Genomic DNA, 107,751 nt, shown 5'->3' with positions numbered 1-107,751 from the left:
CTCCATCAAGGAACACCATCCGAACCTGGTACGATGAGCGATGGAGCGATGAGTTGACTGGAAGCATAACACGCACACTTGAAAGGTAATGGTACGCCTGCTCCCAGACGTAGAAAACGTGCAACAATCATTCCTTCATAGTCCTCAAAAACCCGTTCGCATTGCAGCACGTGAATTAAATTGGTCAAAATCGAGTTTTCCCTAGTAATAAAGAAAAACTTGAACATGAGGGCTTATAAATTGCAGATTTTACTAAAAATTACCCCAGATGATAAACTTAGACTTTAGTCAGTTACTGTTTTCTGATGAAGCCACATTTCATGTTTGTGGAAATGTTAATACACACAATGTACGATTATGGTGCACTGAAAAACCATGAAGTTCAACATATCCTATTCGAGACAGCCCCAAGTCGAATGTGTGGCACGCCATATCTTATGTCAGGTTTATTGGTCAATTTTTCTTCCACGAACAAACTGAAAAAATAATGGCAACCTTTATCTAGACATGCTAGAAAACTTTTCTTTCCCACAGATAGTAGATCTACATACCAACGTAATTTTCTAACAAGATAAAGCCCCGCCGCATTGGAAGCTTTTTGTTAGTCACGTGTTAACTCCTTCCCTTTACGTTACGCTGGCCTCCACGGTCTCCGGACCTAACACCATGTGATTTTTCGTCTGGGTTTTGTCAAAGACCAATTTGTTATTTTGTTTGAAAAAAAATTGTTCAATTTTCTTTGGGACACACTGTATAAAGGGTTTATATAAAATAATGGTGCGGTTTTAACATCCTGAAAACCTGTTATAAGACAAATTAAATAGCTTCTGTTGGTATCCCTGTATTCAGTAGCTCAAACAGTTTTGTTCACATTAGTTAAAACAGCTGTTTTGATTGTTGTGCTATTCAAAACACTTCTTATTCAATAAGTTGAGTGTTTTTTTTTTTTTTTACCAACATGTTTTCAGATCTGGAAAAAGCTAAGTGTGTATTGTTATTAAGTGAGTTAAAGTCAGTGACTTTAGTGCAACGGGCATTTCGAAGAACACTCAATAAAGCTCCGCCTCATAAAAACATCATTAATCGTTGGAGTAAGCAATTCATGAACACTGGGTCAGTTAAAAAGCTAAGTAACCTTGGTAGACCACCAGTATCCAACCAGACAGTTGAAGACATCAGACTATCTTGTGTTGGAAGTCCAAAGAAATCCCTCCCTCACCAAATACCATAGTCTTGAATTAGGAATACTTGTAAGTACTCTTCACAAAGTTTTACACAAAAGACTTTATCTTCATGCCTACAAAATTCAACTTCTTCAAAAAATAAAAACAACAGATTTGATAAAAAGAGCAGGATTCGCTACATTTGTGCTGAACCAAAGGGCAGAAAATGAATCATTTTTGAATGAAGTAGTTTTTTTTTCAGATGAAGCCACATTTCACATCAGTGGTTGACAATACACAAAAGACAATTCATTTATTACAATTTCATCAAGAAATGTTACAGTGTCAAATTTAAATAAATAACATTGGTATAATAGATACAAAGTGAAATGGAAAAGCTTCTTCAGTGTTGTGTGTGATCTTGCCATGCAAAGAACTCCTTTAGAGTGTAGAAAGCTTTGTCTAGCAGCCATCTCCGTCACGGGCGCAACAGGTGGGAGATGAGCAGTGGGAGATCAATGGAGATGTAATCGATTTCGGTCTACTCCGTTGCCGGGGATGACTGAGACCATTGAATATATAACACTCTGTTATAACAGAGTGTTATATATTCAATGCTGAGACTGCTGACTTCTAGGAGAAACGAGAGGTAGACCAGCACCTGTGTCGTCGACGTCAAACTCGACATGGCTTCCGTCGGAAAACCGATAGACTTCTTTACTTAAAGCGAGGGTTTGTGAGTCGAACAATATCACTGCACGGAACCACTCGTAGGAAGTGTTGGGAGAAACGCGAGTGTATACGTCGAGTATGCAGCGGACAGACATGCTAGTTTTCTAGACAACCGAGGAAGACTAACTGGAAATTAAGTGTATGAGGGCTGAAGTTCCTCCGGACATTGATAACACCGCCTACGACTCCGGGATAACGAGCTTTGCTGGAACATTTATGTCATTTTTGCACGTGTTTAAAAAAGTATGTATATAATAATTGACAATGCAATTAGGGACATTTTAAGAGTAATTATGTCGTTTTCGCATGTAAGATTCAGTGTATATTTGGGTATTTGTTATGTATTGGAATTTTATATGGGGGAATTAACGTGAAGACAACTAGGTGGAATATGATTTTTATTTTTGCTTTGGTAATGTTATAGCTTTAAAATTTTGATATTATTCAAAAGGATTTGGAGTCAAAAATCAATTCTCTTCTGAGGCGATAGTGATCAATTCTCTTCTGAGTTTTATTTTAGTTCATGCTTACCTTAATAAGTTAATTCGCAATATTGTTAGCAATTTTTTATCTGCTTAATGTTTGTTAGAATAGTTTTGTCAGAATTACGAATGACATTTTAATTTTTGTTTGGGTGAATTATAATGTGTAATAAGATTTTAAATTATACATTTAAATTTAATCTGTAAAATTAAAGTTTTGTAATTTTTGTATTATTGTATTTTAATAATTTATTATTGCGTTATTATTGTATTGTAAAATTGGTGATAACCAATATTTAATATATATATATATATATATATATATATATATATATATATAGCTGACCCGGCGAACTTCGTATCGCCTAAGTTATAGGTTTCCCCTAAGGCCAGGGACACACTTACCGGCGAAACCGCCGGACGCCGGATCCGGCGGCGCCGGAGCAAGTTGAGATACACAGGAAGGCATGGGGCAGGCCACACTTCTCCGGTTCGGCGAATCTGCCAATCCGGCGGCAAAATGCTCCGGCGAAACCGCCGGACATTCTCTACCTCGCCGGAACGCCGGATCGGCGTTTTCGCCGGAGCAGTTAGTAGTGGGGCATTGTGCCTTAGGCCAGGGACACACTTACCGGCGAAACCGCCGGACGCCGGATCCGGCGGCACCGGCAAGTTGAGATACACAGGAAGGCATGGTGCAGGCCACACTTCTCCGGTTCGGCGAATCTGCCAATCCGGCGGGAAAATGCTCCGGCGAAACCGCCGGATATTCTCTACCTCGCCGGACCGCCGGATCGGCGGTTTCGCCGGAGCAGCGGGTAGCGGGGCATTGTGCCTTATGGAGATGAACACACTTACCGGCGAAACAGCCGGACTGCCACTGCCCCCACTCCTCAGTCGTGGTTCAACCCTCGAGGGTGGTGATTGTTTATGATTTAATGCAGTGTCCAAGTGGTGTATTTAGTTTTGTGTTTTATTTTTTTTAGTTTAGTTTTGTATTTAGTTAATTTATTTTTAATTTTTAGTCTGTTTAGTTTTCTATATCATCATGGTAGATGTTGATATGGATTTACTTATTAGTTTGGTTCATGAGAAACCAGAACTTTGTGATAGGTCTTTGGAAATTTACAAAGACAAAAACAAAACGAGGGACAGCAGCAGCTGGCGACAAATTTGTGCCGCACTGAATCCAGCCTTTCCAGCGTCTCATGTATATGTTTTGTCCTTGTATTTTCACTGTAATCTTCGATAGTAGCTCGTCGAATGAGGGGACAGACATTCGAAAATAATTAAAAATACTTATTTTCTTCATTTCTCAACTGTAAAAATAGAGTGTAAAAAGCTCCATGTAGCTGTCTGTTCTCACAGACCCCCCAGGGATGCACCCAAACAGTTCGGTGGTGTTTTCTCTTCCTTCTGTGGTGGATCAAACACAGCAAGGCCTACTTTTGAGGTCTCGACAGCACCATTTCTAAGACTAAACTGTACTAGAACTGTACTAGTCTAAGACTAAACTGATTCAGAGTTCATTGCACTCTATTTATTGTCGCCGGCTCCGGCAAAATAGTTTTCGCCGGAACAAGTGTGTTCTGACCCTCAACCTCCGGCGGATCCGCCGGATCCGGCGCTCGGCGGTTTCGCCGGTAAGTGTGTCCCTGGCCTAAGACAGACCGATGGAAAGAAAGTACCGTTACGTTTAATTTTCAAGATGATCTCGTTCGCATCGCTCAATCACGTCCTGGTTGAAGTTCGTTCGCTACGCTCACTCACCTTTGGGTTGGAGCTCGTTCGCTACGCTCACTCACCTTTAGGTTGGAGCTCGTTCGCTGCGCTCACTTGCCTTCAGGTTAGCTCGTTCGCTACGCTAACTCGCCTCCAGGTTGAAGTTCGTTCGCTACGCTCACTCACCTTTTGGTTGCAAATTAGCTGTTGTCATAAATGTAAAAGAAATAATAGTGCTGCATCCTGTTGGTAATCCTTGTAACTTTAATGCTATTGAACATCATAGAACAGAACCAACTTGTTTAATTGAAACTGCTGTTAAGATTCATTAATTCCATTTCTCATAAGGTTAACATGGGAAACTCCAGAGCCACTGGGGCGGAGCCCTTTTAAGAATTTCGAAACGGGAAATAGTTTACGTCCGATTCGCATACCTACAGAATTTACACACCAAATTTCATAACGATCGTTGAAGTCGTTCCGGAGGAGTTTGCAGACAAACACTGTGACACGAGAATTGTATATATTAGAAGACTAGCTACAGAGCCCGTTGTGGTTAAATACAACGGTCTCTAGTAAAATAATGGTTGTGAAATCCATACATCACTTTACTCACTAATATTAATGGTACAGATTAAGCACATAACATTAGAATCGCATACTTAACATAAGGAACTCACTTTAAACACAAATGCAAATTGTTAACAACAACATTTAATCAAAGAAAAATCAATTAAATAACAATTTAACAATAAGCTGTTAAATTATTAACACATGTTTCGTATGTTTAGATTAAGCATACTGGTAAACAAATTATTGCCATCTATAAAAATTATTGGTTTTCTTTTCTGAGCCGGGTTAAAGGTCTTCTACCCAACCGATTTTCATAGCTTTCATTTGAGCTATTGATTCTTAGGATTCCAATCTTAACAATCCTACCTAAAGCACACTGCTGAATCACGAATCAACAATAATTATAATCGTTTAGGTACCTATCTGCAATCTAAGATACGTAACTCAACTTTTATTTAAGTTATTTTATATGTCTTGGTCTTAAAATACTTCAAAGGCTTTCACTTGAGATATTGATAGTTTTAATCGGTTAAGTTAAAGATATCCTGAATCGCAGAAAACATAAATTTAATTATATCTTGGATATGGAATTTAGTTTTAGATATATTTACTCAATTCTAATTACGTTATTCTATTTGTTTTGACCTAAGAACCTTCAGTGAAATACCAGCTTCCATTTTAATTATTGATTATTAAGATCGGACGTACCTAAAGCACACTGCTAAATCACGAACAACCCAAATAATGAAAAAAATGCAGTTCTTTATCATCGATTTATAGTCAAACGGTCTTTCTTGCAACCTCAACAGCAACTGTCAGACTTTGACGGGTTTCACCTAGCAAATCAAAAAAATCAAATTTTCGTAATTATTTGAAAGCCTACACGAATTAGGCTTTCCAATGACCTATTAATTAATAAAATCGATTCAGTAGAACTGTAGATTTAATTGTACAAAATCTTAAGTTCAGTATTTTCTCACCATTATAAATTGGGAGGTTGCTTAACGTTTTTGCAAATAACTCTGAAATGGTGAGGAAATCGACCAAAGTGGAAGGTAATATTCTGATAGAGAATAAAATTTCCTACAAATTACTATTATGAATTTTTGGAAAATACTCAATAAAGGCAGCCTAAAGATGGCTACAAATATAAACTTGGAAATATAAACTTAGAAAAAAAGGCATTTTAAATGTAATATTGTTTATTTTCATTGTTTTACCTAAAATATGTAATAAAATCAAACTTTCATAATTATTTGCAATTCTACACAAATTAGGCTTTCCAACGACCCATTAAGTAACAAAATCGGTCCGGTAGAAGTCTGGATTTAGTTGTACAAAGTTTTACAAAAATATAACTAATTCTGTATTTTCTCACCACTATAAATTTGGAGATCACTTAGATTATTGCCAATAACTTTTAAATGGATTTAAAATCGACCAAAGTGAATGTTATATTCTGAAAGAGAATAAAATTTACTACAAACAACTGCTATGCATATCTTGAAAACGCTTAATAAATTCAGCCAAAAGCTGGCTACAAATAGAAACTTGAAAACAGAAACTTGAAAAAAGCAGTTTTTAATGTATTTTTGTAATTTTTACTTTTTTACCACAACATGTTAATAAAATCACACTTTCATAATTATTTGCAAATCTACATGAGTTGGGCTTTCCAATTACCCATTAATTAACAAAATCGGTCCGGTAGAAGTCTAGATTTAGTTGTACAAAGTTAAAAAAAAATATCCCTAATTCAGTATTTTCTCATTACTATAAATTCGGAGGTTGCTTAGCTTTTTTGCAAATAACTTTTAAATGGTGAGGAAATCGACCAAAGTGGAAGGTAATATTCTGAAAGAGAATAAAATTTCCTACAAATTGATACCATACACTTCTTGGAAACACTAAAAAAAGGCAGCCAAAAGTCTTACCCAAATAAAAAGTGTAAAAAACACCGTTTTCAATGTATTTCTTATGGAAAACATGTTTTTTTGAAATATTTCACCATAAATCATAACAAAAGCAAACTTTCATAATTATTTGCAAATCTACACGAATTGAGCTTTCCAACGACCCATTAATTAATAAAATCGGTCCAGTAGAACTCTAGATTTAGTTGTACAAAGATTTTTAAAACTGAATTATATATAGAATAGATGTAGCCTTTATATTTTTTTATCTTTCTTGTTTATCTAATATTGTTGGTTTGTCTTCAAGTAGCCTTTGTAACTTTGTTTTAATGCAAATTATTCAATCCTCGTCTCAATATTAACTGAGGTTCTCACTTAAGGTTGTAAAATGAGTATAGTAATAGATTATAAGTGTCCAACACATCATGGATGGGTTATGCTAGTCAGCTAAGCGCTGCCGCGACATGTTATTTTGCCGTTTGATAGCCGCTATCGCGGGCCATCAGATGGACTGTTTGCTGTAGGACAAGTGTAACGAACTTATGTTACCTTAGAAAATCAACTCCCAAGGGAGATGATATTCTCCTTTTAGATGGGGCGAATGTGATGCTGTCACAACATTATTAATATATATTTGAATATTAGTTTGAATTAATTCAAATCTGTTTCAGTACAAATTATATATAAATTATATTTCTGAAATTTATGTTTTTTTGTTGTTGTTTAAATAATTGTATTTAAAAGGATAGTTGGTCCAGTTAGGATTATCAGTTGCCACGCGCTTACATACAGATATGAGCATCCTGTTGTTGTCCTCGAATAGACCGACCAATAGGAATCGTTTATTTCAAGGATTTACCAAATATGGGAATGCAGATTATGGCGAAACTAGGAGAGGGGATTTTTGCAGCTCATGGGTTTTAGCTGAAGAAGAGATTATTCTCTTCCATAGACTCCTGCTGGCAGCACTTACCTTCTGAGTTGTAAGTAGTCCCTCGGATTACTGCCTAATCAGCCAAGTTCAATACTAATTGTTGCAATGTTTTAAATTCTAAATTTCTAAAAACTTGCAAACCTTTTCCGAATATCAGAGAGCTCACTCAGCCATGATGCTGTTGATTTATGTTAGAGTAACTATGATAAGCATTATTGTAATATTATGAAAATCTATACTTATTTAATACGCAAGCAGGATTTTTGTGACAATTACTCCTCCGAAACTACTGAACCGATTGACATGTTTTTGGTGTCATTGGAAAGAGCGTAACGTGAAGTTGTGCAGGAAACTTTCTTTTTAGGTAAATAATTAGAGAGTAAGGCCCTGGGGTCCTCCATAAGATTAACATGGGAAACGAACATTGTTTTGAAACTCCAGCTGTTGTCAGAAATTAAATATTAATAATTGGTCTCCATGGAAGCATGAGAAAATCACAATGATTACATTTGCTTTGACATTAGAATGTAAACAACCAGATCTGACAAATGCATATTTTACAATTTCAGACAGCTGATCCAGAAAAATGAAATAACAATGTGGTAGGTTTATTTAATCTTAAACTTTATGATAAATTATTTATTATAAATCTATTTCAATGATTATGAAACAGATTTTCCCGTTGCGAAGCAAAATTAAAAGTGAGAAGAAGAACACATGTTAATTGTAAACAGTCAATGTGTAAATTATCTATGTTGTATTAAAGATGTGTATAGTTTTGGATGTTGGTTTGTGTTTAATGATATAAGTTATTAATTATAGAATTTTTATTTTAAGGATTTGGCATATGAATAGAGCCTATGATAAATAACACCATTTCAGAGTTCTGCCAGTTTTTGAGTAGAGTTTAAAGTAGCCTATACCTTATTGTCTACAAATTGGCTAAATAACTTAGGTACCTACGGTATTTTATAAAAGTTGACAGCCTTTTTACGTAGACTTAAATTGTAAGCTTACCTTTTCCCGTCCATTGGCAGGTTGATTGTTATAAATTAACTCTTTAAACTGGAATAGGATTGTTATGTAAATTGTCAGTATTTCCAATAGTTGACTACTAAAAACTACCTATTTAGTTGACTCTTTTAAAATCATCGGAAATTATGACTCTTATTAGTTTCTAAACAAGTTATTTGTTTATAAATAACTCCTGTACTTCTTTGCAATTGCTCGATTTCGAGCAACATGTAAACTAGTAATTATTATTCAAATTTAAACGAAGTATTATGACAAAGTGTGTGTGTAATAAAGCATAGTATCGATATTTATTTGTTGTTCGTCATTGCCCACCACCCTGGCACACGACAAATTTTCAGGAATTTCAATAATCTCTTAAGAATTTATCAATATATTGACATCAAAGGAGATTACATTATCTACTCAAAAGCCTGTAGTAAACAGCAGACTCGTTGGCAAGTCCTATCTAATTACATTCTTGCTTTACTCTGTCCTATTGTAATTATTTCTATGAAGTGTTCAAAGGCAACAAAGAAATAAACGTTCTAAGAAAAGATTGTTCCCTATATCTGTGCAGAGACGTTAATTGGGAGACTCTAAGCAATTAACTGGGGTAAATTAAATTCTTGCCTAGCTTGCGGATCAATCTTACGCTATTCATTTTTAATAACTGTTATAAAGATAGTCAATCAATGAGTAAATGTGTATTATTGTTATTATCTGTATACACTTGGCGTCTGGACCCTAGACTACCTGCGACCGGGCCGATGCCGTCCCTTGCTCTGCCCTTGAATAGTCTGTGGCATTTGAGATACATACTTGTAAATTGTTGTTATTTTTGTTATCAAGCAGGTATTTGGACAGAAAATGCTAGTTAATGAAGCTATTTGTATATGTATTACCTCCAATGTATATATTATATATTTGTGTATTTGTCTTCAATGTTAATAATAACATTATTTTATGTCTAGTTATTTGAAACACTACAGTATTTACTAAACTGTATGCCTGACAAAAGTTCGGCTCTATTGAAGGCAACTTAGAATAAGAGTTTATAATACAGTACCTGGGGATATTAGTTAGATACCCTTGAGACTCCTACCTGTTCACCATTTCAGCAACAGTTTGTAATTGTGGTTAGAATTAGGACTTGTTCTTCTAAACATGAAAGAATTAATTTATGAAAGTAATTCACTATATGATGATGTCCCAGAAGCTGCTCTGCTTTCTTTGTCAAGCGAGATTAATATCTTGTATGCCAATAATCCTAATATTAACTTCGACTCAATCTAATCACACATAAGTCATTTACTTCAATTAATGGACAAGTTAAACGTCAATCTCAACAGAAAAGAAAGTGAGCTGAACTCTTTAAGGGAGGACATGAGCGTATTAGTAGCAAAACTAAGTGTCGAGAAGGATATTAGACAAAGAGGAAATGAATTCATCCTTTAAGATTCAAGGTCAAACTGAGGTTGAGATTCTTGCTCTCGACAATCGCATCTAGACTCAACAGGCGACTCTGCGTCAACGGGAATTGGACATTTCTTCAGTCTTTGCTGAAAACAACTTTTTCAAAACAAAATCCAATGATATGCAAAAGAAACTAGACCAGTTTAATTATGAAATTGTAAATAAACAAAAGCAAATAAACAAGTTTAAAACTTAAGAATGACCTAGCTAAACAGGAACTTGCTGAGCTCCACTTCGACTCAATCTAATCACACATAAGTCATTTACTTCAATTAATGGACAAGTTAAACGTCAATCTCAACAGAAAAGAAAGTGAGCTGAACTCTTTAAGGGAGGACATGAGCGTATTAGTAGCAAAACTAAGTGTCGAGAAGGATATTAGACAAAGAGGAAATGAATTCATCCTTTAAGATTCAAGGTCAAACTGAGGTTGAGATTCTTGCTCTCGACAATCGCATCTAGACTCAACAGGCGACTCTGCGTCAACGGGAATTGGACATTTCTTCAGTCTTTGCTGAAAACAACTTTTTCAAAACAAAATCCAATGATATGCAAAAGAAACTAGACCAGTTTAATTATGAAATTGTAAATAAACAAAAGCAAATAAACAAGTTTAAAACTTAAGAATGACCTAGCTAAACAGGAACTTGCTGAGCTCCAAAAAATGTCAAAAGATAAATGGGTAAATGATGGATATTTTAAGTCAATGCAAACTAGTAATTGTAACAAGGACCAGAGTGTTTCTTCCTTAGCCCCGCTGTTTCTTCATTAGTAAAGATGTAAAACAATGATGTAACTGCAGATGTTTTATAATCTCATTATTACCAATCGTGTAATTACATATTTGTGGCGGGACAAATGTGATGAAACAAGTGGAGGTGGCGGTACACACTGGTCTTTGATTTTTATCGACAAAAAAGCGCTTTGCTTACCACCTTGATTCTGTCGTAGGCTCAAATGTAGTTTCAGCCAGTTCTGTAGCAACTAGGCAACTAGTCTTGATATCCCCCCTGAGACTGTTATGTCTGTAAACTGCTTCCAACAGAATAACTGGTTTGAGTGTGGTATAAATGTAATCATGCACGCAAAACTCATATTTCATTACTATTGTTGCCCCCAGGTTCAACAACCCTTCCCGGAATGGTTTCAATCCTCCTCAAATTTAGATTCTATACAAAATGTAACCGTTAAAGAAGTTGTACATGAATGTAATATTAATTGAGAAATAATATGCGCAAGTAGCTTTAAGGAGCAATATCCCAAGGTTAGCCCTTTAAAAATAAAAAAAGTGTTAATGATGATTAGATGATGGTTCACAGTAAAAACTCAAAAACAAAAAAGCTAAGAAAATCAACATTGTCAACTACAAAACAACCATTTGTAATTGAATGTAATAATATATATAGTGGTCTAAGTGTTAAAGAACCCAAGAGTGAACAAAAGACTTATTTAAAACAGGTATCTGGTTTGTGGAAACGAGAGTGTTCAGAAGGAAGTGAGAAGTAGGTCCTTTTGCAGTAAAAGAGTTGGCAAAGGCCCTAAATATCAGACTTTAGCAGTGACAGAATCCCCTGGTGATGTGGTTGTACTATCTGATTGTCAAACAAAAATTCGTACTCCCACCTCTCCAAATCCTATTGTTGACGACATTGTTGATAAAAACAGCAAACCAATCAAAGACTGTAGTAATCAAAACATTCTGTTTATTGGTGACTCAATCATACGATTTGTATTTGCCACCAAAGAGGTCTCCAAAAAAGAGGTTACAATAGATTGTTGTCCTGGTGCTAAAATCAGGAACGTAAAAGATAAACTTTGTTAATATAAAACTAAGGATTTAGCTGTAATATATTTACATGTTGGTACTAATAACGTCAAAGGGTGGTATAGTGGTAAAGCCGGCTACAATGGTGGTCATGGAAAGAGAGAGGCTCTTCATGATATGGCCGACCTCCTGTTCACTGCAAAAACTCTCTTTCCTAAAGCTATGGTTTTCGTCAATAGCATAATATTAGTACGACGTGATATAACATACAAGGCTATCTTTGACTTCAATGACCAGCTCGAATTTATGTGTAACAACTTTGATGTTGTCTCCGTTGAAGCAAATGTTTGGGTGAAGAAGTGTCATCTTTCCAGGGATGGTAGACATATAAACAGTAAGGGGAATTATCATTTAGGTAATCTGTTTTCTTCAGTCGTCTCCGCTATCTTGAATCCAACACAAACCTGTGACCCCTTGACCGAAACTGCAAAGAACGACGAAAGCGCTTCAATGCATGGGATCTTGTCCGAGTATCCTGAAATGACTAAAGGACCGCAATTGCATTTTTTAGGATGAATGATATAGGTGGTATTCAATCCAGCCTTCCAACGGTTCCTGGTCTCAAAGTTGTTCACCACAACATCCAGGGTCTCTCCAATAAGCTTGATAGTTTTCAAATGTGTCTTGATTCGGAAAACCCAGATATAATTTGTTTGTCCAAGCATCATTTGAGGAATTTTGAGTTTAAGGTTATGGCGTTGTACGGGTTTAAAGGAGTCACGTCCTATTGTCGATCATCTTTCCAAAAGGGAGGCGTATGTATCTTTTCAAAACCTTTTTTGGTATGTGAAGTGATGGATGTCTCAAACTTTTGTGTAGAGGGTATGTGTGAGATTGCTGCGGTAAAGTTGGACTTCAATAAAGAAACATTCCAAATAATTGTCGTATACAAGCCACGACCATTTTCCCCTTCATTGATAGAGCATGAAATGTTTATCAAATTGTCTGACCAAACTTCAAAAACCGAATGTCAGAACATTGGTCGTTGGAGATTTCAATGTATGTAGATCTATCTGTTTCAGGCTAGTAAATATGACGGCATCTCATGGCCTGAGAAATAGAGTCGCGTCATTCACTAGAGAATTCAAACAATCAAAAACTCTCATAGATCATGTGTATTCCGACCTCCCAGATGATACCTCAGACGACCATGCACAAGTAGTTGTTGTCAAGTCACGTAATGGATTATCCTAAGCACACTATGAAGCGTTCCTTTTCGGACGATAACATCCGCATTTTCAAATACTTCCTCAATAAGGAGACCTGGCTTGACGTCTTTGAAGCATGTACCGTTGATGCTAAGATGGACTTATTCTTATCCTCGATTTCGTTTCTCAATGAACAATGCTTTCCAGAAAAAAAGACCAAAATTCACAAGAATGTATCACGGAGTAAAGTTCCTTTGAGTCAAGATCTAAAAAAAAAAACTCTGAGATACTGTCATCCAATGGTATTGTTTAACAAAGGACATGGAGTCTTCTCATGCCATGAGACAACACTTTCTCTCCTTGAAAAGGCAGTATAGGCACCATATCAGGGCTACCAAGTCCTATAAGGTGTTGGACATTATAGACAAGTCTTCTAATAAAACAGAGACCGTTTGGGAGATCGTAAATGAAAATAGAGGTATAAGAAAACCTTCTTTGAATTCGTTAAACATCAAAGATAGGAGAGGTTGAAGGATAAGTGATCCAGCACTGGTTTTCAATATGTTCAATGGTTTTTTTGTTGGTGTAGGTATTGGCAATGCACACAACCGCAAAAATGCTATCTCTCATTTACAACCAGTTTCTGAAAATTCGTCAATTTTCTTGACACCAGTAACCAAGAAAGAGTTGTTGAAAAATCAAGTCATTGAAATAAGTCATCGTCAGGCCATGACAAAGTATCTTCAAAGCTCCTCAAGTCATGCTGTAAATTTTTTGTGGATACTTTGGTTAATATTATCAACCATTCATTTCAAGCTAGAAATTTCCCAGACGCTATAAAACTATCTATAGTGAAGCCAGTTCACAAAAAAGTGATGTGCAAGACCTTGACAATTACAGACCCATTTCTATAACATCAACATTTTCTAAATTTATTGAGAAGGCCTTTATATTGTGCAGGTTTTTGAATTTCATAAAATCATAACAGAGTCTTGTGTCCTAATCAGTTTGGATTCGTCAAATGTGGTTCTACTGTCAATGCTATGTTTTCGATCATCGATAGGGTTGTAAATGCATTGGACAGGGGTGAAGCTGCCTCTGGAGTCTTCTTCGATTTGCAGAAGGCCTTTGACATGGTTTCGCACGATCTTTTGCTTGAAAAACTTGACTTCATTGGAATACGAGGTGTGGCTAATCAGTGGCTGTCTTGTTATCTTAGGGGACGGGCACAAGCCGTCCAATTGCCATTTGTTGACAAAAACATTCTAAGAAAGTGTTATTCAACGTTTTGCTGGTCAAAGCTGGTTAAGGGGTGCCTCAGGGTTCATATTACGGCCTATTTTATTCATCTTATACATAAATGACATCAGAAATAGTGTATCAGATCTACTTTTCTTGAGTCTAACAACGTTGTCCGATGGTTTCTTGACAATAGTCTTTTCAAAAATAATGGCAAGACCACTTTGGTGGACTTCAGCATATCGTCAAGACATCGCACTGATCTCAGTGTTTGGATTGACGACACTATAGTATCTTCGAAGACCAATTTGAAATTTTTAGGGCTTCACATTGACGAAAGCCTAAAGTTCTCATATCAAACTGACAACGTTGACCGAAAGGTTAATTCTGGCATCTTCGTGTTACGTCGCCTTGCTCCTTTCACAGATAAAACAGTTCTTCTATCTGCTTACTATGCGGTGGTTTTCCCCTATTTGTCTTACGCCGTCACTATCTGGGGATCTGAAACATCTACAACAAAGCACATCTTTGCGCTTCAAAAGGAGGCTGTACGGGTCATTGCTGGCATTCGCCAGAGAGGTTCTTGTAGATCAGCTTTCGTCAAATTAAGACTTCTTACTTTCCCCTGCATTTATATTTTCAATAACTTAACTTTTTTTAAACAAAACCATAGTTTTTTGGAATCTTTGATTCCGCAATCCAGTTACAACATTAGAAAAAATCCAAATTGAACATCCCATACCAAAAAACCTCCTTTTTAAAAAAAAAACATGCTTTTTATAATGTCATCATGCTATATAACTCACTGCCTGACAATCTTAAGTCAGTTATTGATATTAGGGAATTCAAACGTAAACTCAAACTATTTCTTTTAGAAAAATATTTTTACAGCGTAAAAGATTATGTTAACTACAACTCATCATAAATATGTTGTTCTAGCTGGCCCGACAGACGTCGTCATGTCCTAATGTGGTTTTATGTCAAATGTTCGGTTATTTTCAAGATGAGCTCGTTCGCATGGCTCAATCACGTCCTGGTTGAAGTTCGTTCGCTACGCTCACTCACCTTTACGTTGGAGCTCGTTCGCTGCACTCACTTGTCTTCAGGTTAGCTAGTTTGCTACGCTAACTCGCCTCCAGTAGAAGTTCGTTTGCTACGCTAACTCACCTTTTGGTTGCAACTTAGCTGTTGTCATAAATTTAAAAAAATTATATTGCTGCACCCTGTTGGTAAACCTATTAACTTTTAAATGCTATTGAACATCACACAATCAAATTGTTTAGTTGAACCAGCTATTAATATTCTTTAATTCCATTTAAATATGAGTACTCATAAGGTTAACATGGGAAACTCCAGAGCCACTGGGTCGGAGCCCTTTTGACGGATCTCCACCAAACTTCATAAAAACCATCCTTGAATCATGCTTAATACTCATACCAGACAGATATATTCCAAAAAACTCATTAGGAGATATCTTAAACAAAGATTTATATTGAATTTTTGATGTTCTGCTTGAAATTCCATTTCATGCTTCAGGAAATACCGTACCGTTACTTTGGTATTATTCGGAGGCCACTTGTTTTAGAGGGTTTTTTTCCTAAGACCAAAAATAACTACATAATTAGAAAGAACATACTTTAATTAACATACTGTCCAAATTTGACATGATTGCAATTAGCGGTTTTTGAGTTCTGCCTCCCAGAAGGCAGCGGTGTCGGCGAAGATTGAGTTGAATGCGTCACGGCCCCTAGCTGCCACATGAACTCCACCGAGTATATACTGCGCGCTGTGGCGGTTATTTTAGGTTGGGTTTCCTCGTTTCGTCTTGCAATTAAAAACAGTTCAAAATCAATCAATTTAACATGGTAAGAACTCCTTGCTACTCATGGTTTACATTGCAACTTTTATTCTACCGGAGAGTAAATGATTAACAGGGCTTGTCAAAGGGGAAAATAAACCTTTCTTCTGCCACAAGAGGTTTCTTTGGGGGTTCCTTGAATGATTTTAGAAGAAAACTGTGGATGGAAGAAGTAGTACTCGGTCTGGAACACATTTTATCTTCCAACAATATTTTTTGTTCTAGCTATATCTATACTATTATAAAGAAGAGGTGGTGTCTGTGTGTTTGTATGAGCTAATCTCAAAAACTACTGAACCTAGTGGGCTCAAATTGCACACAAATGAAGCTACAGTTCCGAGGATACATATAGAACTATTCCCGCTTCGATATTGTCCTAGGGCTCTGCCCCGTGGGCATTCAAAAATTTGAGGTGAGAGATTTAAAAGTAAATATTAATTGATAGTATCCATGGTAACAAAGAACAAACCTACAAAGTTTAAAAATGTAAACAAGCAGAACTAACTGTCAAATGAATTTTGATTTCACAATTCCACACAGCTGGTTGAAACATATTAAATACTGCACGAATATTAGAACAGAGAGGGTAAGGATTATAAATTTAAAATAATGATGTCACTAGCCCGAATGTAAACATTATTTAACCTCACTTAAATGGAGCTGTCAAACCATATGTTAATGTAATTTCATTAATGTATGATTCTTTCAGTTACTTCATTTGTTTATGTTTATGATCTATTATACTGAGTTTGTACTAATATTTGTGAAATGCTGTAATAATATTTTACAGGGAACAATTCGTTGTAAAATAAATCATTCATGGATATAAGAAATAATTAAGATCCTATAATCATTGCCAGGCCATTATCCTGAGTTTGGGGTTTATTTTTTTTATTTATTTCTGTGTAAACAGCAATATAATTCCCCTGCCGCAGCAAGTCTATAGACTGAGTAAATTTCTATTTTCCTGATTATAATTTCACTAAAATATTGTTGTAGAAAATTACCCTATTTTCCATATTTATTTATATTTTCCTATTTTTTCTATTTTTCGGTTTGTAACTGTTGTGATAGTTTTTTTGTTTACAGTGCAAACCATTAAACACGTTCTTTTACTGTACCTTAAAATCTATCACTGGTTTTGTATCGTAGGTAGCCTAAATAAGTATGAACGGTATTAGTTAACCAAAACGTACTATTATCGAGTTAAGTTATACAGTTATATTTTGTTTCTGAATTAAATGGTAGGAGTGATACCATTTGGCATTTTCAAAGAACCAACATTGTCTCTTTTGCATGTGACAGATACATACTTAAGTAAATACTAAACCGATAAGGTTGAAATTTGGTGTGATGATAGCTGACATTCCCGATTAATATATAGACATATTCTTACCTCAAAACACTTTCAGGATCCGCCCCAGTGGCTCTGGCTCTGGATTTTCTCATGTTAGCCTTATGAGTATTCATATTAAGGGAATAAAAGAATTTTGTCAGCCATTTTAACTGTACAAGTCGGTTCTATGATATTAATTAGCATTAAAAGTAAGGCTTACCAACAGGGTGCAGCACTATTATGTTTTTTGCATTTATTACAACAGCTAATTTGAACCAACTAGCAACAAAAAGTTGTGGTACACAATGGAAACTTTACTTTTTCCATGGTTTAGGTGCAGTTGTAGAAAATTAGGGCTATGGTAGATGTGTGCTACACTATAGGATACCGTATAAATTTAAAGACCAAATTTCCTTAAACCGTGTCCTCTCCCGTAACTGCAATAAGCATTTTATACTTCTATGCCAACCCCGTACGAAGGACGGGTACTCTGCTAGTACTATTATAAAGAAGAGGTGGTGTCTGTGTGTGTGTGTGTGTGTGTGTGTGTGTGTGTGTGTGTGTGTGTGTGTGTGTGTGTGTGTGTGTGTGTGTGTGTGTGTGTGTGTTTGTATGAGGTAATCTCAAAAACTACTTAACCGACTGGGCTCAAATTGCACACAAATGAAGCTACAGCTCCGAGGATACATATAGAACTATTCCCGCTTCGATATTGTCCTAGGGCTCTGCCCCGTGGGCTTTCAAAAATTTGAGGTGAGAGATTTAAAAGTAAATATTGATTGATGGTATCCATGGTAACAAAGAACAAACCTACACAATTTAAAAATGTAAACAAGCAGAACTAACTGTCAAATGAATTTTGATTTCATAATTCCACACAGCTGGTTCAAACATATTAAATACTAGGCCTACACGAGTATTAGAACAGAGAGGGTAAGGATTACAAATTTAAAATAATGATGTCACTAGCCCGACGGTAAACATTATTTAACATTACTTAAATGGAGCTGTCAAACCGTATGTTAATGTAATTTGAATTTCATTAGTATATGATTCTTTCAGTTACTTCATTTGTTTATGTTTATGATCTATTATACTGAGTCTGTTCTAATATTTGTGAAATGCTGTAATAATATTTTACAGGGAATAATTCGTTGTAAAAAAAAAATTGTTCATGGATATAGGAAATAATTAAGATTCTATAATCATTGCCGTATCAATCTAGGCTCTTATCCTGAGTTTTATAAGGCTTTTTTTTATTTATTTTTGTGTAAACAGTAATAACCCCCCTGCCGCAGCAAATATATAGACTGATCGAATTTCCATTTGCCTGATTATAATTTCACTAAAATATGTTATAAAATTACCCTTATTTTCCATATTTATTTCTATTTTCCTATTTTTTGGTTTGGAACTATTGTGATAGCTTTTCGTTTAGAGTGCAAACCATGAAATACATTCGTTTATTATACCTTAAAATATATCTTTGGTTTTGTATCGTAGGTAGCATAAATAAGTAATCACAGTAAGAGTTAACAAAAACGTACTATTATCAAGTTAAGTAGGACAGTTAAATTTTGTTTCTAAATTTGGCATTTGGAAAACTATTTGGCATGTTTCTAAGAACCCACATTGCCTCTTTTGCATACTGACCCCGTTGCAAGGCACGGGTATATAGCTGCTAGCAAATACGAATAGTAGCGCTGATTTGCAGTAGCTGTTCAAATGGCGCTACTGATTGCACCAACGGGATTGATTTGTTTAGTATCTAATATGAATTAGAGTTAATCATGTACTACCACAAAGTATTCTTTCTACATAAATTACAATTCCATAATACCCCCACCGCAGCAAACCTGCAGCCAAAGCAAATTTCCATTTGTGTGACTTTATTTTCAATTAAATCTGATTCAATAACATTAGGTTTAACGAGTACCTAGGTTTTTGCTGCCTACAGGGAGGGTAACGAAGACTGTAGTGTGATTTTAAGGAACATATCATTAGCTTACTATGAAATAAATAAATTTGCCAAGTTTGATAAAAATCGATCCATAAACAAGCAATATTACAACAGTTTACTTATCCTACTAATATTATAAGTAAGAAAGTTTGGATGTACGGATGTATGGATGGATGGATGGATGTTTGTGACAAATAAACGCGAAAAATACTAAACCGACAAGGTTGAAATTTAGTATGATGATAGCTGACATTCCCGATTAACATATAAACATATTCTTACCTCAAAAATCCTTTCAGGCTCCGCTCCAGTGGCTCTGGCTCTGGAGTTTCTCATGTAATCCTTATGAGTATTCATATTTAAAGAAATTAAAGAATTTTGTCAGCCCTTTCAACTTCACAAGTTGGTTCTATGATATTAAATAGCATTAAAAAGGTATAAGGCTTACCAACAGGGTGCAGCATGTTTTTGGCATTTATGACCACAGCTAATTTTAACCAACTAGCAACAAAAAGTTGTGGTACACAATGAGAACTTAACTTTTTTTCATGGTTTAGGTGCAGTGGTAGAAAATCAGGGCTATGGTAGATACTGTAGGACACTATAAGATACCGTATAAAATAAAAGACCAAATTTTCTTAAACCGTGTCCTCTCCCATAACTACAATAAGCATTTATACTTACATGCCAACCCCGTACGAAGGACGGGTACTATGCTAGTACTATTATAAAGAAGAGGTTGTGTATGTGTGTTTGAATGAGATAAACTATCTATAAGCTACTGAACCGATTTGACTCAAATTGGACAAAAATCAAGCTACCGCTCCGAGGATACATATATAACTACCCCCCTTCGATATTGAACTAGTACTCTGCTCCACGGGCTTTCAAAATTCTAAGGTGAGGGATTTTGAACTTACTTCATACGCAAGCAGAGTTTTTTTGTGACATTTACTCCTCCGAAACTACTAAACCAATTGGCATGTTTTGGTGTAATTTGGAAAGTGCGTAAAGTGAAGTTGTACAGGAAACTTTCTTTTTAGGGAAATAATTAGAATGAGGCCCAGGGACCCTTTAAAGTTTCGTATTTCTCCATAAGATTCATGGGAAACAGACATTGTTATGTAACTCCAACTGTTGTCAGAAATTAAAAGTGAGAAGAAGAACATATGTTAATTGTAAACCATGATTGTAAACTGTAATTTACACAACTATGTGGTAGGTTTATTTATGCCATTGATGATTGAAATGAAGAAAAATTCTATAACCATAAGTTGTGAAAATTATGTTATTGATATATTTAATGTTAACAGTAGGGCAATTACAATGCAGGGCAAACTTGTTTGTACAAATTTTTATACGCCTAATGAAAAAATAATGTTTATTCACTGGCAATTAATTAAAATAAATATTCTATTTTTGTTTTTGGTATACATTATCATCTCTCATATTAATACGTGAGGGCTGTTTTTTTTTTAACATTACTCCTCCCTTATTTGTGGACAAATTTCAACGTTTAAGGTGTTAAAAGATTCGGCCCAATTCGTAGTTTTGCATTAAGGTTTTACAATTTAATACTTCCTACCCTTAAGGGCGTGAGACCCTTTCAAATGTCGGGGTTTCACCATGTTAATAATTGTATTACTTATCAATCTTTCTTCCGAAAATAAACTAAGATTTCCAGAAATGCTATTTAAGAGTTACATTAACTTTCACTAAATTAACTGAATCAACGTACAATATATTTAATGCTACAGAATATAAATGCAACCGATTTATGACAAGAGTGCATGGTGGTGGGTTGTCGAGGTGGCACGTTGTCGCCTATGAGCGAGGTGGCGCGTTGACGGCACCGAACACTGAGCGTACACGTCAACCCGCCACCTCGTAAAAGAGTGGTGGTGGGTTGACGGGGTGGTGCGTTGTCGCCTACGTGCGAGGTGGCGGGTTGCCGACATCGAACATGAAGCTTCACGATGTTGTCGTATGGTGGCTCATTGACTTGAGGTTAAAGGCGGCCGTGCTTGAGTGTGTACGAGAACCCGCCATCTCGGAAAATTGTGTGGTGGTGGGTTGTCGTGGTGGCCTGTTGTCGAGGTGGCGGGTTGACCTGTACGTACACGTCAACCCAACACCTCGGTTTTTTTTGTGGTTGCGGGTTGACGCCTCTGACCAAAACACCGAGGTGGCGGTTTGACGTGGTGGCGCATTGATAGCTACCCGTCAGGACTCAGGACATCTGGGAAGCATCCCTCTTGTATGCATCTATTTATCACATGGCTTAATGGGTCAGCAATAACAAAAATTACGTATTTAAGTACATTTACAGGCATTCCGTGTATGTCGAGAGTCTTTTTATTCTTAAAAAGTTTCACAAACTTAACGCGATCTCACCAGCTAACAGAAGTCCGCCTTACAAAGTCTGAGGTGCCGGTTCATAATGTATGTATGAGTAGACGTGTATTATTATACAGTATCGGATATGGAATCGACAATTTCATCGACTTCGCTAAGAAGGAAACAATTATTGAAACCGTCACACTGAACAATTGAAATCGGATCACTTGCCATGCAAAATAACAACGGTTTATATTATATTTGGGCATTGAAACCCCCAAATATTAATCTTATTAGTCTGAAAATGTCTTTGTAGTGAAGGGCATTTTATTTCATATAGTAAGAGAGAGTATCACTGTTAATAGCTTGTCCTATTTCAATATTCTGTGGGGTTTGATGGTACCAGCTGATGGGTAGCACGGGTTGGGTTTGGCAGCAAAGGCATTTAAATAACAGTAAAATGTTCATGTTCAGTTGTCTGTCACTTTCAGCTAAAGTTCTCGTTGGTTAGAAGATTTTAGCAATGTTATTATTTATTTTAATTAAAAAATCAAATTAAATATATGAAAAATGTTTTATTTTAATTATTTGCAATAGTATACTAACAAAATAAATAGCTATGTTAACTTTCAATTACGTTGTTAAAGCAGCTTTGCAGTTGTAACAGTGTTTGAGGTAGGCCTAGTCAACAGTTTAGTGTTTTCCACTACAAGTATATTTCGTTAGTATTCCTTAGATTATATTATATCATAACAACTTCAATGTAACACCTAATTCAATACATTATTAGTAGGCCTACATGACGGAGGATTGTGGTCTAGATATTTCTTTTCTTTTTATCCATTTTATTGACCTTTTAGAATTTGACAGGCATAACCAAGTTATTTGTGCAGTTAGCTTATAATTACTAGTTCGAAGATGGAAGGATATATACATATAGCGAATTCAATCAAATTTTTTATATCAAAGCCATTATCTTCATGGTGACGCCCTAACTTAGGCCTAGGCTAGGCTAAAGAGCTCAGTACCGTACCAGTTCTGGAGCTGAAGTATGTATACTGTCAAATGTTGATGTGTGTCATCACCACCAGTGCTTCTGTCGCTGGGATTTTTATCCCGTAAACAGGATTTAAAGACAATGCGCACAGGTTTAAAACAGGATATACCCTGCAGTAAAATATGATTTTTTGCTAAGATGATTAATTATCTTTTTTAGGCCTTTACTGTACCACTTTCCACTAAAAAACTAACCCCAATTGCTTAAATTTTCCTAGCACAGCATCGTAAAAAGGTTTTAAGAACTGGTATTTGGATGTGATACATCTTAAAGATCACTTGAGATAGAACAGTATAGGCCTAACCGATGTTTAGTCTAGGTATATGAAATAATATCACCACTATATGAACAAATATTCGATAAGTTTTATAGGTTTTATTTACAAAGGAATGAAGAAGTGTATTGAATCATAACATAGTCAAAACTAAACATTTTGAACAATCTAGCAACAGCTGTAACATAATAAATACTAAAATAAAGTGAAGACCAAAGGCATCACAGCTGTGGCTAATTTGACGCCACATCAGGCGATGTTTAGTCTACCGTATTCCGGTATGAAATAATATCACCACTATATGAACGAATATTTTATAAGTTTTATTTACAAACGAATGAAGAAGTGTGTTTAATCATAACATAGTCTAAACTAAACATTTTGAACAATCTAGCAACAGCTGTAACATAATAAAATAATATTAAAACTAGAGGATCCATGCTGCTCCGCAGCGTTAAAATAAATATAATATCCGTAAAATAATCTAATTTAAGATTTTTCATTGAGTCATCTTAGTCACTTAAATAAAAGCTGATATTTCACTGAAAGTTATTAGACCAAAATACCCTATATAGGTTTATATAATAATTATAACTGGTGAAATACATCTTAAATTGATGTAGGCTAAAAATTCGAAAATTAATCAAATTGTTTTTTAGTCGAGTAATAGGCCTACAGTAGGTAAGTATTCGCCGATGCTTGATGTGAAATCTTTGCGTGCATGACTTCAATTTGAGACCTAAATCATGAAAATTGATCAAGTAGAAGAGCCAAACGAACTTGGAAAAGAGAAACAAAATTTTATTCCCATAAGAAATACATAGTGAGCAAATTTCGTTTACGTATAACCAGAGTTGGATCATCGATAAATTTATGCCGTTGCTTGATGGCAAATCTGTGTGTGCATACCTTCAATTTGAGACCTCAATCATGAAAATCGGTCGGGTAGAAGAGCCAATCAAACTCGGCTAAGATAAACCAAATTTAACTCCCATAAGAAATACATGGGGAGCAAATTTTGTTTAAGTATAAGTAGAGTGGGATTATAAATAAATATATGCCGATGCTTGATGGCAAATCTGTGCGTGCATACCTTCAATTTATGACCTCAATCATGAAAATTGGTCGGGTAGAAGAGCCAATCGAACTCGGCAAAGATAAACCAAATTTAACTCCCATAAGAAATACATGGGGAGCAAATTCCGTTTACGTATAAACAGAGTGGGATTATAGATAAATATATGCCGATGCTTGATGGCAAATATGTGCGTGCATAACTTAAATTTGAAACCTCAATCATGAAAATCGGTCGGGTAGAAGAGCCAAACGAACTCGGAAAAGAAAACCCAAATTTTTTTAATATATAAGATAAAGTGAAGACCAAAGGCATCACAGCTGTGGCTAATTTGATGCCACAACAGGAATATTCACGTGGGATCAAACAGGATTTTTCATTAAAGTAAAACGGGATTTTCTTGACCTATTAAACAGAATTTTTATTTTGGTTGTAAGGAGACACTGATCACAAAGAAGAGGGTTTAACCCAGGGGTTTCTTTTAGGGAGAGGAGGGAAAATGCTTTTACCCACACAGGTAGCCAGCCTGTAGTGTGAGACTCCTGAAAATTATCAGACTACTCACCAAAAAACCCCCTCTAAAAACCCCGGGGTTAAGTTAAGTTAAGGCCTAAGTTACTTCCAAGTCATGTTTACATGACTTGGAATTAACTTAGGCCTACTATTATCAAACAAACAAAATTACACATTAGGCAGCTACAGTACCTATTACAAGTTTCCATGCATCCAATTTATAATTAAAATGGTGAATTTGCCATGAATAAATGAATTCTCTGCCTTTTAAAGAAGTAAACATTTGTATGAATTTTACATGATTGGCAAACCTTAAACTTAACAACCAACTTCATTGTAGGCTGTTTGATTATCATTCTATGACACTACTTTCCTGTAACACCGGTAAGTACCGGGTGAACACGCCCATTTTTGCGCTCACGTTCACTCATCTCGTTACGCTCAAAACAAGCGTAAACTACTTATTAGTTCTTGTCAATTTTCTCACACGTAAGTTAGGCCTAATAACTTTCAAGAATAGACATTCTGTAGTTTTTTTAGTAAATTGACAATCCTAAGTGTATTTTGCTTTTTAGGTTAGCCCCGATGCTAGGAAGCTGACAGAGATTACAGGGACATAAAATATTTTCTTCAAAAACAGAAATAGGCAAGTCGTAAATGTTTGTAAGGTGAGTTTGATTGATGCAGACTAAGACAATTTTTAAACTTGTGTAAAAGTGATCAAATATTTAGCTACAATGTAGGCCTACAAGACATCATACTAATAATATAAAATGTGAAAGTTTGTGTGATTGTTTGAAGTTCAATCACGCTTTAACCACTGGTCGGATTGGGCTGAAATTTGGTGTGATAATAGCTCACATTCCCGATTAACATATAGTTACATTCTTATCTCAAAAATCCTTTCGGGCTCCGCCACAGAGGCTCTAGAGCTTTTGTGTAAAAGTGATCAAATAAGCTACAATGTACGAGACATTTATTTAAGTTGTAAAATTATGTTGCTTACATTGCAAATACTAAGTAAAAGTCTGTTAAAATCTATAAAAAAATATTATTATAATTGCAAGTTAAATATTTCCAATTGAGTGATAAAGCTACATAAGGTTTCTCACTCAATTCTACATCCTTCACTCATATTTAAATTTAAATACACCCAGTTGAGTTCCCTTTCAATTGGTATATATTAACCAAATTCTATTAAAATAATACATAGGCTATTAAAGAAGACGTTTTAAATCTAACTTATATTTAAGACCAAGGAGGTGTACGCATAAAACTATGTAGTAAAAACACTTTTTTCAATGTTATTGGTCATAGTTTAGTCATGACATTAGGTAGCCTTTATAAAGCTTATCGGAACGCTGATTGGATTTTGTTAATTTCTCATTAAAACAATATGTCAGATGTTTGTAGGCTACACAGTACAATCTCTTATGTATAGCCTACAGTAAGTAGTATGAATAATTGTTGTAGATGGCAAAAACTGGTCAAGATGACACCGACTATGATCGACAGTTTCAAGAAGATTTGGAAAAGGCACAGGCACTTAGCCTGGAAACCCTTGCACTCGAAAAATTCAGGATGGAGAAGTTAAGAATGGAACTTCACCGATATCAAAGTCAAACAGAAAAAGGTAATGCATTACTGGTACCAACCTAGTTTGTACTTCTTCGGACCTGACTTCTCTAAAAACAAAATATTCATCCAAATAAATTACGATTATTGCTGATATCTATGCAAAAGTAGGCTATTGTATGTTATGGAATGATTAGACTATGACTATTATGACCACATAAGAGATACCCAGAATTCTGTCACAATCGTGGATGACGATGATAACGTTTTGGTGACCGTGGGAGACGATAACCACACAGCCCGGTGAGATATCAGGGTTTTACAGTGATTGCGGAAGACGTTGATGACGTTTCTGTGACCGATGGAGATATTCAAGATTTGGTCGCTGTTGTGTGAGACGATGATTGTGTTTCGGTTACAGTATAAAGCTTTAACTAAAGTAATGTTTCTCTCAATTTAACAAATTTCTATTTCAAAACTTAATTCCTGTATACTTACTTACTTACTTACTTATTTTTCTGGTACAACTACAGTAAAGATTAAGATTATTGAACAAATCAGGAAAATATATTTGGTAAGAATAGGCTAAAGTTACCACTAAAGTTAATTAGCCTAGAGTAAATAGGAAATAAATCTAGAATATTTTTAGTAGAAATCCAGCCAGGTAAATGGAAATTCACTTAGTCTGCAGGTTTGCTGCGACGAGGGTATTTTTACTTTCTCTCACTATACATAATATATGGAGAATGTATTGTTTTCGTCAAAATTTTATAATTTGATTTTTGAGTGGATGTATCCATTTGGGTCTCCCTGAACCAAAAAAAATTGGTTTTCGAAGTGATGTCTGTGTGTGTGTCTGTAGGCCTATGTGTGGATGAGCTACAGACCACACCTGTTGTACGATTTTGATGAAATTTGGTATGTAGACTGTCGCTAATCTGGATCGGCCTTTTTCGTACTCCCACTAGTCCGGATTGGCAATCGTGATTTTTTTAGTGGTACGATACAGTATAAGTCCGATTATCCGAGCTAAACGCGACCGAGACTACCTTGGTTAGTCATCAAAAACTTGGGTAACTTGGGGGTAAAAATTATTACCAGTGGAATTGCATCTGCCCGGCTATCAATTCTGTGGACCTGAAAAAACAGATTTGCTCGACTCTCGATAGTCGGATTTATCGTAATTTGGACCTGACGTCTGCTATATTAGTCCGGATGAGCGAGAGTCTACTGTACCTACTCTGATACATGGTATCTCCAGAGGTTTCTTTTTTAATTTTTTTTTAAATTTTGATTTTTAATGGGATTTTTCCATAAATAACGGAAAAATCTGATTTTCTCAAAAATTTAGTATGTTATAGCCCATGAGATTCTGAACAAAATGGTCTAAATCTCATTTCTGTAAAATGTAGGGTTCAAAAGTTATTGTAACTTATGTCATTTTCCTATAAAAAATCCAATAAATTTACAAAAAATCTGATTTTGGAAAAAAACCCAGTTTTGATCAAAATGTGTTAATTATGGTCCTTATAATTATAAACAAAATAATACAACCCCCATTACTGTAACAATTACGGTTCAAAAGTTATTACAACTTTTTTTTCTACAAAATTATCATAGTTACTCCCACCACTATGACAAGCTGGTTGCTGACAAGCTTATAGGAGAAAGTATGTATCAGATTTCTGATACCATTTATTCACTTTATGTTTAAATATGATGTCACTGCTTTTAAGAACAGCAACAGAAAATTTATTTATGAGCAAACAACAAAAGTCTGTATCAACGTGCTAACCTCAAAAATATGCTTTTGTCATTCATTTGTCAGATTATTAAGTTGTTTACACCATTTCATTTACTTTGAGGCTTGTCTTTTTGGTATCCAAATCAAGCAGTTTATACTTCTCTTTACAGTTGTAACAACTTTATTAAAGTAGGCGTAGCCTATGTCTTAAGGGCAATTGCGAGTAAAAGTTATAACATAACATGCTAAAGTAAAAATCCATGCTTTTGCTTGGTTCTGCCATGCTGTAAGAGAAGGCTATAAATGCTTTCAGCCAGAGCCGTCTTTATAACATGCGAGGCCTGGGGCAATACATAATTGTGAGGCCTTGTTTAACTAAGCTCACCGGGGGGTCGGGGGGGTACGGAGTACCCCCCACCCGAGGGGGGGTGGTCCGGGGGTCCCCCCCCCCGGAAAATGTTTATAAAATTACACTTGTAAAGTCGTCATTTTAAGCACTTTGACGAAAAAACTTTTCTCATCTTCTTCATTTAGTATAAAAAATAAATAGGCTATAACATATTAATTTCGATACGAAAACAACAGTAAAATTATTTTATTTTGACATTTAGTATAAAAAATATATAATATATATATTTTTATGACAAGATTTTCATCATATGTTTGAATATATATTCTACTACATAAATGCCTCTTGCTCTTACATTTTTTGAAGTCCAACTAAATGCCTTTCCTTTTAGTAACAAAATTATTAAGTGGTCCAGTAAGATCGGCCTATTTTTAAGATCCTCCTAAGTGGTCGATTTTGAAGACGCGCCGAATCTGCGTGAATACACACTCCGTATGGCATACATCATTACATTTAATGCTGCCCATATTTCTAGAATTTTTTTACGCTGCGTTCTTGCGTGAAAAAACGCCCGTTTGGCCGTAGCCTTTAAGCGTATGACTCACTCAGATTCACCGGGGTGGCTCGGTGGCTGCCGCGAGGCTCGGGTTCCGTCATCGCCGCCGAGCTGTCAAACGTTGTTTGATATTATTTTGTGTTTTAAGTGTCGTTTGTAGGTTTTTAATCGATACAACGATTGATATAGGCCAATTCATAATAAATAAGACATATTTTAGGCACATGTATCTGTCTGTCCTTTATTATTTTATTTTCATTTCAAAACATTAACTTATTTCTAGCGATAGTAAGGCCTCGCTGCGCGAGGCCTTCTCCGGCGCAAGGCCTGGAGCGGCCGCTCCACTCGCTCCACCCTAAGGACGGCGCTGCTTTCAGCAAACTCATAACAAAGCTTAACCGTTTGAGTTTTCTTGGGAAACGCAAGTCAAGCCGAGTACTGAAATACTCGCTCTAAAATACTCGACCATTTGAATGCATATACTCCTCTATTAAGTAGCCAGCGAGTCTAAATCAAACAGTTTGATTGTTTCTTTGTTTACATTAATTTTATGACAGCCCTTGTCTGTTAAGGCTTTAAAGAATAGTTTAATACATGATACTCAAATCTATCCTTTACTTTTTAATTCTATTCATGAATTAGACATCACTCAGTCTATGTTTAAAAGAAACTTCCTTGTAATTAATTTGTGCAGTTAGACACTCTAATAGTAGTTTACGCAAGGATCGCTTATGGATAGTCTTAACGACACGAAGTAGGAAATTTAAGGTTCTAGCCTTGGCGAGTGCCTTTAAAACTTGTACGAGTGCTGTAAAGGCTAATTACGCAAGTTGCGTACACTACTTTACCTACGACCGTTTTTTTTATTTCTAACAATCACTACTCACAACTACTAAGAGAGGTTATGTTTTCATTTATAACCTCTCATTGCCACTCATTGTAGTGCAACGACTTATTGTCCCAACCACTCACTCATAATTTATTGTTTAATCAATTAAATTGGTCTTAACATCTGATAAGTTCACGTTCAAAGTATTACAATTTTACTTTTTTTCTTTCAATTCTTGAACCTCATTGGTCCAAACTTGTACTGTTAAGTATCAAAACAATACTCCAAAGTAGATCTTTTCAATTCCAAGAACAGAATTGAAAAGGCTAGCTTGAAAAAACTACTTGAATTAGCTTGAAAAAAACGCAGCTAAAACAATTTTAAAACAAACTTTTACTATAACTTGTTACTTTTACAATCACTGAGTAATAACTTGTTGGTCTACTATAAAAACAACTAACCAAGTGTACATTTAAAATTTACAGACCAAAAAATTAGGATATTGAAACAAGATAAAAGCTTCTCAAGGGAATCATCAGTTGAATCAACGATTTCTACTTCAATTGAAAGTCGCTCGAGACCTCGTCCTGGTTCTTTCAATACAGGTAATAAAGTCATTTTTCACCTGAATATTATAGCCTACTTTTAGATTAATAAGATTACAGGCTGCTATAAATGCAAGTTAACGGTTCAATAGGTTCGCTCCATTGGTTTAGTTTATATGAATTTTTGAAAGTATGACTGCAAAATCACCAAATATGCCTTGCCACTACAGACTTCTGCCATTGCCAGTTGGAGAGTTAGCCTAACAATCCAGAACACATTAATTTATTTTACAGTTGATAAAAGATTACTCGTTTATAATAGTCTATACTCACGGGCACCTTTAACTCCAGGCCGCGATCTGGTAGAATTGGCAACATCGCAAGTAGTGTTGTTTAGCGTCAGAGGTCCCATAAGATAACATGGTAGACAGACAGGTGACACCAGCTCATTAATTTGTGTATTACTTATTTAAATTTAAATTTATGAAAATAAATTTATTAGATCCTCATTTAGGCCCTTATGTGTTGCATAAGAAGCCAACTTATAAGTCTTGTCAATTGCATTACGTTGTCTTCATTCAAACTTTGCATAAGTGATTAGTTAGTAGTTAGTTAATGTTGTATAGTAATTTTTTTGAATGATCTGGCTTGGATGACATCATGGCCAGTTTACCCCGCTTCTTTTTAGGTCTATAAAACTGTCCAAAATGTGTTTTAACTCTTCTTTTGAATTCAGATCTAATAATTACACACATTGCAGCAGCTTTTACCGCATGGAAGACTGGATAACCAAAGATTGGTTAGTTGAGACTCTGCTGTAAGATTTGAATACTGAATGTAACTTTTATTCTTTTACTGCATGTTCTGCGTAATTTGTTATTTTTATTGTTTGGTGGCTAGATTATATCTGTTCACGAGGCCATATACTGTACAGGTGGACCCTGTGTGTACCAGATCAAGCCCCCGCCTGCTGGACGGCGCAACAGTGTTGCCACCCCCGCCACTAGTGACCTCATATCATTCACCAGCCCCACCAACACTCACAATTCAACTGCCGCGGCAAACCCACCTCACCAGTTCCACCTGAGGTAAATATTATTTCCAACAACTTGTTGTGTTTGTTGTCACAGAAACCTATGATTAAATTAACTAAGAGGGTGAACAAATTGTGTTTATTTTTATTTTTATAGAAGCATAAATTTAAATCCCATGTTAAACATGTTGCCAATTGTAGAATAAAAATGAACATACAGTAGACTCCCTCTTATCATCAATTTTTCAATGTAAAAACGACTAAATAAATAAGGTTGAGGTGCTCTGATGGAAAAAAAATAAAAAAATGAAACTGTATGCGGTTCCTACTTTTCTGTAAATCGAAATCAAAATGCATACAAATTAGTTATAGTCTGACACTATTCATGTATGTATATACAATATGAATAAAGAATTTTTGATTTGATTTGATCATCTCTGTAACCGGACAATTTTTATCAGCACATCGGTTTAACCAGACTAGATCGGCGGGAAGTGTGCGGTACTGAAACGACTGTTCTTCTTGTTTAACAAGTTTTTGGGAACGTCGGTTTAATCGGAAAAACCGTTAGCTCGGTCCCAAGGAGTCCGGATAAGTCCCTCTTATTAGACTCCCTGTCTACTGTAGTAGAATTACTGTAAAAGGAATTACGTTAGCTACCGTATGCCTTCTGTTTAACTAAACAGAATGGTTACATGTTGTAGTTGGTAAGTTTTGGAAAGTAAAACACTCCACATTTGTTTACTTAATGTTTATTTTTACTACCTTTTATAATAGCGACAGGAAATATATCAGGCAAAAAAGACTGTTTCCACATCCTAACCTTAAAAATATACTTTTGTTATTTATTTGACAGATCTAGGAATCAGTCCTTCTCATTTGATTTACATTTAAGTATTGCTCTTGAGGTATCCAAACAAATCAATTTACACATCTCTTCTCAGTTTTACAACTTTTATGATTTAAGGTCAGTTGACATTAACTATAAGTTAGAACATTATAAGGTACATACCTTTACAAACTCACAACGTGTTCTCCTATTCAGGCATCGTCAGGTGATCTCCTATTATGAATGCTTCATCCATTAATAGAGTCGTCAAATTACATACAGAAGAATACACAAAGGACATAAATACGCACAAAAAACATTTAGGCCTATCATTTTAAGTAGGCCTACTATTAACCACCGGTCATGGTATGGAGGCTGACTCTTAAGTTACTTAACTTGCTAGTGTAAAGATGTTGTGTTGATTTTCCCATAGGCCTACTGTACAAATAAAAATGCTTCCAACATAACTATTAAATAGCTTGACTCTAAGAGATTTCTTGAAAGGCTCGAGTCCAGACAAGTAAGATAGGTACTGAAGTACTCACTCAAAAATACTCTACCACCCTTGTACTCGCATACCCTAAAAACAACCCAAATATTTGTTTCTAGAAGAGTTTAAGTATTGGTTTATTTTTCAGTAACAACCAAAAACCCACTTCAAGCATTCTGGCTGAACATTCCATAAAAAATCTGTCTTGTCTACCATCAACATCATTACGGTAAGTCTTCTAAGTCATAAATTATTTACCGGTACCTGATCTATTAATTTTAGTCACCCAAATATAGGCCTACCAAATATATAATCAGACGCTTGCAAGACCGGGCATAAGTACAAAAGATAAGCCTATGTACTTTGTGAGGTGATTTTTTTTGGTTAGGAACTAGGCTAACCTAAACTTATCTCCCATTTGCTTGGATAACTCGAGACGTCCAGGGTTCGCTTGCCTTTATCTCTGACGCTCTTACCGCTCGGGCTTAGGATGATGCTATTTTGTCGCCCGACATACACGAGTACACTACTGTTGTAGCTCGTCTCATCGACGCGCCAAATATCATTACATCTATATTGCACGACAACATGGTGCCAGCACAGCGACGCACTGACGAATGAATATGTCTGTTCTAACTAAAAATACACAACCTGTACCTAAGCTTAACAAAACAATAACTTCTAAAAATAACTAAAATAATCCTCTTGTACATGGAAATAAAGTCAAAGTGAAATAATGAAATAAACTAAATAAAATAATTCCCCGCTTGTGTGCCGATTCACTTCTCGGATTCGATATAACTAAATAATTGCTTCTGATAAAAGAAACTGAAACGGTGTACCAAAAAAATATAGACTAGGTTCTTAAAGATGTATGACAGCAACAAAAACTTAATTTATTCGCCAAAGTCAAAGTAAAAAATGGTAATAATACCGACACTAACTATAATGGTGTCCACAGTGTACTAAAATTGTACTTACGTGTCTCAATATTTATTTTACTTATTTGAAAATGTAAGCATTTATAATTGAGTCATATAAGTACAGACGGTTAAAAAAATATGTAATAGTAATAACAATAACAAAATGTTTTGGTCGCTTGTACAGGAGTGGGTTCCAAGACATAGGTTTTGACTTGACCAACCTGGGCTCAGAGCTGAGTGGTATTACACCACTTTCCACTACGTCTACCTTCCCTGCAGCTCCTCCCCCAGGGTTCTTCATGTCTCCGCACCCCTCTAGTGGGCATCATGCTGTCAACCCCTACATGTACAGCTTTGACCTGTCTGCATCTACAGCTACACCTACAGCTACTCCTGTGCCAACACTGTCATCTGGATCTACCTCAACCACCACTACACTCTACAATGGTGAGTTTAGCTTCAACAGTTCAACTGTAGCTTATTAAAATTACTTGACATTTAGAACTTCTATCCGAGGATGCCCTTTTGTTGTTATGAGCGGTTTTCTGATATCCAAACTCCAAAAGTGTTACTGTAGTCTGTGTTAAGATAAGGTTCACAACACATCATATCATATCAGGTGTATAGTTACTGCATAACCTGAAACAATCAGAATTAGAATTTCAGTCAGGCCTATTCTGTTGTTTCTTTTGAGTCCCAAAATGTTGTTAAACGTGAATGGAAGAAACTGAAATAAGAAGTTTTCATTGGCTCCTGACTCACACAAGTCTTAAGGCCTGTTCACACCAACGTAGCCAGACGTCTGCAGACGTATTCGGTGTATTAATACGTCGCCAGTGTACTGTTCACACCGCAGCTACGTCTGACGGCTACGTAGCCGGTGAGCCGGCTGTTGTTTGTTTAAGTTATTATATTATTTTATATTTGTTTGTATTTGTTAACTTATTGTTTATTTTTATTAGTGTTTCATTAATTTCAGTTAAGATTTCCACGGTTCAAATACAGCTTTTATAGTACCCTGAAAAGTTTGTTGATTAATGTGTTAATGTTGATCAAAATATTTCACTATAATTTTAGGCCGTATATAGTAGACTATAAGATTTGTGCTATATTATAATATAAAAAATATTACCAGAAAACATGCAATAATTTTGCTCAAAAAAGGATTACATAATAAAATAGTCTATGGTGTCAGTAAGACCCCTATGTCTAGAAATTATTCATTAATGTAGAAAATGTATAGTCCATGTTCAGATTTTTCTTGACATATCAAAAATGTTTGCCTTAACTTTGTGGATTTCTTGTCCACTCTTAAAAAGCGTAACTACTTGTACTATATCCTATGGCTATATTGAGTAAGCTTTATCTGGCCAGCCTGCTACTTCTCCTTACCCTAATCTACTGCAACGATGTAACCAATTAATTTCTTACATTCCTGCAATCCTAACAAGTATTGATTAACTAGGTTCCTCGTAAACTCCTTGAACAGGTTAAAGATTCAAAAAGATTTTTTATCAGTGAGCTTTATTGTGCCAGACTATTTTGTGATGTAATTTTGCAGGCTGCAACAACAGTGTGAATGTTCTGAAGACTGTAGAGAAAAGGGACAACAGCAACCTAATAGATCTGACTCCGTTCGACTCTGAGCTACCTCAGAGAGACAGATGTGTAAGAGTCAGTCTACTGGAGGCCTTTGACCCGCTCCTCACCTCCTCCCAGGCCTACTCACAGTCCACACTGGCTGAGGACACTGGTGAGTCTCATGTCATATGACGATGACAATGTCAAAACGATCGCAATAGAGGTTTTCGATTTTGCCGCGATCACAGCTTCTGCCTTCTTTATAACCATACTTACGGATGGTACAATTTACTGTGGTTTTCAGTTTTATTGTTTTTTTTATAGGCCTATTATTTATGTAAGCAATTTGGATAATTGGAGTTCGGATAACTGGAGTTCTACTGTACAAATTTTTCAAATTGTTTTAGATTTTGTAGTTTTATAAAGACTAAACCTACCTTAATTTCCATCTGTATGTCATGAATGTTTGAGATGGAAATTTACACCGCCTGACGTCTGATAAAACTAGATACATAAGCTAAATTACTAGTCTTGCATAAAATTAAATATACAGTATGTGTTTAATAATTGGCAAAATGACAGAGATTTGAACTTTTTAAAAGTTAAACTTCTTATGTCGGAAACTATTTTTTTTTTTAACTTCCTAGGTTTAAAAAACCAAATCTAATTTTATGATACTCTTGGGCCTGCCAAAGCTGGGTACGGCCCTGCCTCCAAGTAGCTGGATTGCAGGACGACGTTACATTCCCAGTCATATGCTTACATTTAAGATTTTCTTCAGTCACCTAGCGGGATGTCCCCCTGAGGAGATAGTGTTTAATTGAATAATGTGTGAAAATGATTTTGATGCCCAGTAACTTTGTACCAAGTTTTTTAGGGCTATCTTGATTATTTTTAAAATATTAAACTGTCCCGGGGCTTTTTTCCACCCACAGTAAATAATTAAATGCCAATAAAAAAATATATTGAACTAGCTCATAAGAATTTTTATTTGGTTTTATTGCATGTTACTAAGCTCATTGAGACATTTCTGATTGAATATTCTGTACAATTCTGTGTTAGGTATTTTTATTCATACTATTGCCATGTCATTGATTAAAACAAATACATAATTAGAATCACAATGGAGATAAAAGCTATTTTTACTGTGGTTTTAAGGGACTTTTCAATCCATACATAGCCTGTTGCAAAAGTCAGGTAAAGCTACCTGGAATATGTTTGTGTTACAACAAGTATTTGATAATATAATGGTCCTTTCATTTTGTAATGTTCTGTTATTGTAATTTGTATGTTCCTACAGTAGTATTACAAGTTGTGCTAGGTACTGTATTATTCCTATCAGCATTTACTACGTTATCCTAAGCAATATGTTGACTGTCACTTGTACTATCTTATCTGTGCATGTAAGGTGTTGCAACCATTGCAGTGCACAGTATTGTTTTGTTTTGTCAGTGGTGTTGGTGTTGATGTTCCAGATATGAGGGAAGACGACCAGTCTGAATGTTCTGGAAGTGTTTACGACCCGTATGACCCGTTTGACTACTTGTACTCCCCACCCTCCATAGCTGGCAGTCAGGCCTCGGACCCCATCTACGCGGCTGTAGTCAAAGCTTCCCCCATCTCTCCTCCCCCCCTGCCACCACGCAACACTGCTGCTAAGCTTAGTGCCGAGCGGAAGGTGAGTATAAGAATCAAGAAGTTTATTCACCATTAAGCAATACAAGATTACAATAGGCTTCATCAGGTATAGGTACATTGAAAGACAGTACCTAGATTATAATAATAATAAAGTAAAATCAATATAAATTGAAAGTAGTAAAAACAAAATAAATAAACAAGACAATAAAAACAGTTACAACAACAACAACATAAGATATACTAATACAGATGGTCAATAAAGGACCCAACACTTAGTTTACAATATATATCACATTATAAAAAATCCTTTATTGAATAAAATGCATGTAGTAAGCCAATCATGAATCTTATTTAAAAATGGTTTTAAATTTAACAACTTAAATGATTCTGGAATTGTGTTACAAAATTTTATTTGTTGGTATTTGTGACTCTTTGCTTACTTTTCTAGTCTTGGGATTGGTAAAACTAATTTGTTGGAATTTCTTGTTTGATAATTATGAACGTCACTAAAACATTAAAGTCTGTAATATTTTCCTGGATATAAATTTAATTCTGAAAAATAAAATTGCATGGGAACAGTCATAATATTATGTGCAGAGAAATGACTCCTAGCGCTATCACTAAACTCTAAACCAAACAATATTCTTATTGCTCTCTTTTACCACACAAAAAAAACTATCTGCTCCAGCACTACCTCCCCACAAAATATTAGCATATAGGCTAACAAATGTGAATGGAAGAATCTGAAATAAAAAGTTTCCATTAGCTCTTGACTTACACAAGTCTTAAGTTTTCTCAATAAAAACAAACCCTAGATAATCGATTAGCTAAGTTGTTGACCATGTTCCTCCCATAGTAGTTTTTGGTAAAGAGTAACACCAAGAAGCTTGAGTGACTTAGCCATGTTATATTGTTCAATTTGTCTCAAAGTAAATATTATCCTTTCAGTTTTACTTTCATTTATCTTTAAATAGTTAGAATGGAGCCACAGATTGGCAAAGACAGTTGCTCTATTAATTTGGTTTATCACATCATCAAACAATTCCCATTTACTAGCACAGATGTGTCGTCCGCTTATAGTATGTTATCACAATCTAAACTAACAGGTAGGTAGGTCATTTATGTACAATATAAATAACAAAGGGCCCAGGACTACACCCTGTGGGACCCCAGCAAGAACCTCTTCAAAAGAAGACGAGCAGTTCCCAACAGACACCATACGTAACCCACCACAAAGGTTTGTTTTGAACAAAAATTAACTGTTCATTATTTATTCCATTATATTGAAGCTTCATTTAAAAGAACGCTATGAGAAATTAGATCAAAAGCCTTGCTGAGATCCAACAGGGTCACTCCTACAATTTCATGGGCTTCAAAGCTTTTTAAATAATTTTCGAAGGGAGGGAGGACCCCGGACCCCCAGTGAAAATTGAAGAATTCATTCCCACCCCCCAACAAATTACGTCTAACTCCGCCAATGAGCTAAGGAAACATACCGCATCCTGCAAACATTCACTTTTAGGCCTACTGTATCCAAGCTTTGACTATTAATCCAATAGTCAATGATCCAAGTCAAATCTATAATCCCCCAGTCCTAAGAAAATATTTGAATTCAAGATTTAATTGGTTGGATTTGTGAGTCAATGTCACATTTAGCCATACTAGCCATTTGCCCTCACTCCCCGTGCATTTGGTTAAGGCAGGACACCTAATGGAATCTGAAGTCGGATGATCAAGTTGCACAAACTTGGCAATTTTGCCGTCTTCTTGTGATTATGTAATAAACAGTGAAGAAAATCGATTAAAAGTTTTTAAATAGGTTTAAAACAATAATCTTAGGTTAACCTTACTGATAAAAATATTTGAAAGTACAAAAAACACATGAAACATTGCATTTTCAAAACTACTTGTTCCTTTTTATGTTGTAAAATCAAATCTTTGTCCTTGTACAAAGACTCTACGACTGAAGAAGGAGCTAGTAAAATTGTATGTTTCATGTGTTTATTGGAACTAACTATTGTTGTCAGGAAGTTGAGCTATTCAACCTTTCCACCACAAAATCCTTTAAATCTGGAAAAAGCTATCTATACAAAATAATGTCAAATTAAGTTAATAATAGTTAGGAGTGGTTTTTGTTTTTACAGAAAATAAGAGGGTTACTTTGGATTTTAGGTTTGGTTTTTACCATGATGAATGACTCTGTTTCAGTCCCATCGACAGAGCAAGTTATACGACAGTGTGTTGGTGGAGAAGCACAAGCCCGTCCTCACAGACCCAGACCTCGTAGCATTCCACACCATGGTCAAGGCTCTTAGAGGTAAACATCTACTTATGAGTTCATATAACACTGTGTATATTCTCCTAAGAGCGGCTTTTAGTAACATGTTTTAGATATGATCCTTTCTGCCATTTTCCTACTTGTAAGAAATCTCCAAAATGTTTGGTACTAAATGAAGTATTGGTATCAATCGATGTATTTCAGTCTTAATGTTAAAAAGCATTTTCTCAACGAACAGTTATTTTTACAAAGTCTATATTAAGAAAAAGATAGTCTAACATTGATTGATTTGAAATCTATTTAGCATCTCAGTGAATTTCCCAAACTATACTAACACAACTAATTTATTTTATTTATTTATTTATTATGTAAGTACTCATTAAGCGTAGTGTTATGTTCATGTGAAATTGCTATTTTTATTAACCTTTTGTGGTAAAAATTCATTAAAGCTCTGGATATTAGCTATGCAGATTGCTACAACATTGTTCTACTATGCACATTATTTGTTCGGTTCACCATTTGGTAATTGCTAGTTAAAAACCTCTTTGGCAGTTATGTGATTTAGTTAAGTATGATACTCAAGATATTATATCATTACCAAGTGGTTATGATATAATTACCAAGCGGTTATAATACTGATACTCATTTACCTCACAGAAGTCACCAGTTTTGATCCATTACTGTACTTGGTTATTGATCAGTATAGGCTTTCAATTAACAATATTGCTTAAACAATAAACCAGTTTCATACTGTAGCAAAGCTATAAAACTTACGTTTGGGTAACTTTTTGTTTAAAGTTCATTTTTAGTGGTGTTAACGTCCTTGTTATTTTACAGCTGAGTTTGTCCACTCTGACCCGTACACCAACGTTGGCCTGGTTATCAGCCCTTTGATTGAGAGTTCCTATCTACAAGGTACAAGTGTCAAGCTGACCATTCACTGTCCTGACAAGGAACAACCTCTCACCTTCACCAGTGATGGTAGGCCTAACACAACTTTGGCTTAGGTTAAACACTGTAAATCCAGTCAATTGGTAATACAATTTGAAGTCCTATAAACCACAAAGTTTTAACGAGAATCCTTATAAATTGTAACATTTAGGTTATTTTGCGGAATTTAAGGGCAAGCCATTAATGTAAAATAGATATTGACTAAAATATATTACTCCAAAAACTACTTTTGTAGGAGTGATCACCAAAACAGATTTGGGTAAATTGATTTAACAAAAATATTGTTTGTTCTAAATTAACATAAAGGGGCTTCGAATAAATTTTAAATAAAATATTTTGGTTTGTGAACTAAATTGATAATTTAGCTTTTAACTTTTTTAAAAGCTATTTAAGTCTCCATTAGATTTTGCATGTGAAATTTACTTCTGTGTAAGCTAGTTCTTATGCCACTAGGAAACTACATATCCTTGTTTCTCTTGTTAACATGAGCCTCAGATTCTGGTGGGTACATATTTCAAGCTTAGCATATTAGGGATATACAAGTTACAATTGTTCAGCATGCAAACACACTTTGATATATTATCCTATTTATTTTTATTTCCACTTTTTGTCAAATCCTGTTATAAAAAAGTTTTTTTTATAGATTTGAGTGTAAAACATGGACAATGCGATAATTATTGTAGTAATTGAAACTAGAATTTTTGTATGATCAATTCAAGATACAAGACATAACATAATGTTACCAAAAATGTGTGATTCTTTGTAGTGAGCTGCAGCATCGACCTGGTCATGGAACAAATCATCTGTGGCTTGCTGGATGCAGGGTCGCCTACGGACTATGTCCTCAAGGTTAGTGTACTCAACTGAAAACATTTTACCTGTTAATCAAGACTCTAAAAAATCAAAATCTTCTGACATTTATCGTAATATTTTGTTGTGCAGTAGAACCCCTCATAACCGACTCCACTTAGTGTCCGACCGTCGCTGCCGTATTAGGGTGCTTGCGGCCCCCACCGCTAGGTGACACTACCCTGTAATCACAGCAAAACCACGACCTCCTCCAGCACCTCCTCGAGCAGGTTGACATCATTGTCTTCACCTAAAATTGAGGCAAAATTGTAAATATCACTGCAATTATGTGGACATATCATCATCCAACTACAAACACGGAAAAATAATGAACACCTCCCTCAATCATGGGAACATCATCATCTTAATGCGAGATGGTAACAAAGTTTTTGATTTTATGGTTTTTGAATAGGATTTTCATGACCCACCTGGAACAAGATTTGTGGTAGGCTATCAAATAAATTTGTTCTATAATCTTGAGGCACAGGTTTGTACACTGACTGGTTTTAACTAATCTAACTTATCCTAAATTAACATAAATATATATTTCGTATCCAATATTACCACCACAAAATCTTGAACAACACTCTTTGATATTTGAGGAATGAGGAAAGTGTTCTAAAGTTCTGTAAGAACTAAAAGACTGGTTTTTACTGATTGTTATAATTAGTTTTAATTACCAGTTCATCACTAAATATTAGGTTTACTATTGGAATTTTGATCATGATCATTGGTTCTGACATTTTTTTCCTAATCACTGCACACTACCTCTCTTGGTTCACACTCATCATTCTTGGTTATACATATCATATATTCTTGATTATCAATGTGACTACGAGTATGTTCTGAAGTGTTGTTGTTTACAGGTGTGGGGTCTAGCAGAGTATCTGACGACCCATACACAACTAGCAGACTATGAGTATCCTGAAGTGTTGTTGTTTACAGGTGTGGGGTCTAGCAGAGTATCTAACGACCCATACACAACTAGCAGACTATGAGTATCCTGAAGTGTTGTTGTTTACAGGTGTGGGGTCTAGCAGAGTATCTAACGACCCATACACAACTAGCAGACTATGAGTATCCTGAAGTGTTGTTGTTTACAGGTGTGGGGTCTAGCAGAGTATCTAATGACCCATACACAACTAGCAGACTATGAGTATCCTGAAGTGTTGTTGTTTACAGGAGTTGGGTCTAGCAGAGTATCTGACGACCCATACACAACTAGCAGACTATGAGTATCCTGAAGTGTTGTTGTTTACAGGTGTGGGGTCTAGCAGAGTATCTAACGACCCATACACAACTAGCAGACTATGAGTATCCTGAAGTGTTGTTGTTTACAGGTGTGGCGTCTAGCAGAGTATCTGACCACCCACACACAGCTAGCAGACTATAAGTATCCTAAAGTGTTGTTGTTTACAGGTGTGGGGTCTAGCGGAGTATCTGACGACCCATACACAACTAGCAGACTATGAGTATGTCCTGAAGTGTTGTTGTTTACAGGTGTGGGGTCTAGCAGAGTATCTGACGACCCATACACAACTAGCAGACTATGAGTATGTCCTGAAGTGTTGTTGTTTACAGGTGTGGGGTCTAGCAGAGTATCTGACGACCCATACACAACTAGCAGACTATGAGTATCCTGAAGTGTTGTTGTTTACAGGTGTGGCGTCTAGCAGAGTATCTGACCACCCACACACAGCTAGCAGGCTATGAGTATCCTGATGTGTTGTTGTTTACAGGTGTGGGGTCTAGCAGAGTATCTAACGACCCATACACAACTAGCAGACTACGAGTATGTCCACCAGTGTATCAAACTAGAGCAGGATATCCGGCTGGTCTTAGTCCATGTAGACCACTTGCCTCGTCCTCTGGCTAGAACGGTTTGTATATTTGTTGCATTCAATTATTTCTCAGTCCAGTATGGTCTTGCTAATCAGTAATGGGAACACATTCTGTGTGGATCAGTAAAAATCTAGATTAAACCTAAAAAAAGCCTTAAAAGTCACAATGATCAGCAAAAAGTAGATGCTCATGATTAAGCCGTAATTTAATTGTACAGAAGGTAATAGTAATTTTGCACGCCTAAAATAAATACTTTAACGTCTTAATGATTAACAAAACTCATTTCTAAACTTCACACGCAGCACACGCTACAAGTAACTTTATTTTGTGTACAAACCTAGTTCAGAAATGTGTTGATAACATAACTAAATTTTAAAAATTCTTTTTTTACAAAAACTTCATCAATACCAGATTGGAGAAAGAAATATATAACAAATATAAAAGATGTCACCATTAGACACACAGTCTATTCAAACAGATATACTGTAGCATGGTAAGCTGGTGAAATGAATCATTTCCTGGAAATAAGATTAAAGTATTTATAGATTATGAGCTCCTAACACTTGATTAAGCTATCTCTTCTTGCCAAAAATAGCCAAGGACAAACAGGTTTTTATTTAAAAGAAAGTATTTAGTTTTGCAGATAGCAAATTTAAGCTGTGTAATACTTATTTTAGTGTACTTTCATTTTAGGCTGTTTGAGTTAGCTCGACGTCCGCATTATCGGAGACCAGATTAAGGAGCATACTGCTTAATATTGTTGATTAACGTAACAAATAATCAAATAATTTGTTATTATTATACCACAATTATTGTGGGTAGAATTTTTTTTTTCAAAGAATCTTAAAATTTATTATTTACTGCTTACTGCCATGGCCACTTATACCCAAGCTGGTACTTGGCCTCGCCAACACGTCGTCACCAGTTCTCTCGGTCCTCCAAATCTTCCTCTACTAGTCTCGTCTTTAGGGGTGGGCGAGTAGTGATTTTTCAATTCGAGTCGAGTCAAGTCGAGTATTTGAGTAAAAACTCGAGTATCGAGTCGAGAGTCGAGTAGTTGCGCGTTAAGTAGGCCTAGACCCAGGGTTTAAGCTGCGGTAGTATTTGTAGCATCTTGCTATTCACAATTTAATAATCCTAAGTTTACATTGTTTTGCAGGCTAGGCCTATGGCAAATTTTCTACAAATAAAATTGAAAGATGTAATGTTCAAACAAATGTAATATTAGCCTACTAGATTTTTTTGTTTTAAATGCTTAAGTTATTGAATAATATTTTTTCTACAGTTAACTTAGTTTTTGTCTTTGCAGAGAGTTTGCAGCATTTTGCTGAAACAAATTTCATCCTAGCATAAACCCTGCCTAGGCCTAAATAGGTAGTTTAAGTACTTATACCAAATTTTCTAAGTTATATGGTTACTAATTATTAGTACCTCCTACCTTAGGCCTAATAAAAAATTTGGCCTAGACTACTTGTTGGCTGCAGCATTAAATTATTTAGGCCTACACATCACTTGTTCTAGTGCGTTTTATTTTTTCTTGCCTTTAATTCCTCCTCACTAACATGATAATCAACCTAACTAACTAACTTAATAAGGTAACTTTAAGAATAATTTCAATTCAAATAAGAAACAGAGTTTATAAAAATTAATTTATTTATAAAACAGAAAGCAAAACTAATATCAAACTACATATTGTATCACAAGTTAAAAACATCAATATATGCAATTAGATTTTTAAAAATAATCACTTAGATAAGCACTTCATCTGTCTTACGTTTGAAGATTATGGGTACTAGGGCTATCCTCTTCACTCAATATATATAGTAAATTTATAAAAATGATTAAGTCACTTGTCTCTGACAGACTGAAAATATCAAACAAAAACATAGTAGGCCTATTATCTCGAAATAAAATCCCACATTAAACACTTAATTTAAAATAAAACACATTTCACTGTAGCCCGGTATAGCCTATTTGGCCTTTCTTTATAAACTCACATTTTCTAGGTTACAATTCAAACTGTCGTTGTCATGTTTCTGCCACCAGATTGAAAATTGCACAATCAAAATCACAAACAAAATTTGTTTATTTTATCTTCTATTAAACTTCCACTAACAAAATCAATTTTATTTTAAGTTACAAATTCACTTCAAAGTAAAAACATTCAAAACTGACATTGACATAACTTCAATCACTCCAATCCATTGTTTTGTTGTTTTGTTACGCCAGCTGTCACCATATCTGCTCTCTCTCTCTCTCTCTCTTAGTCAGTTTGCTCATTCTACTTCTGCTTTGTTTTCCCATCAAACAGCTGTTTTGCAGGGCTGACGTTGCCATATTTATCATTACACCATTATGGTGAATGTCAGTAAAATTATCATAAAATTTCTATAGCTTTTATTTCGTAAAACAATTAATAGTTTGACTAATTTTAATCATGTTTATGTAAACTGATTAGAAAATAAATTAAACTTATAGTTTGTTTACGCCAATACCACAGTTGTAAAAGTACAACAATTATCGTCCATCTGGCAACACTGAGTTTAAAGTGGAACTGATCTTTTCTAATCAGAAGAAGGCCAAGACCCAATGAGATTGCGTCATTCAGATGCATCGATGTTCCTTGCAGTAACTTATCGGTTTGTAAAACTAAACACCAATACCGATTAATGTGAAAAATTATTATGCTACAACAGGTTATTTTTATTTATTTTATTTCTATATTTTGGTATAAAATATTTTGTTATTTCTATATTTTGGTATAAAATATTTTTATGGCAGTTCAAACTAAATCTGATACAGTACTTTATAATATCTTCAAGAATCGTCTGCCATTGTTATACTAGTCACGGGACTCCCTTATTGACTATCGACTATTGCAATTCGATAGATTCATTCAATGCTTTATTTCAACTTACAGTATCGTTATCGAGACGTATTGTTGACTGTTGTAGGAAAGTTTAGTAACCCTCTTGCTAGCTCTGCCGAATGACGATGGTTGTTTGTTGAACATTTGGTTTACGCTGGTCTAACCTATATGAGGTTAGATAGTTGTTTTTTGTAGGAATTGGGATTAAATAAGGCATCAACACAAAACAAAATATAATTTATTAAATATGGGTGTAGAAAATCGTGAAGTGGCACTATTTATAACTACTCGACTCGAATTTTTGAGTAGTAATTACTACTCGACTCGAGGTCGAGTATTTGAAAAAACTCGAGTAATTACTCGAAGGTCGAGTACTCGCCCACCCCTACTCATCTTATCCACATCCTTCAGGACTTGATCCCACCACCTGGCCTCTGGTCCTCCTACCGGTCTCCTTCTCCTCAGATCTCCCCTTAGTACCTTCTTCAACAAGCTCTCCTCATTTCTCCTCAAGATATGGCCAACACACCTTGGCCTTCTGCTTTTGGCCTCTCCTACAATATTGGGGTCTCGGAATGATTCTCTTAACTCTTGGTTGTGGCGGATTCTTCATACTCCATCTTCACACACAGGACCATGTATAGCTCTTAGAACTTTATTCTCAAAGGTTGTAATCTTCTTTTCCATCTTTTTGCTCAGAATCCAATTTCCCCTCTATACAAAAGTACCGGTCTAATTATTGTTTTGCAGATTATAATTTTTGTTCTCCTTGATAAAAGCTTCAATATAATTAGTTTTCCACATGCATACCAACTTTTATTTGCTTCATTTATCCTATTCTGAATTTCTAAGTGTTCTGTATTTCTATAAGATAGTACAATGCCGAAATATCTGAAATTAAACTCTTTGGAGTTCATGGTTGTTAATTTTGAGAAAATTGGCAATATTTTCATCTTCTTCCCTTGCTACTCTCATAAATTTAGTTTTCATGTCGTTTATCTTTAGTCCTACTTATTCAGTTTCATGTCTGTTGAAACCCTTATATTCTCTTTCTTTTCTGTCAGTACTACGTCATCCGCAAAAGCCAATATATTAATATTTGTCCCTAGTTTTAGTCCTAAGGGTGAGTTTTTTACTGCTTGTAGGGCTTCCTCTAGAGCCTCACTGAATTTTATGGTTTTTTATGACAATCACTAGTTATGTATTATTATTTTATTTACTTCTGTTATAGAGATCTTATTTAGTTGTAAAAAAAGTTGTGCCCAGGCTCCAGGTAGAAAATTGTCCTAGTAAATTCTGGTATAGTTTTTTGGACCTTGGACATTAAAAAAACAATGTTGTACAGCCTCCCATATTTTTAAACATTACACTTTTTATTAGTTGCAACTGTATAGTTTCTTATTTGTTGTTATTTCTAGCCTCAAGATGATGAGAGAGATAAAGATTTAACTCTCGAAGATCTCTTACCTAAGGAACCAGTGCAACCAATATCTCGTGAAACCCTTCAAATTCTTCTTGGTGAGGATTCAAGCTCTATACTGTATTCAACTACTGTATGTGTTTGGTTTTAAAATTACTATAAATGTTATCAAAATAGTATTAACTTAAATCACACTTTTCACAAATATGTTGCTAAGCAAGATATTGAAACTGGTAACATGTATTTGAAGCTATATACAACAATAGAACCTCGATAATCCAGGGCTCACGATTAACCTAACATGACAAACATATATTACAAACCAATTAAAAACGCCTTATACCTCTAGCTATTCTGGAAATTGGTAAACATTTGTATCCCCCGTGAGTGAGTTACACATCGAGCTGTATAGTTAATTAGATAATTTGCAAAACACAATTAGTAGGCTATTGCACAATCATGATATGTTGCGGTCAATAGGCCACTTAGAGTGCCCACTGTTGTTTTGACGTCAGGTGTGATGCCATATTGAACAGCTGTACTCAGTAGGTATAGCTGTTTCTGGAAACTTGTTTGACAATGTGAGATAAACATATAAAACCTGTAATTTTACAAATTTTAAAGTACGGGGTGTCCATAAAGTCTTGGCCTGATTTAATAGCTTTGCTGTACGAAAACCATTAGAGCAACACTTAACTTGTATCCCTTGTTTGTAAGGGTATTTAATCCAGTTTTATTTAATGAAGTTAGTAACACCTAAACACAGCTGATTGACAAGAATACAGTTATGATTCTATACTTACTTACTTACTGCCGTGGCTCTTGGTACCCAAGGTGGTACTTTGCCTCGCCAACACACTGCCTCCAGATTTTTCTATCCATTGCCTCATCTTCCCTTCTTCCCAGTCTTCTTAGGTCTTTTCTAACCTGGTCTCGCCATCTTAACTTGGGCCTTCCTGGTGGTCTTCTGCCCTCCGGATTGTTCAAAAGGACGTTTTTGACTAAGGAGTCGTCCTCTTTCCTTAGTAGATGGCCAGCCCATCTCATTCTCCTACCTCTCACCTCGGCCACTATGTCTGGGTCCATATATAATTGCCTCAACTCTGCATTGTGTTTTATCCTCCACTCTCCATCTTCAAAGGTTGGACCATATATTTTTCTCAATATTTTGTTCTCAAATACTATCAAACGTTTTTCTGTTTTTTTACTTAACACCCAATTTTCTGAGCCGTATAAAAGAACTGGTCTTATAATGGTTTTATATATACGGAGTTTTGTTTTGTGTGATAGTATTCGAGAGCTTAATAGTTTGTGGGATGCTGATAAACTTCTGTGTGCTGCATTTATTCTTTGTTGTATTTCCATATCTTCTTCATTATTATTCGTCAGCATTACTCCCAAATAAGTGAAGTTGTTTACTTTTTTAAAGTTGTACCCTTCTATTTCTATATTGTTGTCATTGTTTATTTGGGTTGCTCTCCCACACTCCATTATTTTTGTTTTCCCTTCATTTATTCTTAAACCAACTTTCTTTGTATGGTTTAAGAGTTTTGTGACCAGCATTTTCAACTCTTCTTTACTCTCCGCTATAATTGCAACATCATCTGCAAACGCAAGGATGTTTATTTTGGTCCCTATTGTAATTCCAGCTTCTGTTTGCCTTACTTCTTGTAGTGCTTCCTCTAAAGCTAAATTAAATAGCATCTATACAATAACAAATCAGAAATGGTGTGTTTACAAGAGAAAAGTGTAAATGGCCTATTCATCTTGGAGATTTGCATAGCAATAATTAATAGATCTTGAATTACTGTGAATTTTGTTTAATAAATAAACGTTATCAAGAAAGAAAGAGATAATGTCAAAAAATCTATAGAAAATTAAAATTAACGACATTTTGAAATAGAACGTGTAGTTAGGAAGAGGTGAAAAGTAAAAATTAAAAATTAAACGGTAAAAAAAGTGAACAATTTTGCCACGACTGTGAAATTCTGAACATATTCTTGTGGTCTTGGCAAAATCGTGAAGGTCTTCTGCGGACATGGCAGTTGCAGTAACATCAAGAATAACTTTCGAGGTCACGGAGAAATTGTAAACATCTTCTCGCAATCGTAACGGAATCGTTAATAAAGACACATTGCAGATGCTTTCTGCGCTTGAAAAAATAAATGGTTGGCTAAATGTGACCTGAGCTTGGCCTGAAAAAAAAGAGTTTTCTCCTTTCTTCAAAATGTTTTCGGCCCAATGTAATAACCCCTCCTTCTATGTCTTGATCTTTGTATACCTGTTGCCTGTTGGATTTAGTAAACGTGTTTTAAAATCTCCATCTCGGTCCAATGTTCTTTCTAGTGATGGGCGGATCCAAGAAAATGTCGGTACCGGATCCAGATCCGGATCTTCGGATCCGGATCCAGATACACACTGTCATAAGGGCGGGTTAAAAAAACGTAACTAACAGAATGCCAATTTAAATCATACGGTTTAAAATTAAATTGGTTATGTTTAAAGGTTAATATATCTTATATATAGAGTAATCTCCAGTTGAGCCCATAATCCCTCATTTTTTGGGGACACTAACAAAATCATAAAATGCACTAAGTTTGCACGACCACCAAAAGGGTATCTGTGTATATTTTACAATAGTTCGATCTTCAGTATGCTATATCGTGGTTTTTGCATACAGCATCCAATTTATTTATGCCTGGATCACCTCTTGTTAATCTCTTCCTTAAATTCGTTCCAGGTCCACAGTACTGATAGCTAGGTACAAAACTAAAAACTAGAGGTGTGCAGATATCCGAAAAATCGGGTCGGATTCGGTTCGGAAAGATACATGCCATTGCCATATATGTTATTTGCATCAAGAGACAAACACTGAGACATGGCCTTGCCATATATGTTATTTGCATCAAGAGACGAACCCTGAGTCTGAGACATGGCCTTGCCATATAATTTATTTGCACAAAAAGACAAACACTGAGACATAGCTTTGCCATATAAGTTATTTGCATCAAGAGACAAACACTGAGACATGGCCTTGCCATATAAGTTATTTGCATCAAAAGACAAACACTGAGACATCGCCGTGCCATATAAGTTATTTGCATCAAAAGACAAACACTGAGTCATGGTCCTGCCATATAAGTTATTTGCAGCAAGAGACAAACACTGAGACATGGCCTTGCCATATATCGGGTCGGATTCAGTTCGGAAAGATACATGCCATTGCCATATATGTTATTTGCAATCAAGAGACAAACACTGAGACATAGCCTTGCCACATAAGTTATTTGCATCAAAAGACAAACACTGAGTCATGTCTTTGCCATATAAGTTAATTGCAACGAGAGACAAACACTGAGACATGGCCTTGCCATATAAGTTATTAGCATCAAGAGACAATCACTGAGACTTGGCCCTGCCATATAAGTTATTTGCATCTCGAGACAAACAATGAGACATGGCCTTGCCACATAAGTTATTTGCATCAAAAGACAAACACTGAGTCATGTCTTTGCCATATAAGTTAATTGCAACGAGAGACAAACACTGAGACATGGCCTTGCCATATAAGTTATTTGCATCAAGAGGCAAACAATGAGACATGGCCTTGCCATATAAGTTAATTGCATCAAGAGACAAACACTGAGACATGGCCTTGCCATATAAGTTATTTGCATCAAGAGGCAAACAATGAGACATGGCCTTGCCATATAAGTTATTAGCATCAAGAGACAAACACTGAGACATGGCCCTGCCATATAAGTTATTTGCATCTCGAGACAAACACTGAGACATGGCCTTGCCATATATGTTATTTGCATCAAAAGACAAACACTGAGTAATTGCCTTGCCATATAAGTTATTTGCAACAAGAGACAAACACTGAGTCTTGCCATATAAGTTATTTGCACAAAAAGACAAACACTGAGACATAGCCTTGCCATATAAGTTATTTGCATCAAAAGACAAACACTGAGTCATGGTCTTGCCATATAAGTTATTTGCACAAAAAGACAAACACTGAGACATAGCCTTGCCATATAAGTTATTTGCATCAAGAGACAAACACTGAGACACGGCCTTGCCATATAAGTTATTTGCATCAAAAGACAAACACTGAGTCATTGCCTTGCCATATAAGTTATTTGCATCAAGAGGCAAACAATGAAACATGTCCTTGTCATATAAGTTATTTGCATCAAGAGACAAACAATGAGACATGGCCTTGCCATATTAGTTATTTGCATCAAGAGACAAACCCTGAGACATGGCCCTGCCATATAAGTTATTTGCATCTCGAGATAAACACTGAGACATGGCCTTGCCATATAAGTTATTTGCAACAAGAGACAAACAATGAAACATGGCCTTGCCATATAAGTTATTTGCATCAAAAGACAAACACTGAGTCATGGTCTTGCCATATAAGTTATTTGCATCAAAAGACAAACACTGAGTCATGTCTTTGCCATATAAGTTAATTGCAACGAGAGACAAACACTGAGACATGGCCTTGCCATATAAGTTATTAGCATCAAGAGACAATCACTGAGACTTGGCCCTGCCATATAAGTTATTTGCATCTCGAGACAAACAATGAGACATGGCCTTGCCATATAAGTTATTTGCATGAAGAGACAAACACTGAGACATGGCCTTGCCTTATAAGTTATTAGCATCAAGAGACAAACACTGAGACATGGCCCTGCCATATAAGTTATTTGCATCAAGAGACAAACACTGAGACATGGCCTTGCCATATATGTTATTTGCATCAAAAGACAAACACTGAGTAATTGCCTTGCCATATAAGCTATTTGCAACAAGAGACAAACAATGAAACATGTCCTTGCCATATAAGTTATTTGCATCAAGAGACAAACACTGAGTCATGACCTTGCCATATAAGTTCTTTGCATAAAAAGACAAACACTGAGTCATTGCCTTGCCATATAAGTTATTTGCAATAAGAGACAAACAATGAAACATGGCCTTGCTTTACAAGTTATATGCATCTAGATACAAACATCGAGACATGGCATTGCCATATATGTTATTTGCATCAAGAGACAAACACTCGGGGAAAAAACGGTCATCTTGTACATGGATACAGACAGCTTTGTGTTAGTAAAAAAATTGCGGTTGTACAGTGATACAGACAGCTTATGTTAGTAAACAAATCGGGGTTGTACAGTGATATAGACAGCTTTGTGTTAGTAAAAAATCAGGGTTCTACAGTGATACAGACAGCTTTGTGTTAGTAAAAAAACGGGGTTGTACAGTGATACACACAGCTTTGTGTTAGTAAACAAATCGGGGTTGTACAGTGATACAGACTGCTTTGTGTTAGTAAAAAAATCGGGGTTGTACAGTGATACAGACAGCTTTGTTTTAGGAAAAAATCGGGAAAAAATTTGAAAAAATCGGATCCATCAAAACCGGTTCCAGCCCAAGATCCGGAATTTTTTGGACCCGATCCGGTGCCGGTTTTAGCTCGGATCCGGCGGATCCGGTAGGCCAATATCTGGATCCGACCATCACTAGTTTCTTTCTAAGGAGTTGCTATCCCTCCCCTCTCCCTGCCTTCTTGATTTTGAGTGTTTCTATAGTTTTGTCACTTGTTCAGAGACTCTAGAGAGAGAGATGGAGAGAGTTGAGGCTGCAGGAGAAGGCAGTGTCCAGCCACATAAGGTGACTCAGGCTGTCAAGGCTGTGTGTGCTCTACTAGGTAGTGTGGAGACATTGGCCATCACACAAGCTCTGGAGGCGTTCAATCGTGCTTGTGGCCAACTCAGTCAGACTCCTCAGGTAACATCTACCTAGCCTTCAATGTTTTAATTTACATATTACGAGGGATGGGTCGACACCAAAGGTCGATTCTCGATTCCACCGATACTTGGCTTTGGAATCGGAATTGAAAATCGACCACTCAAAATCAATTCCTTCTGCGAAGTTCACGCGACCAGAAAATTATCGCGATTGCGCAAGACGACAAAAACGTTTCTGTGACCGCGGGAAACAATGATGATGTCTACATAGCCGCGGGGGATGATCAGAATTTTGCCACGATCGCGGAAGACTACCATAATGTCCACGCGACCATGAGAGATGTTAATGATTTTGCCAAGATCGCGGGAGATGACAGCAATGTCAACACGACCACGGGAGATGATCAGAAATTGCAATTGGCTGGTTAGAATTTTTTATTGCTGCATTCATTTTAATTTATTTTGGTGTTGTGTAGTATAAATCAATCCATTCAGACAATTTGATAAAAGTAAACAACATTTTATTGGTATCAAGAGTCAGTATGTTTTGGTATCGTTAAATCACTAGTGAAAAGTAATAGTTTTAGCACTATAAACTATTTTTAACATAATGGAATCAATGGAATTGAGAACCGATTTCAAATAATTATAACCGGAATCAGAATTTAACATTTCTAGAATTAACCCATCACTACATATCATTATTACACTATTCCTCTAGTAAAAGAGTTAGTAAGAATGAAATCCTTGTAAACATCAACTTCTCTTAGTATTTGTTTAGTATTTTCCTACACCATCAGAATTTTTAAGGTTTTTTGTAGACCTTTTCCAAAGTCCTTTTGTTAGATAGCCCCAATTGAAAACCCAATGACATATCAACTAGTAATCTTCAGATTTTAAGGTGAGCAACCACTCGGATGTACCAGACAATTTTTAAGTATTGAAAGTTAAAAGAAGGTTTGTGTTACACCAATTCTTCATTAGTAGGAGTTAACTAAGGCTATTGTGCTGTATATTGTAATCTTCACAGTTGCGACCATCATACAACCATTACAGTATCTTTTTTCTCGGTTGTCTACTTCTTTGTAATTGAGTGTTGATGATTTACATTATCTAGAATTACATTTACTCTACAAGTGGTAGTGGCAATACTGATTTCAAACGTTGATGGTCTGATTTAACCAAAAATAGATTAACTTTGCTAAATGACTTGGCAGTCAGTGATGGAAGGCAAAGACATTTAAAACTGACAGCTGAATTATTTTCAGTACTTTAAACTTTCCTCATGTTAACTCATTTGCAGGAGGAGAGTTGGAGGCGGCCAGAGATTGTAGATGAGGACGGAGACTACTCGGTAGTGTTGTTCCCAGGAGAGATGGCATCTGAAACCATCTCAGGACACTGTGAGAGGATACGAGAAGCTGTCCAGGGCTTGATACAGACATACGCCTTGGCCTTCCGGGTGGACTTCCAGATCACAGACTACTTGGCACCAACTAATGGTAATACAACAAACAGTTGTAGATCTCATACTCCAACATACACAGTAGGAAAATTACAAATGGTAGGGTTCGAGGTGTTAAATGGTATGTTTCACTGGTGTGATGACATGGTGGGTACTAAGGGCTCCAAAGTTGAAGTGATCTTTGCCCATTCCACCCTGAGTGAGGGGTGGACAGCCATGACATCATAATTTAGGAACCTCTTGCCATCAGAAGATCTTGGCGGTCCGGTTTTATCTAATGTTCAGTTCAGAAGTGTGATTTAGGGTTTAAGTGTCTATATAAGTATAATGTCTAAATATAAAGAGTTTAAATTAAAAAAAAAAGTGTCCAAATATTTTAATCAATTTTAATGAATCCAAAACACAAGTGAGTTATCTGAAAAAGAAAAAAGAAATCCAATAATGTAAATTCACTGTGCTATGTGTTCAATTGAACTTTGCAGAATTGTGTTTATAAAATCTTAGAATACCTAGACAATATTGTGTGTTACAGACACTACCAAGCTGTCCTCGGAGGTGTTGGACACAGTACTGGTCCATGTGGAGTGTCTCCATCGTCTGTCGGCCAGTTGGACCCATGACACATACATGGTCTATAGAATCTTAAAATACCTAGACAATATTGTGTGTTACAGACACTACCAAGCTGTCCTCGGAGGTGTTGGACACAGTACTGGTCCATGTGGAGTGTGTCCATCGTCTGTCGGCCAGTTGGACCCATGACACATACATGGGCTATAGAATCTAAGAATACCTAGACAATATTGTGTGTTACAGACACTACCAAGCTGTCCTCGGAGGTGTTGGACACAGTACTGGTCCATGTGGAGTGTGTCCATCGTCTGTCGGCCAGTTGGACCCATGACACATACATGGTCTATAGAATCTTAGGATACCTAGACAATATTGTGTGTTACAGACACTACCAAGCTGTCCTCGGAGGTGTTGGACACAGTACTGGTCCATGTGGAGTGTGTCCATCGTCTTTCGGCCAGTTGGACCCATGACACATACATGGGCTATAGAATCTTAGAATACCTAGACAATATTGTGTGTTACAGACACTACCAAGCTGTCCTCGGAGGTGTTGGACACAGTACTGGTCCATGTGGAGTGTGTCCATCGTCTGTCGGCCAGTTGGACCCATGACACATACATGGTCTATAGAATCTTAGAATACCTAGACAATATTGTGTGTTACAGACACTACCAAGCTGTCCTTGGAGGTGTTGGACACAGTACTGGTCCATGTGGAGTGTGTCCATCGTCTGTCGGCCAGTTGGACCCATGACACATACATGGTCTATAGAATTTTAGAATACCTAGACAATATTGTGTGTTACAGACACTACCAAGCTGTCCTCGGAGGTGTTGGACACAGTACTGGTCCATGTGGAGTGTCTCCATCGTCTGTCGGGCAGTTGGACCCATGACACATACATGGTCTATAGAATCTTAGAATACCTAGACAATATTGTGTGTTACAGACACTACCAAGCTGTCCTCGGAGGTGTTGGACACAGTACTGGTCCATGTGGAGTGTCTCCATGGTCTGTCGGCCAGTTGGACCCATGACACATACATGGTCTATAGAATCTTAGAATACCTACACAATATTGTGTGTTACAGACACTACCAAGCTGTCCTCGGAGGTGTTGGACACAGTACTGGTCCATGTGGAGTGTCTCCATCGTCTGTCGGCCAGTTGGACCCATGACACATACATGGTCGCTGGTCAGCTGTACCACGGCACCCGACCTGTAGGCCATCCTGTACTGTCAAAGCCAACATCTCCATCCACCTCCCTTTACAACCGGATTGTCTTTGATTCATGGTAATTCTAATATTTTACACATACATTATTAAAGCTAATTTCTTTTGTTTAATTTTTTTATGTTTTCAAGGATTTTGTGGTGGATAGGTTTAACAGCAGGCTTGCCTTACTGGCCGAAATAGATGAAAATGCACAAAGAAACACACAAACACATAGTTTTTTGGAGCTTCCAGCTCCTCTTCAGTAATAGAGTCTTTCTCAACAAACAAAAGTTACTAACTAATAAAACTAATGTATAATGTATAATAACTAAACTAATAAAATCAATGTGTATACTATTACTTTCTGTAAAATATCCCTAATACATCCTAGTGTAGAGCAGGTAAGGAGATATCTTAAACCCTTAACTGTTCAATGTATAATTTTTTGGAAATATTTGGGATATTTGAAATGTGCAGGTTGAACTTTGAGGGCATGTCAGTGTGTGAGTTACCCCGAGAGTGCCGTCTTGTGCTGGTGGTCTACGGTCGCTCCGTCACCCCAGCGGCCGAGGGAGAGAACGCAGCAGCAGCACAGGAGATGACTCAGGTGGAGCTGGGCTGGTCCGCTGTGCAGTTCTTCAATTACAATGGGTATTTACATAACAGCTTTCTTTTGTAAGTGTGTGTCTTGTAATTAATATTTTTATTAATGCACTAGGAGGAGTGGAGAGGGAGAGAGCAGCAAGGCAAGTCTAGTGTAGTTTGTGCTCCTGATTTTTTGCTAATTTTATGAGTAAATACTGCAATTTTATACATAATTTTTACTATAATTTGTGTACTTTTAACTAGTGAATGTTATCTTGACTTTTTTTATCAAAGTGGAAAAGAATTAAACAGCTAGGTAAGAAAATGTGATTAAAAATCCTGAAAATATTTCAAATAACAGTGCAGAGAAGGGTCTGTTATCAGATCAGATAAGGAGGGTCAGATTGACTGGACTCTGCTGGGGGTCCTTATCTTATCTCTTGTAACTCAGTTCAAGGATTCATATATGCCGAAGTTTGTTTATGTTTATTTTTACCTAAATCCATTTTACTCTACAATAATTAAATATACATTACCCGCATACAAATGAAAGAAGATTAAACTGTACCTACCTATTGTAAATATATTCTCGACTATTTGTAAATAATGTTTTCAATTAATGACAAGATTTTTGCAAAAATTAAAGGACATCAGCCATGGCCTGCTCTTGTAACCAAGGTAGACAAAGATAAATATCATGTAACATTTTTTGGCACGGGGCAGACTGGCACCTGCAAGGGGATGGATATGTTTGATTTTTCTATGTATGTAGAAGATGTTTTACCTACAAAGAGAGTGACTAGTAAATTGAGACAAGCTATAGATGAAGCTAATTCATTTAAAATAACAGCTGAGGAGTTTATTTTTGATCCAGAAACACATAATGAACCTGAGCATGAAACTAGTTTATTAGAATTGAATGAGATTAACTATCAGCTCATGTTTGAGAAAAGTAAGATGGAAAAATCCCTGAGGTTAGCTGAGGAGGAGTCTGAGGAACTGTGCTCTAAATATAGGAAGGAAATCGATGATCTTGAGACTAGGATTTCTCAATTAAATAATCAGATTAAAATCAAAGACAACTTAATTACCGGGCTGGAAGGTAATATTAAGCAAATGCAAACAGACAAAGAAACCAAACCCACAACATCTGGATTACAGAAGATTGGAAGAATGAAAAATCTAAAATTGTAAACATGAGTAAAATGGCACGTAACACAAAAAATAAAATTTTATTTGATAAAGCCAAAAGTCTGAATAAGGATTTTAGAAAAAAAGTCATTGCTACTAAAAAGAAACATTTTGAGACTAAGGTTAAGCAATCTAGTAATGTATGTAAAACTACCTGGAAAATCCTTAATAATGAGGTCTCCAACAAGAAACCAGCATTTAGTAATATTGAAATAGATTTTAATCATACATTGTTTACTGATCCTGGAGATATTAGCTTAATATTTAATGATTTTTTTTAGCACCTATGTAACCTCATCAATACTTCCTCACCTTGCACAAAATAGCAACACACATGTCAACAAGCCAATTCAACAAGCCTCCCAAACTAAATTTAGTTTAAAACCAGTCACAGATAGTGAAGTTTTAAAAATTATCAGTTCCTTTGATAACAAACTTTCAACTGGTTTTGATGAGATACCCATGACAATATTAAAGCATGCTTGCTATCAGTTAGTGAAACCTCTTGTGCATTTAATTAACTCATCTTTTGTTAGTGGATTATTTCCTTCTAAATTAAAAATTGCTAAAGTTATTCCTCTTTATAAAAACAATGATTAAAAAAAAATAACCAATTACCGTCCTCTTTCGCTATTACCTACCATTTCAAAAATATATGACAAAGCAGTTTACATACAACTGACAAATTATCGGGAAACGTATTCTTTACATGACAATAATCAGCATGGCTTCAGATCAGGAAGATCAGTTACAACTGCAGCAATAGATTTTATAGAATCAGTAATAAACTCTCTTGACAAAGGTGAAACAACAGTTGGCATATTTTTAGACTTAAGTAAGGCTTTTGACAGTGTGTCACATACAATTCTTTTAGATAAAATCAGAAGTTTGGGCATTGATGGCATTTCGTTTGAATGGTTTAGATCATATATTTCAAACAGATATCAATACGTTGAAATTAAAAATTTGACAAATAACAGGTTAATCTCAAGATCTTCTCCTCTTACAGAGATTCACCATGGGGTACCCCAAGGGTCTATTTTGGGACCGATCTTATTTCTCATTTATATTAGGGATCTGTCAATTCCATTTTCAACTAGTTTACACAGTAGTAATATCTTCCTGTATGCTGATGATGTTACTTTTAAAATCAGCAATTCATCTTTATCAAATTTAGAAAATCATTGTTCTGATACTTTAAATATACTAAATACTTTTTTAAATTCTCATCAGCTCTTGTTAAATTTAAGCAAAAGTAATTTTATGGTTTTTACAACAGGAAAAAGAAAACAAATTGTACAGCCTGTAATTCAATTTCAAAATAATAAATTGGAAGAAATCACCACAACAAGGTTTTTAGGATTAATTTTAGACAAAAATCTTACATGGAATAAGCATGTTGACCAGGTAGTCAACAAAATTACTTCTGGTATCCATGCTATTAATAGAATGTCAAAATTTTGCTCAATAGAAACATTAAAGATTCTTTATTTTTCTTTTATCGATTCATCAATATCTTTTGGCATAAGTATTTATGGCTGTACCTCTAAGCAAAACCTGGATAGAATTCTTACTCTTCAAAAAAGTGCAATCAGAATTATGTTAAATTTAGAATGGGATACTTCCGCTCGTCAATATTTTTCAAAATTGGGAATAATGACTGTGTATAGTATGTGAGGTACCAAATTTTAAAGGGGGTAAAAACGTATTGCTAGTCAACAAACACCATAACTTACCCGATTTTTATCCACAACATCCTAATCCTAGGCCTATGTGTTGGCCCTAGCTTGGGCTATGGGCCAAAGAACGTAGGCCTACTTTTAATAACAGTGAAGTACACAAACACACCCACAACGATATATTTATTCATAATAGCACTTCGTTTCACATAATAAAGTTAAAACGACCGATTTTACAAATATTTAACGCCGATGACAACATCACTTAACCTCAAAATGGTGTTTGTTGACCAACGACAGACGACAAAAGACAACTAGACCGGCTCAACAGGTGAATTTCCGATCAGCTGTTGGCTAGTTCTCGAACTCACCACCAGAGCGATTAAGCCTCGACCGAGGAAATCATGAATCATGATTTGAGCCGGACAAGATTATTCGCTGTTCGACCGTCGACTCGTTAACGAGAAGCCTCTTCGCACAACGAAACTAACTTCGTCATACGATATCGATTCAGGTTAGCTACGTTTTCAGACTTTCCTACTTTCTTTTAAATATTCTTTTTCTAACATACGCATACTCGTCTGCCATTTATTTTATCCGTTTACGTTCGATTATAATTTTCTAAATTTTATTAACTTAGTTCTTGCCGACTCGTACAAACCCGCCAGTTCCTGCCTGCCAGTGACTAGCAGTGGATATTTTTCGGCTCTTTTAAACCAATTGGCTATTAAATTACGTTAATTCGGTTCGTTTCACGATTAAATTATTACTTAAGTTATTCCAGTTAATTCGACGTTTTAATACCCCGAGACTCGTCGTCTGAGTTCTAAACCCCGTCTTTGGCGGGTGAAAGAATCAAGTCTTGGGAGCAGGCTGAGTTGAATAATCAGCTACAAAAATCAGTATTAAATTTATTTTAAACCACTCACGTTAAATTATCTGTCCAATTATATTAATTAGGCCCCGACGACTCTGTAGGGATTGGGTTTTACATTATATTCGATTTTATATTATTTACCTAGGCCTTTAGCTAATTATTTTAAAGTTCATTACGAGTAATTGAATCACATTGGCTTCAGATTGAATACTCGTCGGCCCTACAGAGTCATTCTAAAAGTTAGGCAAAATTCTCCAAAACACTTTTACGAAGGCTGGGATGATATAGCTCCAACTGGGCGTCTGCAGGATTTCCTGAGCGCTTCTAGAGCTCTGAGCCTTCGATTAAATTTTAAATAAATTGATCAGTCAAAGCCGTGACAACTTCGTATCGACCCCTGGATTTTTCTCGGCTCCTTCTGAGCACTCCGGGGAAGAAATTTGAGTGTGGCCGGTTCTAGGGTAGGCCTAGCCTGACTTAGGTGAATACTAGTTTATTCCCCCCTTAGAATTTTGCGTCACAAGTATTTATGTTTTTCATACAATTTTACACACAAAAAAACTTTCTAATGCTAATTTGGTCCCTAAACTTGGTGATAATCATAATTATTTTACCCGGAACAGAAATGAAATTGCTGTCAGTGTCCATAATTTGGAGCTCTTTAACAAAAAAACCACCTGTGCAGGGAAAAGGTTTTTGGACAAACTCCCAGCTGAGGTGAGGAATATTGATAATATTTCCAAATTTAAAAAAAAAAACTTAAACATTTCTTAACTGGCAAAACACTTTATGGTTTCAATGAATTGTAAGTTTGATTTAGTTTTAAGCCTAGTGACGCCATTCAATGTATGCGACTGTATACCATATGAATAAAGATATTTTTTCATTTCATTTCATTTTCATTTCATTTCATTTCATTTCATTCATTTCATTCATTTCATTCATTTCATTCATTTCATTCATTTCATTCATTTCATTCATTTCATTCATTTCATTCATTTCATTCATTTCATTCATTTCATTCATTTCATTCATTTCATTCATTTCATTCATTTCATTCATTTCATTTCATTTCATTGATCATTTCCCATAGAGATTAAGGAAATGTCTAACCTTCATTTATATTTCCTCCTGTATTTACGTTAATTTCAAAAATCTATATTCAGCAATAATAACACAATTCACTGAACATTAGGGGTCAGTGGGTCAGACTTTTTTTATCTGAGGTCAGGTAAAGAATGTTGCCCCTTAGACGCAAACCCAAAATCGGGTTGCTTTGGAATGTTAAAATAAATATTTCTTGTATTCTGCATCCACAGCAAAATCATGAATATCTTCTATATAATATAGAGATATTAATAGAGAGGTCATGGGAAAAAAACTTCCGAGGTCACATTAAAGTCTAAAACATCTTCCTAGGTCAAAGTAAAATCTAAAATATCTTGAGCGATAACGGCAAAATCGTGAACATCTTCCATCATCCTGGCAAAAATTGTAAACATAGTTAGGCAAGGCGCACACGAGTGATTATTTTGAGGCGATTATTTCATTGGCCAATCTGGGCATCATGTATTAGAATGGAAGTGCGCACACAGGCGATCGAAAATTGTGCCGAAGCAGCATTTTGCAGATTCGTTGGTGAGGTGATTGTCGGCCGGAAGTCAGTAATGTACATGTTGTTACCTGTCCGCGTACACGGTCGACTAAAAAATTGGCCAGTCGCTTTTCGCTTGTTTTTGTCCACAGGAGTCGGTGTACTTCAGTGTAAGTTGTGTTGTTTTCTTTGCTATTTTGTCTTTTTTACCATGGCAGTGGCATAGTTTGATATTGAACTGTTTATAACTGCAATAGAAAAAAGGCCACAGCTGTATAATAAAATTGAAACTTTCAACAGACATTCCGTAGTAATTAATGAACGTTTTACTGTCATCACATAAACAAGTGTACAGTTTATAAAACTGTCAATTAAAAAGTCTCTGACTTACTACCGAATAAACATAAACCCAATATTTACGTTGTCTTTTTTTCTTTGGTCCAATTAGAAGAGCACAAACACAGGTTAAATTCAACAAAGTCAATTTTAGGATAGCTTGAACACTCGAAACTTTAGCGCACTCGAAAAATCCATTTCTCAACTAAAAAAATTGCCTTGTGTGCGCCTAGACATAAATGAAGGGCGATTTATTTTTGGCCAATTTTTTAATCGGCCAATCAAAAAATCGACCGTGTGCTCTTAGCCTTACAGCGAACTTGTGACTTTGAGACTGTCACAGCAGCCTCTCTTCTAGTCTTCGTAGCGGTTGGGAGCAGGAAGAACGAACATTAAAACAAGCGAATAGGGATCAGCCAACACTTTATTACTTAAAATAAATTAATCTTTAACAATTTCATCGATTAAAAATTACACATTACAATTTACAAAGCAAACCGCGACTAACCGAATAACATACGAATTACAATAATGAATTTAAAAACGTACACGGATTTACAGAAGAAAGGAGTAAGAGTAAAAGAAAGGGGAGACCGCCCGCGCGGACCCTACCGACGTTCGCTACATTCCGGCACGATCTGAGGCTTCAGCATCGCCCAAGCGGAAGCGTCAGCGTGGTCACATGACCGTCATCGGCCAATCAGCACACGCTGAGCGCTCAGCCCATAATTTACTCGCCCGTCTGGTGCTGCAGCCAAACGATCACAACTGTCATTAATGAAACTAACTGAAGCGAGGAACTGAGTCTAGAAGTGTAACATTGCTTATCGCGACACACGTGCATGCAAAGTTAGCACATTCCAAGGCACGTCCGGCCAAGCCACGACGTCTGGTTAGGATTATTGTAGGGTTACAAAGTAATGAGATGAATTGGAATACGAGTTTTAAGGTTCACTTGGAGACTTATGTGAAGTTAAATAAAATTCAATATTGCTAAATACGGTTGACACATCAACCTAGCAAATATTCGGTGATAGCCAACGGGCCAGGTTTAGGGAGTAAGGCCAATCAGCTTAAGCTCAAAGTTAACAAATTACAACAAAATGAGGCAAATATGCCAGGCCGTCACACTCCCCCCACCTCAAGTTCATGCCGTCCTCGGCATGCAGCCTGCCCTTCCAACTGGGCCCTCTGCCGCAGCTTCAATCTTCTGAAGTACATTATACAAATTCTGTCGACGTAGCTTTCTCTCTCTCCAAGTTATGTCAAGATTTGGAAAGGTTTTTGGAAGGTATCTGTCATGTGGCTTGGGCGGATTTAAATTTTATCTATTCCCAAAAGTTTAAACCCCCCTCGAATTTTGATAATACGTCTCTTACTCTTTTCTTCGAATACAATAACAAAAGTTACTAAACAATTTTCCAACACATTACGATTAATAGTCCTTCCGAATTTACAAAGATTACTTAAGTAAATTACTACAAAAAAACTTAACTACATGGTCCACTTGACCATCAATCAGAACAATAACGATAACCAAAAAAAACACTTACTGCACTAAATACAAAACAAAACTAAATACAAAACAAAACACCCGGAGCAATTACCGTATTAAACAAAAAGAATCCACAGTAAAAATTTGCAAGATACAACAACATAAAAGGTAATATAACTTAATAAAACTTAACCCCTCATACTAAACTCTAACAAAGAAAACATTTCACAAAAAATTCATCATGCCTTGTTAAATTTACGACCCGACATTAATCAACCTAACGCCTATTAATCCCAACGGTGATACCACATGTATCCCTAACACTTAACATACACCTTACATGTACCTATCCTTATCAAACATTTAACCTTAGCACACAGCATCAATGGCTCAAATTGGATTAATGCCCCAATTCACAAAACAAAATATAAACTAATTAACAAAAAAAACTTACGGTTGCACTTTCCGCAAACTACTTTCACAGCGATTTAATCACACACCGCGGACCAGCAGACTGTCAACAAACTTTTAACTCATGATTTTAATTTTACTATATCATTCATAGGTAAGGCGTACCGAACGCTATCATTTGTATCCATAGTCACAAACATAATGTGTGCGCTCAGCGCATCTATACTTATTTAATACGCAAGCAGGATTTTTGTGACAATTACTCCTCCGAAACTACTGAACCGATTGACACGTTTTTGGTGTCATTGAAAAGAGCGTAACGTGAAGTTGTGCAGGAAACCTTCTATTTAGATAAATAATTAGAGAGTGAGGCCCTGGGGCCCTTTAAAGTTTCGTATTTCTCCATAAGATTAACATGGGAAACAAACATTGTTTTGAAACTCCAGCTGTTGTCAGAAATTAAATATTAATTGGTCTCCATAGAAGCATGAGAAAATTCACAATATTTACATTTGCTTTGACATTTAAAAGTAAACAACCAGAACTGGCAAATGCCTATTTCACAATTTCAGACAGCTGATCCAAAAAAATAAAACAACTATGTGGTAGGTTTATTTACTTGATGATAGATTATTTATTATGAATCTATTTCAATGATTATGAAACCGATTTTGCCGTTGCGAAGCAAAAATTAAAAGTGAGAAGAAGAACATGTTAATTGTAAACAGTAATGTGTAAATAATTATCTATGTTGTATTATAAATGTGTATAGTTTTGGATGATGGTTTGTGTTTAATGATATAAGTTATTTTAATTATTGAATTTTTATTTTAAGAATTTGGCATATGAGTATGCCTATAATAAATAACACAATTTTAGAGCTCTGCCAGTTTTTGCCTAACTCTGTTCTGTAGAGTTTAAAGTAGCCTACACCTTATTGTCTACAAATTGGCTAAATAATTTAGGTACGGTACATTATAAAAGCTGACAGCTTTTTTATGTTGACTTAAATTGTAAGCTTACCTTTTCCCATCCATGAGCAGTTTGATAGTTAAAAAAATAACCCTTTAAACTGGAATAGAGCTGGTATGTAAATTGTGAGTATTTCCATCAGTTAATAATCTTTTAGTTGACTCTTTTAAAATCATCGGAAATTATGACTGTAATTATTAGTTTTTTAACAAGTAATTTGTTTATAAATAACTCCTGTACTTCTTTGCAATTGCTCGATTTCGAGCAACATGTACACTAGTTGGTTTAAATTTCGAACGCTACTCACTCGCTCTGGAGAAGCCGCACGAGCTTTCACTTGGGGTCGATCCATTACTCAGTCACCCCTGTGCATGACCAGTCTACTTGCCCCCTTTTTACAGTAACCTTTATCCAACTCACTAACATAGGAGTAAACACAACTACACAAACAACCCACGACACAACATTTTAACCCAACTACCGCTGTAGTTACTTAGACCAGAAAACTTAATGTTTCTAGGAGTGCTCACTAGCCAGGGTTAGAGAGCCGGCTATTCTCTAAACAAGGCCTTTCCAGGCTTATGCCAGTTAAATTCTTTAACATTACTGATTATTTGCAATTTTAACTTTCAAAACTAACTGTTATGGACGAGTCTACGATCCAGCCTATTTATTCGGGTGGGTTAGGAAAGGGTATAGGGAAGTTAGTGGGAAACAGCGCTGTTTGAACCTTCTCGTAGCTCCTCCATTCCAGCCCTACAGGTGGAAATATCCATTAATTTCAGGTATTTAATTAAATACCGGTCACACGGGTCAAGAGGTAAAAGATTTTTTTTTTTTTTTTTAACTACAGGTTGAGCACTCTTTACAACAAACAATATAGGAGCCTAGTATTCCGCGATAACATTACAGTCGCCTAGGTCCTTCGTCATTGAAATACCTAATGACCTAAAAAAAATAACCACCACGCATAACCGATAGCATAATAACATATTAGCAAATCGACAGTCACAACACTTAAACCTAGACCAACCTAAGTAAAGTTGTCCATAGGAGATCTCCTGTTTATAAGTAACACATTAGTGTTAACCAATTTTCCGAATCATCACACTAATCTTTCGCGAATTCACGCTCTTGCAGGCGCACTATTTCGTTTTAGTGTCTTGCTTTCCGTATAAAAGTCTTCCCGTCGCGTTTCCCGGTAACTTGAAGTCGAGCTCGTTTGAAACATGGTACCATTTACCTTCAGGGTTCGGTGATCACCTCAGTCTATCCTCAATAGCGCTATTCACTCCAACAGTGACTCTATTCACTCCAACAGTGACTCGTGACTGGTTTATAGTTGGAACCTGCCACTGGAACCTCCTGGTCTCCGCCAGACGTTTCCGTTGTTGTCAGCCCCCCTCACATGAGTAGTGGCCCTGTCTGCGTAGGCCATGGTTGCAGCTCGCTACCCTCCAGGCCGTCATGGAGCAGGTCAGCAACTCGTACTCTCCACCCTAACAGAAGACAGACAACAATCGTCACTAATTCCACGCTCAAATTCACCAGAGAACGCTGCTGATAAATCAGGCAGGCATTCTACAACTGTCAGTAACCAAACTACCCATGGTTCTGACTTGAGATCTCACAATTCACATCAACATGACACGTGTCACTTTCTCCCGGGGAAGCTCTCACCACTCTCCCCTACAGCTCAAGTACAACTGGCAGCTGCCAACAAGTTAGGCCAGGCAGGCGTACGCAGGTACGAGCAAGAGTACTCTCACACTCACAGCACTAAACACATTAGGCTCAGGGGACGCTCTCTTTCCACTCCCCTCCACGCTCAAGTACAACTGGTAGCTGCTAGCAAGTTAGGCTAGGCAAGCGTACGCAGGTACGAGCAGAAACACTCTTACTCTCACAGCACTAAACACATTAGGCTCAGGGGACACTCTCTTTCCACTCCCCTCCACGCTCAAGTACAACTGGTAGCTGCTAGCAAGTTAGGCTAGGCAAGCGTATGCAGGTACGAGCAAAAACACTCTTACACCCGGGTTACAGGGGGACCACCGGCAGAAAGATTTCTCGCCTACATTTATAAAAAAAACACCATCCGTACCAGGACTCTCAGGGTCCCACACGAGTTAATTGCTGCCAATGAACAGGCCTAACTCAACAGTACAAATTTGCAGAGTCTTTAATGGAGCTCATGCTTACTTTGTGACTTCGACTTAATAAACGGTCCCCCACCCAAAAAAAAACACAACACTTACACGACACCTGGACCTAGTCCACAGGGAATTTAGCATGTTGCCGTGCCTAATGTAATACAGCGCGGCAAACAAGGCAATCCCAAACGTGGTCAAACACCTAAGGCTCAGACCACACCTCTACCTCGCTGACCACTCACCATTGAACGATGCCCATATCCGAATGGGGCATCCTCCAATGCACAAATTTTTTCAGGCTATGCGCCAATCCACTAACCCACGGAAAGCCAAAACTACACCAGAAATATACTTGATATACTTCCTTTCAAAATAAAATTTTCCTAACTGCTTCATCATTTTTCACATTTTCGAAATAATTTTCCCCCGCAAGTTCCATTTTTTTTTTTTTTTACTTTTACAACTAGGCTAAAGCGAGCATAATTTGACAACCCCAACTCAGTTCAGGGCCAATTACAGGTACTAATTTGGGTTATTTTACTGACTTATACACTAATCAAACCAGATCCATCGGCAGGGACAGTGTCGAGCTACTGCTCCACCAGCAATCCGCAGCAAGGAGTTTCCATGTGTCCCAGTCAACAAGAACAGCAAGGCCTGACTTACACTCCTATATAAAACTGTTCTGTATAACAAACGAAAACAATTATCCAGTGCACATCTATATGAATAAATTTACATATAATTATCACAAACTATTAACCAGTTTATCAAAATAATAAGAATTAATTCCTTTTACTAACATCAGCTTGACCGTTTATTTTTAACCAATCAAGGGTTCCTCCAATTTTTCACGCCAGCTTCCTCTGGCGAGGTATTAGCCACGTCTCAATCCCAATTGTTGCACGGATTAAGGTAAAGCCCTGTCAAAAGCAGGGGCAAAAGAAAATTTCCCCCATCTCGAACAAACATTGCAAGCAAAATCGTGACATTTCCCTCGGCCCATTAGAAACTCAACCTTTTGCAAAACTAACGTTTATTCTATGGATAATGCAATTTATCTACAGAAAAATTAATTTATTCATTTTTTTATATAATGAACGTATATAATGAACACGCCACGCCCTACATGGACAAAACAAATTGACATGTCACTTAATTCCTGTTTACACTACACAACGTCTTAGCCCCGCTTTGTTCACTAAACTTATAATTTAAAAACCAAATAAAATATTCCCACTTCACGGTTGTACATCCCCACGTCTATCAGAGGGTCTTGGATCCCTACCGGGTCCGAAGGAGCACCTGCTTGATCACGTATCACATTATCCCTGGGTTAGGTGCATTGGCCTACCGCGGCCCCAACACGCTACCCAGTAGGCTGTCTAAATATATATATATATATATATTTCCTACCTCGCCACTTATTGTCTACATTAATGTTAGTGGCTCAAATCACGTTTCGAATCCTAAAATTACAAATTAATTTCCTGCCGCGTCCCATAAAACTCATTTTCCGGTAAAATATAAGAAAACCAAAATTCAAATTTAACTAGCCAAAGGTCAGATTTACCTGTTTCCATTATTTTCGAGAGAACCCATCGTTCAGCAATTACGACAAAACAAAAATAATATTTTAAAAAATAGGTAACTAAAGAAAATAACTTCCTCCCCCATCCCAGTCTTCGCCCTACTTCCCGCCGGGTAAGACCCAGTGAACCAGATATCGAACACTCCTAGGGAGAAAACTGCACACACCGTGCAAACGATGAACCGACGAGCCTACAACACCTCATGCAAGAGAGGAAGAGTGCGAACCACTATCGCACTGCGACGCTCTCTACACCACCTAAGTCTCATTATAGCGGAAGTGGTAGAGAAAAGTCAGGGGGGGGGCCGGGATACTGGTAAAATATAAAACACAAAACAAAAATACCGTTAAGTCATAACAGACTTAAATTGTCCTGAATCTAAATTAATATAAAAAAACACTAAATAAACAGTATTCTTTCATTAGGGACAACCATTTTAAAGACTTTTTGAACTAAAAAGAACCGCAAACAGTCAGTCTTCCCACCTAAGTCAGTAAAAATCCCCATTCCATAAAAAAAATTTAAATTCCCTTTATCCCACAAAAATCAAAACAAATCCCTATGGAGGGATAAAAACCCGTTTCATCCCTGCCACAGTTTGAAAAATCCCAATGCTGGGAAAATCCCGATGCGGGGACAAAAATCCCGCCAATGACAACACTTTTCCAGATACAACTTTTTACTCAGTAATTTAAAAAAACAAATACAAAACGCATGACCCCATTGCCTACTCAGTCAAGGATTAAATAATGGAAACCAGGCAATCTTTCATCGACGCATCACATAAAAACAATTAATTCTCGCTTTACCCTTCTCAGTTTTTAAAAGTAATTAACCAAAAATTTTCAAAGATTATCATTAATCCGTCTTTCCTTAATCAATAGATAGTGCAGGCCTACATCAAATAATTTATTTCCCCAAATTATTTTACGATTACACAATATCACTGGTAAGATTCCAGGAAATTTCCTAAGTCCAATTATAATAAAGTACAAAATCCAGTTCTTATTTTTATAATACTTAAAGCTATCAGAACTGTCAAGTGAGTTGGGCCTTTTGTCCTGATCAATGGAGTAAGCCAGTAATGCTGCCAATATATTGAGCAAAAACAAACATTCAGTAAACAACTTTTACCAATAAATTTCTTAATTATCTATTTTTTTTCCAAACCTTTAAACTCTATTAGGTCTAATTAATTTACAATCAATTCTAGTTATTAGCTCTTCCATTAACGCCCAGGCTTTACCATCCAACTCACTTTCAAGTTCAATCCACTTAACTTAACCTCAGACTAGGCCTGAATAGTAAATTACCACTAGCCTAAATGCATGTTAGTAAGCCAATCTCAAATGTTTCACAACGATTTGTTTTCCTCTCAATTTCTCCTGCTAATTATTCAACAACAGTAGGCCTAGCACCATAATATTCAATTTATGACTCATAATATTTACATCAACAACGTAATTCCGTTTTCCAATCACTTTAACGACAAGCGGTATTCCTCACAACAAATAAAAATAATCCCACATTTATCCCACTTGAGGTCTAAAAATTCCCTTATCCGGGATAAAATCCCGCGGATGAAACTGACAACCTGACAGCAAGCCAACCCGGCGGCCATCTTGAATCGATGCAGAACGCATCCACTTTTAATTTTCACAAGTACAAAACACCTTAGTTTTTTCAAAATTTTGCTTCCCATCCTCCCACAATAATTATTTCTTTATTCCCTTTCTTTCTTATTCCTTATACTAGCAACTTTTAATCAAGTATCTATTACCAATTGTTCACCAACAACCGAACAAAATATTCCAATATGGCGTCTTCATTCACAACGCAACATACAACGCACGACAACTCTGACAAGACAATAGCAGAGTGCAACACTGTGGGAGGGGAAAGAGACCCAATGAATCCTAGATCACGTCACGCGTACAATGGCGAAATAAGTTTACGAACAAAATATTCTATTTACTTCAAAATTACCTAATAAATCGAAAAATAACTCTTTCTTCACGAAAATTCCACAAAAATGATTCTTATTTTACTTTTAATCGATTTAAACATATTTTATTCAAGAAACATCTAAACTTTAAATTTTGGAAATTATTATGAGTAAAATAATTTGATCAAGCAAATCCCTAATTCCACTTACCTTTAGGTTGACATTGTCGCAGTCAACCCCACACCTGACACCAGATGTCACAGCAGCCTCTCTTCTAGTCTTCGTAGCGGTTGGGAGCAGGAAGAACGAACATTAAAATTAAAACAAGCGAATAGGGATCAGCCAACACTTTATTACTTAAAATAAATTAATCTTTAACAATTTCATCGATTAAAAATTAGACATTACAATTTACAAAGCAAACCGCGACTAACCGAATAACATACGAATTACAATAATGAATTTAAAAACGTACACGGATTTACAGAAGAAAGGAGTAAGAGTAAAAGAAAGGGGAGACCGCCCGCGCGGACCCTACCGACGTTCGCTACATTCCGGCACGATCTGAGGCTTCAGCATCGCCCAAGCGGAAGCGTCAGCGTGGTCACATGACCGTCATCGGCCAATCAGCACACGCTGAGCGCTCAGCCCATAATTTACTCGCCCGTCTGGTGCTGCAGCCAAACGATCACAACTGTCATTAATGAAACTAACTGAAGCGAGGAACTGAGTCTAGAAGTGTAACATTGCTTATCGCGACACACGTGCATGCAAAGTTAGCACATTCCAAGGCACGTCCGGCCAAGCCACGACGTCTGGTTAGGATTATTGTAGGGTTACAAAGTAATGAGATGAATTGGAATATGAGTTTTAAGGTTCACTTGGAGACTTATGTGAAGTTAAATAAAATTCAATATTGCTAAATACGGTTGACACATCAACCTAGCAAATATTCGGTGATAGCCAACGGGCCAGGTTTAGGGAGTAAGGCCAATCAGCTTAAGCTCAAAGTTAACAAATTACAACAAAATGAGGCAAATATGCCAGGCCGTCACAAGACTATCATCGTCTCCCATGATTTCGGCGAAATTGGACATTTTTTATTACTTACCTTTAAAGTAGCTCTCTGCTATTGTTAGAATAAACTATTGTTAAAAAAAGCTCTGCTTGGCTCGATCTGACTTTTGTTTGGCCCAAAATTTAATCCCGGCCCATACCAACTGTTGGGCTCCATCGCACCCGAAAATGTTGGAGTCCCACAGAATGAACATAAAGTTAAACAGTAAGGTGTCTGTTGTAGGGTCCTGGTGCAGGGCAGCCTGTTGTTGTCTGTCTGGCCTCCAGGAGCTGACAAGAGATTGGGACCTGCCCCCGCCTCTGGCACCCAGCCCCACGGAGACACTCACCCTGTGCTGGGGGTGGAGTTGCCTGACTATGGCAGTAGAGTGGAGTTTCCCCCTCTCATCAAAGAGGTCGAACAAGACTCCTTCTCCACATCCCACGATTTTGAGTCGTTGGATGGAAACACACAGGATCTGCTAAAGGACATCATTGCTCAGGACACATTCACCAGGTATTCTTTGCGTTTTGACGTTAATATTTTTTTACGGGAACAGTCTAAAAAATACAAATACAATTTCTAGGTTTTTTTAGTAAATCTGTATACTAATGTTCTACTTTGCCAGGCCACTACTGGAGGACAGAGAGATTCTGTGGGAGAAGAGGCACTACCTGGTGTCTCAGCCTCAAGCCCTACCCAAGGTGTTGCTGGCCGCCCACAGCTGGGACTATGCTTGTTTGTCTGATCTTCATGCTATGCTGCACACTTGGGCTCCCCTGGAACCTGTCAGTGCCCTTCAGCTCCTACTTCCATGGTTTGTTCTGCTAAATGTCTTACCAATTTGATAAAAATTATATATAAAAGTTATTGCAGAAGGAAATAATTTTTTAATGCTACTTGTAAGTACACATGACACAATTGAATCATGATCAATGCTTTCTAAACTCAGAATTGTTTGAATATTATGCCTGAAGCCTTACTTTTTTACTTTGAGTTGCGACTGGTCAGGTCAGAAATTTTGGGCCTTCCAGTCTTGGTTTACTTTGCAAGTTTATACACTATCTTACATTGTCTGTTGCAGTCAGGGCAAAATTTAGAACATCTTCTAAAAGGTCACATCATAACCATGAACATCTTCCACGGTCACAGCAAAATTGTGAGCACCTTCAGCGGTCATGACAAAATGCTGACTCATCAATGTCTCCTGCAATAGCAGTGGAAGCATAATTTTTTAAATATGTATATTTGCAGATGCTCTCTGCAACTGTAAAATAAGAGCGTGACTCAAAATTTCAACCGCTTGCACTAAAACTTGGACAGAATATTCCTGCCCAAACCAATCTTTCAGGCCAAATGTTTTTTTCGACCCAACCCGAAAATATCGGAGACTTGCAGACCCCTAATTATCTCATACATTTTGTCATTCAAAGGATGTCTACATTAGTAAATTGCCTATTACAATCTTAACTTCCAACAAGATTTTATTTTAAGCATTGAAAGATAAAAACAATTTGAAGTAAAGGAAATCGCATATCAGTGCTAAACTTAAAATTTAGGCAAAAGGATCAAAACAGTGTTTTATATGTTATTTCCTTAACAGAAAACTGCAGCAAGTAGCTAATTGTGACTTCAGAGTCTGTCTACTTACAAGTTGGTACGCCAACTGCCTACTTCAATAACTGAATGATGGTTGTGTATTTACAGTTTCCCAGACAGAGAGGTGCGAAGAGTAGCTGTATCTTGGATCCAGGATCTCTCTAGTGATGAGCTGGTAGACTATCTGCCTCAGCTGGTACAAGCACTGAAGCATGAGACATACGAGACTTCTCCTCTCGCCAGACTGTTACTGGAGAGAGCTCTAACATCACCTAGAGTTGCTCACCACCTCTACTGGCTGCTCACTCAGGCTCTGCCGGGTAACAGTCCACAGGTCAGCAAATGTTAACATGTTTATTGAGCAATTGATTGTCTAATGTATTCTGGTTATACATTAAGATTCATAATGATTGAGGAATCAGGCCTACAATATCTCATGTTTTATAACTAATCACAATCACAATTTCTTTGATCAAGGAGTGCAGTTGGTCTTTGACCAAAATGCAACACTTCTGTTCTAAAGGTCATTGTTCAAATTCCGCCAATCACCAATGTCTTTTAGCTAAGAGTAGGCCTATGTATTATATATATATAAGGTTATATTACCTTGATTGCCAAGTTATTCTTGTCCTCCAAAGGATTACGCCTTTCAACGATAAAGATCATTGTCAAATCCCACAAAAACGTATTTTATGTCACTTTAACTTATGGTCACGTCTCAGTCTTTCCGACACACTTGTACAAATTACAAATATATTTAAAAAAAAAATTAATGTAGGCCTACTAACTAATTCACTGAATATGGTCAGAAAGATTGTGATGCAACCATATGGTTTAGAAGAAGTTTTTGTGGGATTTGACATTGCTGCTTGTCACAAAACGTTTAATACGTTGGAGGACAAGAATCACTTGGCGAACAAGGTAATATAACTTATATAACCCTATAAATAATATATCACCAGTGATTCAGGAAGCAACGAAAACATGAGAGTATGTGTTAATCTGATATCCAGAGATTCAAATCACAAAAAACTGAAAGTCTACCCATACAAAACCAAAAAAAAGAGAGGTTTCACAGGGGATACTTTCTCTTGGTAGGCCTTTTATAAAATTTCCACCACTTATAGTTCAACCAAAAATTGTATTTGAACCTTCTGGTATTGTTTATAACAGAACTCCAGTGAGGTGGGGGTAGAGGACCAAAGTGTGTGTGAGGCGAGATACTTCCGTCGTCTGCAGCTGATCCTCAGAGCCTTGCTGGCGATATCTGGAGAAGCTCCTCGTCAACGCTTCATGTCTCAGCAACTCCTAGTCAAGGTTAGAACATATCACATAATGATCATCCGAAGAGAAGTTGTGTTGGATCGGTGATTTATCATTTTAATTAGTCAATATTATTTTATAATATTTTATTTTGTGAAAAAATACTATATTCTTGTCGTAAGTTTTTTGTGAAACATTTGCATTCTGTTTCAAGAACAACATTCTTTAGGTTGTTTTTTTCACCTGAATATTGAACATTGTTGAAGTCTTTACAATTCATGAAAGCTAATGAGAGGGTTTTGGGTCAATAATGCTGTCTGATGCATTATCAACTGACAAACTGGTCTTAAAAGTGTGATACAAGTTTTTGTTAACAATTTTACTATGTTAACTATGCAGTAGATCTTGGCATGTATTATTGCTGCTTGATCAGTCGTCTCTCTCTCAGTTTCTCAACATAAAAAATAAACACAACAATTTTATTTTGTTTAGCTTTTTTGTCAAAGTCCATATTGTTTAATGATTTATTGATTATTTAGTACATCAATTACATCTAGTTAATATTTATGGACCTTTAAATGTGATTAATTTTGTCCATATTGGATTGTCATTCATCCAAATTTAAGCAGACTACAAACTGCTCACAGCACAAGCTTCATTAGATGATTGTTTACACAGAGCCTGTATGAGGTGGCAGAGACAGTGAAGACCACAAAGGAGTCACACAGGATGAAGGCTCTACTAGCCTCACTGGAGGGTGTACATGCGTCACTGGAGGCTACTAGCACATGTCTGCCGCTGGGGCCGAGCATGGAGGTGGCTGGGGTACAAGTGCGCTCCTGCTCATACTTCCCCTCCAACACTCTCCCTCTCAAGATCAACTTCAACTGTGGTGATAGCTGCATCATCCCTGCTATCTTTAAGGTAAATCATCACGTAAAGCATCATATAGATGCAACATTAAAAGAATTATTTGTAGTTTGATAGGGAAATGACAGAAAGTTTGTTAAGAAGCTATAGTGTGGAATGCCATGATATGAATTTCATGGCAATGATTGCCTTTTAATCACTTGTTTTACATTTTTTAAAGGAGTTGTCCAAACCCTGGAAAGTTTACAATATAATGTCAACTTTTGTGGAATATCACCATTTATGAATTTAATTCATTATTAAAAATCATTACCTATTGTATGTTCAATGACAAATTGAACCAGCTACCTTCAAGAAATATAACTATGATGAACTGTTACCCAGGTTGGAGATGATCTACAGCAGGACATGCTAACACTGCAGATGATCCGTATCATGGACAAACTGTGGCTGAAGGAGGGACTGGATCTCAAGATGGTCACCTTCGCATGTGTACCCACTGGCACCAAGAGAGGTAGGCCTATTGAAATTGAAAGTGATTAAATTAAATCTCATTTTTAGATTATTCCCAGATAAATATCTACCGGTACTCAAAGTTTCTCATTTGGCTCCCACAATGTTACTAATTTTTTTATATCTCTTTTCAAATGTTTTTTTTTTTTTTGTGATTATATGTATTTTTGATCAATTTGACAATCTCATGACACTTTAAAGTTAGTCACCTAATAGTAGATAATGGATTGACGACACCAAAATAGGTAGGCCTACATACTGTAGTCCAAATAAAAAGTTAAGTCAAAGTTCTTTTTAAAATGTTTTGGATTCTGGAGGGAATAACCACTTACATCTCATCCTCTCCTATAATGTTTACTTGTCTAGGTATGATAGAGATGGTGACGGAGGCTGAGACGCTGCGCAAGATACAGGTGGTAGAGTTGGGTCCTGCAGGCTCATTCAAGGACCGAACCATCGCAGAGTGGCTGGCCAAGCACAATCCCTCCGCTCTTGAGTATGAGAGAGCTGTGGCTAATTTCACAGGTAAATACAGTTAGTTACAAGTAAAACAGTTTACTTAACCTTCAAATACTGGTACAATAAATATGGTCCATGTTATAAATTTAAATTTATTTTTGCTAAAGTATCTCATTCTTGCCCTTTCTGATTATTATGATATCTTTGTTTTTGTTTTTCCGATAATAATTTTAGCGAGTTTCCGTAAAGCGGCTGAACTATAGCATGCTATTGAGATAAATTGGTAGTAGTTTTCCTTCCTAAATTAAATTATAAATTGAGGGAATAAGAATTTCAAAAATAAATACCCCACTGCAGCAAACCTGCAGACTAAGCGAAATTCCATTTATCTGATTGGATTTTCACAAAATATTTTCTTAAAATTGTCAGATTTATTTATTAAGCGGCCGAACTATAGTGAAAGCCCAAAAGAGGTTCGAATAGTTAACTTAATATTTAGTCTCTTCTGAATATACACGTGCTATTTATATTAAATCCCAAACCAAAGTTATTTGATTCAGCCAACAGGGGAAATACCTACCATGTGTGATATTGTTGGGTATGTCTGAGCTCATGGCCTGAAAATGTTACAGCATCCTGCGCAGGGTACAGTGTGGCCACTTATGTGTTGGGTATCTGTGATCGTCACAACGACAACATCATGCTCAAGACATCCGGACACTTGTTCCACATTGACTTTGGCAAATTCCTCGGCGACGCTCAGATGTTTGGCAACTTCAAAAGGTATTCTTACTGTAGCTCAGTAACTCAGTAGGCTGTTAGTGTAAAACATTTGTATTTAGTACAAAAATATATTCAATCTAAAATTTTACATTCTATTATATTACTATTTTTAATTTGTTTGCTTTTATAACACTAATATAATATGTTTAAGAATTGCACAAATTTCCCTGTTTCTAAGATCTTACATAAAACTAAGTAATGTGACGGTTGCAATTTTTCTGAGTTTGATTTTTGTTTTATCAGATCTCAGTATAGTTTTCTTTTTTTTTTAGATAAAATACCATCCATTTATATCTCAGCCTAAGCCCCATGGAAATTTTCTTTGTGTAAGGTTTACTGATGGATTTAGTAAGTTTATTTTGTTTCGTAGATTATTGCCGTTAAAACTCCAAGACCAAATTTGACTTATCGAACATTACATCATTGTCTCCTGTGATTGCAGCAAAATCTTGAAGACATCATCAGTGTTTCCTGTGATCGCATGAAAAAAGTTATCAAAAAACTAAAGATATTGTTAAGATCATCACAGGCGATCGTGAAGACTATATTATTGCATGACAACCAATAATCCAAAAAAGTGTTTTCCATAAATTCTTTGCGTTTTTAATTTGCTGACTGCTAAATTTTCAAAATAGAGTTTGCCAGTTTGCTAAAAACTGGTAAAACCGACATCCAACTTTAAAAACCGACCAATCCCTATAAAAAAATAATTTTGATAGGAACTAAACTAAAGTTTGATAATTGGCAGTTTGTTGAAGAGTACAGGTTGTGGCAGCAGCTTTAGTTAAGATTGTTGCAGGGACCGGACACCGTTTGTACTGACCTCAGACATGGCCTATGTGATCAATGGAGGAGACAAGCCTTCAGCCAAGTTCCATCACTTTGTGGACCTCTGTTGTCAAGCATTCAACATTGTGCGCAAACATGGCAACTTGATACTCAACCTATTCGGATTGGTGAGTATAACATTCGTTCTATAGTATTTTACATGGTTCTATCTATCTAAGTTAAATTAAATTTTGAACATAATGGATCAGCAGGATTGTGATGTTTGCAATTCATTCCAAATCTATGAACCAGCGACGTATCCATTCCAGTTATTACTGGGTTTGGGTGTCGACTAGGCTTAGTCTTCTCCTACCCCTCAATTCAGTTACACATTCTTCACTATTTCTCATCTCACTCCTCTCATCTCCAAATCTCTTGCTACTTCATACTTAACTTCTTCAAACTCTCTTAATCTCTTTTTTTATCACCAAAAACTCTACTTACCTAGAAATTCCCTCATCTCCTTTTGTATCCAAACCATCTCATTTATTTTCTACTTTCTCCCTTATGCAGACTTAAATTAGCCCTCTTCTGATCTCTTTATTTCTAACTCAATCCCATTTTTAAAAATCTTAATAGCCCTTGAATATCTCATTTCTCCAGATTGTATTTTGTTCCATTATATTTTCTTTAGATTCCTCACTTCTTCCCGTAGAGTAAGTATTGTCCTATGTCTTGTACTAGACTTTTTTAACTTTTTAGTTTATAATTTTAATTTTCTTTCAGGAATGTAGTGTAAAGTTAGAGTTTGTTATGATATTCTTTGAGCATATTTTATTTGTTTGTGTAGATGGCCTCCTCCGGTATCTCTGGTGTGACCATGGATGCTGTCCGCTACATCCAGCGCTCACTGTTGCTGGACCTGACTAATCCTGAGGCAGCAGCCATGTTTGCTCGTATGATCCAGAGTTCCCTCAAGTCCTGGTTCACTCAGTTCAACTTCTTCCTTCACAATCTGGCACAACTGAGGTTTACCGGAGACCACAATGATGGGGAACTGCTCAGTTTTGTTCCTCGTACATACTCGTATGTTGGGATATTATATTTGTGTCTTATTTAACTGATTACCTCTATTTTAGCTCCAGTAGGCTACAGAAAACATGCTTTATTTTAAGTTGAGTAATCAACAGTTATATTTCCCCAATATTTTTAGTCGTAAATTTTTATTTTCAAAATCTACAATATTTACCATTGGATATACAGTAGAAAATCGTTTACACTACCCTCAATGACACGACAACCTCGATTACAAGTGCAGTTTTCATCCCCTTGAAAAAGCAAAAAAAAAAACTCAATGTTAAATTAACCGCTATAATACAACTGTTTTTATCAAAACAACCTCGATAAGACGCCTTTTTTACAAGTCACAAGGCAACTCAGAACCTCTAAGACAAGTCATTTAGAGATATTAACCTTGATAATACAACTCTACATAACTGTATGAAACAGTTCCCATGTCAATTCGGTCAACAGGTTGTCTAGTAGCTGGGAAAGTTGGGAATTAGTATTTAAATTTCAAAAAGGTCTTGAAAAGTTGGGATTTAGTCTTTATTTTGATATCTAAGTCGGGAATTTTCATGATTTTGCCGCCGTCCCGAACCTCGATAATGAAGTTTCTGTGACCGCAGGAGTCAATGATGATGTCTACACGGCCGTGGGAAATGCTCATAATTTTGCTGTGGTCGAAATGACATCGGGTCACGGCACGATCGTCGAAATGACTCGTGGTCATGGCGCAATTGTCGAAATCCCGTCAAATCCCGTCCTGAAAAATTCCCGACTAAAATGTAACTTAATCTCATCCCGAAAATCTAGAAAAAATTTTTCCCGAAAATTTCCTGAAATTTTGGGACCCGTCCATTCCTACTATTTACCCGTTTGTGACAGTGTTCGTAATAAATCAACTGCTGACCGAAATGACCTTGATAACACAATTCTTGACAATAAGAGCATCTCGATAACAAGACTATTTTCCTAATCCCCTTGAGACACTTCTTATCGAGGTTATACTGCAGTATTTTAAAATCAGATTCCATAAATCTTTTGTATATCTACAATGACTACTGAGAAACTCCATGTTTTAAACAAGACATATTGCCTAATAGGCCTAGTTTGAAGGCGAGTCAGTGGCTCAGTTTGTAGTGCGATTGTCTGTGAAACAAAGGCATGTCCTGGGTTCCCATCCCGGTTTTGCCTCTTAAAATTTATGATGACTCTTGCTTCGTTTGCTATGTTCCATTCACTGGCCTTTGAGGCCCACGTAAATGGGCAAATCTAATGTTTGAAAAAGACTGCTTTAAAAAATATGAAAATAATAAGAAAATTATATTGTGTTTGCATGTGCAGGATGGCTGCAGAGGGTAGACTACAGAGTGTGGAGGTGTATGGGTATCAGAAGCGATACGACCCAGACAAGTACTACACATACATACTGAGGGTACAGAGAGTCAGCCAGAGAGACCCGACATACCTGTTCCGCTCATACAAGGAGTTTGTAGAGTTCCAGCAGAAACTTTGCATCCATTTTCCCTTGGCTAAGTGTTACAGGTACAGATCTATCTCAACTTATTTTGCTATTCATTTCAGTTAGCCTATATATATATTTATTGTTTATAATTAAATTATATAACTCAGTTGTTTAAGGTAAGAATGTAAAAATAATGGTCTGCAGAGCACTTTGATGATATCTATTTATCCTTTTGTCTGTGGTAGCCTGCAGAGCACTTCGCTACACATGGGCAGATCCAACATCAAGCAAGTGGCAGAGAAGCGGCTGGTGGACATCAAGCGATTCCTGGTGTCACTGTTCAAGATGGCTGATGAGATCTGCCACAGTGACCTTGTTTACACTTTCTTTCACCCATTACTGCGTGATCAACAGGAGGCCAGTATCCACGAGCAGAAACTCAAGGGTGAGAAATTGAAATCAGCCCTCTACCATTATTGCATATCCGAATGATGAGAAACTAACCTAACAAAAAAACCCATTTTTCATTTCTTTTAACTCTGCTCAACATGATTTTTTAACTGCCAAAGTCGTTTTTGGGTGACACGGGGGGGGGGGGGGGGGAGTGACCACGTACCATGTGATCAATAGGCTTTATGTAGGCCTATTGATTTTAACCTCAGTTTGAAGTATTGCTGAAATTCTTTGTAAATTTTACATTTGGCTTGTTCACATTACAGGATCATGTGTTTTACATGTTTTCGTTATTGTTTAGAACGCAAGAAGGAGAGGATTATCAACAGTGACTCCTGGAGGCTGAGAGGACAGCTAAAACTCTCCTTGCACTACCAAAGGGGCACTCTCATGGTAAGGCCAATATTGTTTTAAATTTTTGAAAAAGAGATAAATCAAAATTTACTAATAAAAAAACATTTTGTGTCAAAACTAAAAGATACTTTCTTGGACAGGTAATGGTCCACCATGCTCGGGAGTTACCAACAGCTAATGGCCAAGAACCCTCCACCTATGTCAAGGTGTACCTCCTGCCAGACCCTCACAAGCAGACCAAACGCAAGACCAAGGTGATCAGGAGGAGCTGCCACCCGTCCTTCATGGAAATGGTGAGTATTATCATTATGTCACACAACTTACTAACTACTACAATGACCTGTTAGATGATACCAGTGTGTGATAGATGTTACAACAGTTGTTGTGTTATACAGCTGGAGTATCGTATGCCACTGGAGATAGTTCAACACCGTGTACTGCAGGCTACAGTGTGGAACCACGATCCTCTGCAGGAGAATGAGTTTCTGGGAGGAGTGTCACTTCCTCTGGAATCTCTAGATCTGGGCCGTGAAACTGTCCAATGGTATGGACTGGGCAATGTACATAGATAACACTACACCAGACAGCAGATCAAATACTTATATTAGTTAGGTAAATGCGTTAAATTTATTATGTTTATAGTGAATAGTGTAATTCCTACAGCTTGTGATCTTTTTTTAACCGTGTCTATACAAATATATATTTTATATCCTTTGAAAGGAATAATATACATTATTATTTCTTTCCAATGTTCTGATCAACTACTTATTCTACGAAACCTTCTTGATCGGAACACCCCATCACCGCGCCGTGCCGATGGCGTGATGTCAGTCTCTTCTCTTGAGGGAACACCAATCACCATTACCGCAACGATACGGACTAAAGCCATCAGCCTCGGTGGTGTAGTGGATAGTGTACCGTACTAAACTGATGAACTGTAGGCAGCCGGATCAAATCTCACCGGGGACGTTAACTTTTTGTCAAAAGATTTAACTTAGAATATGATTACTTCTTAACTGTACATCTTTTGTTAGAATTTAAGGCATTTATAATTTTATTTTATGAACAGAACTATTTTTTGATTAGTAAACCTTCATTTGATTTTTTCATTATCAGCAAGTTTGGTTAGGTTATGACAGTTAAATTAAATTTAATTTAAATTTAACCTACATACGATACATTTTTACAATGACAGTGATAGAGAAAACAATTTGCCGCGAACAGTTTGGCTATGCACGGTATGATGCGGAAGCACTCGGCACGGCGCAGTGGTGGTGGGTGTTCCGATCGGGAAGGTCTCGTCTTATTCTTAACTCAAATTAGTCAAATTTAGTATTTTTTTATTTTTTTTAATTTGTATCCAATAATTTATTTAAACCACTTGTTCTTGTGCTGGTTGATATTGCTTGTGCAGTCAGTAGCACTGGTTTTTTTTTGCTGTTGTTTATTCTGATGGTGTTTGTACAAGCACATAATAACTTAAGTTTAAAAGATGCTCATTAGGTATTACTACTCAGTAGACCTAAAAATGTATAACGTTTTGTGTATTAGTATATTTCATCCCTAGGGTGTAAAGTGAGCTCGGGTTGAAAAGAATCTTTATGCCCTTGTAATAAACTATATTTTTGTCATATTGCACCATCAAGCAAACTAAGGTACTAAACAAAATAGTTTTCATGTAAAGATAACCTCTCAAAACTTTTTCTAACTTGTTCTCAATTTTGCTAATGCAAACAAGCAGCTGTTTAGTAAATTATTCAATTATTTTGTCTATTGTGATTGTGTTAGTGTACATTATACTATCGCAATATGTCGAATTATTGACAAGAACGGCTCATTAATCTACTACCTTACATCAATTGACAAATGTGATTGCCTACAATCGATGTTCACAACAGCTGATTTTATTCCATATGGATTACTCCTTAGGAAGAAAAAGAGCTGTTTAAAAAAGAAACTGTTTTTAAAAAGGTATATTTGTTGGCCAGTGCTACTAGTCTACCAAGCATTTCCAGGTTGGCAAAACCAACGGAAATAAAATTTATCTGCCGATTGTGGCCAGTTCAGTTGACTTGATTGATTATGTTAAAATTGATTAAGACAACCTAAAAGTAATTTTTCTGATTGCAAAGGGTTAATTAACAATTTGTTATTGTTGCTGAATGTCAGATTTACATAAATGACTGTTATAATTTTTGCACAATTAGTTAAGCTGTTTTATAACAAGATTTAAAGTTTCACAACTCATTTAAAAAAAGGTATTCTTGTTTAATTTTGGATTATGGTTCATTTATGAAAGCAAGTGCATTCTTATGACAATGTTGAATGTTGTTAAGTCAAACTAATGCTTTGCTTTAGCTGAACAAATGTGGAGTCAATTTACTTCCTTTAAATTCAAGTATAATTTGGGTTTCTTTATATCTTCTGTCAGTTTTCTTTCAACATTGTCTCAATTTGAAAAGTGTGTCAAAGTATTGGCAAATTATTACTTGCTGGACAACTAACTTACCGATTGCACTAAATACAATGCAATCATTATAGCTTTAACATTTGTTTACTTAAATGTGATTTTTGTCAAAATAGGTATGGAATTCAATGTTTACCAATTACTAGGGTTATTTTCAAAATTTGTATCCAACAATTAAGTGTTGTAGCTTATGCACATGTTCCACTTTGTTTGTAACCCCTATATGTGTAGTAGTTGTATAAATGTGTCCATAATCAGCGCACAAAACATATGACATATTTGGTCTTCTCTCTCTCTCCACTTTGCCTTGTATTCTCTTACACCAATAATTAGTCACTTTAACATCAATAATCAAGTATGGATCAGATACACAACCGTGTTTCTGAAATAATGAAATGTACACTTAGAGGTTTTCAAGCATTATCTATTTTTTGCTTAAATGTTCAAAGCATTGTTAATGTTATAAGTTCAGTGAGCTTATTTAGCACTATTTAACTAACCTTTAATGTTATACCCTATCTATTTATTCGACTTTATTGAGGATTAAAATTACAAAAACAATACTTTTGAAAAGACTTGCGATATTTTATATTACTGTTGCTCAGGATGTTTGTCTACCGAATGTTTTTGACAGTTATAGAAACATGTGTCCCGTCTTTGAAAATTTATTGATTAACTATAAATCTGTTTACATTAATTTGTTGAATATTATTGTTAAGCTATAAACACAGGAGGCATTTTCTTAACCATCCACCTTATACATGGCCATGATCCACCCTAGTAAAAAGTTTGTCGTAAATTATTAGAAAATTTATTTAGAAATATTTCAAAAAATAGTTGTTTAGCCTCCGGATTACTGTATTATACTTAAAATGGTTTACAATACCTGCATATATAGTCCTCGCCACCCTAAGTTGAGGCAGCCAAAGGCCACACGGCGTATATGTAGTGCGGCCTTCGGCTGCCTCAACTTAGGGTGGCGAGGACTATAGTAATCCTTGGTTGCTGATTTTGGCAACTAGTTTTGGTTCATTATTGAACCATCTTCAGGTCTCAAGATGTCAAATAATCACTTCATTTGAAGGTCGTTAATAACAGAGTTCAATAAATAAGACATATACAAAACACGATACACGGAACGGACGCACATTACAAAAAACACGAAGGGACATTGACAATCGATCGTGACCGGGCTGAGGTAAAGTCTAGACTAGCGGTCAAAGTGGTCTATGACGTTGTCTCTGTCTTCTTATCACCGGTGCGTGTTCATTCATTCATTGTTCCCCTCCTGTATCCTAATAGATGTATTGTAAATATAGTTGGATTGAAAGGAGAGTTTATCGTTCAAAACGTTTTGATGGTCTGCTTTAACTGCTCTGTATATTTTAAACTCCTCCAATGTGTTTCTGTTTAAACGGTCCTGCGAAAAATGTAAAACTTCCATATTTTTCACATTAAAACGTTTTGAACGATAAACTCTCCTTTCAATCCAACTATATTTACAATACAGCTATTAGGATACTGGAGGGGAACAATGAATGAATGAACACGCACCGGTGATAAGAAGACAGAGACAACGTCATAGACCACTTTGACCGCTAGTCTAGACTTTACCTCAGCCCGGTCACGATCTATTGTCAATGTCCCTTTGTGTTTTTAGTAATGTGCGTCCGTTCCGTGTATCGTGTTTTGTATATGTCTTATTTATTGAACTCTGTTATTAACGACCTTCGAATGAAGTGATTATTTGACATCTTGAGGCCTGAAGATGGTTCAATAATGAACCGAAACTAGTTGCCAAAATCAGCAACAAAGGATTACTATATGCAGGTATTGTAAACCATTTTAAGAAATATTTCCTCTGAAAAAAAACAAAATTTTGAGTTGGTTATCAATTCAGATTTTAAAAAACCAAATAGATTGTATAAGATAATTTTATTGCAATTGTATTGCAAGATTTTCAGCAACCTTTAATTGTTTAATTAATATTACATCATGTTGTTAGATAATTTTGTCAAATTTTCTTTTGAGATTTAACCAAGTTTGTACGTAATGAAGAATTAAACAAATTAGTGTTGCTGAACTCTCTATTTTCTTTTTATAAAAAATATAGCCCTATTTTTTTATATACTATTGATATGTTTTGGCAGCTTTAACTATATTGATTATTGATATTTTTATTTTGCTGAAGTACGCTTGATATTTATATTGAAATTGTTATTTTACTTGCTTATACTTCCAATTTTAATTCTGCCTGTTATAAAGATCAGTTATTTACATTATTATGATATTAGTCAATTATTATAAGAGATTATATATTTTATTGCAAAATGATTATTATTGTGTGATTTTATATATTTGGTATAATATGTGCAGTATATTTTTATAATAATATGTAAAAACCTATGTAAATAAATTTTGGATACTTTCCTAGTAAATATTTATAAATATTGAATTTTTGTTGTTATTTTATTAGAAAATTCCTGTCAATGTACTTAATGTGTGAAAAATTTGATAACACCTATTTTTTTGGCTTCCATCGACCTATTGATATGCGGTTTGTGGCAATAGACGCTACCAACTGAGCTCATTAATATGATTTACTCCTCAACGCATGCTTTCCTTCAATATTTCCATGACAACCTCCACATCCATCCTTCCTCCACGGGCCATCTTTCCAATGAATGTGTGTGATGGACTTTGCATGGAAAAAGTTAAAATAGCCAAAAAACACTATACAAAGTTTACATATTCTATTTGCAATGGTTTGTAAAATAAAAGGTTTTTCCAATTTCTATAAACAAACACACTTCAGTAACAGATGTTTCAGTTAATCATAGTGTTTTTGTGGGGGGGGGGGATGTTTTGGGGTATACCAATTATAACAATTTAAAAATCGGCCAATCATAATTTATTTACCGTTAACCATTATGAACTCCCATTTTCAACCTTATTAGGCTGGATGAATCTTGTCACAAATAACTTGGGGTTTACAGTGTGTAATTAAGTATTGAAACAAATCTGTATTTTTTAAACCGAAATAGAGAGAAATATTCTGTTTGTGGCATTCATATTTAACAAAGGATCCACAATTTTTTACATCAAAAATATTGTTAACCCCCCCCCCCCCCCCCAACAGGGTAGTGGGTAGGGGGTAACTTATTTTTTCAAATAGCAACCCCTATTGAGTGACCCCTCATTTCAAAGGGTTTGTCAAAAGAAACAATGACGCAAACCTGAGGTGGATATCTCACCCCCTAGCCAAAATGGCATGTATTTTGCAAAATTTGAGTTATGTGAAAAAGCACCAATTTCACAAATATGGAAACAAATCTTTATTTTTTTATAAGCAATGGTGCAAACCTGTCGATATGTCACCCCAAGCCAAAATGGCAGGCATTTAAAAATTTGATTGGGTGAAATAATGGAATAAAATTTGAAAAGACATTTTATAAAAATTATAGGAGTTCATAAGTAAAAGAGGTAATAGCTGAAACAGGAAATAGGAATTTTATAAATAATTTAAGTAGCTCTGTTCAACAATCCGTGGGATCTAGTTTAGATCTGCAATGCTTGTGACAGAGACCATTATTGTAAGTGCAGTAGACCACTAGGTTTGAGGTACAATACATGAGGAGTTCACCTGTGTATGGTAATGCTTTGTGGGAGGCGAACTCACAGTAAATGGTTGAGGGCTCAAGTGTTTGTCAGGGATGGGTGAATTCTTTCTGAATTGCATAAGATATTTTGCTAATTATTACTTATTTATTTTGTATATTCGCCTAAAACTTGTTTCGGCTTATTTGTTCATAAAAATTTCACAGTTTAATCAATAAATAAAGAATGATGTACAATGTACCTACTCATCCCAAAGAATTAGGTACAGATTTTTATACTTAAAAAAATAAAAAATAATTTCAAATATAAATTTTTATTGCATAAAACAACACAAAATATATAATTTTCTACACGATACTTAACTAAAAGCATCATTCACAAATGGAATATTTTGTACACTTTACAAACAAATGTTTAAACACCTAAGTATTCAGGAATCATTTAAAACAAAAGTGTGTGATCTAAATAAATACAACTTAACAGTCCTAAATGCTATACACTCTCTTAACTAACAGTACATTTTAAAGTGTAAATAATATATAAATATTCAGCCTAATCCCTATTGCCTTAGCTTAATACAATACAGATTTCTCTCAAGCACACTACCTAGAATAACATTACAATGGAGTAAATAACATAAAACATGTGAAGGAGGCAGAAATGCTGAAAATCTGATTATTTCACCAACAATCAAATTAAAAAATTTGCAGCACACATCTATAAAACATGTATATAATTATGTCACTTTCCATTGAGTTATTCTAGGTAATGTGGTACAAACCATCTTATTAAAATACAACTTAAATATAAAGGATTAGCACATGTTCCTGTACAATAAAATTTTGATCATTTGATCATATGCAAGGGTCAGTTTTCAAATTAAACTAAAAGTTCTAAAGTCAACCTATATAAATAAAATTCAAAAATGAAGTTGGGATATCATCATGATTAAAAATAGGCTGGAGCAAACATCATAGAAATGCGGCTCTTTTATACATTCATCAATTAATGATTTTGTCAAACCAGAATCAACAATATTTAGTAGAAATTGATAAAAGGATGAAACATTTTTAGGATAACTGTTTATACTTTGACAGTGCAAATCATGCATCAATTCTCAATTGACAAAGTTGATTAAAGCTTACAAGTCAAAATTACAACATAACCACTTCAATGTTTAATAAAAATAAAACCTATAACAAAAAAGACAAGTCCTAAAATCCTAATTACCACAGATCTAAATTCAGTCCAAAGAAACTATGAATATAATTAGATGTGGCGTTAAACAAGTTATTCCAAAGATGGTAACCTCAACATTGTGCTATTAATTTCAATTCGTTAGACATTGTAAGAATCATAAGTGAGCCTTAGCAGTCTCTCAGAGTCACTAAACTTAAAAATTTGATACAACTGTTAAGTTAAACTTATATTGCTGAACTGCCGAATCAAATCTAAATCTTGAACATTGTTTCTAGATCCTCAGGGAACATCAAATACATAACAATTATAATATCACAACCAAGAACCAAGATGTACAGCAAGATTTTAACTGTGATGTATTAACAAATATGACTTTGGGTGAAAGTGTTAGGTATTTACAAGAAGTGGTGAGGTAGCATAGCAGACAGAGAAAGTTAGTAGAAGAAAAGGAGCCGTTCTTGAGCTGAGCCAGACAACAACCTCCAGCCTCGCTTGATGTTTAGATACTGTATGATGGCACGGACACAGATCAGCAGTCCTGGAACCAACACATACAAGTTATAGTAGGGTAGCATAGCAGACAGAGAAGGTTAGTAGAAGAAAAGGAGCCGTTCTTGAGCTGAGCCAGACAACAACCTCCAGCCTCGCTTGATGTTTAGATACTGTATGATGGCACGGACACAGATCAGCAGTCCTGGAACCAACACATACAAGTTATAGTAGGGTAGCATAGCAGACAGAGAAGGTTAGTAGAAGAAAAGGAGCCGTTCTTGAGCTGAGCCAGACAACAACCTCCAGCCTCGCTTGATGTTTAGATACTGTATGATGGCACGGACACAGATCAATAGTCCTGGAACCAACACATACAAGTTATAGTAGGGTAGCATAGCAGACAGAGAAGGTTAGTAGAAGAAAAGGAGCCGTTCTTGAGCTGAGCCAGACAACAACCTCCAGCCTCGCTTGATGTTTAGATACTGTATGATGGCACGGACACAGATCAGCAGTCCTGGAACCAACACATACAAGTTATAGTAGGGTAGCATAGCAGACAGAGAAGGTTAGTAGAAGAAAAGGAGCCGTTCTTGAGCTGAGCCAGACAACAACCTCCAGCCTCGCTTGATGTTTAGATACTGTATGATGGCACGGACACAGATCAGCAGTCCTGGAACCAACACATACAAGTTATAGTAGGGTAGCATAGCAGACAGAGAAGGTTAGTAGAAGAAAAGGAGCCGTTCTTGAGCTGAGCCAGACAACAACCTCCAGCCTCGCTTGATGTTTAGATACTGTATGATGGCACGGACACAGATCAGCAGTCCTGGAACCAACACATACAAGTTATAGTAGGGTAGCATAGCAGACAGAGAAGGTTAGTAGAAGAAAAGGAGCCGTTCTTGAGCTGAGCCAGACAACAACCTCCAGCCTCGCTTGATGTTTAGATACTGTATGATGGCACGGACACAGATCAGCAGTCCTGGAACCAACACATACAAGTTATAGTAGGGTAGCATAGCAGACAGAGAAGGTTAGTAGAAGAAAAGGAGCCGTTCTTGAGCTGAGCCAGACAACAACCTCCAGCCTCGCTTGATGTTTAGATACTGTATGATGGCACGGACACAGATCAGCAGTCCTGGAACCAACACATACAAGTTATAGTAGGGTAGCATAGCAGACAGAGAAGGTTAGTAGAAGAAAAGGAGCCGTTCTTGAGCTGAGCCAGACAACAACCTCCAGCCTCGCTTGATGTTTAGATACTGTATGATGGCACGGACACAGATCAATAGTCCTGGAACCAACACATACAAGTTATAGTAGGGTAGCATAGCAGACAGAGAAGGTTAGTAGAAGAAAAGGAGCCGTTCTTGAGCTGAGCCAGACAACAACCTCCAGCCTCGCTTGATGTTTAGATACTGTATGATGGCACGGACACAGATCAGCAGTCCTGGAACCAACACATACAAGTTATAGTAGGGTAGCATAGCAGACAGAGAAGGTTAGTAGAAGAAAAGGAGCCGTTCTTGAGCTGAGCCAGACAACAACCTCCAGCCTCGCTTGATGTTTAGATACTGTATGATGGCACGGACACAGATCAATAGTCCTGGAACCAACACATACAAGTTATAGTAGGGTAGCATAGCAGACAGAGAAGGTTAGTAGAAGAAAAGGAGCCGTTCTTGAGCTGAGCTATAATGGAAAACAAGGTTTACTTATCATTTTACACAGCAGAATTGTAGGTAGTAGGCTAATTAAAAAAAAAAATTAAAATTCTATAAACTTATAATGTACCTAATGTCAAAATTTTGTATATTGGGTTCATCTATGTAATGTTAGTTTTTACACCATGTTTACCATTAAGCAATTATTAGTGTCTCGGTAATATGATGTCTATAAAATATTTAGTTTAAAACAAAACAATATTTCATATTTTTTCTACTTTAACTAATGTCAATTCACCCCTGTCAAGTTAATCCTTTGATTAACCAAAGTGAAGTCAAGAAAGAAGAAATATCATAATGTAATTTATTCCTGTGTTTTTTAAACATAAATTTGTTTACGTCATTGATATTTTTTTACATTTTTGTACGGGAATGGAGAGAACCCAGGTCTTTTTACTATTGAACAATGGTTATGTATTTATTGGTTATGAACATGGTTATATATTTGGTTAGATGGTATCATTAATTGATGGTCATATGAAAAAACGGCCGAATGGTATTGTGAATCGCATTCCCCATCCTGTTACCACACTCTCTAAAGCTTTAAAGATCCAAAATTACAGGTAAATCTCTTTAGATAGTGAAACTATAATCATTGTGAATGGTATGTGTGCAGCTTACCAAATGTCATGACAAGCCACCAGAGCCAGCTGTTCTCATGAGAAGCAAGGTCTGTGGACTGTTTGACTATGAGAGTCCACTTAGCGAGAGACAGGCCAAACCCAGACAGGGCTCCATAGCGAGCTGCTACTGTGTGGCAGAAGCACATCAGCAGGAGAAATCCGATCCAGTTAAACAGGAATGCCACTATGAAACACAATCAGAACATATAGTTTCCATAATGGAAAACTACTTTTACTTATAAAGAAATATGAAATAAAAAACTACTTTCCTTATAGGCCTACTTATACTAAAATAAAACTTACTTACTCTACGTTAGAAAAATTTTAATTTTTAAAAGCTACAAATTATAAGCATACCGGTAAGTCCTAATCAAGTCAGTTGCAAAACCTCAGCCAAGATAGAAAAGAATATAAATATTCTATCTGGACTCTTCGAGTTTAAAATTTAAAACAGACTTTAAAAATCTCTTTAACTCTTAGTGTGCACACTCATTTGCCAAAAAGGCAGTAAATATTTGGATGTTCGCAGAGAAGTCTAGTGACAAATCTGATAAGCAGAACTCAAGCATCAGCCTCCCAAGACAAACTAGCTAGATAGATGCCCTACTTTATTGGAAAAGTAAGTAGGCTATTTGGTGCAGTGACTTCCTGAAGGTGTTTGTTGTAAGCTAATTCATTAAAATATATCTACACTGCGGGGACTTTTGTTTATTCTTTCCTACTAAGAATTGTGAGACTATCATCCATTTACCATTTTTCTGTAAAAAATTATTTAAAGGAAATGAAGACATTGTAATAGGCCTACTTAGCAGTACTAGTACTTACCAAAAAATGCCAAAGAGAACATGAAATCGGTACCGAGGAGACTGTTTTCCCCGTCTGACTCGACTGTGTCTGTGTCAATGGCAAGGAAGGCCAGGGTCTGAGGTCTGTGAGCTGCACTACTCTGTAAACAAACCCAACAGTAAAATTTAATTTAAATACAGCAAAACCTCGATTGACCAGGATAATTGAAGTGAGGGATACCACCGAAGAAGCAAATTATAGACAACTTCAGAAGAAGATCAAGTATGAAAATGGCCTTGGTTGAGTAATGTTCAAAATAGATATTGGAGGTTTTAGCGACGATAATTTTCATGAAATGCCTAGTCAGTCATTAGTTTTAAACCTTAATTTGAACAAAACATTGGCTGAGGGATTGGTTTTTATTTATTTCTAATAAACTGTTTTTCACCATACTGCAGCAAAAACGACCATTTTTAATGCATGCGTTACGGGTCTTAAGGAGCATTTTTACTCTCTAGGGAGTAAAAAGCGTTTAATAATAATAATATTACTTTATTGTCACATACACAAGAATACATTCCAAGTTTCTAGCGCAGCTAGAGGAACAGGTGACATTGTCAAATATGCATAATATAAGTTAAAACAAAGAAAACATTCCATAAATTAAAATAGTATTAAAGTAAAATTAACTCTAAACTGAGTTATTGCCCAAAGTGTGCACCAATATTATTGTCATCCAGAAATTCAGATACAGAATAGAAGGTTTTTTCTATTAAATACAGTTTAAGGTCATTTTTGAATTTAGTTATGCAGCTAATATTTTTGAATCTATTTGGTAGACTATTGTAAAGCCTCAAACTCATATAGTAGGGTGACTTTTCGTACAGACAAAGCCGATGCCTTGGATACTGCAGGTTATCTTTGAAACGTGTGGGGTAGTGATGAACAAACTGCTTACTTACATATTTGTGAAAATTACTTTTTAAATTTACTAGAGTTTTGAAAATAAACAGTGAAGGCATTGTCAAGACTTCATATTTTTTAAATAGTGGCTTACATGATGTTCTTTTAGATTTAAAAGATAGAATTTTTAAGAAACGTTTTTGGATTTTAAATATTTTACTTGCGTGGGAAGTGGAACCCCACAGCTCAATACCATATTGCAAATGAGAGAAAAACATGGCATAATATACCATAATTTTAGTTTTGGTATCTATTATATTTCGCAACACATAAATTTGGAAACAAGCAGTGTTTAATTTTTTTGTAAGCATATCAATGTGCGGTTTCCATGACAGGTTTTCATCAATATGTAAGCCAAGAAATTTTGTACTTTTTACAAAAGATAAAATATCACCATTAAAAATCAAATCAAATGTATAAATATTTTTATTTTGAGCGGGCTGAAATTTTAAAATTTGTGTTTTTGAACTATTAAGTTTCAATCCATTCACATTAAACCAGTTGGATAGCTCTAGAAGTGAACGATCTAGCAAATTTCAAATTATTAGAATTGTTAGCCTTAACTATCGCTGTAGTGTCATCAGCATATTGAATGAGGTTAGAAGAAACGTTTTTGGGCAAATCATTTACAAATATCAAAAATAATAAAGGTCCTAGAATTGACCCCTGAGGGACACCATATTTAATTTTACCCCATGTTGAGGAAAATGTTTTACCATTTTTCTTTATAATTGTTCTTTGATACCTATTGCTTAAGTAAGATTCCAAGATCACCAAGACAATGACTTAGCAGAAAATTTGTAGTATCTAAGTTTTGTCAACAGAATATCATAATCTACAGAATCAAAGGCCTTGGAAAGGTCACAGAATACAGCCGCTGTACTCTGCGACCCATCCAAACCCTCCGACACCTGATTTATGAAATCAGAGATAGCAGATATTGTGCTCATTCCAGATCTAAAACCAAACTGTTGGTCAGCAAATAGTTTGCTAGCATCAAAAAAAGAATAAATTTGATTGTATGCAATTTTTTCAAAGATTTTAGAGATGTTGGGTAGTATTGATATTGGGCGGTAGTTATCGGGGTTTTCCACTAATCCCTTTTTGAAAAGAGGCTTCAATTCAGCATATTTCATTTGATTGGGGAATATGCCTTCATAAAAACATTTATTTATAATTATGCAAATAGGACGTGCAATGAAAGTAGCTACCCTTTTGATAATAGGGTACCGTTTTTAGCCCCTAGGGAGAAAAAACCAGCTGTTGTCAATTCAGTTGTAAATTTCAATTGTATTGTTGCATGTATCGAAAGTATACATCGATTGTTTAATTGATTGTAGTTAATTGTTGCCCTATTGTTAATAGTTCGACATATAGATAGTATAATGTAAACTAATCGTAATAGACAAAACGATTCAATCATTTACTAAAGAGCTGCTTGTTTCCATTAGCAAATTAAATTGTAAACAAGCTAGAGGTAGTTTCCAGTGGTTATTTTTGAATGAAAACTATTTCAGTTTTATAACATAGTTTGTTCAAATAATGCTGCAACATGACAAAAAATATAGTTCATCACACGGGCAAAAAGTGTCTTTTCAACCCTAGCTAATTTTTCGACCTCGGCTTCGCCTCTATCGTAAAACTTGAGCTCGGGTCAAAAAGAGTCACTTTAGGCCCTAGTGATGAGATTTACTATTGTTTCATAGCTTATTTAGCCTATAATAGTCATGTGTTTTAATTGTTTTATGAATATAATCAAGTTTATTTTTTGTTTTGCTTTGTGAAGAAAACAAGCTCATTTAACTGTGTTGTAAAAAGTTGCAATAAATAAATCATTTAGTTTTGTCATTGACTAAATTTCATTATTTTTAAATCCCTTCTGATATCACAAATTGTGAATGGCGCATTGTGACGAGAACGTAAAGAACCCATAAAAAACAACATACAGTAGAACCTTCTATTATCAGGGGTCTTTTAGAGGAGGGAGACCATGGTTAACTAATAACCACAGTTAATCCAACATGGCATTAACATATAAAAACAAACCTATAAAAAAACCGAATACTGTATGGACATTAATAAAAAAAAACTTCTAGTTAGCCTAAGGTAAGTTGCCAAATGCCATGACTTGCCCAAATACCGTGATTCCCTGCTTTAAACATAAATAATAAGCAGACGACTGAAGGTACAACACATAGATAAACAATAGCTTGCTCTATGTGTCTTTAAGTTTATTACTCTATGGTTCGGTCGTAGCCGGCGCCAAGCAGTCTGTGACAGTAGCGTCTGAAATTGTGACCAGTTCGAATGTCGCCGATTCTTAACGTCTGTTGAGCTTCAAGATAGTGATTCAGGTAAGCAAAATAGGATTTAATTCATCAAGTATGACAGCTGTATGAATAATTTTGGTGTTATTTCATAGAGTTATAATAGTATTTAGTTCTTATGCATTCATTTAGTTGATTTTTCAATTTAGTAAAGGTTAAATTAGGATCACGTTACTTAGCAGAAATATACAGCATCAATATAAACTCTGTGAATTAACAGGAGTGTTTCAATTGTGTTAAATAGTAGAAATAGTTATACGGAGTTTTTTATTCAACCACGAATACTAGAATTCAACAAAATGTGCACCTAACAAACCTTAATTGTGTTGTGTGGTTCGGTTAATTTGTAACTAAACTTTGAATATATTTAAATATTGTTATTTAGAGCTAAAAATACAACGTATTATATGCGTGAGTTTTTTGATTGGTTTCAATTCAAATGTATATAACTGCGTGTACAAGACTATCATGAATACTTTATTATGTCACTGTTTTTATCTCCTACAAAGTTGTGTTTCTTTTTTTATAGAATGCCTACTCCGAAAGCGCCCAGAAGAGCTTACTCCCAGGAGACTTTGGAAGCGGCCATCGCAGCAGTGCAAGATGGGATGACGGTGTCTGCTGCTTCAAAGCAGTTCTGCATTCCCAGGCAGACTTTGAAAGATAAGATCAGTGGAAAGTATGCCACTTTGTGCAAGATAAGACGTCCGTCTATTTCGACTCCCGAAGAAGAGCAGACTATCTTAGACTGGGTGATCACGATTGGTTTCCCTATCAGCAAAGATCAGCTTCTCACCAGCGTCCAGAAATTGATGAAGAATTTGAATCGAGAAAATCCCTTTTCCGAGAGCGCTCCTGGAGATAAATGGTTGGCTCTATTCACACAAAGACATCCTGAAATTTCAGCCAGAGTGTCACAAGCCCTTACAACCACCAGGACAAATGTCACAGAGGGACACATCAGGAAATGGTTTTCTGAAATAAGGGAATACCTAGAAGGTAAGAACCAAATGACTATCTTCGATGACCCCAGGAGGGTGTTCAACTGTGATGAAATTGCCTACTTTCTATGCCCTAAAGGCAAACTATTATACGTCAGGAAAGGTCAGAAGCAGGTATACACAATCACAGGAAATGAAGAAAAGGAATGCCTCACAGTACTTCTCAGAGCAAATGCCTCAGGTGACTAGGCACCACCAATGATCGTATACTCAAAAAGAAAGAGTCCCATCAAGTATTGTCCAGCAGGTACCAAGCACCTGGGGTATCAGTAAATCAGAAAATGGTTGGATGACAAGAGAAACATTTTTTTCAAATTCATCACCAATATCTTCCACCCTTGGTTGCTGTCGAATCAAATTCCCAGACCTGTCATCCTGTTCTTTGGACACACCTCCCACCTTACCCTTCATCTGTGCGAGTTCTGCTCAGAGAATGGGATTGAGCTAATTTCTCTCTACCCTAACTCGACTCATATTCTCCAGCTGATGGACGTGTCTGTCTTCCATCCGCTCAAGTTGGGGTGGAAAAAGACCAGGGAGCAATAGCGGTTGGAGACAGGCGCATCAAAAATCAAAAAAGAAGAATTTGCTCCTCTATTAGACAAATGTCTTAAATAAGGCGTCAACAAGAAGACTATAACCAGTCGCTTCACCACTACTGGCCTTTCAACTCATAATCCTGATGACATCGACTTCAAGAAGCTTGTGCAGAACAACCTTAGTGGCATACAACAAAAACCAAACAGTCAAAGCCAATGACTAATGTTGCGTAGCCACCTGACGGATATTGAGGGCAAAATTGGGAAGGAGAGGCTAAAGACATTCCAAGAAAACAACATCAATATGGAAGACAAATCTCTCTCCATGGAGTGTGGCTATACATAAAAAAGAAGTCTCCCTCTACAAAGAAGGACTTGATAGAATGCCCAATAAACAGGCGATCTGAGGTGAATCCACATGGTGTAAAAGATGTAGAAGAAGAAGAAGAAGCGGTTGAGGCATATGTAATTGCCGATGGGTCGAAAGTGGCTGTTAACTTTCTTGCGGATGAAGATATAAGCTTCCCTATCGAACTGGAAGTGCCAGTAATTACAGTCCAAAGCAAGTACACAGAAAACATAAATTCTACATCCAAAAACCCACTTTTAGGACAGTCAACAAACCCTGGCTTGTATCTAAACCCCCAATTATCATGTTCACTCCTTGGTCCAACAACCTGTTCCCCGACTGATATTCCCTCTCCCCTATCATTCAACCTATCCAACATATCTAATCAATCGTTTCTATTAAACCTAAGCTCGCCACCTGCCAAATTCCCACAGACTCCTAACTTGCAGTGTGACCAAAACTCCATAATGATCCCCCCGGAAACATCGAATCAATCCTCACCCAAAACAACGACCTTGACCCCGCAAAATATGAAGGCAAAAATGATGACACCATTTAAAGACGCGTTTTACTGGCCAGAGCAGAAACCCCCAAAATCGACTACAATAAAGAAAAAACTCAAATTTCTAAGTGCAGCACCAGAAGAGAAGAAAAATTTCTACTTGAAAAAAGAAAAAGATAAGATGAGAACCAAGAAGGAGAAAGAAGAAAGGAAACGATTGCGGGAAGGTAGGCAGAAAGAAAGAAAAGTAAAGGAAGAATTGAAGGCGAAAAAAAAGAGAAGATCCCGTAACGAATCTGAAGAAGACGACGACGTCGTAGAAGATTTAGGAGTACAAGCCCTAGAAGATGAAAATCTCCCATTGAAGAAACACCTCTACCACTTGATTTGAACAGTCTCTGCCAAAGCCAGTGGGTAGTCGTCCCATATACAAATAACGACGAAACAAAACATTTTGTGGGGCAAATTTTGTCCATAAACAGTAAAGACAGTGCAAAAAGTGTGACCTTCAAATTCTTAAAAAAAAAATCCATGAACACAAATTTAAGTGGCTTATCAATGACGATGTGTACAATGTGCCCCAATCAATGAAATTGTTCGTATCTTGAGAGAACCAAATTTGGACTGATGGGGCTACTTGACTTAAACTGACTTCACTTCATTTTAAGTTTTTTTTTTTTGCCATCTTCGTGATATTTATTCCCTTGAATGCCCAATTAATCCTTTGTTTATTTCTAGTCCCATTGTCTTGTTGCTCTGTTTTATGCATGTGAATTATCATTTAGGTGCACAGTTAATTTGTACCTTTATATATTTCTAGCCGCTTTATGTATTTTGTGATTTGTTGCTATGTTTTAAGCATGTAAATTAATGATCTTTTAGGTGTTATTGTATTGTTTTCATTCGTAGGCTAAAGCAGCCGGTGCCATCACTTGGTTTGTTTAAACTTTTGTAACAAACGTGGGCATGTAAGTTACAAACTAATCTAATTTTCGTTCTTTTGTTCATGTGTAATTTTTTGTCATTTAGTTAGTTTAAAATTAAGTACAGCATGTGGTTATGTAAATATTAATCCAACTATCTATGTAAACTACTTTATTTTGTTTCCGTCCTTGTTTATTTATAATTTATTTAAACAATGTCTTACACATAAAGCTAACGTAAGCTCTCTTCTCTGTGTACTTATTTCCTTTCTCTATGTAATGTATGCAGTAGCATTCTGCTGTGTGATGTGCTCCAGCAGACTAAATTGAAGGTTTGTTTGAAGATTGTTTAGTTACTTTTTAGTCATAAAACAGCTGTCAAACACAATTTGTTGGTAAGTATTACTACATCACAGAATTTGGCCAGAAAATCACGATATTAATTCCGCGATTCACGGAGTTAGGCCATGATGATAAAATGAGGACTACGGGTATTTTAAATAACCTGTTTTTAGTATTCATTCACACATATCTACATTGTTTTGTTCAGGAATTCACAGGGGGGAAATCGATATAAAATTATTATCGATGGTTTTTTTTATGGCAAAATTTTACTTTTTGATCCGATATAGGCCTATTGATATTAACAAATTAAAACATATCACCTGACAACTACGATAAATAAATAAATTATTGCTCAGTAACAACACAAACAATTAAAAAAAATATTATTGAAATGAAACTGTTCTAAGCTAATCCAACCTAACTAACCAAACTTGCGGTAACATTTCAAATTTCCATTGATATTCTCCACATTCCTTTTCTGTTATCAAACAGAATTTTTAAATGGTACAGCAAGTTTGGTTAGTTATGTTAGGTTGGTTTAGAACAGTTTGATTTCTTAATCCTAACTTTTTTGCCTAAACAATAACAGTTAGTTGTCAATTTGTAATTTAAATGTGTTAGACAATATTAGAACAGAAGGAATATGGATCGTAAAGAACCTCCAAATAAAAATACCTCACCAATAGACCATATTACAACATCAATGAGTACTTAGAAGAACATTCATACACACACATACGCCAGCTCACTTTGTGAAAATATAGCGAAAACCCGTCCAGACGGAAGAACCATGACGATTCCCCAATCTCGGGATTGTGGTGAAGACATCGAAGGTAAAATTTAAAGGAAAACAAAAATAATATCAATTGAAGAAAAAAAACCATCGATAATAAGGAATGTTGTATGATGTTATTTATTATCTTATTAGTATTATTTATTGTTATTACAGTTGTTTACTATTGTATTGATTATTGTTATTGTTTATTTATATTTAATATCTTGAGCAAATGAATGCATATTTAAATTATTGTAAAATGGTTATACCGTAAATGAATAGATAAATAAATGTTCCCTTTAACAGAAAAGTACCCCCGTGGTAGTCTAGCGGGACTCCAAAATATCAGACATTTGAAGTACTGATCAATATTAAGAATAGGCCTAGTTAGGACCCTTATCAACAAAACGTTAAGTTAGAGAATTATAGTTACCCTCGGCAATGGAAGTTCCCCTTGAAGAGTCTTTTCACGTTGAACTTCTTCATATGTTGGCAACTTTGTTGCCAAGTCATAAGGAGGTGGAGCAGAAAAATCTGCTTTTGGTGGCGGAATGTCATCTTCAACCTGCAAACATTTTTAAAATTAGTCTATAACTCCTTAAGGTTCAATAATTACAACGACCACTCGGCACAGGCATAGTTTAAATTAAGTTATTTTGTAAAATCCTTGACAAATAACTTAGTGTGAACTTATGTTTACTGCATCTGTCATGTGCAAGAGAAACAACTGGGAGCATTAAGAGTAAAGATTCCCATAATTTAAAGAATCCTTATACAGTATATAATACGTGAAGGCGATTTCTACTAAACACTACTCCTCCGTTAATAATGGACGGATATTTACAAACGAGGTGTCAAAATTAGGCCTAAGTATTTGCTGTGTAGATCCCCCCTTTCAACATTTCCTGCAATAAAAGTCCTCAGGCTGTGCCCCACAGGCCATTAAAATCCCAATGTATTTCTTATGAAGGAAAGATTTTGTTTACTTAAACAGATTAATGATTTGTATTAATTGCAGCTGTTCATAATACTAACAAGAAACAAGAGCGTTCGTTTTCAGAGTGAGTAAGTTTTTAACTTTAATAACTGGAGTGGAGTGAGCATTGGTTTTTAGAGTGAGTTCATTTTCAGTTTCGATAACTAGAGTGGAGTGATTGACAACATTATCTTTGAGTAGACTTTTTTAAGTCATCGGAAATTATGACTGTTATTGGTTTTGACGCCTGTAATACTTAGCAATTGCTCGAATTCGAGCAACAGGTGCACTAGTCAGTTTATAACATTTAAATTGAGTCAAATATTCATAAAAATAGGTCTGTAATTTAATGTTTAACCTGCGCAGAATAGTGTAGACTACAGGATTACTGGTGATTACAGGAGGGTTTGATTTTAATTTCTAAAAAAACTATAGGCTAACTAAACATTTAGATTTAAAATGTAGGCCTACCAATTTAATAAAACAGTTGACAAAACTTGTATCATACCATTGACACTTGATGAGGAGAACACATAGACATCTGGAAGGTTGGAGGATCAATGCGCAGAGAGTGAACTGGAGGAGCTTCAGGTGGCAAGACTACCGTTAGGTTCACACTGTTGTTCATCTCCGGTTGCGGAGCCTGCTGACGTTACATTCATAAGTTAAGTTACCTCAGATTATCTTTCACTACAATGGTAAAGCGACCTCTCAATCAGAATTTAATGTGTAACTGGGCAAAATCTGTCAAGTTAGGCAACTAGTTTCAATTCACCAAAATAAGGTTAAAAAAACAGCATCACGTACAAAAATACACAGCTCATTCACTAATGATTTTCTAAGGATCTAACTAACTTGTTGTTTGATACATTTATTGTAGAAATGGTACTTAGGCTAAATTAAGGCAATTGCAAAGGCCACGTAAAATGCCTTCTGGGCTATGACAGACGGACAGAAATTGAGATAAGGGGTACAGTTTCTTAACTGGGCTATGCTAATATCGATTGAAACTATCAAATTGAAAATATCGTTTGAAGGCCACTTAGGAATCCCTCCGACAAAAACTGATTGCATTTTTGGATTCAACTTGAAAAATACTGTAAGTAGACATCTAAAAATTACACGATATCGCATTGTAGAAATATCAAATAATTACCATTTTCAATTTGATAGTTTCAATCGATATTAGCATAGCCCAGTTAAGAAACTGTACCCCTTAACTCAATTTCTGTCCGTCTGTCACAGCCCAGAAGGCATTTTACGTGGCCTTCTCCTGAAAAACGAGAGCATCGATCGAGATTTAAACTATTTACAGCAGTATTGAAAACATTTTCGACAATGTCTTAGCTACCGGTATTAAAAACTAAATTAACTTATTTTTTTACAGAATAAGTAATAAACGAATACCCTACTTAAAAACCCAATATTAGCTTTTAAGATCTTATTTCATAGTTTCCAGTGTTCCAACATTTTTTTTTAGTTTGCACAGTTATGAAGAAAATTTTTAGAAAAGTTTGGATGGTGGTGCTCTTTTGTCTTAACAAAAAATTAAGAGGTAGGCCTAAGTAATTTTTTTTTTGTTTTTGTTACTTAAAAAGAGGTTTTGAATAAATTGTTGTTCAATTATCGGGTGTATTTTTTATCGAAGTTTATTTTAACATTTTATTTTACCTTCCCATTTCTAGGTTATGCTAGTGTCAATGACTAAACTACAGCATGGTCAAAAATTTTACTGAACACAGAGGATACGCGTCCGGTAACCAGACGTGGATTAGGCGTCCGGTAACCAGACGTGGATTAGGCGTCCGGAAGAAGGTCCCGGAACGCCATTACCACAATGATACGATGTTCAGCCATCAGTGTTCGTGGTGTAGTGGATAGAGTGCTCGACTGATATGCGAGAGGTCCCCGGTTCGAAACCCATTGGTAACTTTAACTTTTTGTCACAGATTTTGCTTTGAATGTAATTTTTTCTTAACTGTACATCTTTTGTTAGAATTTTTGGCATTTATAATTTTATGTTATGAAGAGAATTGAACATTCATTTGATTTTTTTCACTATCAGCAAGTTTGGTTGGTTAGGTTAGGTTATGACAGTAACTGCCGGACGCCTAATCCACGTCCGGTTACCGGACGCGTATCCTCTGCGTTTAGTGAATGACACTTATTGTCATACACTAAATATTTAAAAAACTAGTCTATGACACAACTCTATGAGTAAAAAGGAATTAACCACCTAGGCCTAGGGAACTCTTGGATAATAGTTTTCACTGGTAGGCTAGTTTAATTTAACTGTTAACTGTTGATTTTAATTATAAAAATTGAGAAACTGTCTAGGCTACAAATAATTCTTCTCTATTTTTCAGATGGCGCCAAATAAGCCTATACCAAAGAAGCCGGTCAAGAAGACAAAATTTAGTTAGCCTATACTCATGAGCAGTAACTGAAGGCTTTAGAAGCATATAAGAACGGTGAAAATGTTTTCCAAGTAAGCAAAAAGTATGGGGTACCCCGGTCAACACTGATAGGCAAAGCTTCAGGAAAATTGCCTTTGAATGAAGAGAGGAAGTTAGGACCTGCTCCTAAACTAGGGTTTGAGGCAGAATAAATGTTAAAAAATTGGGTAATGGGGTTGGCTACCAAAGGCTTCCCGATAACAAAAAAAGATTTAATAACCTTAGTGCAGCAAATACTGAAAGATATGGATGCTCTAGACAAGTTTCCAGGGGGTAGGCCTGGAGATACTTGGTTAAAATTGTTTTTAAAAAGAAAACCCCAAATAGCCGAGAGAACTGTAGAAAAATTAAGTTCAATTCGAGCCAATCTCACAGAAGGCAACATTAAGAGATGGTTTGCTGAAATTAGGTCATATCTAGAAGAAAATAACCTTTTCCAAGGAATCACTGATCCTGCTCGTGTTTACAATATGGACGAAACAGCCTTTTTTTTCTTTGTCCAAAAAGTTATCGTGTCCTGGGCATCAAAGGGCAGAAGAATGTTTATGAAGTGAGCTCAGCAAGTGATAAGGAAAATCTCACTGTTCTAGCCAATGTAAACGCAGCAGGGCAAGTCGCCCCAACGTTGATTGTTTATCCAGGTCAAAGACTGCCTCAGGCTTTGAAATTGAACATGCCGGATGAATGGATTATTGCCAAATCGGAATCCGGGTGGATAACAAGCGAGGTATATTATGAATATTTTACAAATTAGGTACTTTTATAAGTGGTTGATTGACTCAAATCAAGTTTCCAGTGATTGTATTTGTTGATGGCCACAAATCACACATCACATACCATCTGAGTAAGTTTTGTTCTGCTAACAACATTGTGTTAATAGCGCTGTTGCCAAACTGTACACATATAATGCAACCACTGGATGTTGCTGTGTTTCGTCCAGTTAAGAAAGGTTGGCAAGAGGCTGTACACTCGTGGCAGATGACCAATGGAGGGGATTGGTTAACAAAATACAACTTTGTGCCCATGCTCAAAACTGTCTTTGATAATAGGTACAATGGTTCAAGATACCATCAAGAATGGTTTTGTTCGTTGTGGTCTTTGTCCATTTGATCAAGAAGCAGTGGACTACAGTAAAGTCGATATTTTAAACAAAACAATGCATTCAGAACAAGCCTACTCATTCAGTGGGGAAGGAATGTTTGACATTCTTTGAATCGTTTATTTCCCCAGATCTTATTTCTAAGTTTCAAACCACTTACAATAAGTTCACATCTATCTGGAATGGAGATGAATGTAGCCATGATTTATATGTGGCATGGAAAAAAGCCAACGACTATATCAGATCTCAAAAGAAAAAATTGAAGAACAAGTCAAAATCAAACAATTCTGCAGAAGATAATGACTCTGAAGAAATCTTATCAGCCTAGCGTAACTGAAGACCCAGCAAATCTTGACGAGCTTGAGAACCCCACGATTGATGCTGAAGAGCATGAAATAGTTAGCCAACAAAAAGAAGGTGAAACACCTTGTAAGGCTACTACTTCTATGGCAGAGCAAAGTACTAGTGGCTCCACTCTATCTAAAGAGAAACTGGCTAAGGTGCTATCACCTCAAACAGGGGGAGCAGATGTTCCATCACCTTTCAAGAACAACCTGTTTTGGCCTGGTACCCCCCAAAAGTGTAAGAAGAAATCCAGGACAACAAATTACCATAAGTTGTGAACAGTAAAGAATGGTTGTACTATGAGGAAAAGAAAAGAGCTGAAAAGAAGCAAGAAGAAGACAAGAAAGCTGAGAGAAGAAGGATTAGAGAAGAAAAGAAAAAAACAGCCCAAAAGAAAAGTAAAGTGTGTAAAAGAAAACTGGTTCAGGATGAAGATGACGATTGGATTTGCCAAGTGTGCAAGAAAAGATTTTCTGCGGAATTAATCATTGGACTGGGTAGAAACGAGGATAAATTGTGACACTTGCAAAAATGCTTACCATTACAAGTGTATTCCTAAAAAAAAACACCGTGATACCTTTGGAATAGAAGAAGAGGATGACGACGATGATGAACCTGGCATTTATAGGCCTATGTCACAAACGTGAGCCTGATAGTGAAAACGACCTGTTTGTGTTATCTGAACCTGAAGAAGACTTGGATTAAACTTAAAATGCCATTTTAGGCTTAAGTTAAGCTAACTGACTGCCAAATTAGGCCTACATTTCATTCATTGCCATACACTAAACACAATAAAAGGTTAGTGTCATACACTAGATTGACCAGTATCACATTAAGAAATATAGTGTCATTCACTAGACAACTGACATACAACCATATTATTATTTTTTTTTGTGATAACTTAAGTGGATGTAAAAAGTATTATGCATAGCCTAATATCCAATTAAAGCTAACTAAACAATAAAACCAATTATGTTACTCTGGTTATTTTATCCCTTTTAAATCATTTGTTATGAATTTTCTAATTATTCACTTGCCTAAAACTGTCATACACTAAACAGTTTACCCTAACCTAACTAATCTAAACTTGCTGATAGAGAAAAAATTGAATGAACGTTTAAGTTACTAATCGAATCGATAGTTTCAATTGGTATTAGCATTCATTTGGTATTAGCCCAGTTAAGAAACTGTACCCGAGATAAGACTTGTTTCAGCATATTAAATGTATAAAACGTCAAAATGCTGATAGAGAAAAAATTGAATGAAGGTTTAAACTTATGTTAGGCTAAGTTACTAATCGAATCGATAGTTTCAATCGGTATTAGCATTGCCCAGTTAAGAAACTGTACCCCGAGATAAGACTTGTTTCGGCATATTAAATGTATAAAACGTAACAAAAAATGTATAATTCTGAGCAATGTACAGACTAAGTATTTAGGCTATACAAAAGTTAACTTAACTTAGATAGGCTAACTTAAGCCTTTGAAACAAAAATGATTTCAGTACTTTATTTAGTTTTCTCTGTATTTTTATGGTGTTTTGGTTTAGGCTATGTACTTTTACGCTTAGTGCATGGACCAAAAAGTATTTTGTTTTGACAAGGCCTTGCCTAATATTGCTTAATTTGATCAATCGCTTTCTTGATCAATAGGCCTTAGCTGATTTATAGAACCATGGTGGTGTCTGTATAAAACAGTAGGCTAATTTGGACCTTAAGCTACCCTATATACTTACAACTTCATACGATGTATGTCGTTCCATGTCCAATTCCACGGTCCAACTAATTAATTAAATTACAACTAGAACAATACACCTTAAAGAGTCATTGACTCCGCTGTTTAAGAATGAATAAATAACTGCAAAAACAATCAATATTCTTCAGTGAAGAATCTGAAAACTTCAACTAGCTAAAGAAAAGAGAAAAGTAAGTTAGTTAAACACGGAGTTTGATAAAAACACTGCGAGTGCCAGTCTGACTTGACTTGACTGGAGAGTGGAGACTGGAAATAGTGGAAAACTACCATCGGCAACCATAAAAAATACCTAAAATCAGCTGTCTGTTTAGTGTTTATTGTAGCAAGTGGTTTAAAAGCAGCCAACAAAATATTTCATGAAAAGTACAGTATAAAAGCATGGTGGAAGGTAAATGTATTTTCCTTCCACCATGGTATAAAAGTAGGCCCATAAAAATCCCAATGTCTCTTTGCAACAGTTATTTGCTCAATCAAATAGATTTGGTAACAAGCTTTAAAAAATACCCCTGCCACAGCAAACCTGCAGACTAAGCGAATGTCCATTTGCCTGATTGGATTAACATTGTCTAGAGGCTAAAATGTCTCCTTAAAAACATCACATTTATTCCCTATTTAAATAGAATTAGTTTGACCGTTGACAAGTACTTAGGTTTGCTGTAACAGGGCGTGTAAAGTGTTTTTTTTTATGTTAATAGTTTAGTTAATAAATGCATCTTCCAAATTTGATCAAATACGTTCATAAACAAGCAAACTACAACAGTTTGCTTATTTTCCATAAGAATAACATGGGAATTTTGAATTTACAGGGTTTTTTTAATTTTCTCCGTAACCATTAGGCGCATAATAACACTTCATTGGACTAAATTATTTGTTTTTTAAGCTCTACAAAATGGTTTGTACATAAATTGCTGAATTTTATGTTTTTCGGGTCAAAAATAGGAACAACCAATTTTTACCCCATAAACCCCCGTTCCCATACTGTAGTCTGATCATGCTGGTTCGAGAACTCGTTCGAATAAATGTAGGTTTCCACATAGCAGTGTACCCGTCCTTCA

The 107,751-nt window shown here is 36.1% G+C and overlaps 2 protein-coding genes across 4 annotated transcripts; one reads left to right on the top strand and one right to left on the bottom strand.

The window, feature by feature from the left end:
- The first annotated feature begins 22,299 nt into the window (after nt 1-22,299).
- Nucleotides 22,300-86,238, top strand: LOC128985545 (phosphatidylinositol 4-phosphate 3-kinase C2 domain-containing subunit beta-like). Its single transcript, XM_054405137.1, has 33 exons — nt 22,300-22,384; nt 25,204-25,296; nt 26,102-26,261; nt 30,167-30,286; nt 31,161-31,314; nt 32,727-32,807; nt 33,686-33,948; nt 35,063-35,254; nt 36,558-36,760; nt 38,929-39,037; nt 39,836-39,979; nt 40,716-40,798; nt 42,538-42,678; nt 46,928-47,027; nt 52,556-52,737; nt 54,001-54,199; nt 55,831-56,035; nt 56,434-56,607; nt 72,087-72,359; nt 72,472-72,660; nt 73,551-73,776; nt 74,616-74,759; nt 75,384-75,629; nt 75,960-76,089; nt 76,455-76,613; nt 77,180-77,330; nt 78,130-78,286; nt 78,949-79,184; nt 80,505-80,705; nt 80,871-81,070; nt 81,380-81,471; nt 81,573-81,725; nt 81,828-86,238. The coding sequence occupies exons 3-33, from the start codon at nt 26,102-26,104 to the stop codon at nt 82,002-82,004; spliced, it is 5,244 nt and encodes a 1,747-aa protein (XP_054261112.1). The 5' UTR covers nt 22,300-22,384; nt 25,204-25,296; the 3' UTR covers nt 82,005-86,238.
- Nucleotides 86,239-87,814: 1,576 nt separating this feature from the next.
- On the bottom strand, nt 87,815-106,941 carry LOC128987167 (NEDD4 family-interacting protein 1-like). Of its 3 annotated transcripts, none has more exons than XM_054407903.1 (6): nt 106,677-106,941; nt 101,551-101,688; nt 100,500-100,631; nt 92,382-92,502; nt 91,555-91,740; nt 87,815-90,659 (listed from the first exon to the last, which is right to left on the bottom strand). In XM_054407903.1, the coding sequence occupies exons 1-6, from the start codon at nt 106,701-106,703 to the stop codon at nt 90,556-90,558; spliced, it is 708 nt and encodes a 235-aa protein (XP_054263878.1). In that variant the 5' UTR covers nt 106,704-106,941; the 3' UTR covers nt 87,815-90,555. The 3 variants fall into 3 exon arrangements, with proteins under 3 accessions (XP_054263878.1, XP_054263877.1, XP_054263879.1); XM_054407902.1 differs by lacking the exon at nt 87,815-90,659 and adding an exon at nt 90,670-90,815; XM_054407904.1 differs by lacking the exon at nt 87,815-90,659 and adding an exon at nt 90,670-90,815 and having other exon boundaries at nt 101,551-101,685.
- Nucleotides 106,942-107,751: the final 810 nt, after the last annotated feature.

This window comes from Macrosteles quadrilineatus, unplaced genomic scaffold (assembly GCF_028750875.1).
Source record: "Macrosteles quadrilineatus isolate MER2022 unplaced genomic scaffold, UCM_ALF_1.0 Scaffold_2__2_contigs__length_208266976, whole genome shotgun sequence".
Classification (NCBI taxonomy): domain Eukaryota; kingdom Metazoa; phylum Arthropoda; class Insecta; order Hemiptera; family Cicadellidae; genus Macrosteles; species Macrosteles quadrilineatus.
This window is presented reverse-complemented; position numbering and strand designations above follow the sequence as displayed.

Coding starts and splice junctions, on each gene's coding strand:
- LOC128985545 (XM_054405137.1), top strand. CDS start 26,102: ATGGCAAAAACTGGTCAAGATGACACCGACTATGATCGACAGTTTCAA. Junction 73,777..74,615: donor TGCCGGGTAACAGTCCACAG/GTCAGCAAATGT, acceptor TGTTTATAACAG/AACTCCAGTGAGGTGGGGGT. Junction 75,630..75,959: donor TCATCCCTGCTATCTTTAAG/GTAAATCATCAC, acceptor ACTGTTACCCAG/GTTGGAGATGATCTACAGCA.
- LOC128987167 (XM_054407903.1), bottom strand. CDS start 106,703: ATGGAACGACATACATCGTATGAAGTT. Junction 100,632..101,550: donor CTCCTCATCAAGTGTCAATG/GTATGATACAAG, acceptor AAATGTTTGCAG/GTTGAAGATGACATTCCGCC. Junction 90,660..91,554: donor GTGGCTTGTCATGACATTTG/GTAAGCTGCACA, acceptor TGTTGGTTCCAG/GACTGCTGATCTGTGTCCGT.